We start from the raw sequence: 144,179 nt of genomic DNA on the forward strand, positions 1-144,179 counted from the left end.
GGGGGGGAGGGGGGAAGTTGGGAAGGGATGTGAAGGGTAAACAAAGGAGGAGGCTGCAATGCTTGGTAAGAAATGTACGCATTATCCTGCCCATGTAATTGTAACCCCTCTGTACAGTATGTTCACAAATAAAATTAAATTAAATTAAAAAAAAAGAAAACCAACAAGACCACAAAAAGACCAAGAAATGAGAATCCAAGAACCATAGAAATAACCCAGTTGCCACAGCCCCCAAGAAGGTGGATAAAATGGCAGAAATTCCCAAATACTTCTCAGTTCTCTCTCTCAACATTAATGGACTTAACTCTCCAATTAAGAGACATAGACTGTCTAGTTGGATTAAAAAGCAAGAACCTTCTTTCTGCTGACTTTAGGATTCACATCTTGCCCATAAAAACAAACACATTTTCAATGTTAAAGGCTGGACCAAAATCTACCAAGCAAACGGCCCCCATAAACAGGCAGGAGTTGCAATCCTAATATCAGATAAAATAGAATTCAATTTAAAATTAGTGAGAAGAGTTAAAGAAGGTTGCTACATACTAATTAATGTATCACTCCTTCAGGAGTATATTACAATTCTAAATATCTATTCACCAAACGGAGCACCCAAATTTATCCAAGAAACCCAACTTTCCCTCAAATCCCACATACATCCAAAGACATTAATTGTTTGGGACTTTAACACACCACTATCCCCTCTAGAGAGATCAACTTGGCAAAAACTCAACAGAGAAACTGCAGATCTAAACAACTGCATAGATCAACTCGATTTAACAGACATCTACCGAAGATTTCACCCAGCAGCATCAGAATACACGTTTTTTTCAGCAGCATATGGAACATTTTCCAAAATAGACCACACTTCAGGCCACAAAGCAAACTTGTCCAAAATCAGAAACATTGAACTTATACCTTGCATTCTCTGAGACCACAAGGGATTAAAAGTAGGACTCCACACCAAAAGCCAGTAAAGAAATTCCTGTAACACATGGAGGCTGAACAACACACTGCTGAATCACGAGTGCATCATGGAAGATACGAGAAATGAAATTCAAAGTTCATGATATTCAACAAAAATAAGCACACAAATTTCCAACTCCTCTGGGACACAGCAAAGGTAGTACTCAGAGGCATGTTTATAGCTCTGACTTCCTACACCAACATATTGGAGAGATCTGAAACCAACAATTTAATGAGACATCTGAGCTTCCTTGAAAAAGGTCAGCAGGATAAACCCCAACATAATGGACAGAAAGAAATAATTAAAATGAAATCTGAATTAAATGAATTAGAAGTCAAAAAAGCCATATAAAGAATCAAGAAAACAAAGAGTTAGTTATTCGAAAAAAATAACAAAATTGGCAGGCCCTTAGCCAGTCTTATGAAAAAAAGAAAAGAATATACCCAAATAAATGAACTCAGAGATGAGAATGGAAACATCACCAGAGAAACAACCAAGATTCACAACATTATAAGGAAATACTTCTCAAAATTTTTGCTAATAAGATTGAGAACTTGGCAGAAATGGACCTTTTCCTAGCAAATACTGACATGCCAAAATTAAACCAAGATGAGTTAAATCACATTAACAGGCCCAAATCAAGCACTGAAATATAAACAGTAATAAGAGACCTCTCATCTAAGAAAAGTCCAGGTCCAGATGGTTTCACAGCGGAATTCAACAAGGTCTTCAAAGCAGAGCTCACATTAATACCCCTCCAACTCTTCAATGAAATTGAAAGAGAAAGTTCACTATGGAACTCATTCTATGAAGCCATCATAACCCTCATCACAAAACCAGGCAGGGTCTTATCAAAGAAAGAGAACAATAGACCCATTTCTTGGATGAACATTCATGAGAAACTTCTCAACAAAATTTTGGCCAATCGACTTCAACAATTCATCCAAAAAATCATATACCAAGATCAAATAGAATTCATTTCAGAGATGCAAAGCTGGTTCAATATACGCAAATCAATTAGTATAATTCATCACATCAACAGGAGTAGGGATAAGAACCACATGGTTATATCAATAGATGCAGAAAAAGCATTTGACAAGATCCAACACCCCTTTATGATGAAGGTTCTGGAAAAATTAGGAATCCATGGAACATTCCTCAATACAATAAAGGCTGTATATGAAAAAGCTACAGCCAGCATTACAGTTAATGGTGAAAAACTAAAGCTATTTCCTCTTAACTCAGGAACGAGACAAGGACGTACACTCTCTCCAATTCTCTTCAATCTAGTATTAGAATGCCTAGCTACAAATAAGACTGGATGCAAACATAAAGGGGATCCAAATAGGGAAAGGAGAAGTAAAACTCTCCCTCTTTGCAGATGACATGTTCTTGTGTTTAAAGAATCCCACAGACCCCACTCCCAAATTACTCAAGCTGATTCAAAACTTTGGAAAAGTAGCAGGGTATAAAATTAACCCTCAAAAATCAATGGCTTTTCTGTATGCCAACAATGAAAAAAGTGTGGCTGAAATTAGGAAAGCAACTCCATTTGTAATAGCCCCACAAAAAATAAAATACCCAGGAATTAACTTAACCAAAGAAGTGAAGGACATCTATGAAGAAAATTTTGAAAACATGTAAAAGGAAATCAAAACAGAACTTAGAAAGTGGCAAAAACTCCCATGCTCCTGGATTTGAAAGATTAACATCGTGAAAATGGCTATACTTCCCAAGGCTATCTCCAAATTCAATGCAATACCAATCAATATTCCAACCTCATTCTTCAAGGAATTAGAAGAGGCAATCCAAAAATACATATGTTACAGTAAAAGACCCCGAATAGAAAAAACAATCCTGAACAGAAAGAACAGGGCTGGAGGAATATCAATACCAAATTTTAAACTCTACTACAAAGCCATAATAATCAAAACGACATTGTACCTGCATAAGAACAGACCTCAGGACCAATGGAACAGAATTGAAAACCCAGAAATGAACACACAGACCTATAGCCAACTAACCTTCGATAAAGGAGCTCAAAAATAGAATGGAATAAAGACAGCCTCTTCAGTAAATGGTGCTGGCAAAATTGGTTAACTACTTGTAGAAAATGAAAGCTAGATTCTTATATATCATTCTGCACCAGAATCAACTCCAAATGGATCAAAGACCTCAGAGTCAAAGCAGACAATCTGAAAACATTACAGGATGGAATAGGAGAAACACTAGGTCTCCTTGGAGCAGGCCTAAATTTTCTGAATAGAGACCCAGAAACACAACAATCAAAGAAATGTTGAATAAATGGGATTGAACAAAATTGCAGAGCTACTGCATGGCCATGCACATAGCTAGCAAGATCAATAGAAAGCCCACAGATTGGGATAAGTTCTTCACTAGCCATACAACCGACAAGGGTCTCATATCTAAAATAAACCTGGAAGTCAAAAAATTAAATCCCCCAATAACAAGTCTCCAAAGAAACAACTGCCCAATAAATAAGTGGGCTAAATACTTACAGAGAATCTTCTCTGAAGAGGAAAGAAGGACTGCCAATAGACACATGAAGAAATGCTCAACCTCTCTAGCCATAAAAGAAATGCAAATCAAACCATAGAGATACAACCTCACCACAGTTAGAACGGCAATAATCAAGAACTCTAATAACAAAAGATGCTTGTGGGGATGCAGAGAGAAGTGAACATTACTACATTGTTGGTGGGAGTGTAAACTTGTTCAGCCACTTTGGAAAGCAATATGGAGGTTCCTCAAAATACTCCACATAGAGCTCCCCTATTTCCCTGCAATCCCACTTTGGGGCATTTACCCAAATGATCACAAACAAGACCACACTAAAGCTGGCAGCACGACTATGTTTATTATTGCAGCATTATTTACCATAAGTAAGATATGGAACCAACCCTGATGCCTCTCAGTAGATGAATGGATCAAAAAATGTGGTATATATACACAATGGAATTCTATGCCTCCATCAAAAATAATGACAATGCTCCATTTGTTAGGAAATGAAAAGGCTTGGAAAAAATTATATTAAATGTACTTGTTAGATTGTTGGTTAAACAAATGATATTAATGCTAATATTAATTTTAATGCAATTTCAGGGAACTCTCCTGTCTCTGACATCCTAACACTTGTATTTTGGGATTTGTCCCTGCAAATCTGGGATTTAGCAAGACTCAAAATGAACCAAGATTTTGCCCATATATTTGTAACTCCTTTGTGTGGTATTCTCACAATTTAAAAAAATAAGCCAAGAGTATTTGAATTCTACTATTAAGGTTTAATGATAGATCTCTACTGATCTTTCTCTTAAGTGTGTTGGAGAAACCAAAGCTGAAATTAACTTGGACTTTTGTGGTGGATGTAAATGTCTTAACTACCATCTCTGGTAGTAGGTAGCATTAAATTTCAATTAGCCATCACAGGCTCAAGCCTGTAATCCTAGCTACTCAGGAGGCTGAGATCTGAGATCTGAGGAAAATCCATAGGACTCTTACTCCAATTGACTTCCAAAAAGACTAGAGGTGGAGATGTGTCTCAAGTGGTAGAGTGCTAGCCTTGAGGTTCTGAGTTCAAGCCTATATACTGACCACCAATTAACAAATTCAGAGGTTCCACTGTGAGTGCTATATTCTTTTAGAGACTGAAGAATTTGTTTTCGCATAGTCTTTCAAACATCAGCATCTCTAATGGAGAATCATTCTAGATCCTTCTTTTCCACTTAAATAATTGTTATTCTCCAGGAGTAGAGTGGCCAAGAGGCTTTCAGGTCAAGAGCTCGGACATTAAATTGGCTAAAAACAGATCAAATTAAAATTTATTCTTTGGTTGCAAATACCACATTTTTGGTTTGTGTTTGCAAGCCCTGGCACTTGAACTGAAGGCCTGGGTGCTGTTCCTGCACTTTTGTGGCAAAGACTATTGCTCTACCACTTGAACCACAACTCTACTTCGGGATTATTGGTGGTTAATTGGAGATAAAAGTCTCACAGACATTCTGGACCTGGGTGGCTTCAAACTAGAATGCTGAGTAGCCAGGATTACAGGTATATGCCACCAGCATCTGGCTCAAATACCACCTATAATGTTAAAAGTCAAGGATATCTGTTAACATCTATCTCTGACAGATGTACAATGTTTTACTCCTCACTGAATGAATGTTCCTTTGAACAGTATTGCATCAAATGGAGTGGACTCAAGTTAGGTCTTGAACACCAACAATCTGGTTTGGTGGAAGTGGCCTTGTTTTTCTACACCCTATTTGGCCATTGGTGTGGATTGTAAAAAAAAAAAAAAAAAAAGAGACAATTCAGTAAAAACAAATTCAAAGAGTCTGAGACAATTACACAAGTTCTGGACATCACTTCCTCATGGGCTGCTGTTGTGCAGGCCCAATATTTGATCTGAAGAGAAACTTGGAATTACAAATGTTAAAACCCAAAGTCTAGTAACCTCTAAAAGGCCTGTGTAACTCCTTGATCCTCATACCTGATACTGTGACATAGTGGGAAAGGCAAAGGGCAGATTTCTAGCTATTGCAGACTTCTCCCTTAGTGAACAATAAGTTACCACGTTCAGTCCTTGTTCCAGCACAGACTTGGCTCAGGTCTGTGAACCTGAGTGTAGACGTTTGAATCTCCATAGTCTGAATGGAAATTTGGCCTCCTACTAAGATAGCAGTTTGCGGGACTTGCATAGCTGTGGGAAAGTCTCTTTTTAATAGCCAATTCTTTGTGCACATGTGTTTTAGATGCAGGGATACATAACTAACTAGTCTCAGTGGTCACCCCAGGGGAGAGCAAGAGAGACAGAGTAGAGGGACAGTGATCAAGCTCACGCCACCTGCCATTTTATGCTGCTTTGACATGTTCTTCATGTATTTTAGTAATTCAAGAATAAAAATTAACATTACATATAGATTTTTAATTGCCTCTTTGTTTCTGACAAAAATTAAAAGTAAAAATGAATTTAAATAGAAAGGCAGTATGGTAAGAGCAGGGAAAAGGAATGGAAAAATGATCATGGGCAGCTCCTGAAGTCCAACCAGGAGGTTTTATTTACCAACATCAGGGAATAAAATGAAACTATGTAACAAGATAGGCCAGCCTGCTTTTTCTCAGCAACAAAGCACCCCTGTCTGCTTTCCTTAGCAACAGAACAGCCCTGCCTGTGTTCCCTCATTTATGCCAGAGTCAAAGCGGTCAATAGATCCTGACTAAGGGAGGAAATTAAAGCTGTCATTGAAAGATCAAAAAGAAAAAGCCCTGGATATGTCTGGAAACCTATAAAGCATCTGAAGCCTTAAACACTTAGTCCTTTCAGAGAGAAAGCCAAGATTTGCTCTGAGGTCTGTAGATTCCCTTAATCAGAGAACACACAGAACTCCCAAGACAGAATCATCCCTGACAACAATAGAACTTCCTAGTGAGAGTCAGAGAATAAAAGACACATTAAACTTTTCTCACTGCTAGAAACCAGCACACACTCAGAGGGCACCAGGACAATACGGGAGGGAGGGCTCAGCCCTATTGCAAACAATGGATGAAGCTCAGAGGTCCACACATAATTGCATGATGTACTCAGACCTCCTTAAGGTCCAACAGCTTCCAGATGCTGTCCGAAGCCCTTCAAAAAGATCAATCTGTGATGCCCATCTCTAATGCCCACCCTGTGTTTAGGAGCCCCCTGAGCTCAGCTTCTGCTCCTGAAACTGCCCATGTATTCTGTAAAGAGCCTAGAGAAACCCTTGGCATTTGTTGTACCCCAGAAGTCAGGCCACAGTGAGGCTTCTGCAGCCCCCACCCTTGCTCCAAGCATAGCCACCAACAAGGGAACACCGCCAGGTTACACTGCAGACCTCTGATGTGTAATAAAACGAGGCTGTGCTTGTGCTGGCACAGTCACCAGTCAGCAGTCCAGGCAAAGGGGCATCTGCTAAGGCCACCCCAAGTAGCTGTGGGGCTCTGACATCAATACAGAGGCAAGCAGGTGCACCCATGCAGGCTGCCTTTGAGAAGATTCTCTTCCAAATGCAGGCCTGCATGGTGGCCTTTGAAGCAGAATATGGCACTGCAAAATTTCACAGCACACTAGAAGAACCAGACAAGCAATGGCCCTATGCTCAGAGACCTAACCAAGGCAGGAAATGAGAGAGAGAGAGAGAGAACGGCTATCTGTGCTTAATACCTATATCAATATCCTTGATGAGTAATGCATATTTTTTTATCAAGAAATAAAGAGGAAAACTTCAAACTCTAACTCTGATGGAGTAGCTAGGATCAATCTAAACTTCCTACCATAAAAAATCACAAAAGTGGAAGCTATGTAAAACTATATATGTATATAAATGTATATATAATATAAACATGTAGGCATATATATGTATATTCACATATACAATGTGAATATATAATGTATAATATATATATATATATATATATATGTTTACAGAGGGAAAAATAGAAATACATAGTATTTGAAGGAATAAAAACCAATAACTTCCAATTTTGATTGAAAGCATGAACCCTTCCATGCAGGAATCTATTAGCTCAAAAATGTCAATTAACTTAATTACACAGGTCCACATTAAGACACATTCTAACTAAACAAAAACAGAAAACCTCCCAAAGCACAAAGACACAACTCATCACACACAAGTAATCTTCAATGATATTAAGACAAATTTCTCATCAGAAACTAGATTCACTATTAGACATCAAGGGCAATAAATTTAAAGTGTTAAAAGGACAGATCTAAAACCCACCTTTCCAACAAATATACTTGCTCCAAATGTAAGAGATGAGCTAAGTACCTACCGATGGCTCAGGTATATAATCCTAACTACTCAGGAAGGTGAATTGTGAGGGTGGTGGCTCAAAGCCACCCTGGAACTTGTCCCCTCAGGAGGAAGTTGTAGGACACAGCTGTCCTTGAAAAGGACGGAGGCCTTTGTGCAGTGCTATTGCTGGAAAAAGACATTGGATAAGGTGGCCATCAAGAATGGAAGCTATTAGCTAGTGTCTCCAGAGAAGCAATTTATAAGATTCAGTAGTCCTCTACAAAATAAGAGTATTTTGACCACTGTCCTAGTGGTTTCAGAAATGCCACGAGAATGACCAGAGCAACCTCAAGCCACATGGATTCCTTAGCAACAGTCTTTGAGGTCTAAGAGCTAGAGTGTCAATGCTGGCAGGCTGTGATTGTTCCGCTATTTCTCTGACGTCACTGGCCCCAACTCTGATTGGTCCATTTCTTCTATGACATCACTATGCCTGGTTGTGATTGTTCCATTGTGTGAGGTCATGAAGGATACATAGGAAGCCACTGTGCTCCAACCTATGTCAGTTAACAGAGCTTGGAGCTCTTGCTTGATGACTCGTTGGACTGAATCAAAGTTAAATGATTTTTTTGTAGTGGGGACGGGCTGTTATTTGGATTTTGGTATTTCTTTTTACTCTTTATGGGTTTTCCTTTATTTAATTTAATTTATTTAGGTAGACCTGCTACCTGCTATTGTAGCAGAAGGATGGAAGTACAGAAAGAATCAATCTCAAGCTCCTTGAAGGAGGAGATCATCAAACAATACCAGAAGAAAGAGCTCTTCGACATAGGTACCTATGGAAAAGTGAAGTTGGCCCATTCCCTCCTCACAGACAAGGACATGGCATTTAAAATACTCTGGAAGTGAGAGTCCTCATCATTGGATAAAGAATGAGGTGGACATTTTTAAGAAGGTATGGCACAAACACATCATCAGGTTGTACCAGGTAATGGAGAAGGAAGAGTATGTGTATCTCATCATGGAACTGGCCACTAGGGGGTACCTCCTGCGGTGGATCTGAAAATTCTGCCGCCTATATGAGGATGAAGCCAGGAGGCTTGTCACACATGTTGTAAGTGCTGTTCACTACTTACACCAAACAAAATCATACACGAAGACCTTAAGTCCAACAATATCCTTTTGGACACCAAAGACAGTATCAAGGTCAGTGGATTTGGTCTGAGTATCTGGCTCACCCTGGGGCAGTTGCTAATGAATATATGTGGTACAGTGCTATTCCATCCCCCTGAAATGTTCTAGGAAGAAATGATGGCCTGGTGCAGGTGTCTCACACATGTAATCCTAGCTACTTAGGAGACCGAGATCTGAGGATCATGGTTCAAAGCCAGCCCTTATGGCTCTACCCTCTGAGCAGGACTCCTACTGATACCAAAGACTAATTTGAGTAGGAAACGGCAGAGGATAGAGGTGGCTAGCAAAATAGCTACCATTCTTCTCAGAACAAGCTGCTGAATGTGGGCCCAGATGAATAGGTTTATAAAATGTGAGGTGTGCATAAATTATGACTCACCCACAAATGGCTGCAATTAATATATGTCTGTCATGGATGGACACAAAATTATTTATGTGAAATATATTGACTAAGCAATTTCATAATGGAAAAAGGGAAGATTAAAAGTTTCTGTGGCTTGGGGACGGTGGCTCACACCTGTAATCCTAACTACCCAGGAGGCTGAGATCTGAGGATAACAGTTGAAAGCCAGGCAGGGCAGAAAAGTATGTGAAACTATTATCTCCAATAAAACACTAGAAAACCGGAAGTGGCGCTGTAGCTCAAGTGGTAGAGAACACGCCTTGAGCTGAAGAGCACAGAGACAGTGCCCAACCCAGAGGTCAAGCCCCATGACCGATCAAAAACAAAACAAAATTTCTGGTGCAGGTCATTGTGTGGATTCCATCAGTATTGAAAAGAAAGTTCACAAGCAGAGGTAATGGTTAAAAAGTAGTGTGGATATAATGTCACTGAATATTATACCTAACAAGCATGAGGCCCTGTGTTCAGACCCCTGCACTTCCAAAAAAATGCTAAATCTTCCTTCTGTTACCTACCTTAAGTGGTAGGTAATATTCTACTGTTATGAGTGTATTGCTCAGAGCTTCTCTGGTGGATGTTTATTCATGCTTTTACACATAATCCATTATTTGAATATTGATGTTGAGTTTTAAAGTGTAATTTGTGTATTAAAATAAGGGCAAAGCCTGTATTTCTAACTCAAGAGGCTAAAGGAGGAAGATCCCTATTCTCTATGCAGTCAAGGCTGCATAGAGAGGTCCTTCCTAAATCCCCATGCTAGTGCTGAAACTGGAGGGACAATTGTTTGTAAGAAATTACAAGTGAGAGATAAGGTTCTGATCATATTAGGTTTTGTTCATGTCAGTTTGGATTTAATATTTACATAAATTTAAAATTTTTTCCTTTTCCCCTTACTCTCAGTATGTTATTTTGAAACTTTGTAGTACGTTTTTGTTTGCTGCACTTAAAAAAAAAACAGTTTTCCTTTGTATCATATTAAACATGATTTTTTCTGTATTACAATTTATTATTTATTTTTGAAATTTTTTATGTTTTTTTTTCTCCATCTGGGGACTGGCCAATGTGTCAGAGATTTTGCTCAGTTCTGCCAATTGAGCCACAGCTCAACTTCCAGCTTCTTTCTTTTGGAAGTCTCATGCGAACCCCAGCACTACTAAGGAGGCTGAAATCTGAGGATCTTGGTTTGAAGCCAGTCTGAGCAGCAAAGTCTGAGGGTTTTTATTATTATTATTTTGCCATTCGTTATGGGCCTGAAAACTAGGCTTTTGCGCTGTCCATCAACATTCTAGCTTAAGGTTAGTGCTCTATCAACTGAGCTGCAGCAACATTTTCAACTTTTCCTGCTTATGTGGTTCTGAGGACTCAAACCCAGGTCCTCATACATGCAAGGCTAGCACATACCACTGAGCCAACTATCCAGATGAAGTCTCAGTTTCTTATCTCCAATTAATCTCCAAAATGCTGGGGGTTGTAGTACTCTAGACTTGAGTAAAACAGGGCAAGTTCAACCCCTAGTACTGGTAATTACATACACAAATCTCATGGACTTTCTTGCTAGTTCTGGCTTTTAACTGTGCCATGGGTAGCTAAAATCTACAGGCATAAACAACCAGCCTCTGACATTTTAATATATTTACTCAGCTCTTTCTTGACTTCAACCTCAATGCTTTTTATTTGCGGTCAGTAGACCTGATCCCTGGGCCTCCTTGCTGTTTCTTGCCTATTTTTAAGGAGGGTGGAGTTGAACCCTTGGCCTGAGTGCTGTCTTTGAGCCCTTCAGCTTAAGGCGAATGCTCTACCATTTCAGCCACAGAGCCACTTCAGGTTTTCTGGTGGTTATTTGGAGATAAGTTCTCATTAACTTTCCTTCGCAGGTTGGTTTTGAACCATGATTTTCATTTCTCAAACCCCTGAATATCTAGGATTACAGGCTAGAGTCTCAGAGCCCTTATGTTTATTAGTTTTTTGACTCAAGGATTATGTTTTACAACTCAACCATAACTCCACTCCTAGCTTTTTGCTGGCTAATTGAAAATAAGATTTTATTGTACTTTTCTGGATAGTCTGATTTCAAACGATGATCCTCAGATTTCAGCTTCCTGAAGTGCTCTGATTATACACATGAACCACACACCAATTGTACATTTAAAATCGTTAATGTTATCTTTTTCCAATTTTTCTTTTTAAAATTTCCTTGTTTGTTATTTTTGTTTATGGGCTAGTCCTGGGGCTACAAATCAGGGCCGGATACAATACCAGAGCTTTTTCTTCAAGACTAGTGGCTTACCACATGAGCCAAAATATAACTTGTGGCTATACTTGTTTTGTCTTGGTGCTTGAAATAAGGCCCTGAGTGCTGTCCTAGAAAGTGATTGCCCAGTTTGCCACTTGACTCACAGCTCAACTCCAGTTTTTTTAATTCTTGGTACTAATAGGAGATAAGAGTCTTATGCAAAGCCCAGCATGGATCAGTTTTCTGAAATCTGAGGATCATGGTTCAAAGCCAACCAAGGCAGGAAAGTCCAGGAGAATCTTAGCTCCCATTAACCAATGAAAAGCTGGGAGGGGTGGAGCTCTATCCTTGAACAAAACAGCACAAGTTCAAGCCGTAGAACAGCACACTGCTGCACACAAAGAGAAAGCCTCATGGACTTTCTTGCATGGGCTGGCTTAGAACCATGATCCTCAGATTTTAGCCTCTCTTCATCTTCTCTTCTTTGAAAATTTTATTGGTCTTGTGGCTTGACTTCTAACTCTGGGGCCTATATCTTACCTTTTACACTCAAGGCTGATGCTTTTACAACCTCAGCCACAGCTCAAGGTTTTGGGCTGTGTAGATGAAGATGAGTCTCAAGTACATTCCTGCCCAGGCTGATTTGACATTGCAATCCTCAGAAGTTGGCCTCTTGTATAGTAAGGATTACACACATGACCAGCAACATTTGGGTCATTTTAAAACTTTAATATGTGCTTGCTTCCAAGCTCTTATTTTCTTCATTTTTGCTTGTCCTAGGAGTAGAAATTGAAGCTCAGATGCTGTCTCAGTGCATATATGGGACTAACCATAGCATTTGGCTTTTGGCGGGAAATTAATTGGAGACAAGAGACTCATGTAGAGGTAGGCCAGATTCGGGAAGCTGAAAATTGAGGAAAGTCCTTAACACTCTTTTTTCCAATTAACCACTAAAAATCAGAAAGTAAGTAGGTCATTGAAGAAAAGAGTGCAAGTTCAAACACAAGGATTGGCACACAGAGAGAGAGAGACAGAGAGAGAGATACAGAGAGAGAGAGATCTTATGAACTCATATAACTGAGCTGAGCTTTAAACAGTATCCTCAAATTTCAGCCTGAGTAGCTAGAATCACAGATATGAGCCACCAATGATTAGTTCATTGAAACCTCTGGTATTGCCTCTTTCTTCTCTTCTTCTACCCTTCATTTATTTCGTTATTTTTGTGTTTGTTGGTCCTGGAGCTTGAACTCATGCAAAGCCTGGCCTGATACATGAGCCTGAAATCTGCCAATCATAGTTTGAAAGCAGCCTGAGCAAGAAAGTCCAAGAAACCCTTATTTCCATTCAATCAAAAAAAAAATCCTATCTCCAGTGTGGCTACCACACACAAAACATTCTCCTGGAATTTCTTTTTTTTCCCTTTTTTTTATTGTGAAAATACTGTACATAGGGGTTACAATTACATGGGCAAGATAATGAGTATATTTCTTATCAAGAATTGTAGCCTCCTCCTTTGTTTCCTCTTCCCATCCCTTCCCATCATCCCCCTGCCCCCCACCCAATCGTCCCCGCTCCCTCTCCTCCCCCCCCCCCGCCCAGCACCAAAGTTGTAAAGTTCGTTTTCGACATAATGACTTGTACATCTCATGGTTGTAATGGGTCCACGTGTATCCCTGTTTAAACGATTTGTTTTTCCCCTTCCCCTCCACAAATTATACCAACATCAAATACAGTGTAAGCAGGGGTTAAACTGTAGGGGAGGGACATATACAGCAACAAAGAAATAATCTTATAAATGTGATAGAAACAATCGCATGAAAGGAAAAAAAAAATTGAATACATATCTTAGGGTTCATTTCCCTAACATCACCTTATCTGACCTTTTCTGCTTGACTCAGTACACAATGGAATTCTATGCCTCCATCACAAAGAATGACATTGCCCCATTTGTTAGGAAATGGAAAGACTTGGAAAAAATTATATTCAGTGAAGTAAGCCAGGCCCAAAGAAACATGGGTCCCATGGTTTCCTGGAATTTCTTGACTGGGTTTGCCTTTACACTGGATCTTATATTTCAGCCTCCTGCTTTTCTAGAATTACAGACAGGAGCCAACAGTCCAAGGTTCTCTACTTAAATCATTTAATTCTCTTATCGTAATCCTGAAGCTGGATCTCTGAGCCAGGGCTCTGTTTCAGGATTTTCTTCAGGGCTGGTGCTTTCCAACTACAAGCACATCCTCATTTCTGGATTTTGTTGCTGATTAGTTGGAGACTTAGGCACTTCCCTGCCCAGGTTGGCTATGAATAACAACCTTTAGATTTTATCCTTCTGAATCACTAGGATTAAACACACCAATCAAAAATTCGTGGATAATTTTGAAACTTTAATTGGATTTTCTCACACCTTTTTCCCCCTAGTCTTGAGGCTTGAAATCAGGGCTTGGGCACTGTTCCTGAGCTTCTTTTACTGAAAGTGAGGACTCTATTACTTGAGCCACAGTGCCATTTCCAGCCTTTGCTATTCATGAGGTACTGAGGAAACAGACCCAGGAATTCAAACATGCTAGACAAGCACTCTATCACTAAGCCATATTTCCTGCCATTCTTATACCTTTTTTTTGTATTTTTATTTCCTTGTGTATGCGGTCCTGGGTCTACAAATCAACCCAGGTGCTATCCCCGAGGGGTTTACTCAAGACTAGCAAATTAAGACATGAGCCACCACACAACTTGTGGGTATGTTTTGATGTTGTTTGGTTTTAAGTAGCTACTTAGAGTTGAGTATATGAATTCTATCTGGGCTGGCTTTCAACTGTGAGCCTCAGATTTCAGCCTCCTGAGTAGCTACCATCTCAGGTGTTTGCCTCCTATGCTTGGCTCATTTTGAACTGTGAAATTGGCTCTTTCTTCTCCCACCCTTCACATTTATTCTTTGTATGTGTGTTGGCCCTGAAGTTACTATCAAGGTCTGGGTGCTGTTTCAGAAATTATTTTCCCATTTCTGCCATTGGAGCCACAGCTCAATTGCCAGGGTTTATTTTTCTTCCTTTTGGAGATGAGTCTCATGTAAAGTCCAGCAAGACTCAGGAGGCTGAAATCTGAGTATCACAGTTTGGAGCCAGCCTGAACAGGAAAGTTCATGAGATTCTTTTCATCAACTACCAAGATGCTGGGAGTGGTAGAGTTCCTACACAAATTCAAGCCCTAGGTTGGCACAAAGAATAAAAGCCCCATGGCCTTTCCTGTTTGGACTGGCCTTTCAATACTATCTTCAAACTTCAGCCTTCTGAAATCTAAAATTATAAGCATGAACCACCAGCGCCAAGCTTATTTTTAAATCTCAAATGGTCATTTCTTCTCTTCTTTCAGTTTTGTTTTTGGTAGACTTTGGGCTGAATTATGGACCAGGAATCCGTTTCCCAGATTTTCACCATATTTCAGTACTTTACAACTACTATCACACCTTCATTTCCAGCTTTTGCTGGGTAGTTGAAGATAAGAATTTCAATCCCTTTCCTACCCAGGCTGGCTTTGAGTTGTGATCCTCATATTCAACTTCCTCAGTAGCTAGGAATACACAAATAAACCAACAACCCATGGCTCATTTTGAAATGATAATTTTCTCTTTCTCTCATCTTTAATAATTTGTGCTCTTTTTTCTTTGTTTTTGTATACCACATGAACCAGAGCACACCTAGTGTCATATTTTTGGTGACAAATGAGACATAAGGGTCTCATGGATTCTCCTACCTGGGCTGGCCTTCAATGGTGATCCTCAGATTTCATCTTTCTGAGTAGCTGATAGAACATCGGTGAGCTACCAATGCTTGATTCATTTAAACCTCTGTCATTGGATCTTCCTTCTGCACATCTAGCCTCTCTTTCTTTAATCCTTCTGTCATTGTCCTGGGGCTTGAATCTCTTCCATGACTCACTCGTGATTCAGCAGAGTGTTGTTCAACCTCCATGTGTTACCAGACTTTCTTTGGTGGCTTTTGGTGTTGAGTTCAAGTTTTATTCCCTTGTTGTCAGAGACAATGCAAGGTATAAAATCAAAGTTTCAGAATTTGGACAAGTTGGCTTTGTGGCCTAAAATATGGTCTATTTTAGAAAATGTTCCTTGTGCTGCTGGGATAAACGTGTATTCTGATGCTGCTGGGTGAAATATTCGATAGATGGCTGTTAAATCTAGTTGATCTATGCAGCTGTTTAGATCTGCAGTTTCTCTGTTGAGTTTTTGCCGAGTTGATCTATCTAGTGGGGAGAGTGGTGTGTTAAAATCTCCTACAATTAATGTCTTTGGATCTATGTGGGATTTGGGGGAAAGTAGTATTTCTTCGATAAATTTGGGTGCTCCATTGTTTGGCGAATAGATATTTAGAATTGTAATATCCTCCCGAAGGAGAGATCCCTTAATATGTATGTAGTGACCTTCTTTATCTCTTCTAACTAATTTTAATTTGAAGTCTATTTTATCTGGTATTAGGATTTTAACTCCAGCTTGTTTATGGAGGCCATTTGCTTGGTAGATTTTGTTCTAACCTTTCACATTGAAAATGTGTTTGTTTTTATGTGCAAAATTTCTGAAGGCAACAGAAAGAATGATCGTGCTTTTTCATCCAGCTAGACAGTCTATGTTGCTTAATTGGAGAGTTAAGCCTGTTAATGTTAAGAACCATTTTGTCCACATTCTTGGGCCTGAGGCAACTGGGTTCTTCCTATGGTTCTTGGATTATCAGATTGGGTGCATTTTCTTGGCCTCTATTGTGGTCTTGTTGGTTTTGTATGTGAAGGACATCTTTAAGAATCTTTTATAGGGCAGGTTTGGTGGAGATTTATTGTTTCAATTTTTCTTTGCTATGGAAGGTTTTTATTTGAACTTCAGTTATGAAGGAGAGTTTAGCTGGGTACAGTATTCTTGGTTGATAGTTGTTTGTTTTTAGGGCATGGCATTCATCATTCGAGGCTCTTTTGCTTTGATTGTCTCTGTTGAGAAATCTGAGCTGATTCTAATTGGTTTCCATTTATAGGTGTTTAATCTTTTCTCCTTGACAGCTTCAGAATCATTTCCTTGTTATGAATTGATCCTGTGTGGATTATAATGTGAGTGTGGGATGTCCTATTCTGGTCTTGTATCTGAATAGGCCTAACCTTTTGCATGTTTGGGAAGTTCTCTGCTAGGATCCTGTTAAACAAATTTCCTAGGCCATTAACTTCTTTTTCTAAATGCTCCTCTACACCCATTATCCTTAGATTAGGCCTTCTGATGGTGTCTTCCACGTGTTGGATAGATCTCTCATATTTCTTGGATTTCTCTTGGATGGTTGTATGTTCTTTCTCTATAATGTCTAGGCTGTCTTCAGTCCCCGAGATTTGATCTTCTGCATGGTTTAACCTGCTGTCGAGACTTTCTACTTTGTTTTTTATTTCTTTTCCTTCTTGTTGGTCAGCTTTGATGGTTTCAAATTCTTTGTTGAAGCTCTGTTTTAGATCTTGTATGAACTTCTTTACTTCCTTAATTTGGTGTTCGGTGTTTATTCTCAGATTGGTTATGGTTTCCTTGGACTCCCATTCCTTCTGTTGGGTTCCATTCAGCATTCCCTTTGTGGTCTCCCTGACTTCCTTCAGCTCTTTGTTAACGGATTCCATGAATGCCTTTAGTGATCTTTGTGTATTCTCATCCTGCTCTCCCAATTCCTGTATTACTCTTTGATTAGCTTGCTCCCATTCATGCCATTCTTGTAGTTCTCTTTGAGTGTTCTTAAGCTGCTGTGGATTAAGTGTGTACACAATGGGGGATAGGGTCTAATAATTAACTACGGGTTTATCTGAGGATGTGCAGAACAATAATTAAGTCACATAAAGAAGAACGAAAGAGAAGAAAAGGTGAAAAGGATAAGAGCATAAGAAAAAAGATCAGAAGTTCAGTAGAGCTAAACAAAAAACAATTTTTTTAAAAAAAGAAAAAGAAAGAAAGAGAAATGCACACACACATGTACTCCTAAAATAAAAATTATAAGAGGAAAGAAAAGTTACTAGAGGACAATTTTTTTTACAAAAAGGTAAAAATTTAAAAAAAGTTTTAGAAAAGAAAAAAAAAAAAAAGGAATAAGAGAAAAAAAGTTCTTTGATTTTTTTGGGAGGGTTGGGAAAAATTCTGTATCTCCCTTGTGTCTGTAACTAGTCTCTTGTTGGAGTTTCTTGTCTGCTTGTGGTCCTGTGGCTTGGTTGGTTTCTTAAGTCAGTTTGTTTGAACACGCAGAAAAATGCTCTGCTTTACCAAGGATTTTGTGAACTTCCTCCCAGGTTAGATCAATGGGAGGGAGATCTGCTTTGAGTATCACAAAAGAGGGAGATGGCTTTTTCCTCAAATTTGGAGAAGCTGTGAGAAGGCTAGGTTCTGGGTAGAGTTGAGGCCTTTCAGCAAACAGTAGCTTATTCCGGGGGCTAGTTTTTGAGAAACTCACAGAGCCCAGCCTGGAGCCGTTCTCAGGGTTTATGTTTACTGAATTTCAATTGATTGTCAAGGCTGCTAAAGGGAGGAGCAGCCTGTGGCTCTGATTATCCAGTGAAGAAAGCCACTCCTAGGGCTGGCTTCCAAGCGTGGTGACTTTTCCCTGGGTGGAGCTGATTCTGGCAGGTCAGATAAGGTTCTTGTGACCTGTTAAATTACTCTAGTGTTCTTCCAAGGCCTGAGTTGGAACTGGTAGCTCCGCTGAGCTTTGTCGTTATCCAAGATGGAGATCTCCAGTACTGGGGGGGGGGGGGGGAATCCGCCTTCTCTCCTCTGCTCCCTGAGAAGGAGTGAGGACGTCAGGATTCTACTCATGCCAAGTCTTGGTTCCTGGGTTGTCTCTGGTCTTTGAACTGCAGAGTGAAGATGTCTGTTCCTTGAAGATCGAATTTCAGGGATTGAAGTTAGCCTAGTTATTATAGAGAAAGAATATACAACCATCCAAGACAAATCCAAGAAATATGAGAGAGCTATTCAACACTTGGAAAACAACATCAGAAAGCCTTATCTGAGCCTAATGGGTGTAGAGACAGAAGTTAATGGTCTAGGAAATTTGTTTAACAGGATCCTAGAAGAGAACTTTGCAAACATGCAAAAAAAAAAAAGGTCAATTCAGATACAAGAAGCTTTTAGAACACCAAATAGACGAGACCAGGATAGGACATGTCCTGTCAGATTATAATCTACACACAATCAATTCAGACCAAAGAAAAGTTCCTTAAAGCTGTCAAGGAGAAAAGCTCAATCACCGATAAAGGGAAACCAATTAGAATCACCTCTGATTCCTCAGCAGAAACAATTAATGCCAGAAGAGCCCAGAATGTTGTATGCCATGCCCTAAAGACAACTATAAACCAAGAATACTGTACCCAGATAAACTCTCCTTCATAACCAACTAGATCACAATAAAGGCCAACCAACTGCACCCAAACTGAGAATCCAAAAACAATAGGAAGAACCAAGTTGCCACAGCCCCCAAGAAGGTGGGTTAAATGAAAGCAACTCCCAAATACCTCAGTCCTATCTCTCAACATTAACGGACTTAACTCTCTAATTCAAGGACATAGACTGTCAACTTGGATTAAAAAGCAACATCCTTCTATCTGCTTCGTTCAGGAGTCACATCTTGCCTGTAAAAACAAACACATTTTCAATGTGAAAGGTTGAAACAAAATCTACCAAGCAAATGGCCCCCATAACCAGGCGGGAGTTGCAATCCTAATACAGGATAAAATAGATTTCAAATTAAAATTAGTGAGAAAAGATAAAGAAGGTCGCCACATACTCATTAAAGGATCTCTCCTTCAGGAGGATATTACAATTCTAAATATCTATTGGCCAAAAAATGGAACACCCAAATTTATCCAAGAAACACTACTTTCCCTCAAATCCCACATAGATCCAAAGACATACGCCGAAATTTTCTTAATAGAGATCCAGAAGCACAACAAATATAAGAAGGGTTGAACAAATGGAATTGCATGAAATTGCATAGCTTCTGCATGTCAATGGACATAGCTTGCAAGATCAATAGAAAGCCCACGGATTGAGAGAAGGTCTTCACTAGTCATAAAACAGACAAGGATCTCATATCTAAAATATACCTGCAACTCAAAAAATTAACCCCCCCAACAAGAAACCTTCAAAGGAAAAACTGCCCAATAAATAAGTGAGCTAAAGACTTAAAAAACTTCTCTGAAGAAGAAAGAAGGATGGCCAATAGACACATGAAGAAATGCTCAATCCCTCTAGCCATAAAAGAAATGCAAATCAAAACAGCATTGAGATACCACCTTACCCCAGTTAGAATGGCTAGAATCAAGCACTCTAATAACAACAGATGCTGGAGGGCATGTGGACAGAAGGGAACCTTACTTCATTGTTTGTGGGAGTGTAAACTTGTTCAACCACTTTGAAAAGTAGTATGGAGTTTCCTCAAAAGACTCCACATAGAGCTCCCCTATGACCCAGCAATCCCATTTTGGGGCATTTAACCAAAAGTTCACAAACAAAACTATAAGAAAGTTACCAGCACAACTATGTTTATTGAAGCCTTATTTACAATAGCTAAGATATGGAACCAACCCAGATGCCTCTCAGTAGATGAATGGATCAAGAAAATGTGGTACATATACACAATGAAATTCTATGCCTCCCTCAGAAAGAATGACATTGCCGCTTTTGTTAGGAAATGGAAAGACTTGGAAAAGATTATATTAAGTGAAGTAAGCCAAGCCCAAAGAAGCATAGGTCCCATGGTTTCCCTTATTTGCAATATCTAGTATATGTATGAGTCAAGCAGAAAAGGTCAGATAAGGTGACGTTAGGAAAATGAACACTAAGATATGTATTTAAATGTTGTTTTTCTTTCATGCATGTGTTTCTAAAGCATTTAAAAGATTATTTCTTTGTTGCTTTGTATGTCCCTCCTCCACAGTATAACCCCTGCTTTCACTGTATTTGATGTCGGTATAATTTGTGGAGGGGAAGGGGAAAAACAAGTTGTTTAAATAAGGACACAAGCGAACCCGTTGCAACAATGAGAAGTATAAGTTGTCATGTCGAAAATGAACTTTACAACTTTGGTGGGGGGAGGATGGGGGGGGCAGGGGGAGGCTGGGAAGGGATGGGAAATGTAAACAAAGGAGGAGGCTACAATGCTTGATAAGAAATGTACTCACTATCTTGCCCATGTAATTGTAACCCCTCTGTTCTGTATTTTCACAATAAAAAAAAGAAAATTTCAGGACATGCTTTTATGATTTGTCATTGAATAACTGAAACAGAGTATATAATTTCATGTATTTGTAAGTCTTTGTCCATCTCTCTTGAGCCTTTGCCCTATTTCTATGTGTTTGCAGCTTGGAAGGGAAATAATGTTAAATTCAGTTTAGTCAGAGACTGCAGTTCAGAAGGCTCTTTTTAGACCCTTTTGGAGGGAATGCCAAGTTTCCATCTGATGTTCTACAGATGGCCAACTTTGTACCGGTACTGAGCAGACTGTTATAAGATAAGAGGCTGATTTATACTGATTTCCTCTGCAGTAATGGAGTGTGATCCCACTGCATATCCCACTCTTTGCTACACTCGAGGGCCCAGGCCTTCTCTGAAAATCTAATGCCATAGGGATAAGAGAGACTAAAACTCAGAACCCTTCTTTCCACATCCCTAGGATTACAGGCCTGAGTCTCATAGACTCAACTCATAGGTGCTTTTTTATACATAGTGTAGTCAGTTTCATAATATTCACTCCATATACAGATATATACAAATATATGTATGTGTATATTCTTCTATTTATAATTAGTGTTAGATCTAAAAACACACAAATATTTATTTATATAATTATAATCAGATTATATCACTACTTTCCCCTATAGCATTTTAAACTAATGTTTTGTGTAATAAATACTCAAGACTAAAAATATAAATGCCTTTGTCGTTTGAAAAATCATATTCAATCTCTTATATTATATATTATACCATATATAACCTAAAGAATATAACATGTATTTACATATAACTGATTTAATTGTGTTATTTTTCTTCCTGATTTTGCATTTGTTCATTTATGTAAGCCTTCTTTCTTCTATTGATGATGGCTTTTACTTTCCAGTATACATATTTCCTGTATATTTTGTCAAATACATTCAGCCCTAAGTAGATTTTTTATATTATTGGAGCCAAATTTTTCTTCCATATTTACCCAAAGCACAATAAATATGCATACAGATTTGAACTCACTGTTGGAAGAGTGTCACACATACCAATATAAGAATTGTAGCATATGTCCCAATTGAAAGAATAGCTTTCTAGGATATCTTATCTGTTGCCCTAGACCTTTTCTAGCCACCTTATCACCCCATGCAGGCATAGCCTGGCTTCGTTTCAGTTCCCTGTACATTTAACAGTTCGCTTTATATGCAGTAGGATCTCTAGTACAGCACCTTGTCACGCTGTGTTTTCCCCCAACAGAACACATATGCATGATGCTCCAGATTGTAGGCTTAAAAAGAAACATATTTAGGATTCATGAATCTAGAATAAATAGAAAACATTGACATTTTAATAAAGTTAGAAAAATAAATAGAATGAACATTTTACAAAAATCAGAACAAAAAGAAAAATAAAGATTTTCCCAGGAAGGGGGAAACGAATCTCTAAATCTAGATTGGCCTCTTGGTTGCCTACAGGCAGAAATTCTGCCTCAGAGTCCTCAAAGGGATTTACTTCCTCATTACAGACAGGATTTTCTTCCTGAGTCCAGGGAGGAACAGATTCTAATTTCTCAATTGGAAATTAGATCTCCTACAGGAGTACAGAAGGGTTTGAGTATTCTGTGAGGAAAGATTCCCTTTCCTCAACTGACTCTGGATTTTAAACCTCACTTATTGGTTTTCCTGAACATAGACTGGGGTCATTTTCCATTAGCACACATTTACCCTGCACACCAAGATGTTTCTTTTTGACTGGTTTGGAGCCGATCTAGGTGGATTTTGAGTATGAATGGAAGATATTCTGGATCTTCTTCCTTGGTGGTATACGGAGGTGAACCTGCATCATATGTGGGGTTCAGAACCAGTGGGATGTCCACAGGACTCAAAACCTGCTTTGGCTTTTCTACAAATTCAAAAAAATCCCTCTATATTCAAATGTTTTCTTGAGATCGGTGATGGCTTCCAATCTCTATCAGTCACCTTAGGTGACATCATTGATGGGTTCTTTATCTGGAGTTCTGCAGAAACTGCTTTACTGTGAGGCAAACCTGAGTATGGAAATAGGTACAGGAGTCTTAGAACTCTAGAAGTTAAGGTGTGACTAAACTTTCTTGAGGATCTAATGGTGGAAGCTGTAGAACTTTAGTTTGGAATGAACACTGATGAGAAGATAGGATGTTTCTAATGAGTGGCTACTTCCAAGTTCTTTCAAAAGGAGAACAGATATTACCCGGCAAACACTATCCATAACAGGACATTTTGCCAAGCTGGGGCATACTAAGGGCTCTTGACCAATTAGGCCCATCCCTAGGGACCCAGGTTCCATCCTTACTCACCAGCTCTGAGGCATCTAAACAAGGAATTCTTCCCCATTTTCTTGGTCTCATGGGTCATGCATTCCTCCAGCTGGTCTAGAAGAATATGGAAGCAGAAGAGCAAGTCTGAAGACGGTATCTTGAGCTTGACATACTGTGTAAGTTCTTTCAGGGTGTCATAGCTTTTGTGCTCATACAAATCATCAGGGTAGAAGTCCATCCACATAGGGTAGATGGAACAAACCATGCTGTGGGCAGATAGGTGACAAGGAAAATGTGAGCTTGCCCTCCCTATACTGAGCCTTATACTGTAGCATTTTTCTGGCTGGACGTGCATGTTCGGAAGTGGGAAGAGACTCCTGTAAGCAGGATGCTCCTCACAACCCACTTCTAGGAATTTCTCAAATGCAATCCTCTAAAGTTCCACATATGATAGGAGGAGAATGTTGTTTCCCCACTGGATCTGACTTGTTATACACAGCCCTCCTTGTCATCCATGAGAGTCCAAAACTACAACCACATCCACAACTGTGTAATCTGCTATCCACTGAAGTGCCAAGACTCAACCCCGTGGTGAACATCAAAACTGGTGTGCAAAGAAGGAAATTGACTTTGCTTCAGAAACCTCAAAGATACCCAGTTGCAAGGACAGAAGTTCTCTTTTTTTGCCAACATCCACTTCTTCAGGAATATCTTTCTTGTTCCTGAACCACAGGCCATGTGAGCTGGCTTGAGTTGACTGTCAGTTACAGTTGCCTGGCTCTCAGAGTTCCATATTCTATTTTATTTTGAGAGAAGTAGTGTCATCTCTCAGATCTCAATGATCTAAACTGATTGCTCACATAAGACCATCCCAAAGACAAACTGGAGGCTGAAATATCCCCTCGCACATCACTCTAAACACATGTGGACATTGTCAAATCCCAACATGCTCAACTAGGTCTAAGAACCAGCATGGTCTCAGCCTCAAGGAACACTTCCTAGCTCAGATGCATGCCTTATTTGTCACTATTCCTCTCATCCTGCCCAAATCATTTTGCTCTCAGGGCCCTCTCAGCCTGCCATGTGCTTCTTGCATCCATTTTTGACATCTACTTCCTAGGACATTGTTAGGTGTTTGTTTCCTAATCTTCTGTTTGCTCTTAAAGCCCTGTGTGAAGTCATATGGAAAAAAAGCAAGTACTTGTACATCTCATTGTTGCAATGGGTCCACCTGTATCCCTAGTTAAACGATTATTTTTGCCCTTTCCCTCCACAAATTATACCCACATCAAATACAGTGAAAGCAGGGTTAAACAGTGCGGGAGGGACATACAAAGCAATATAGAAATTATGATATAAATATGTTAGAAACAATTGCATGAAAGAAAAAAAAACATCGACTTATCTGACCTTTTCTGCTTGACTCAGACATATACTAGTCATTGCACATAAGGAAAACCATGGGACCTAAGTTTCTTTTGGCCTGGCTTACTTCACTTAATATATTTTTTTCCAAGTCTTTCCATTTCCTAACAAATGGGGCAATGTCATTCTTTCTGAGGGAGGCATAGAATTCCATAGTGTATATATACCCGAACTTTACAACTTTGTTGTGTGTGGGGGGGAGAGGATCGAGTGGGGAGAGGTGGGGGGAATATGGGTACGTATGGGAAGGGGAATCAAAGAGAGGCAACAATGCTTTATAAGAACTGTACTCCTTATCTTGCCCATGTAATTGTAATTCCTCTGTATGATATTCTCACAATAAAAAGAAGAAAGAAAGAAAGAAAGAAAGAAAGAAAGAAAAAAAGAAAGAAAGAAAGAAAGAAAGAAAGAAAGAAAGAAAGAAAGAAAGAAAGAAAGAAAGAAAGGAAGAAAGGAAGGAAGGAAGGAAGGAAGGAAGGAAGGAAGAAAGAAAGAAAGAAAGAAAGAAAGAAAGAAAGAAAGAAAGAAAGAAAGAAAGAAAGAAAGAAAGAAAGAAAGAAAGAAAGGAAGAAAGAAAAGAAGGAAGGAAGGAAGGAAGGAAGGAAGGAAGGAAGGAAGGAAGGAAGGAAGGAAGGAAGGAAGGAAGGAAGGAAGGAAGGAAGGAAGGAAGGAAGGAAGGAAGAAAAAACAGCTCACTTTCTACCTACCTAAAAAAAAAAACGCAAGTACTTAGAGGTGGGAAAATCATACAAGTATTGAAAAACAAACCTTACACATATAATCAGACATTTTTACAGGTGTACATTCTTGTAAAAGACTATTTTTGATACGTTTGTCATATTTTATTACAGAGGGGAAGGGGAGAAGGGAAAACGTGCTGCACTGTCTTCTCATAATTCAATAATTATTGTTTAAAAATATTATAGTTGAAGGAATGTAAGATTTAAAGATAAAAACTGTGCTCCTGTCCTTTTAATAAGCTAGTTGTTTATAAAGTATTCCTCAATAAAGTCTTGTCATCTGTGTCCCATAAACTATCCTCCTCCTTCAAAATACAGGAAAAACCTTCACAAATAAGTGGGCTGTTGTCCAATCTCTGGATAAGAATTTAAGATACAACACTGCCTGAGATTCTGTGTGTGGGAGTGTGTGTTTGAGTGTGTGTGTATGTGTGTGAATGTGTGTCTGTGCATATGTGTGTTTTAGGACTTGAACTCAGGGGCTCTATGACAATCCTGATGTATCTTTCTCTTGACTGTAATGCTATACCAACTGTAGCACAGTTCCACTGCAAGTTTTTTGTAGTGAACTAGAGAGGCTCATAAAATTTCCTGGTCAGTCTATCTGAACTAAATCTCAGGTCTCAAATTCCTGATTGGCTAGAGTTATAATTATGAACCTCCAGAACCTTGTTACTGGAGGCAATGGGGTTGCAAGTTTCATTCCAGCTTCACAACACTCTATATCATAAAACAGCAACAGCAAAATCATATATCAAAACACAATAATAAGATGTAATTATAATACAATTGAGTGATATAGTCTGCTAGAATAACTTTCAAGAAACCTTGGAGTTAATGATTTAGAATCACAAAATCAAAAAGATAATTTTAGTAGACTCTACAAGATTTTTAATTCCATCCTATAATAATTTCAAAATATTATAACTAACAGGAAAACATTCAAACTTATAAGGAGAATGTAAAAAAAGATAACAGGTGGCAGATTATGAAATGGAAAATTCTACGCTCACGAAAATTATTGTCATGTGTATATATGGTGGTATTGTCATGGTGAATATATGATAATGTTCTTCAGAGCAGCAATAGATAAACATATATTTAGTGCACATAGTCTAACTTGTCTCTATATCAGCTTCCAATCGTCTAGTGCACATTATTAATGTATTCATGTTTATGGTATATTCCCAAATTACTAGCAGAGTCAGGAGGTTACCACAATACATTAGCTTCAATGTTTTAGGAGATAAACGTGCTAATTACATTGACTATTCTATATACTAATCATTTAGTGTGTTATGATTGTACTCTGTAAGTATGTACATACACTACTTCAAAGTGAAATGGAATACAACAAGATTTTGCCTGCAAAGCTATCTATTTGGGACATCAGTTCCAGACCAGTGTAGTTTTACCTGCAATGCTCCCTAACCCTAGCTATGCGTGATGGAATATGTCCATCATCCCAGGTCCATGGGGAGCTGAGAGCAGGAGGATTTCAATCCCATGCCATTCTAGGCAAGAACTTCCACGTGGCTCCATCTCAACCAAAAAATGTTCAACACTGGCTAGCACCTATCACCCCTACCTAGGTGAAAATAAAAATAAGAGCATAAGTAGTAGTATAAGAAACAATATTAAAACGTGCCAACACAAACCATCATGAAGAACACACACCTCATGTTTGTTTCTCATACCTGTAATACTAACTGTAGCTAGGATAATATATGTGAGCCAGAGGTACCAAGCAGTTCATCATTTTAAAAATGACTATTTGAAGCCAGGTACCAGTGTCTCTTGCTTGTAATCCTAGCTATTCACGAGGCTGAGATCTGTTCAAAGCCAGCCCAGGAAGAAAAGTCCCCATAAGACTCTTATCTCCAATTAACAACTCACAAAACTGAAGTGGCTCTGTGGCTCTATTGGTAGAATGCTAACTCACTTGAGCACAAGTCTCAGGGATAGTGCCCAGACCCTGAGTTCAAGCCCCACCCTTGACAAAAAAATGAACATTTTAATGTCTGAATTTCTTGTGAATTAAAATGACAACTGTGGAATACAATTCTACAGACTACTACAGATTTCATTATATTTGTAGTAAGAAAAAGTAGCAGCACTTGAATAAAGGACATTTTTTCATAAACTAGGGAAGATTGGTCTTTAATTAGAGGAAATTGCTGGACTCATACACAATATTCTTTTCCAATAGTACCTATGGGAGGGAGAAGATGAAGGATCATTCTGTTACTTTGGGAGCTTCTATTATTAATCAATGCAATAAACATTATGAAAATGATACTCTGAATTTATTTAGAGAGATAAGTTCAATGTTACCTTTATCCACACTCATGCTACTTCCTCAACTAAATCAGAACTTAGAATAAATAACATTTTTTTGCTGGGTGCCATTGGCTCATGCCTGTAATCCTAGCTACTAAGGAGCTGAGATCTGAGGATGATGGTTCAAAGCTAGCCCTGGCAGAAAATCCACGACAGGCTTAACACCAATTAACCACCAGAAAACCGGAAGAGGCACTGTGGCTCAAGTGGTAAAGTGCTAGCATTGATCTAAAGAGCTTAGAGACAATGACCAGGCCCGGAGTTCAAGCCCCATGACCAAGAAAAATAAAAGAGGGGGTCTGGGAAGGTGGCTTATGGTAGAGCATTTGCCTTGCATGCATGAAGCCCTGGGTTCGATTCCTCAGCACCACATATGCAAAAAGAGAAAAGCCAGAAGTGGCGCTGTGGCTCAAAGTGGTAGAGTACTACCCTTGAGCTGAAGAACTGAGGAACAGCGCCCAGGCCCAGAGTTCAGGCCCCACGACTGGACCCCCCCCCCAAAAAAAAAAATGAAAGAAAAAGAAAAGAGGAAAAAATGGTGAGAAAAGCAATATTTTAAAGCTAATGTGCACATATACACAAAACTTGTCTAGAAATAAAATTATACCAGCCCTGGACCGGCAAAAAAGATTAAAGTGAACTTGTCTTCAATCATTCATTTAGACAATCTATACTGAAGGCAGGCTATTGGAGCTCACATCACTAACTAAAGGGTAAAATTTGAGAGGATCACAGTTCAGAACGAGTGTGCAAGGAAAGCAGTAAGATTTTCATATCATCCTAAAGCCTGACATGTTGGAATGTATTTGTGATTCCAGCTACTTGGCAGACAGAGGTGAGGAACTTAGACTGTTGAGCCCTCAGCAAAATTGATAACCTATGAGCAAAGTAACTAAATTGAAAAAGGATTGTTCTAATGGTAGAATACTTGTTCAGCAAACAAAATATCTAAATTCATACTCCTTTCCTAAAAGAGGAAAGAAAAGGTAAGGAAGGAAGGAAGGAAGGAAGGATGGAAGGAAGGGAGAAAGAAAGAGAGAGAGAAGAAAGAAATAAAAGAAAGTAGATAAGGAGGGGGAGAGAAGGGAAGGAAGGAAGGAAGGAAGGAAGGAAGGAAGGAAGGAAGGAAGGAAGGAAGGAAGGAAGGAAAGAAGGAAGGAAGGAAGGAAGGAAGAAAAGAAGGAAGAAAGGAGGAAGGAAGGAAAGAAGTGAGGGAGATGGGGAGGGAGGAAGGGAGGAAGGGAGGGAGAAAGGGAGGGAGGGAGGGATGAAGGGAGGAAAGAAAGAAAGAAAGAAAGAAAGAAAGAAAGAAAGAAAGAAAGAAAGAAAGAAAGAAAGAAAGAAAGAAAGAAAGAAAGAAAGAAAGAAAGAAAGAAGAAGGAAGGAAGAAAGGAAGGAAGGAAGGAAGGAAGGAAGGAAGAAAGAAAGAAAGAAAGAAAGAAAGAAAGAAAGAAAGAAAGAAAGAAAGAAAGAAAGAAAGAAAGAAAGAAAGAAAAAGAAAGAAAGGAAGGAAGGAAGAAAGGAAGAAAGAAAGAAAGAAAGGGAAGAAGGAAGAAAGGGAGAAAGAGAGGTATAAATAAAAACCTCAGCATGTTTTAGATGTTAATAATGACCCAAAATAAGTTTAGCTATAAATGCAATCATTTAATTCTCTGAACAGAGACATTTTGTATCAAGCCCTGTTGTATGGTCTTGGGACCCACAAAAGACCACCAGAGACCACGACCAATGCGAACAGCAAAAGAGTCCTTTATTTGCAAGTTCCAGCTTGTTCCTCCGTGCACTCGGTAACCAGTGATGGTAAGAGAACCCAAGCACAAAACCAGCACAGTTTTTATGGAAGTTTAGGGAATTTCCATACAAGCAGTTACATTATTGGTTTGAGGCCACCCTAACTGCACTGTCTTTTTTCTGAACTATTGGTATGTTCTGTTCCTGGAACACTTGGGCAACTGTTCTGCTTTCTTAAGAGTGGGCAGGGTTGGTGGCAACCTGTGTTTCTTTCCTCTCTCTTGGGATTAAACTGAGGGCAGCCTACACAAGGTATTGGGGTTAATTACAAATTGGAGTTACATTGACTCTTCATTCTCTCCTCTTCTAGAGCATTGGGGACCAATCATACTCCCCTAATTGGCACACTCTTCTATATATACAGTTTGGTATTGGGATTTCAGAACTAACAGATGGACTGTGCTGATTCTCTCTTTTACAAAGGACACCAGTCTACAAGGTCCGATTGTGAGTAACAAAATTTACAGTACCAAAGGCCCTTACATTTTCTTCCAGCAATCCCAACTCCGTATGTCACAGCTAACATAATTTTATACCAACTGTACTCATAAGTTCCAATTTTAAGACATACTCATACCATTTTCTACATCCTTAAACTTTCTGAGGTTTGTCTTCTTTACAAACATTTTAAGACAATCCTTACTTTTTAAAACCTTTCTTATCCAGAGGATATCAATTTTTCCCCAATTCCTTTCCTCAGGCTTTCTTAACTACCCTCCTCGTCCTTAGAATTCCTTGAGCTTCTTTGTGGCTAGAGTTTAAAACTGCCCATTTTTCCTTTGACTTGTTTAACCAAGTTATCTCAGAAAGCCTCAAGGCACCAGTGGGATCAAAATCTTGCTAGTTTTAAGGCTAAGATTAGGTCTGGGTCTCATTCCTCTTACTACCTCCATTGATTTCAAAAAATTTCTCCTTTATTTTAAAACACACCCAAGAGGAAGCAGGTTATTACCATACCAGAGCCAAACTAGAATGTGACCCTGAAGTGCCTAAGGCAAGCCAGTGATATCCTTCCTCACAAAATCTACTATGAATTAGAGAGCATTACTGGATATCACCAAAAGAATGTCCCACAAGATCTTAGTTTTAGCAGCTTTTAACCAGGAAGCAGTCTCAAGTGATGGAATCAGGCAGGAGATCAGAAGACTTTTACCACAGGGGAGGTGGTCCGGGTGATGATGTAGATTTCCTCCAGGTGACTGTCAGGCTGTCATTGAACTTTATCCATTAGGGTGTGCAACAGCAGCAACAGCAGCAGCAACATGGTCTCTTAGTGGCTCCAATGGACTCATGATGGGCTGCAAATTCCTACGCAGACTGGTTAAGGATTTATTGCATAGGCTTGGCAGGCTGTGGCCCCACTAGTTTTAAGACTATTTAGACAATAGCCCAGGACAATTTACCAAGATGACAACTTTTTAAACTATAGTTATTTAATAAGGCTAGGATTTTCTAGGCAGATATAGAGAGCTTAGGCTTGTACTATTATTCCCCATGCTTTTTCCTTCTATTTTGCCACATTTTTAAAAAAGTGACTCTGTTCCCTTGTTCTTCAAAGGGGAAGATGGGAGAAGATACATATTCTGTCACTTCTTCAAGCTGACTCAGGGGTGTTGATCCTACCTAGCCAGGAACCTATAACTTTAGCCAATTTTACAAAGTGGTTACCAGGTTTAAATGTCATTAAGCACAATATTTTAACTTTTGACAAATACACAGACTCTTTGTTCTGACCATAGCAGAACATATTTAGCCTTCTGGTTTGCAAAAGGATCTTTCTGGATGGCTTAGGAATGTTATCTCTAGTAATCCTAACAATGCCTCAGTTACCTATGCAGGTCTGCAGACAGATATCAATAGAAACACACCCACAGGTTTACAAACTTTTTTCCTGAGCAGTTGAATTTCATGTAGCTGGTGTCAGCTCAAAATTTACTGCCAATTGGAGCTTTTGGAACATACATGGGTTGGGATCTAAACTATCCTCCACATTTTATAACCTTAGCTTTTTAGTACTATCACAGATTACTGACAAGTTCCTGTCACTTACAACGTAGATAGTCATAGATATTAGGGAAGCTTACAACTTATCTTCCCATGACCTCCTGGCTCTGACCAATATTTTTTGTTTTGTTATTTTTTTATTTTTTAATTTATTTATTTATTTATTTTTATTGTGAAAATACTGTACAGAGAGGTTACAATTACATGGGCAAGATAATGAGTACATTTCTTATCAAGCATTGTAGCCTCCTCCTTTATTTACTCTTCACATCCCTTCCCAGCCTCCCCCGGCCCCCCCACAAAATCCTCCCCTCCTACCAAAGTTGTAAAGTTAGTTTTTGACAAAACAACTTATACTGCTCATTGTTGCAAGAGCTCCACCTGTATCCTTATTTAAACAACTTGTTTTTCCCCTACCCCTCCACAAATTATACCGACATCAAATACAGTGAAACACGGATTATATTGTGGGGGAGGGACATACAAAGCAACAAAGAAATAATCTTATAAATGCATTAGAAAAAATTCATGAAAGAAAAAAACATTTAAATATATATCTTAGGGTTTTTTCCCTTCCATTTCCTCACAAATGGGGCAATGTCATTCTTTCTGATGGAGGCATAGAATTCCATTGTGTATATATACCACATTTTCTTGAGTCATTCATCTACTGAGGGGCATCTGAGTTGGTTCTATATCTTAGCTATAGTAAATAATGCTGCAATAAACATAGATGTGTTGGTAGCATTAGTGTGGTTTTGTTTGTAAACATTTGGGAAAATGTCCAAAAGTGGGATTGCTCGGTCATAGGGGAGCTCTAGGTGGAGTCTTTTGAGGAACCTCCATAATACTTTCCAAAGTAGTTGAACAAGTTTACACTCCCACCAACAATGCAGTAAGATTCCCTTCTGTCCACATGCTCTCCAGCATCTGTTGTTATTTAACTTCTTGATTTTTGCCATTCTAACTGGGGTGAGGTTGTTTTGATTTCCATTTCTTTTATGGCTAGGGAGGTTGAGCATTTCTTCATATGTCTATTGGCCATCCTTCTTTCTTCTTCAGAGAAGTATCTCTTTAAGTCATTTGCCCACTTATTTATTGGGCAGTTGTTTCTTTGAGGATTTGTTGTTGGGGGATTTAATTTTTTGAGTTCCAAGTATATTTTAGATGAGACACTTGTCCGTTGTATGGCTAGTGCAGATCTTCTCCCAATCCGTAGGCTTGCTATCGATCTTGCTAGTTATGTCCTTTGCTATGCAGAAGCTCGGCAACTTCATGCAATCCCATTTGTCCAACCTTTCTTTGATTTGCTGTGTTTCCGGCTCTCTATTCAGAAAATTTCGTCCTGCACCAAGGAGACCTAGGGTTTCTCCTATTCCATCCTGTAATATTTTCAGGGTGTCTGCTTTGCCTCCAAGGTCTTTGATCCATTTCGAGTTGATTCTGGTGCAGGGTGATATATAAGGATCTAGCTTTAGCTTTCTACAAGTAGTTAACCATTTTGACAGCACCATTTACTGAAGAGGCTGTCTTTCTTCCATTCTATTTTTTTAGCACCCTTATTGAAGCTTAGATGGCTATAGGTCTGTAGGTTCATTTCTGGGTTTTCAATTCTATTCAATTGGTCCTTAAGTCTGTTCTTGTGCCAGTACCAAGCTGTTTTGATTACTATGGATTTATGGAAGAGTTTGAAATTTGGTATTGATATTCCTCCAGCAGTGTTCTTTGCATTGAGGAACATTTTTGCTATTGGAGTCTTTTATTGTTTCATATAAATTTTTGGATTGCGTATTCTATTTCGTTGAAGAATGAGGTTGGAATTTTGATAGGTATCGCAGTGAATTTGTAGATAGCCTTGGGAAGTATTGTCATTTTCACCATGTTAATCTTTCTAATCCAGGAGCATGGGAGGTTTTGCCATTTTCTAAGTTCTGTGTTGATTTCCTTTTTCGAGTTTTTAAAGTTTTCATTATAGATATCCTTCACTTCTTTGGTTAAGTTAATTCCTAGGTATTTTATTTTTTGTGGGGCTATTCCAAATGGATTTGCTTTCCTAATTTCAGCCACACTTTTCTCATTGTTGGAATATAGAAAAACCATTGATTTGGGTGGGTTAATTTTATACCCTGTTACTTTGCCAAAGTTTTGAATCAGCATGAGTAATTTGGCAGTGTAATCTATGGCATTCTTTAAATACAGGATCATGTCATCTGCAAAAAGGGAGAGTTTTATTTCTTCTTTCCCTATTTGGATCCCCTTTATGTTTGTATCTTGTCTAATTGCTGTGCCTGGGAATTCTAATACTAGATTGAAGGGAAGTGGAGAGAGTGGACATCCTTGTCTTGTTCCTGAGTTAAGAGGAAATGGCTTTAGTTTTTCACCATTAAGTATAATTCTGGCTGTAGGTTTGTCATATACAGCCTTTATTGTATTGAGGAATGTTCCATGGATTCCTAATTTTTCCAAAACTTTCATCATAAAGGGGTGTTGGATGATCTTGTCGAATGCTTTTTCTGCATCTATTGAGATAAGCATGTGGTTCTCATCCTTGCTCCTGTTGATGTGATGAATAATATTAATTGATTTGCGTATATTGAACCAGCTTTGTATCCCTGAAATGAATCCTGTTTGATCATGGTGTATAATTTTTTGGATGAATTGTTCAAGTTGATTGGCCAAAATTTTGTTGAGAAGTTTTGCATCAATGTTCATCAAAGAAATGGGTCCATAGTTCTCTTTCTTTTATGAGTCCCTGCCTGGTTTTGGGATGAGGGTTATGATGGCTTCATAGAATGTGCTCGGTAGTGAGCTTTCTCTTTCAATTTCATTGAAGAGTTGGCGGAGTATTGGTGTGAGCTCTGCTTTGTGGGCCTTGTAGAATTCCATGGTAAATCCATCTGGTCCTGGATTTTTCTTAGATAGGAGGTCTCTTATTGCTGTTTCTATTTCAATTCTTGATATGGGTCTGTTAAGATGGTTTAACTCATCTTGGTTTAGTTTTGGCATGTCAATGTTTGCTAGGAAAAGGTCCATTTCTGCCAAGTTCTCAAACTTATTAGCATAAAGTTTTGAGAAGTATTCCCTTATGATGTTCTGAATCTTGGTTGTTTCCGTGATGATGTTTCCATTCTCCTCTCTGAGTTTATTTATTTGGGTGTGTTCTCTTCTTTTTCTGATAAGATTTGCTAAGGGTTTGTCAATTTTGTTACTTTTTTCGAAGAACCAACTCTTTGTTTTGTTAATTTTTTCTATATTTTTTTGGATTTTAATTCATTTAATTCTGATTTAATTTTAATTATTTCTTTCCATCATACTGGATTTGGGTTTAGCTTGCTGCTCTTTTGCAAGGAGGTTCCGATGTCTCATTAAATTTTTGGTTTCAGTTCTCTCCAATTTGTTTATGTAGGAACTCAGAGCTATAAACTTGCCTCTGAGTACTGCCGTTGTTGTATCCCAGAGGAGCTGGTAATTTGTGTGCTCATTTTTGTTGAATTGCATGAACATTTGAATTTTCTTTCTAATCTCTTCCATGACCCACTCGTGATTCAGCAGAGTGTTGTTCAGCCCCCATGTGTTACCAGACTTTCTTTGGTGGCTTTTGGTGTTGAGTTCTAATTTTCCTCCCATGTGTTCAGAGAGAATGCAAGGTATAACTTCAATATTTCTGAATTTGGGCAAGTTTGCTTTGTGGCCTAAAATGTGGTCTATTTTAGAAAATGTTCCACGTGCTGCTGAGAAAAACATGTATTCTGGTGCTGCTGGGTGAAATAATCGGTTGGTGTCTGTTAAATTTAGTTGATCTATGCAGCTGTTTAGATCTGCAGTTTCTCTGTTGAGTTTTTACCAAGTTGATCTATCTAGTGGGGAGAGTGGTGTGTAAAAATCCCCAACAATTAATGTCTTTGTATCAATGTGGGATTTGAGGGAAAGTAGTGTTTCTTGGATAAATTTGGGTGCTCCATTGTTTGGGGAATAGATATTAAGAATTGTAATATTCTCCTGAAGGAGAGATCCCTTAATTAATATGTAGCGACCTTCTTTATCTCTTCTCACGAATTTTAACTTAAAGTCTATTTTATCTGATATTAGGATTGAAACTCCCGCCTGTTTATGGGGGCCGTTTGCTTGGTAGATTTTGTTCCAGCCTTTAACATTGAAAATGTGTTTGTTTTTACGGGCAAGATGTGACTCCTGAAGGCAGCAGATAGAAGGATCTTGCTTTTTAATCCAACTAGACAGTCTCTGTCCCTTAATTGGAGAGTTAAGTCCGTTAATGTTGAGAGATAGGACTGAGAGGTATTTGCGAGTTCCTGCCATGTTATCCACTTTCTTGGGGGCTGTGAAACCTGGATTCTTCCTACGGTTCTTGGGTTCTCAATTTGTGTTCAGTTTCTTTGCCTTTAATGTGGTCTTGTTGGTTTTTTATGTGTAGGACATCTTTAAGAATCTTTTGTAGAGCTGGTTTGGTGAAGATGTATTGTTTCAATTTTTCTTTGCTATGGAAGATTTTTATTTGGCCTTCAGCAATTTTTAAAGGGCCAAGCACAAATGACTCTAGTTCTGACATTATTTCTGCCATCTAAGCAGTGATTTACGGTCTCTGCATGCTCCTCCATTTCTTTCGTCCCAGGAGTTTCTTCTCCACACTGGGAAAAATGCCTCATTGGCATTTCCCTTAGTTAGTTTCTGGACTTGAACTCAGGGCCTGAGTTTTGTTTCTTAGCTCTACAGCTCAAGGCTAGCACTCTGCTAGTTTGAATCCTACAGCAACTCTGCTTGCTCTTTCAGCCTTCTGCTGGCTGAGTAAAGGTGACAGTCTCACATGGACCTTTTTCTACTTGGGCTGGCTTTGCACGTTTGCAGATCAATGAGTCTCATAAAAGGCCACTTTACTACAATTAAAAGCAACAAGTTGGTCCACATAGATAGAAGTAGCTTTTAAGCATGTTCTTACCTGAAACTTATTAAGAGCCAAAGTTACATGTGACAAATTTACAAGAATCCTCACTCCTTTCTGTGGGCCTGCTTGGAACTGTTACAAAAAAAAAAAAACCTATGAGAGCAAATTGAAATCAGAATTAAGCAATTATTTTGGAAATCCTAATTTCTACTTTTTGCACTTTGAGGCAAATGTTTAGAACAATTTTACTTTTAAACTTTATATATAGAAATCCATTCCTAATTTGAAAGCCTCCTATTAATCTCTGTTTTAATATTCTATACTTCAGTTTTTTGTTGCATTATGAAAAAATCCCTTGACTTCTCGAGGCTAGGTGTCACTCATTCCCTCTTGGATACACATTAAAACTTTTAAACTCAAATAACAATCTTTTCTTAATGCAAAAATTATCATCACCATTACTGTATCAAGAAGCTAGACTTTACAGCTTTATGCCTTAAAAAAAACATATCCAATGGCAGAATATCATTAAGAGCAAATCACATTATACAAATAAATTTCTAACCCTCTTTTTAAGGCCATCTTAATTTTAATTTTAACATGTCGAAGGGGCAGTTTTAGCAATGCTAATCAGATCTTCACATCACTCATTTTTACCACCAGTTTCCAGTGTCTATCTGCAGGGAAAAGGGATAGAATAAAGATGGACCACTTGGCCCTTCCTTTGGAATGGGCATGCACCCAATCCGACTCTTCAGGTTTAGATGAACTGCGTTTGTGCCAGCTTGCCCTCTGTCACCATTCATGGACTCCTCCCAGGGCCTGTTCCACCATGCATGACTAGCTGAACTGCACTTCTGCCTGTTCACCCTTCATTCCTAAAGATAGGTCTTCTGTTGGCTTGTAAGTTTCTCCTTTTTGTTAAGCCAAATATCTTGATTACAGTGTAAACAGTCATATACATTCTAAAATACCAGATTTTCTAATTTTCAGTTTAAAGAATACTTAACAAGCCATTTAAAACAATGTGTAAATTCTTAAAAAAATTTTTGGTAATGTTCAAACCTCATAACCTTTGAATTTTAAACTTAAATCCACCCAATTGTTAGAGCATGCTGACACTTTCTATCATGAACATGTTCACAAACACATACAAAATACAATCACGCAGATCTTTGAGCATGCAAAAATAAGGATCAGTTGTATGTACATTTTCTGAAGTTTTCAAACAAAAATTTAAGACAATATTTCTTTCAAACTAAGCAACTTTGTTGAGCTTCATTTTCCCAGTTCTTGCTTGTTTAGTAAGGCATTTCACCAATTGGTCTTTTGAATCCCTCCTGTTAGAGGATGGCTGGGGGTGGTGATGCGGGGGTCACCTGAATCTGAACTGGCCTGATTTTTATCCAATTTTAGATAAGAGCACTTTACATTTTCGGGACAAGCAGCAAAGTCAAAACCAGCCACACAGCCTTCTCTGTGACTGAGCCCAGCCGGAGGTTGGAACTTTTATTTCCCCAGAGATGTTCAAATAAATTACAAAAACACAAAAACCAAAAAAACACACTTAAAAATAATACTAATTCTGAAGCAGAACTAGACAAGACAACAACAAAAGGCTGAGTTTGTCTCTACCAGAACTCTGTGCCATTCTCACTCAGCAAGCTGAATTCAGAGTTTGCTTAGTGAGCCTGCCACTCTCACCGAGAACTTCCCTATCTCAGGAAATGTAGAACAGAGAACAATCAGGTCTCAGTGAATGGGGTGACATCTCACCAGCATTTGTTGACCCAGGGGCCTTCCAAGGTGGAAGGGAAGTCCCTGTCACTTTGGAGCAAAGGAAATAAATCCCTAGAGGCCATCCCCTCAAACTGGCAGATTCTCCCCCATACTCAGACCTCCCTGGGCAAGGCTTAAGACTAAGATAAACTCCAAATGACAAACAGAATACTCAACACTAACACACACCTTACAAAGGCATGCTGAAGCATAGTAAATTGCCAACCAGAAAGTGCCAGGCTACGGATGGAGAGTTTCCCAAAAAACGGAAACTTCCCAATACAGACAGAAAACTTCGCAAAACATGTCTGCATGAAAGTGTGAGACTATGATGGAATATTTCCCCCCCCAAAAAATCCGTACTAAACAGCAATCTTCCTAGAGGGGTCTGGGGACGTCACCTCACAGACCACATTGGCAATCTTATAGCATATCTGCCAAGACTCCTTGCCAACCAGAATACAGACCCAGTGGGAAACCAGAATTACAGATACAGAACCTGCAGGCAACCAAATATACAGAACAGCAATGCCTTGACATAACAGCTGGTTTTTTGGGACTTTGTGGTAGGGCATCTGCAAGGTCTCATAAGGGGAATTGCAGGTGAGCCCCCAGAAATGTTGTATGGATTTGGAACCTCGGAAAGACCAACAGGGACCACGACCAATGTGAACAGCAAAAGAGTCCTTTATTTGCAAGCTCAAGTTTGTTCCTCCGTGCACTCGGTAACCGGTAACAGTAAGAGACACCAAGCACAAAATCAGCACAGCTTTTATAGTATTGAAAAAAGAAGTTTAGGGAATTTCTACATAAGCAGTTACATGATTGGTTTGAAGCCACCCTAACTGCACTGCCCTTTTTATTAACTATTGGAATGTTCTGTTCCTGGAACACTTGGGCAACTGCTCTGCTTTCTTAAGAGTGGGCAGGGTTGGTGGCAACCTGTGTTTTTTTCTCTCTCTTGGGGTTAATCTGAGGGCAGCCTCCACAAGATGGTGGGGTTAATCTCAAATTGGAATTACTTTGGCTCTTCAGCCTGAATAAACCATAGCATACCATATACAAAGCTTTGGTAAAACACAAGTCTGGCTTACATTGTTGGACCAATAGGAGAGTATGTCTACTGCTGTTGCAGGTGTGTCTTAAGGTGTGTGGAGTTTTTCATCCTGATGACCTACAATGATGAAATTGACTAACTACACAAGTAGGTGGGCAGATGCCTGCTGAGACCTATATTAAGTCACAGCTTAACAAAGAACAATGTTTACAATGAAATACATTGAACAACCAGACATTGTGACCAAAATTATTTTTACCTGATTCAGTGTATTTTTTACACTCTATATCACATGTACAACTTCCTCATTCCCTTCTGTCTCATTATGTTGTCTTTCTTTGTTTTGTTTTTGTTTTCAGAACCATGGTATAACAGGGCATTTCTTATATTTTTGTATTCTAGTCTTCAGAAAGTCTGCAGTTAAATAGGCTTAAGTTCCTTTGGTTAGAAATTTAAACGCAATTGGATGGGGTCTTCATCAAAATTTTGCTATGATCTCAATACATTTTTATTGCTAGCATTTTACTTGTATAATCTCACTTCAATCTTTTCCAAAGGTCATTTAAGTGGAAGGAGGAAATTCAAAGTGGATTCTGATAGAGAATTTCTGCTACTAAAAACTCTGGTACACAGTAATTTAAGCAACTCCAAAATTATTCATTAGAGAGATGAGTTGAAAGTCATCTTTTTACACACTGATACTCTTTCCTTAATGAAGCCAGAGGATTTAAAATAACTAATATTTTTGAGGTTAATGGGCACAAATGTGCACAAATTTTCTAGAAATAAAATGGTCACTAATGAAACCTTACTGATACTTCAAAGAATGCTTTCCAATAAGAGGAATCATCTTCCCAAATCTTCACACAATGTGTATCTGCCTGATTACAGATCCCCAAACCTGACTAAGACATCTAATAGCTATCTAATTTTTGTTGCCTTTTTACAATACTGCTTTCTTCTCTTATTGATTAGTATGTACTCTATGTCCAGTATAAAATCACATTTGTAATAAAAGTTACTAGATGGGATTTTCATGGATGAGATGATGGTTGGTTTCTGGTGGAGCATTGTCTGGTTCAAAGGAGGAATTGGTATTGGCACAGCCTCTATGGTGGAGCGGGACAGAGCTTTGAGGGTGAAGACCAGACTGCTCAAGGCTTTGAGATAGCAGGGAGGGGACAGGAAGGACTACACTTGTTAGGGATGTGGTCTCTTGTGGAGTAGGCAGGATTTTTGATTGAGGCTGGCAGGTGGACAGGTTTTCATTGGAAGAAGGCGGGGTCACTGGGGAGGAGGCTGTTTGGGGCAGAACAAGGCTACAAAAGAGGAGGTTTCTTGGAGGAGGGGTGCTGGTAGAGCACTGTGATTCCTTGTGGGGTATGTAGGGTGAGGATTCCATAAGGCAGAGCAGGGAATGGAGGCAAGAGGCTGACAGAAGGTGGGGATTCTGGTGCAGAAATGAGGAACTATGAGGGAGAGGCTTTTCAGGATTTGAGAGGACAGGATGGTACTAGGAAGAGATGGGCTTGTAAAGGGCAGGGTTTTGGTGGACAATGGCAGGCCTTTGGGAAGTGTGTTAGGGTTTAGGTGGGGTTTCCTGCAGAGCAGGATGTAGTTACAATGTATGTAGGAGTTTTCTAGGACCAGGGCTTTGTGAGTGCAGTGACAGGATCTAGTGCTCTACTAGTTAGGATGTGGTTTCTGCAGTAGCCAGTCACAACTTCAAAAAGAGAAGTAAGGTTGGATTGGGATCTCAGTGTTGCAAAGCAGGACATTGACTTTGGACAGGGTTTCCAGTAGGGCAAAGCAACCTTCAAGAAGGACTATGGAGGGACAGGGATTTACAGTTGAGCCTGATGAGGCTTCCAGAGGGAGGCCAACTGGTGCAGTGGTTTCCAGTGAAGCAATGTGAATGTCGAGAGATGGGATCGTGTGGTGGGGGTTTTCTAGTGGGGTTTTTCTGGACCAGAGCAGTGCTTGGAGCTATGGGGCTAGTTGAAATAGAGGCTTTGAGAACGAGTAGAAGGGCTACAATGGTGTAGGATAGTTATGGGCAGGGTATCTGGTGGAGTAGGGTGTGGATCTTAGAGAAGAACCAATAGGGGGTGGGTTTATCTGGCGAGCACAGCAGGGAATTGAGAGAGTAGATGTGGGAGGTGGAGAGGCTTGTGGTGGAGCAGGGCTGGCTTTCCAGGCAGGAGATGGGCTGTGTGAGAATCTTCTGGCCGAGGAAGGTGGGGTTTCAAGGGCAGTTATAGGGAGGTGAAGGGTTTTTGGTATAGCATGATGGGCTTTGTGGGAAGAGGTAGGTTCAGGGCTGTGTTTGAGAGATTAGGCCACTTAGCAATAGGCTAGTTATGGGCCGAGTTTCTGATAAAACCAGAAGGGGCTCGAGGGAGAAGGCTGGTTGGGGGTGGGTATGAAAGGGAAGGGAGAGCTTGGAGAAACAAGGATATGGGAGCAATGGGACTATGAGGTAATGGAGTAGTTAGGGGCAGGTATCTGGTGGATTCGAGGGAGGAGCCTGACGTAGGCACGGTTCTTGTTGCAGCAAGGCATGACAGAGAAGGAGATAATGATATGGCCTGGTTTCTGTTAGTGCAGGACAGGGATTACAGGAAGGGGTGGAGTGGAAGAGAAGTTTCCCTATTGCAAAGGAGGGCTTTCAGGAAGGAGTCTGTTTGCAGTCAAGCCTTTGAAAGTTTATAGCAGAGCTACCAGGGGGTAGGTTAGTTAAGGTTGGACTTTTTAAGGAGGAGAATTACTGGAAGTGGGTTTCCAGTGGATCCAGTCAAGCTTTATGGGAAGGGGAAATAGTAAGGGGTAAGACTTAGTGAAGAGTGGGGCTACAAAATGGGCAAGGGAACTAAAGAAAGACTTCTCAGAAGAAGAGATAAAAATGGCAAAGAAACACATGAGGAAATGTTCACCATCCCTGGTTGTGAGGGAAATGCAAGTAAAGACAACCCTAATATACCATTTTACCCTAGTGAGAATGGCCCTCATCCTCAAGTCAACCAGTGACAAATGCTGTTTGAGGGGGATGTGGAGAAAGAGGAACCCTATTGCACTGCTGGTGGGAATGTACACTTATACAACCACTTTGGAAAGCACTCTGGAGGGTCCTCAGAAAGCTAAATATTGACCTCCCTTACGACCCAGTCATACCACTTCTAGGCATCTATCCTGAAAAACAGGAACCAGTATACAAGGGCACATGCACCTCCATGTTTATTGTAGCACTGTTCACAATAACCAGGATATGGAAACAACCCAGATGTCCCACCACAGATGAATGGATCCAAAACCTGTTGTATCTATACACAATGGAATATTATGCATCCATTATAAACGACAAAATAATGGCATATGCAGGGAAATGGATGGAACCAAAAGAAATCATGATGAGCGAGGTAAGTGAAGTGCAGAGACAAACAGAACATGGTCTCCCTGATAAGTGGATGTTAAATCCAAAATGTTAGGTGATTCGACAAAATTAACAGGACTTAAGAAACAAAGGACTTCCATTCACCTGGTCGAATCACTACTAAATAACCCCCATGCTACTGATCACATGTATGGTATATATGTGCATACCAGAAGAAAACCAGGAGGACGGCACAGAACTAGATGGAATCAGGGAAATACACAACAGCAGGACCCATCAACTGCACTGGACATTGACCAAAATGAAGTAAGCAACACAATGGCAGCCATGGGAGGGAGGGACAAGTGGGAAAGAAGGAACAGCCAATGCTATGCAAAACAAAATAAATATACATATCACCCAATGTGGAAGAAATAACTGTATTGCAAAGCTCATAAATGTTATACACCATGATAGACAATTTGTCCTACGAATGTTAGAATGTGTTTGTGACTTTAAGCTTCACTATCCTACAATACTGTGAAATTTGGGATGTTATGTAACCTCTTTGAAAAAAGAAAGAAGGGGCTGTGTCATTCTTTCTGATAAAAGCATAAAATTCCATTATGTATATATACCACATTTTCTTGATCCACATCTATTGAGTGGCACCTTGATTTGTTCCATATCTTAGCTATGCTAATAATGCTGCCAAAAACATAGTGGTAGATTTAGTTTACTGTGTTTTAGCTTGAGATCATTTCCATAAATGCCCAGGAGCAGGATTGCTGGTTCCAGAGCTACGTACATTTGAACTTACAAAATGATGCTAATTGAAATGAACTCCAGGACATGGAAAAAACACGTCTTTTTTTTGGTGGGGGGGTCTGGTCGTGGGGCCTGAAATCGGGGCCTGGGCGCTGTCCCTCAGCTCTTCAGCTCAAGGGTAGCACTCTACCACTTGAGCCAAAGCACCACTTCCGTCTTTTCTCCTTTTTGCTTATATGGTGCTGAGGAATCGAACACAGGTCCTCATGCATGCAAGGCAAGCATTCTACCACTGAGCCATCTTCCCAGCCACAATAAGCATTTTTTTCAGATGTCAACATTAAGTTCTGTAAAGTAGTGTATCTAGATTTTATTTTATTTCATTTGTCTTTTGCCATTGGTTTATGCCTGGCAATCCCTGTCTTGATTCTGGTACCTTCCATTTTGTATATACATTTATCTGATTTGGACAAGGAAAGGGAAAAAAACATAGTGATGAAAGAATTAATAAGAGTGACCCATTGCAACAATGATATACACAACACACTCTATCAGAAATGAACTTGACAACTTTGGGCTGGGGGGGGGGTGTAGGGGTTGGGAAGGGATATGAGAACAACAATGGATTGGGTAACAATAATGAATGTACCTTACTCATGTAACTGAAACCACTCTGTACAGTATTTTTGAAATCAAATAAAATTTAAAAATTGAATCTATCCTAAAAAATATTTTCAAAATAATACATCTGTCACAGTACTTGTGAGGGATTCTAGAGTCAAGCTGTTAGACTTGGAAAGGGATATATTGGGAAGCCATCTCCAACAGCAATCAAAAGGTTGAGAGTTTTGCTCTGGAAAGGTCAAACAGTCAAATGAAGACAGAGGTATGAGTTATGACCACAAGAGTATTTAAGTAAGAGCTATTGGACACTAAAAGATTAAGACTTTGGAGATAAGATGGATGTCTGTGCTATGGTTGTAATGACTATTGCTTCCTTCTGCTCCCTAACAATAAGGGATTCAATTATCCCTATGTATACAAACAATACCTCATGTTAATAGTTGTAAACACAAGCTAGATTGGTGCCTTAATTTGTGGGCATATCTATAGCCACTGAACCCCCCTCCTTGTAGTAGAATGAATATAAAGCATGTTAAGCAGGATTTGGGGATCCAGAAGCTGGCAATGAGGCTTTGGGTCCTCTGGTGTTTTCTTTCCTACCACTTCCCATGATTTCTCAGTTCTTTGGCCAGGTTTCCCATCATCTTTGCTATCCCATGGTTGCGGTTACTGACAGTACTGATATGCTGAACACCTCAAAACACACCACGGAAAAACATTTCCTCAAAGAAGATTGACAAAAGGGGGCTGAGAAGGTGGCTCAGTGGTAGAGCGCTTGCCTTGCATGCCTGAGGCCCTGGGTTCGATTCCTCAGCACCACATAAACAAAAAGTAAAAAGCTGGAAGTGGCGCTGTGGCTCAAGTGGTAGAGCGCTAGGCTTGAGCTGAAGACCTGAGGGACAGCGCCCAGGCCCAGAGTTCAGGTCCTATGACTGGACACCCCCCCCCAAAAAAAGAATATTGACAAATATATAGGTGAACCTGGAAAGATACCAAACATCAGCAGTCACTCTGTGATCCTCTAGCAAGGAATTACAATTCAGAAATATTTTACTTCTGATAATATAATATGTTTGGTATTTGGTATTGCATAAACTTTCAGAAAGACATATACATTGTGAAATAATTTTATATATTTCATAGATCACAGACCACGTCACTGGAGTGATGATCCTAATGTCTTAACTCAGTTGCCTGGTTCAGACTTAGGTGAGTGAGAATTGCCTAATTATGAACATTTCTCCATGAAACTCAACAACACAGAATGAAGTGTGGCGGTCAGGCCATTCCATACTCGTGGGGATTTTTACTTATATTAGAATAATGTACACCTACATGCTCAGCACTCATGGCACATTGGTGTATATAATTGTCTTCGGATCAGAAAAACGCTCAAGTTTAAAGTAAAATGATGGGCTATACATTTTCAATGCAAGAGTGATGATCACCCCCTGCAATTATTCTCAGTGGAGAACCCTTCCTATACAATTTACTGACTTAGCTTCTCTTCTGTGTTTTATCATTATCAGGCAGGGTCGCACTGTATCAAGCTGCAATACTGAAGCAACCTGAGCTGCATTTGAATTTTACCTCCAATCTTGATACCAAGGTCAACACTGCAACTCTAATCACATAGTTAGTGGACACCCAAACTTTTCAATCCTGGTTAATAATTCAGCTTTCATTGCTCATTGCCAGAGTTAAAGATCTCACTCCTTTAGATTTATTGTGTATCTTCTTGTATTTCCAACACTGCTTTAGATGTTGGTCTTTGAAGTAGAGCTTTTAGTTTGCATTTGATTTATGGAGGTGCTAATGATGCCAGCTGAACTGCATATAAGTATAAGTAATTTGATGTTTTGATATATGAATTTAATTTTGTCAATTGAGGAAGTATATACACATCACCTACAAAAGTTTCTTTATGTATATTTGTTTTGCTATATTGTGAACTTCCTAAAATCCAGTCATGGGAGCACATGTCGTAATTCATCACTTCTGTCACTGAGACAAGGCTTGAAAGTTCCAGACTATTTGGCACTTCATAGTGAGAACCTTTCTACAAAGAAGGGGGAGAGAACAGCAAAAAGAGCAAATGAATCTTCCAACAGTTTTGTTATATATTCTTTATGCTTAGCCATTAAGACCACCATAAAAGTATTGTTTATGACTACTTACCTACTCTTTTCCTGTTGTGAGTCGTTTTATTTCTAGATCTCTAAGAAATCATATAAGAATAACATAAGAAATCTATATGAATCATATAAGAAATCATAAAAAATACTCGATTAGGCATATATAATCCAGAAGTCATAATTTCAGGAAAGTATTAAGCACATAAGATGTAATGCATTGACTATTTATTGAAAACTTCAGCAGTTTTAGTTTATTTATTCTGATAACAAAGTTTATAAAGTAAGTTACAATAGTATTCCAAATGGCACACAGAATAAGAAACATGAAGGGTAGCACTAAGGAATGCTACTGCTAACACTAATAGAGTAAGAATAAAATGTAGGCAAAACTCCTTCACAGTAAAAACCACAGGACAGCCCCAACATTAATTTCTTTGTTCATATGAAGAAAAGACATTTTTTGTATTAAAGACAAATTTTCACAGATATTACTATCAATAGGGTATATATTTCTTAAGGCCTTCAGGAAGGATGCTGTGACCATGTTAATGGAAGCTGACTTCTCCGGGACCTACTACACAATGCACAGACACCATTCCAAGCACTGCACCTGCATTAGGGCTTAATTTTAGTGCTCATGATTGTTTTTCAAGTTAGGAAATGAATTCAGTATTTTATTAAAAACAGAAGTAGGCAATAAGGCCAAATTTCCTAAGTACCTAAGACTGATCAGTTGTGAACCCATAATTCAAATCCAGGTTTCCACCAGGCATATCTGAGGATAATGTGTCACATTATTACCTTTCAATACCTATGGAGCAGATGAACCCACTTTATCTTCCTAATTATGGTTATAATGGCAATAACAATGCTATTTTTTAAATGAAAAGGGTGTGGAAAATGACAGTGTAAGTGATCTTTATACCAAATAAAGATCGGTTTAATTACTTTAGAAATATCTGAATGAACATCATTAAGCTTCCACTGTTTATTACTCCTGGAATAATTGCTTAAGGAGACCAAGTCCATGTCAAAGACACTCGTACTGATGAATACAAGCTTTTATCATGAAGTACCTTGAATACACAGGGAATAGTTTGTTATGGATATATAATCCAAAATAAATAATTTTGTGACTATTTCCTTATTGTACCAAAGAAAATCTATTCCCTATTCTAAAACGTATATCAGTTTAGTGGATATTACTGTTATCAGTATAAATTAGGTGTGCATAACATATGTAATGTATTCTATTACATAACATATAAATGATATATTTATAATATATTTATAATTACTGATATTCTATAACTACTATAAATAATATATGTATAAAACTGGTTTTAGTATTATACTGTGAAGGATACAAGGAATGACAACTTTATTTAAATAAATATATTTTTATGTTTTAGTCACATAATTTATTTTTGTGCCAGTACTGAGACTTGAACTATGGTAAGGGTGTTGTCCCTGAGCCATTACTCTCAGAATGGCTTGATATAGCTATGTTCAGATCTCAGCCCCTAAGTAGCTGGGATTACAGACATGAGTCATGTTATATTTTTTGAATTCCATCCTTGGCATGTTCTTACATAATTATTTTTGAATGTTCAATTATATTATGATATTCCACTTCTAAACCAATTCAGAATAAATAACTACTTATTGGGTAAAACTATAGGTTGCAATCGAAATTGTGAGGACTCTCCTATCAATTTTCAAAGATATTGTAGTTTAATTCCTAGACAGACAAGAAGAAAAACTAAATTATGTGTGCATAATATATGTAATATACTATATTACATAACATGTAAATGATATATTTATAATATATACATAATTAGGGATATTCTATAATTACTACATATAATGTATGTATAGAACTGATTGTAATATTATACTGTGAAGGATACAAGGAATGACAACATCCCTATCTTAACTGTCTCATTTTCAACAGTGTATAAACTATGCTATAAACATATATCTTCAAGAAAGCACACTTCTGTAATTTCCTATTCACCTTCAAATATTCTCATCGCTATGAACATCCTCTCAGATTGGCCACACTTATCCACATATTACTTTCTGGGTAATGTTGCTTGTCCTCATACTTATCAACCTTTCAGCAACTTCAGTGAAGGGCATTTTCTCTGCTTTGCCTGTAGATGATATCATCCTTTGTTATTTCCCAGCAAAGAAATTGTGGCTAGCAGACTTGAGCACTGGTACATTCAGAGATTCTTTGGTTGTGAATTTTTCCTTTCTTTTCTTGGTAAGTGAACTGGAATAACGAAAAACATTTAAAGCAATGTGTTTTGGTGTAAATGAAAGCATACTGATTTGAAAATATCACAAATATTCGTTTTTAAAATTTATATTTAATTAAAATATGATAGGGGTGGTTTTAGTGGTGCATGCCTTTAAATCTAGCTATTTAGAAGTCTGAAAACAGAGTATCATAGTTTTAAGCTAGACCAGGTAAATGGACCATTAGACATTTATCTTCAACTAAGAACCAAAAATCTAAAAGTGGGGCTGTGGCTCAAATGGAACACAGACAGCCTGAGCAAATAAGAAAAGTAAAAGAACCTAGGCCGTGAATTTAAGTCATAGTATTAGCACTCATATACTATATACACACACATATATTTATATCTATATATACACATATATATACACATATACATATAATGTGTGTGTGTGTATATAGTATATGTATCCTAAAATATTATGTGAGTTAATTTGTAAAAACCTGGTCATAGATTACATATGAGGTGTGAAAAAGTATGAAAGTCTGAAATGACCCCAAAGTATTTTGACAAGACAACTGGAAGAGTTATCACTTAATCAAATAGTAATGAGGGATAGGTTTAAAAATAAAGATCAAAGCTCACTTTGGGATCTTTTGAGTTTGTTAAAATCAATAGCTACCATTTGTCAGTAGACAGGATGCTATTAAGGACTTCAATTAAAGAAAGAACAGAGCTGGAGAAAACAAACTGAAATAATTACATGCACTCAGTAGCAACAATCATGAGAAGGAAGATTACAGAATTAAGCCCTGGGATACAGAAATATGTAAAAGATGACAAATGAAGAAAAACAGTAATAAGTATGTAATGCAGACATATATGGTTAGGTATTGTTAATGTTTAAGGGCTATGAAGTGATTGTTTGATGACCTAAAATTTACGAAATTGGTAAGGTCAACAATCCCTTGAGGGACTGGGAAGGTGGCTCAGTGGTAGAGCGCTTGCCTTGCATGCTCAAGGCCCTGGGTTTGATTCCTCAGCACCACATAAGCAAAAAGAAAAAAGGTGGAAGTGGCGCTGTGGCTCAAGTGGTAGAGCACTAGTCTTGAGCTGAAGAGCTGAGGGTCAGTGCCCTGGCCCAGAGTTCAGGCCCCACGACCGGACCCCAAAAAAATTTAAAAAAAAAAAACAACAATCACTTGGGCAAACCATAGCTGATCATTTAAGTAAAAAGGGACTACAATAGTGTGTCTTGCTATGACAAAGTGAAAACAGATGAATATTTGGAAAGCCATTTTTTGGACATGTGGTTGGAGTAACAATTACTGCAGTTTGTTCAAGTGTCAGTAGAAGGGAAAAGTTTTAGCACAATGATAGAAATCTTTCAGGAATCTGGTAGATTTTCCCACTGTCTTCAATTTCCTTTTTTCCTGAGAACTAAGATATCATTACTGGAAGCCAGTCCCATGTTGTGCCTTTGGCACGTTATCAGATAATCACATGCCCAAATAATAGAGAATGGGAACCTGTCTACATTGAGCAGTCAGTAGACAGGTCTCTGGACTTTTTCAGGAAGAACGTTCTGCCATTGTGGGATGGATAGGGCTGGATAATATACAAAATAGCCGTCATTCTGCTAAGTTGACACCTGAGATATTGGATGTTTTAACTGCGTTATATTGAATTTTATGAATCAGTTAATCAGATTCTTTATACCATATGATGTTACTAGACTGTGAAATGGATGTTTATTGCATTACCTTTGTAGCCAAGATTACAAGCATGAGCTACCAACACCTGGCTGTATGTAATTTAATCTGTAGTTTTCTTCAAGTGTTTCATCCTACGTTGAAGTTTTCTTTTCTTACAAACTTTCTAATAAATATGTAATCTATTGAATTTTGAAAATTACTGCAGTACCTCCCACTTATTTGTGGCATTTCTGAAATCCAAGTTCTTCTGTGTGTCAGGGTGGATACTTTTGCCTGTAACAAGTATTATTGTTGAACACATAACATCTGACTACTTAGAGAACAAAAGATGTGAAGCTACAGTAGCCAGATAAAGAACTTCCAGGACAATTCAAGGGCAACTCATGTACTCCCTATCACTTGAAAGTGATTAAGTGTGTGTGTACATAGGTGTTCACTTATTTTCTGTTGCTATAGTTTTACACGTTCACTAGTATAAAACAATATTTCATATATATAAATACATATATATTTATATATATATGCAGATCACAGTTTCCAAAATCCAGAGAACCACCTCCATGGGCAACGCTTTCCTATATTGCTCTTTGGGTAATAAGAATGTAACCTGGAATTGTCCAGTGGTAGAGAAATTACTCAGAGATTCAAGCATTTGTCTTTCAATATGTTGCTTGCTCCTAATTCTAAAAATAGGGTCTGTTAATGTATAATTTATGTTATCTTATAATATATTTAATATATTGTACATAATGTATAATATATATTGTATATTACAATACGTATTGTATATAATACCTGACAGTGTTATACCTTGATAAGGAAAAATACAATAAACGTATCAATGTCCACACTTTCCCAGCCATGATTAGGTTCAGTAGAGATAGGGACATTACATCTCAACAGGAAAATTCTATTGAAGTTCTGATGACCTTGAGCTAGATAAGGAGAATTCCTGTAAAAGGAGCCTCTCCTCTATTATGAGAAAAGATAAGTTTGGAAGATTTTTTTTTGTTTTTTGAGGGTTTTTTATGGCCGGTCAATGGGCCTGAACTCTGTGTCTGGGTGCTGTCCCTCACCTCTTCACCTCAAGGTTAGTGCTCTACCACTTGAGACATAGTGCCACTTCTGGCTGAGGAATCAAACCCAGGGTCTCATGCACGCAAGGCAAGCACTCTAACCACTGAACCAACTTCCCAGCCCACGTTTAGAAGTTTTCAAGAAGAGAAATTTGGCATTTGCGTTGTATCCTTGATTAGTAATGAATAGGTATCATTATGCTCCAAATTTTGTCTCCTTTTATGTTCCCTAAACAGTTACACAGGATCATCATTCCATCACATACCTTTAAGTCCTTCTTTTATTTCTTTTTTATCATTATTGCTTTATTGTTGTTGTTTTGCTGATCCTGAAGCTTGAACTCAGGGCCTAGGTAGTGTCCCTGATCTCCAGGCTAGTGCTCTACCACTTGAGCCACAGAACTACTTCTGGCTTTTTTTGCCTGGGCTTGCTTTGAATCATAATACTCAGATCTCATCCTCCTGGATAGCTAGGATCACAGGTGTGAGCTACCAGTGCCAGAAAGTCCCTCTCTTTTAGATATTATTCTAAAAGCCTCCTATCTAAGGTCACTTCTAAGATAGTAAATAGAACTATGCCAATAGCTCCTTCACACACTCATCTCCTGTTATCACTACTATGTGTCTTTTCCATCTTATTTTGACCCTACTTTAATGTTCCCTTCCTAATCCATGGTTCTAGTTGTGTTACTAATAATTACTTAAATTTAGTGGCTATAAACCCTGAATCACTCAACTATTAATTTCATTTAATTTTTTCAAGATGAGTGTTTTTCAGTACAAATCTGAGCTTATACTCACCTTGAATCTACCTCTTTGCATGAGCAGAGCCTGGGCCTATTCTACCTCAAATGGAAGAGCTTAGCCAAAGAATAGCCAACAGTATTCCTGCCTAGGAGTCATGATAAGTAGTTGAATGCCTGAAAGAAGCAACGCATTCTTGGCATGGGAAGGAGTTGGAGAGACAACATTCTACAGAGCAAACTGGCAGCCGCAACAATTTTTGGGGGGTCAGGTCATGGGTCCTGAACTCTGTGCCTGGGCGCTGTCCCTCAGCTCTTCAGCTCAAGGCTAGCACTCTACCACTTGAGCCACTTGTGGGTTATTTTTTTGCTTATGTGGTGCTGAGGAATCGAACCCAGGGCCTCATGCATGCAAGGCAAGCACTCTACCACTGAGCCACCTTCCCAGCCCCCAGTCAGAACACTTAAAAACTTCTCCTTTGGACAAACTGACCTCCCATAAAGTGGCAGTGAGATAACTCACCTAGTGAATTTTCATATGAAGGAAGATTTCATGTGTCACTACACGACTCACTTGTAGTCAAAGAGAGGGCCATTCTTTTGTGTACTCCTTAGGCCCAGTCTCACTTTATCTCCATCTTAGACTTTGCCCAGACTCTATTCCTACCATAAGGTCCCTGATGTGGAGGAAAGAGTGATCTCTTGGCTTTTGACTGGCCCTTTGGGAACCGAGGCCACTTTTAATTTTGAACCTGTTCCTCCTTACAAGGCTGTGGTGGCTGGTGGGAAAGCTCATTCTCTGAATTGTGCCTTAGTACCAAATCTCTTCAGAGAAGTCAAGGAATGACAGATTCTGTCTGAGGGAGTGAGTTTCTCCATTTCCAAAGAGGTCAATTAATATCTGATACTGAGGCCCAGGTATAGGTCCTTCACCAAATCCTCCAAACTGGAGTGGATGTTAGCTCAGACTCCAGGCCATCCTCCAGCTATTTGTCATGAATAAAAGGGTCACAGGAGTGGAGTTCAGAAACAAAGAGAAATGAGAGTAGCAGAAGAATCATTGGCACGGAGAGGAATTAGAAACTTTGGGTGCAAAAACTGCTCAGAAAATATAGGATCACTCATATCATTTGGGAATCACATCATAACATTAGGGAATAACAATAATAAATTGCTACCTAAATTAGTAACTCCACTGCTCTACATTACAAGTGTTCTGTCAAAAGGTAGCTGTCCTAGCTCTATTTTGATGAGGAAAACGGACCACATTCTTTTCTCACAAAGTTCTACTGAGTATCTTCATCTATACCCCACGTTGTTCTTACTCACTACTTCTCTGTTACTTTCCTTTGCTGGATTCAATCAATGAGACTTGAATGTGTTATCATCTTCAGACATGTAATCACATATTCTTTTAATCCATTTGTTATAGAACAAATTATGTGGAAATATATGTCTATAGTACATTTTCTTCTATGACAGGTTTCTGTGATGTTATTATTTTAATAGTTTCATTTTTAAAACGAGGAAAATGTTTTGTTACTATTAGCACTAATTAGTTTCACATATTTTTGTCTTTTTCTATGTCTGTGTATTTGTTATTAAGCTTCTAACATTGTCTTTTCCCCCAACTGTTGCCTTCTTAAATTGCTCCAATAATAATAAATTGCTTCATATAAACTATATATGATGGCCTTGTACGTGTTCATTGGTATATTGAAATTTTGATCTAATATCCACATATTACAGGATATCTTCAACTTCTTGTAACTGCTCTGAAAGTCTATATAGAGATCCCTCATTAAAGCAAAAACAGTGCCACAGTAAGCCAGGCCCAAAAAAACGTAGGTCCCATGGTTTCCCTTATTTGTAATATCTAGTATATGTATGAGTCAAGCGGAAAAGGTCAGATAATGTGATGTCAGGAAAATGAACCCTTAGATGTGTATTTTAATGTTTTTTTCTTTCATGCATGTGTTTCTAACACATTTATAAGATTATCTCTTTGTTGCTTTGTATGTCCCTCCCCCACAGTATAACCCCTGCTTTCACTATATTTGATGTCAGTATAACTTGTGGAGGAGATGGGGAAAAACCAGTTGTTTAAGGATACAGGTGGACCTGTTGCAACAATGAGAAGTACAAGTTGTCATATCCAAAACGAGCTTTACAACGTTGGTGCGGGGGGGAGGGGGGAAAGGGGGGGAAGGGGGGAAGGAGAAGGATTGGGATTAGGGGGGGAGGGGGGAGGCTGGGAAGGGATGTGAAGGGTAAACAAAGGAGGAGGCTGCAATGCTTGGTAAGAAATGTACGCATTATCCTGCCCATGTAACTGTAACTCCTCTGTACAGTATGTTCACAAATAAAATTAAATTAAATTAAAAAAAATATATATGTGAACTTTCCTGACCCAAGCACTCTAATAAAAATGTGGCTTCCCTAAAAAACAAAAAAAAAAAAAACAAAAAAATATATATATAAAAATTTTTTTTCCTTTTCTAAAACTTTTATTAATCTTTAATTTTTGCCTTTTTTGAAAAAATAATTGTTTTCCAGTAACTTTTTTTTCCCTCTTATAATTTTTATTTTAGGAACACGTGAATGTACGTTTTCCTTTCTTTTCTTGTCTTCTCTCTCTTTTTCTTTCTTTCTTAATTATCTTTTTGTTTTTTGTCTAGCTCTACTGAACTTCTGATCTTTTTTTTCTTCCTTTCTTATCCTTTTCACCTTTTCCTTTCTTTTGTTCTTCTGTATGTGACTTAACTCTTGTCCTGCACATCCTCAGATAAACCCATAGTTAACTAGTACACCCTATCTCTATGAAATTAGGATTAGGTATATATCCAAAAATATTTAGCAATGATACAGTAGAAACATTCACTTCTCTTATATACCAGAATAGCACATTTTCTTTATTCCATCTTTTTTGTGCATCTAGGTAGATTACACAGATTGGTTGCTATGAATATTGCTGCCATTATCATGGATGTTCATGTTGATTTATATTCCTTCAGTATGTATCCAAGGGGCTGGGAAGGTGGATCAGTGGTAGAGCGCTTGTCTTGCATGCCTGAGGCCCTGGGTTTGATTCCTCAGCAACACGTAAGCAAAAACAAAAAAGCCGGAAGTGGCGCTGTGGCTCAAGTGGTAGAGCGCTAGCCTTGAGCTGAAGAGCTGAGGCACAGCTCCCCGGCACAGACTTCAGGCCCCATGACCGGACCCAAAAACAAAACAAAACAAAAATATGTATCCAGGTTGCCATTAAGTTCATCAATATATGTGTCTTTTTGGTATTGTGTAAATTTCCATTATGATCTCCATATGGGTTGCCCTAGTTTACAATGCCACAAAACCAAATACAGTTCCTGATTTATTTCAACCTCTCCAGCAGTTTATGTATCTGAGTGGTGATAGCTATTCTGGTGTGTAAGATGGGATCTCTGTAACTTTCTTATTTATTTTCCTATGTGTTTCCTATGTGGATAAGAATATAAAACATTTCATTTATTTATTAAACACTTAACAGTTGTACTTCATTCGTGCTCAGTGTCTTTCTTTTTCTTTTGGTATTTGATCAATTTCTAAGTTCTATAATATTTAATTTTTTCACATTCTAAATACTCACTTGTAAAAAAATTTTTTTCATTACAGTAGTGCACAATTAACTAAAAACAAATGATTGTACATATATACCACTGGATGTTTTTGTTTGTTTTTAAAGCCAGAAAATTGTTACAATAAAGATGCTGAACTTCTTTTGCTAAATAGACTGAAAGGATAGTATCTCATATTAGCTTAAAATAATCTCAGAATAAACAGTCACAGCCTGGGCCACAACAGTCTCAGCTAAATAAAACCACTAAAACAGCACAAACTGCATTTAAAGACAGCAAAGGGCTTCATAAAAGTTAGAAGAAAGACACGACTTTCAGGAAGCAAATGCTGAAGTTCACAAATAGACTTTAGGAATCTGAATATCAAGAAGAACAAAGGAAAGTGGCTCAGTGGTAGAGCGCTCGCCTTGCATGCATGAGGCCCTGGGTTTGATTCCTCAGCACCACATAAGCAAAAAGAAAAAAGCTGGAAGTGGTGCTGTGGCTCAAGTGGTAGAGCACTACCCTTGAGCTGAAGAGCTGAGGGACAGCGCCCAGGCCCAGAGTTCAGGCCCCACGACCGGACCCAAAAAAAAAAAAAAAAAATATATATATATATATATATATATATATATATATATATATATGAGGACAATTTTAGAACTCAGAATTCAGAAGGGGAAACAACCACTAGATAACAAAACTCTATGCTAAAGGGAAGAAGTGTTTTACCCCAAACCTCATCTGTGTCTGACTTTCTCACACCAAACACACACACACACACACACACACACACACACACACGCACACAAACCTAGTGAGAAGCTTTAGCCAAAATACAGTCATTCTGGACTTAGACTTCATTTTAAAGTCCTTTACCGAAAGTATCCATTGTGAAGGCCTTTACTGAAAGTACCATTGTAAAGATTTTACTGAAAGTTAGAACTTAGGTATCTGGAAAAACTGAAATGTCCCAATAACGTTCTGCCCATAACTTCCCTAGTAATAGCCATCAGCGGATGACAGGTAGGTACCTACATTTACAGATGTTCTTCAGATAGCATATTTAACATAGTTTGCTGCGTACTGCTTAGCTTGTGCATGCTAGCCAATAAGATTGTGACAATATTGACTTACTAAATGCCAACCAATAATGTAACTGCCAAGATAGGGGACCCCTTACCTCAACCTTATACCCTATAAAAAAACCTCTTAACTGAAGGGTCAAGGCTCTCAACTCTGACCCGCTGCAACTGTAATGGTTGTGAGACCAGGCTCGAGCCTGCAATAAATGACTCTCACGTACTTGCATGGAATTGGCTCCTTGGTGGTCTTTGGGGATCCTTATCTCAGCACAAGACTATTGTACACAGAGAACCCCAAGGGCAGCTTCATCTGGGACAATGAAGCTTTTTCCTCTTACTTTAAAATAATCAAAAGTGAATGTGCAGTTGGATCCACAGCCACCCCAAACCAGAACAGGAGGAGTCAAAGGATGCCTTAGGTTGCAGGACAATCTTGGTTACCCCTGGCTTTCTGTGTAAGAATGCAGTTTGTGGTTCCCTAAGCAAGGGTGGCCAAGCTGAAATGGGGGTATGCTTTGCCTGGAGGATAGCACCGTGTGAGCCCTGCCTGCATGGTGAACCAAAGTGGGAAACACTGTGAGCATCTCCAGGATGGCCTCTCAGAGGCCTGGAGAAGTTGACTCCTTTAGTTGGACATGGCATGAGGTAGGAGGACAGGGGGAATCCAGAAGATGGGAGAGGCACTGGTCCAAATGAGCCTCTCCATGGAGACTCCTCAGCCATGCTAAGGAAGTTCCCAGCCCACACATGGTGGCCACCACACAGGTACCAAAAGGCCATTTGTCAAGGGGGCAGTCCCAGGTCCTGATCCAGAGCAAGAACTTCCCCATTGGCCCTGGGTCTGTCTGGGGTGGAGCAGTGCCCACCAGACATTCTTCCTCTGCAATGCTTCACATAGCCTCCCAGCAGCTGCCTGGTCCACAGCACCCATGCTAGGCCAGCTCCATGGGGCAGGACAAGGCTATGCCAGCGATTCCTAGTACCTGCTTCAAGGGGAGACTGAGGTCTAGCCCACAGCAGAGCTGGCCCTCACTCACTTACAAGGACCTCCAGAGAGGCATGGCCATCACCAGACCAGCACTGCTGCCCTCCCAGTCCCCAGAGTTTACCTACAAGTCCCTGCCTTTGTTCTTGAAATTCTTGAGCCCCTGGTTGGCTCATTTCTCATTATCTGTTTAGGTGGGATTTGAGAATCCTGACAAGTACTAAAGAATGAAATACTTTTTTTAAATAACATTTCTTAAGAGATTTTGGCTCTACATTAATTATCATAGAAATTGACCTACAAAAACTCTATCGGTGGGCCTGAGTCTTAAGAGCACCTCCAAAAACTATAGCAGAGAATCATCAACCCGGATTTTTAAAATTGTTATTGTTAAGGTAGTTACATACGAATCACCATTTTCTAAGTCAGGTAATGAGTTCATTTCTTTTTTGACAATCCCATCCCTTCCTTTGCTCTCTGTCTCTTATTTTCCCTTCTCTCCCTGTCCACAGTGGTATAGCTCATTGTGAACATAATACCTACAGAGTACACATGCTCCATCTGTTCCCCTGTTTCCTTGAATGTCTCATAAATGTCCTCAATGCTCATAAATGGATAAACAAGAACAGAAAAATCCCTCTTATTTCCAATTCTTAGAATTCATTTCAATATAAACATCAGTAGTTTTATGAGAGTGTCAGGCTCTGTACACACATACTGAACACTGATACTTCCTGTACCGTCATAACTCCCACTGGATTCTAAGGTCCACAAAGGAATTCTTTTCACTTTCCACACAGGAAGAAGCTGAGATTCAGAAAGATTAAGTAACTTACTGGAAATAATGGGCTGAGCATAATGGCTCATTCTTATGACTTACCTACTACAGAGAGTAATATTTGCAGATCACAGTTGGAAACTAACCCAGGTTGACATATCCATTACATGTTTATCTCCAGTTAACCAGAAGAAAGTGAGAATTGTGTGTTTCAAGTGGTAGAGCTAGAACACCACCAGACTTGAATGAGAAACCTGAAGGATACTGTCAATATCATTATTTTTAAGAACCAATGCTGTCCCATACATAATCAGACCCCCCCAAACACAAATTAAAATAGATAGTACTGAAATCCAAATAGATTTTTATTTTTAAAGTTTTATTTTTAGTTTTAGTGAGGTTTGACTGGATAGTTTCTACTGATGAGCCACAACTTAGAATTATGTTACAATGCTACCCATGTCTGTATTCAGAGAAAAATTCTCCTAAATCAGTATTCCTCCTTTTCCAGCAATGATAAGTTTTCTCTTCCTAGTCCAGTTTCTTCTTTTGGGACTCAATCTCTTAGACTTTTCTGTCTTGCATTGTCTGTAAGTTCATTGATCCAGTAGATCTCAGCCATCCTAATAACCTGGACAGAACCTGCCTTCGGAAAAGTGTTCTAAGTTCACCATTCAGTGGTATTTGTTAGTACTCACCCATAATCACTTTGTCTTCAGAATGGGGAATTTGTTAGGTCCAGGAATTGAGGGGATGCACTCAATGTGTGCTATTTCATACTTTTTTGATTTAATGGCAGCTTCCACCTATTGTCTACTTTAAGCATTATGTGAAGAGAAAGATTGCCCCTAAGAGACGGAAGCACTGTACTAACTGTTGCTCTCAAAACACAGGAGGAAGGAAAGAAGTTCTGAAGAAGCCATATAGCCTAGACACTGAGTTCTTAGAAACTCAAGCTGCCTTTTATCTTATCTTCAACAAAGAAAATCAGAGACTGCAGTGGCTTGTAAGCTCCATTTATATTCCTGAGCATGGGGCTCCCTTTCCCTTTGTACTTCTGACTCTTTACATCAGGGGCAGGTTGGAAGATGTAACAAGAACACTTAGAGTTTGGGCCTGGGATTAAAAACTCCATTTTGTGATCCACTGCTTGAATTGGATCTGAGGGGCTGAAGGAAGTTAGGTTAGGAATTCAGAAACTTATAATTACTTGTAAGTTTGCTACCTAAACTCATCTCTTCCCACCCCTCAGAATCTTATTTCCCAACTGTGTAGACACCCTTACACTCTGTTCTCCTGGAACATTTGAGTGTGGGCATCATCTGCTTCTTATTATACTGCTTTACAAATGGAGATTTTCTCCTAGGCTCAAAATGATTTCATTGATGAGGGCACTGTGTAATAGGCTAAACATGGTTTGTTCATGTGTTCATACCCTAGGTAGGACTAGTAAGTGCTAAGTAGTAGTCAGGGCTCACTTGCTACCAGTGGTATTGCTCTGAAGAATTACTGTCCATATTTCCCACAGTATGTAGTAAAAGGCCTCTCAGAAAGCCTCCAGACCCAAACTTCTTGAGTCTCTGTGTGAGCTAATCATCACTGAGCAACGATATTCCATGGTTTGTGAGATATTCATTTCTGTGAGCATATGCATATGAGGGCCCAAAAAGAGAGTTACCTGGAAGGAAGCTCCTAGAAGGCAAAACGCCTACTAGGACAATGGAAACCCATGGTTTTGCATGTTTAATGTTTAAACCTGTGCATTGAACTAACAAGAACAAAATGAACCACTAAGAAACCTGCCAATTATGCCAAATAAAGAGATATGGTGAAGGTCAGAGAAAGGACATTGATTTAATGGTAGGAATGACAAGATAACACCTTAGGTCACCTTCAGAATATTAATCCATACTGACCTACTTTTCTATTCACCCATGTCATTAGGTCTGAGTTGTATGTAGAGTCCTCAGGGCCTTCAGAACAGGAAGATCTAGGAGAGAGCCTAAGATTAGTCTGCCATTTTGGACATAAAATAACCAGTTTGATGAAAGACCTTAGTAGTGTCCTACAAATAATGTGCATTCATCCTACTACATTTGATAAGTATCCCCTCACTAAATTATATTTGGTTGGGTCACTTGCTGACATAGAAGCTGTCTGGTAGCTCCATTGTGACTTCACTGTATTCTTCTGAACCAGAAATGGAAAAGGAGATTCTGACCACAACACATTTGCATCTTTCTCAATGAGCAGTGAATGGCAGGGGAGTATTTAAGGTGCTCCCCATGTTCTCAGTTAGCTAGTACCACCTTGGATTCCAGCTGAAATCTTGATAAACAGATACAGAAGTTACATGTAGCTTGTTCTGGCAGATTCACAGCTAGAGAGGCAGATGAGAAAGTGAAAGGGCTTGGTGTGAAAGTCACAGGTTGATATGAAGCAGAATTCAAAGGATGTGGAGATGAAGCGAGCTACCTGGAGGGAAAAGGAGAGGCAGCTAAAGCTGATGAACACCTAGAGAGAGAATATAGAGCAAGTTGAGACCATCTGGATATCAAAGTAGCCCAGCTGAGGTCCAAAAGTCTGGCTCTCCCGAGCCACAGAAAGAAGTTGGAAGAGTATCAGCAAATGCTCTGCCCATGTTTAAGGATCTCCCAGAATGTCAGAGTAAGATTTGGTAGCTTCCCAGAGCACTGCTGGTGAGCACATTTCAGATCCCTTGGTATCATGATAATTGATATTGGAAAGGAGTAGCAAAAGTTGTATGAGGTGATTGCAGCTCGCTATGCGGAGCCTATTCTGCTGCAATGTGGAGTGTTCTCTCTCAGGATACTTAGGGCAAAGATCCTATAGCTGGTGTCAAAGAATGCAACCTACTTGGAGTAGACATTTATAGATGGCACGTACCTGAACACAACAAGCTGATAATGAGCTGTTAGAGGTAGTTTCCCTAAAGATCTAACAGCCAAAACTGGACAGGCAAACCCAGAGCTCTGCACCACATCAGTCCACCACACCAATTGCTTCCATCCTAGTACTGGCTACCCAGTTTGGACACCCATGACCTTATTACCCTGATTGTGCCCCCAATCCATTACAACTTTTACTCTTTCACTTTGTCTATGCTTCCTTGTCCCTGCAAAACAGTTCTGAAAACTGTTGCTGCTACCCAATTTCCTGACATTACACCTCACCAATTACAGTAACAGTTACCCTTTCCCTGGTATCCTAGTCTCAACTTCTCTTTTCTGCTACCCATAATTCATAACACCATGATCACTGACACCCCTGTCTCTGATACCCCATTCCCAAACAAAGCAAGGGAAGAGTGGGCACAGACAGTCGATTTGGGTATTCCTCTTGCAGGCACATTGAGACAAGTTATTTCTCAGGTATTTAACACGAGGGACTAACTGGCAGTGGAAAGAAAAGAGGTTACTCAGAGGTGACTAAAATCCAAGGACATCACTTATATCTTGTTGCTAGAAAAAGAAGGCCCTAAGGTGAAAGTTAATGAGAACTGAAAATTTTACAAAGAATATTGGGCATGATGCAAAAGGTTTACCTTAGTATCTCCTACTAGTGGTCTGAATTATTTTATGACATAAATATGTAACTACTTTGCATTTTAAAAGTTATATGAAGATGCACATTTATGTGGTACTTATATTAATTGATGGAATAGTTGCATAGGATCACGTTAATGATATTCAATATTTTATGTTCTATAATATGCTAATGAGTCTGCCTTTGACAATATGAATTTATCTCTCTAACAACAAATGGAATTTCATTGTCAATGTGATTACAGATGCTACTACAAAAATGAAAGCTAGAACAAGAAAACTGAATAAGCTACAAGTTTGAAGGGAAAGGGTCAGTGGTAAGGGCTATGATAAAAGAGAAATTCTTCACCATGGAATCTTAGAATAATAGAATGTGTTTTGTTGAATTACTAACTTTTAAAACCTTCTTAGGAAGCAAAACTTTTTTTTTATTCTTGCTATTTGGAAACTCTTTAATGAATGGTTTAACAAAAAATTATCAAAACGACTTTGAAAATTCAATGATATGTATTATCAGATTAACATTATACTCAAAATTGCCTTGATATGCAGGCAGGCTCCATTCCTTTTCTACTAAATAAATGGAAAAAGCTTCCTTTTGAATGGTTGTCCAGTCCATGCCACTTGTTCCAAAACAAGAAAAGATACTACAGAAAGAAAAGAGGAAGGAGACTCAAGGCTGCTGAAATTAGGATATCTGCCATTTGGATTTTAATGAGATTTTTCTACAAATAATAAGATTTTCATCTTAACATAATTTCAAAATGGATGTGTTACAGGATAGCTTCCAAATGTAATATTTAATGCTGTTGGATTACTTGAAGACAAAAAACTTTAAATTTCAGAAAAACTGTAATGTTCCAATAAACACATAGAAGAAATATAATTTAAAATTTCACGGTTCAACGTAAACCCTGGCAGGAAAATGTGAGAAACGCTTATATAGAAACCTAAAGTGGCACTGTGGCTCAAGTGGTAGAGGGCTCCCCTTGAGTTGAAGAACTCAGGGACATGTTAACATCCAGGTCCTGAGTTCAAATCCCATGACTGATAAAAAGAAATTTGAAAGAATTAAAGCATTAGGGCTGGGAAGGAGACTTAGTGGTAGAGTGTTGTCTTGCATACATGAGGTCCTGGGTTCAATTCCTCAGCACCACATAAGCAGAAAAAAGTGGAAATGGCACTGTGGCTCAAGTGTTAGAGCATTTCATTACTACCATTTTTTCTAAAGTGTGTGTGTGTGTGTGTGTGTGTGTGTGTGTGTGTGTGTGTTTGTGTGGTGTCAGATTTTGTATGGGATAGCATTGGTTGTTATAAAAAACCAACACATTGGCAGTGTCCTTTATGTTTCCCATTCGAGACTAGTGGCATTCTAACTCTACCACTTGAAACACACAAGTCTGCTGGTTATCTGGAGATCAACATGTAATGGATATGCCAATCTAGGTTGGTTTCAAACTGTGGTTTTCAGATCTCACTTTCTGGATTAGGTAAGCTACAAGAGTGAGCTTCAATGCTCAACCCAGTATTTCCAGTCAGTTACTTAACCTTTCTGAATCTCACCTTCTTCCTGTGTGGAAAGTGAAAAGAATTACTTTCTGGGCCTTAGTATCTGGTGGGAGTTATGACTTGTTGCTTGAAGTATAAGTGTTCGGGATGTGTGGACAGACCCTGACACTCTCATAAAACTGCTGATGTTTATATTGAAATGAATTCCAGGAATTGGAAACAAGAGGGATTTTTTGTTCTTTTTTATCCATTTATGGGCAGTGAGGAAGCCACAGCAGTTCATGGAGAACAGGGAAACAAATGCAATGATGGTTCTCTGTATATATTATTTTGACAATGAACTATACCACTTGTGAACAGGGACAGGAGGGAAAAGCAGAGAGAGAGAGCAAAGGAAGTGATGAGACTGTCCAATAAGAAATGAACTCATTACGTGACTTACAAAATAGTGACCCATGTGTACACTATCTTAACAATAACAATTTTAAAAATCGGGGTTGATGATTCTCTCCTCTGGTTTTTGTTAGAGGCCCTTAAGACTCAGACCCATCTGTGGAGTTTTTAAAGGTTAATTTATATGATAATTAATATAGAGCCAGAATTTCTTAAGAAATATTATAAAAAGTACTCCATTCTTAGTAACTATTTATGTTTGAGTGCAGATTCTCTATGTTGTTAGCAGAGCTCTTTATTTTTTTACTTTTTTTTCAGTAATTGTCAGGTGTTGAAATCTTTCTTAAAGCTTTGGGACAGAGGTCTACTATGTCTTGACACCCTGCCCCTAAGTAACATGATAATCAACATTTGAAATTAATGTTTTTGATTTGAGTTTTATTTATTTATTTATTGTTGCTGGTGGTGAACTCTGGGCCTAGTTGCTGTCCCTCAGCTTTACACCAGAAGGCTAGTGCTCTACTACTTGAGCCACAGCACCCCTTCTGGCCTTTTCTGCTTTACATGGTGTTGAGGAATCCAACCCAGGGCCTCATGCATGCAAGGTAAGCAGTCTATTACTGAGGCACCTTCCCAGTCCTTACAAGTGGTATTTTTGTGCATGGATTTATCAAGCAAATCTATTGAGCAAATATATTCATTTGCCACTAGACATATTCAAAATTATGAATTATCTGATATTTTAACAAATAAAACTGCTGTCATTGTTACCAGGAATTGTTTGTCTCCTCCTGCCAAAATCACAAAGGAGGGTATTTTAAACTAAAACTACAAAAATTCAATATCTTGATGCTAACAAGAGAATTAAAAAGAAATTTCAAAATGGTTTTTCATCATGAATACAGAGCTCAAAAGTCTTATAATACATATTTCTAAATGCAAATTAAAGGGGAAAATCAACCAGGAAATAAAATTTATATTAATTGTTAATTTTTAAAGAGGAAAATATGATCACTGATGGCAGACTAAAAACAAAGTAATACCAGAGCCCTATATGCTCAATAAGAAGCTTTTATTGAAAAATTGAGCTGGAAAGTGCACATCAGGCAAAGGCAAGCAGTCGGAGACTACCACCAACAAAGAAACATCACAATATATATCTCAGAAAAAGGACACAAATTCAGAACAGCGCTCATCATCTGTATCTGTGATTTCAATAATACATGTACACTCCTCCCCACACACACATACATACACACACAGGAATGTATACAACAGCTCAACCTACTCACAAACATCCACTCAACATGAATCAAAGATCTTTCTGTAATATTTGAAATTTAAAAGTTTTAAGTATTGTAAATAATTAATAACAGATGCACAAGCAATTATTTCTGAATAGCACTCTGCTATGGAAATGAGAGATCATTATTATTATGACTACCTAAAACATCTCTGAATCTGGAAAGAATTAAACAGACAATCTGCATTTTGGGACTGTATTTCTACCAGCTATTCTGCAAAGGATTAATGAAATGATACTTATAAGATCCAAAAATTAAATACTAAATTAATAATGAATACATGAGTAAGTAAAGTGAAAGACGCTGGTCAGAGAGACCTATGCTGCCTCCAGCTCTCAGCCAGCCACACACTGTGGCACCCTTGATGCTACCTGGGGCACACAGTTGGCTTTCCCAGAGCAGTGGCCATGCTGAGGTTGGAGCTGGGGGTGGGGGTGAGGAGAGGAGGGTAGGATATGGGGGAGACTGCACTGGGGTTGTTGCTGGGGGTGGTGGGGAGAGGAAGGTAGACCCCGACAGAGCCTGGTGAGGGGAGGAAGGAGGGGCAGGTCAGTGGCTCAGGCAGCAGCCACCCCTATGATAGCTAGGTCTGGGGAGTGTCTTTGAGGTGGGATGTTTGGGGCAGATCCCCTGCGGTCTGACAGTCTAGTGAGGAGAGGAAGGTGTCTCAAGTGCTGCCAAAGCAGACAATGAGAAATGAGACAACCAGGGGATGAAGAATTTCAACAACAAAGGCGGGGACTTGGAGGCAAACTCTGGGGGTGTGGAGGGTGGACGCCACAGGATTCAAGCTGCAGTGTACCTCTTTTGACGCCTCCTGGAATTTTGTGCGGGGCAGCTCCAATGCTGTGGGCTCAGTCTATGACTGGTCTCGGACCTGGCACCAGGAATGGCCAGCACAGCCTCGGCCTGCCCACAGAGCAGTGTCTGGGAGGCCATGCACAGCGGGGTAGAGGAAATATGCCTGGCTGGTGCTGTTCCAGCCCAGCCAGGACAAGGGCCACTGGGGAAGTTCCAGCTGTAGATCTGGACTTCTGCCATTGAAAAGACTAGGTGTGTCCTCTAGGGACCAGCATGGTGGCTGTCATGTGTGAGCTGGGAACTTCCTTAGCTTGCCTTAGGCTTCTCCACAGAAAGGCCCATTCACTCCTGTGCCTCTTCCACCTTCTGGATTCCAGCTGTCCTCCTGCCTCCTGCCACATCCAAGTACAGTGTCAACTCCATGCCATTGAGAGGTCATTATGGAGATGCTCACAGGGCTTCCCACAACTGGTTCGCCATGCATGCAAGGCTCATGGTGTGCCATCCTCCAAGCAAAGTGTACCCCTATTTCAGCTTGGCCACCCATGCCTATGGGACCACGAACTTCATTCTTCCACAGAAAGCCAGGGATACACAAGGCTGTGCTGCAGTCTAAGGCATCCTTTCCCTCCTCCTGCTCAAGTGTAGGGTGGCTGTGGAGCCAACTGCACTATCATGTTTGATTATCTGAAAGCAAGGGGAAAAAAGCTTCATTGTCCCAGATACAGCTGCCCCTGGATTTCTATGTGTACACGAGGTGTGTGTATGTGTGTGTGTGTGTGTGTGTATGTGTGTGTGTGTGTGTGTGTGTGTGTGTGTGTGTGTGTGGTGTGAGAGAATCAGACACACCTGAGTTTTAGGGTAAAACACTTCTTCCCTTCAGCATTGACATTTTGTATCTAGTGGTTTTCCCCCCTCCACAAATTCTTAGTCAACGTTCTAAAGTTATCTTTCTGTATACTTTTATCCCTTCATCTTCTTGATGATCAGATTCCTATGGTCTGCTTGTAAACTTCACCATTTGCTTCATGAAGTTGGTGCCTTTTAAAAACATCTTTTATGAAGCCTTTTGATCTCTTTAAATGCAATTTGTGGTGTGTTAATGTGTTTTACTTTGCACAATTGTTGGGGCCTACGCAATGACTGTTAATTTGAGATTATCTTAGCACTAATATGAGATACTATCCTTTCAATTTACTTCTCTAGTGAAAGAAGTTCAACATCTTTATTGAAATAATTGCCTGGGTGTAAGCAAACAAACAAACAAAAAACCAGTGTTATAAATGTACAATCACTTGATTTTAGTAAATTGTGCCCCACTGTAATAATTTTTTAACTAATGTTAATAGTTGGAATGGGAAAAAAATCACAAATTATAAAACTTAAAAATTGATCAAATACCAAAAAAGACACTGATCATGAATGAAGTACAAATGTAAATGTTTAATAAATGAAATATTTGAAATTCTTATCCACATATCAAAAAGTTACTGAGCTCCAATCTTACACATCAGAATATTTATAACCACTCAAACAAATAAACACAAATGCTGGAGAGGTTGAAATAAATCAGGACTGTGTTTAGTTGTGTGGCAATTGTAAACTAGTGCAAGCCATATGAAGCTCAGAATGTAGATTTACAAAATACCAAAAAAAAAAAACCCACATATTTTATTGACCTTTACAATAACTTGGATACATATTGAAGGAATATGATTCAACATGAACATCCGTGTTCATGGCAGCAGGATTCATAACAACCAAGATCTGCAATCAACCTAGGTGTACCAGTAAAGGGAATAAAGAAAATGTGCGTTCATAGCTATAAACATATTCTCGGATATAAGAGAAGTGAATGCTTCTACTCTTTCATTGCAACGTATTTTTGGATATACACCTAATACTAATTTCATGGGCTTTTATGGCATTATGTTTTTGCTTTTGTGAGGAACATCCATATTGATTTTCAGAGCAGTTACAACAGGTTAAGTATATCCTATAATAGATGACTATTAGACCAAAATTTAAATATATTAGTGAACACATACAGGACGATCATATATAGTTTATAATTTGAAGCAATGTTAAGAAGGCAACAATTGGGAGAAAGATAATGCTAGAAGCTTAATAACAAATTATCTTGAAAAGCTTAATGAAGAAAGCATAAAATAAGACACATCAGAAACTGTTGAATGGTAGAAGATGGATGAAAGTTAGAAAAACATTCATCTGCATGGTCAAGTTGAATGAAGTATATGCATATTTGGTGTACACTGATGAAACTCATTCCAAAACATAAAATACACTTAAAATGTTTACGAAAAGACAAAACAGGATCTGTGTTTTGTATACATAATAGCAGGAATTCACAGAAGGATCAGAACTGTGAAGGAGAGAGAATATGGCCAAAAATGTTGATGTGATTGTTTGAAGATATCTGTGTTTGTGTGGGAAGGGAGGAAAGAAGATGAAGAAAACATATGGGGTGCTGATCAAGATATATTTTCACATATACAGACACGGGAAAATACGAAAAATGTGCAACTAATTTGTGTTAATTTAAGAAAACATTTTGCTCAAATTTTAAAAAATGAAACTATAAAAATAATACGTAATAATATCAAATAAGTAGGTCATGGAAGAAAATTTACCATAGAAAGATTTTCCCCATAATTTGTTTAATTTCATAACAAATGGATTAAAATAAAATATAGTTATATCTGAAGATGTTAACACTGTCAAATATCATTGATAGAATCCAACAAAGAAAAGTAACAAAAAAGTAGAAAGTAAGAACAACTTGTGCTATGGATGAAGATACTCAGTAGAACTTTGTGAGGAAAGAATGTGCTTTCTTTTCCTCATCAACTTAGATCTAGGACACCTAGCTTTTAAAAGAACACTTGTAGTCAGAACAGTAGAGTGACTAATTTAGACAGTAATTTATTACGTTTATTCTCTAATCTTATGATGTGATTCCCGAATTACGTGAGTGATCCTAGGAGATTTTCTGACCTCATTTTTACCCAGAGTTTCTAATTCCTCCCACTGGGCATGATTTTTCTACTACTCTCATTTTTCCTTGTTTCTGAACGCAACTCCTATAATCTTTTTGTTCATGAGAAAGAGATGGAGAAATGTGAGGGTGGCCTGGAGTCTGTGCTAACTTACACTCCAGCTTAGAGGATCTAGTGAAGGACTTCCACCTGGGTCTCAGAATCAGATATTAATTGATCTCTTTTGAAATGGAGAAACTCACTCCCTCAGGCAGAATCTGTTATTCCTTGACTTTCTCTGAAGATATTTGGTACTAGGGCACAATTCAGAGAATGAGCTTTCCCACCACCCACCACAGCCTTGACAGAAGGAACAGATCCAAAACTGATAGTGGTTTCAGTTCCCACAGGGCCTCATCAGGGACCTTCTGGTGGGAATAGAAACTGGACAAAGTCTAAGATGGAGATTAACTGAGACTGGGCCTAAGGGGGACACTAAAGAATTTCCCTTTCTTTGATTACAAGTGAGCTGTTTAGTGAGACATGACATCTTCCTTCATATTCGAAAATGCAGTAGGTCAATTGTGTTCCTGCCACTTTGTAGGAGGTCATTTTCCTCGAAGGAGAAGGGGTTAAATGTTGTGTCCACCAGTTTTCTCTCTAGTCTCTTGTCTCTCCCACGCCTTCCTATGCCAGGAACATATTGCTTCATTCCTGCGTTCAACTACTTGTCCTGACTCCTAAGCAGAAATACCATAGGCTATCCTTTTGCTAGTCTTTTACATTTGTGATAGAATAGATCCAGGCTCTGCTGCTAAGAGGTGACAACAAGATCAGATTTGTACTGAAGATCAATCATATTGAAAGAACCATTCTATGAGGTCTTTCCTGACCACACTTTTTGAGGTTTCCACTGAAAATTGATTGAACTCACTAGAAGCTCAAAAGTTTCAGTTTGTGTGGTGGTGGATACTGGTGATTCACGTCTATAATCCTAGTTAGTCATGAGGCTGAGATCTGAGAATTATGGTTCTAAACTTGCCTGGGAAGAAAGCCTATGAGATTTGTCTGTAGCTAATCAACGAAAAACCCAAAGTGGTACTCGGTCCCAAAGAGGTAAAGGGCTACCCTTGAACCAAAGAGCTGAGAGACAGTACTCAGGCCCTGAGTTCGTGCCCTGTGACCAAAAAAATGTAAGTTTCATTTTCCTACCATGGTTTCCTCTTCTAACACTCTATGTCCTTTATCTGTAAGTCTTTCTTAAGATTCCTGTGTCTCACTCAAGCAATTTTTGTCTGTCAACAATAAGAAAGTCTACCTAGAATACAACCAGTAAGTTTACAATAAATAAATATTTGTTAAGTGTGAGTGTGCAGACATTAGGCTAATTCTTACTTTAAAGAAACCATGTTGGTGTTTATTCCGTTGGAACAATTATATGGAAAATAGATGTATCTCTGGATTCATTTGGTTCTTTGTAGAATCTATATTCTCTAGATTGTTTTTCCATTGATACAGAAAAGTTCTAATTTGTGGCAACTATTATTTATTGTGCTGCTAGTTTTAAGCATGGGAAAATGGATCAAAGGGATTTCAAACTTCATTTATGTGAAAAATGTTCATTCATTATCTAAATTCAAAAAACATAAATTACTAAAAGAACTTTTTCTTTGGTAAAAAGAAGAGCATAGGGGTCAGAGATAGTCTCTTCCATATAGTAGACTTTGAGGTTCTGACCGTACTGTGGTCTGACTTGAGAATTAAGTTGCTTTGAGAATTAAGGGTCTTTTCAACACTCTTGTTTGGCACTAGAGGCCTAGCGAAACAAACATATTTGTCTCTGATTGAGTTTCTTTCAGGAAGTCCATGGCTGACATTGATTGTGAAAGATAAGAATTGTCCTCCTAACAATTCCTTCTAAGTAATTTTATTTATATTTGTGGTTTGGGTCTTGTAGCAGCTTATATGTAACAGTCTCCCGTGGAGCAATTTAAAGAGAGAAACTTCAGTATCTATGTTATAATGTATTGGTATTATGAGTTCCTTATATTTTACAATATAAGATAAATAACAATGATTTTCTTAGCAACTCTAGCTAAATTATGTATCATAAGACATTATGATAATAGTGTCCCGAAGTTCACAGATCACTTTATTTATGTTTAATGCAGCATTATTTACCATAGTTGAGATATGTACCAACCCAGATACCCCTCAGTAGATGAATGGATCAAGAAAATATTGTTTATATACAAAACGGAATTCTAGGCCTCCATCAGAAAGAATGACATTGCCCCATTTGTTAGGAAATGGAAAGACTTGGAAAAAATTATATTAAGTGAAGTAAGCCAGGCCAAAAAAAACATAGGTCCCATGGTTTCCCTTATTTGCAATAACTAGTATATGTCTGAGGCAAGCAGAAAAGGTCAGATAAGTTGATTTTAGGTGAAATGAACCCCAAGATAAGTATTCAAATATTTTTTTCTTTCATGCAATTGTTTCTAACATATTTATAAGATGATTTCTTTGTTGCTTAGTATGTCCCTCCCATACTCTGTAACTCCTGTTTTCACTGTATTTGATGTTGGTGTAATTTTTGGAGGAGAAGGGAAAAAACAAATCATTTAAATAGGGATACAGGTGGATCCATTGCAACAATAGATGTACAAATCATTATGTTGAAAACCGAACTTTACAATTTTGGCAGGGGGAGGGGGAGATGGGAAGGGATGGGAAGTGGAAACAAAGGAGGAGGCAACAATTCTTGATAAGAAATGTACTCATTACCTTGCACATGTAATTGTAACCCCTCCATATGCTATTTTCACAATTAAAAAAATATAAAAAAGTAATCAGAATATTGATATTTTTGAAAAGTATATTATGAGGCAATGTTACCCCAAAGACATTTCCAGTTTCTTATTTTGTCATGTAGCTAATTTAATTTTACTTTTTGCCCAAATTAAAGCTTACTATATATTACTTTGCTACAAGAAATAGAGCACAAATTTAATTCATGTCTTTATTTTTACTCATTTGTATTTATCATAAAGTTGTTGTGTGAAGAGTTTTCAATTCAATGAGTTTTTTATTAGTACAATGCATCTTGATTAATGTTCCATTGATCTACCCCATCTTTCCCAACACTACCCATCCTATGTTTCCTGGTTCCAATTTTACATATATATCAGCAATATGATTGTATTTCCCATCCCTTCCTCTTTTCATTAATCTGCCCCCTCTTTTCTGAAACCTCTTCTGCAGCCAAACATGACTTCTCTTTCTGCTACTTATTTTCTTGAACTTTTCATTGTTTGTTAGTTATTCAGAGAACCGCCATCACTGAAATACTCGAATGAGCATACCGAGTATTGTTTTTCTAAATTTTATTTTGATTTCTATTTGTACACATGAGTTGACATTCAATACATGAGTACATGAGTATAATGGATATTGATCAATGTCACCTCTTTCATAATTTTTCCAACACAGGCACTACCATCTTTTCCTCAAGTTTCTTCATTTTGTAGGATATTCATTAAGTTAGATCATTGCATTTTTCTCCACTTTATTGCTTCATTTATCTATTTCTCCCTACCCTGATCCCAGCCTGACCTGGGAATACTTGATTCTTAGTGTTTATTTTGTTGGAATTTGAGTTAGCTATTCTAAGGAATTACATTCTTTGAATTCTTTTCTGAACCAATCATATTTCAGTTCGTACCTAGGTGTATACTTGGATTCCACCCCAAAGTGTGCATATTGCGGTGATCTAGATTATATCTAACTTCCTATATAACAGAAAATATATCTCATTTGTTACTTTTGGTTTAACTTTCTTTCCTTACTTCACTTACCATGATATCTCCCAATTTCTTTCCTTTCTTTGCAAATGATGCATTATCATTCTTTCAAATGGGTAAATAAAATTCCACTGTGCAGGTACATGTGTACATATATAAGCATATATATGAATATGAACATATATATGCATGCTTATATGCATATAGCTATCATATTTTCATGATCTACCTGTCCACTGAGTGTCATAGTCCATGTCTAAATGTGATTTCTTGTACTATTATGCTTTTGTTTTCAATGTTTTAGTAAATAACTTAGTATCATTTACCTAATCTTGTGCATACAGTCTATTCTACAACAAAAATCATTCTATTATGGTTTACATTTCTATGTATGTTAGATCCTATAAATCACAAGGGTTCATAATTGCATATGAATCTGTTTTTAAGAGCAAGACTAAATGTTCACTTGCATATAGTTGACACTTGCTAATAACATATAATTATATATACATATACATATGCATATACAATTTATATACATATTGACACACAAATATGCATATATATGCATACATATAGTATATATATGTGTGTATATATATATATATATACATACACATATATATATATATATACATACATATATATATATATATACACACACATATACAATTCCTGTGTCCTAGTACTAGGAATTAAATTCAGGGCCTAGTTTCTTTTGCTTTTCCTTTTTGCTCAAGGTTAGCATTCTTCCATTTTAGCCAAAGCTCCACCTTGAGCTTTTTGGTTCTTAGTTGAAGATAGCAGTCTCATGATAGATTTTACCTTGTCTGTCTTGAAACAATTATCCTCAGCTTTCAGCTTCCTAATATTTAGGTTTAAAGGCATGCAACACTAAAACTAGCCCTATTATATGCGAATTAATAATAAATTTAAAGAATTATAACTTGTAGTATTTTCAAATAAATATCTTTAAGTTAAAACTAAAACACACTGCTTAATTTTTTTTCTTATTCCAACTCACCTACTAAGAAAGGAAAGGAAAAAGGCAAAACTGAAGAACGTCTGAATGTAACAATTCTCAAGCCTGCTAGCCACAGTTTCTTTGCTGGGAAATAGAACAGGATGCTATTGTCTACAGGCAAAACGGGAGAACATGCTCTTCACTGAAACTGCTGAAAGGCTAATAACAATGAGGACAAGCAACTTTATCCAGGAAATGTCACAAACAGTATGCTGTGGTCAGCTGACTCTAGTGGATATGTGTAGCCAATCTTAGAGGATGTTCATAGATATGAGGAGAATAATCTAAGATGAATATGTCATTAGAGAGGTGTACTTTCTTGAAGATGAATGCCCTTGATTTTGCTAAGCGTGTTATCCATATTGAAGGTTCTTGTCTTTCTGCTGCTACTTTTCAACTGTTCATACATTTGCTTCAACTGGACCTTCTTTTAACTTAACAGGATTATTACCTCCATGTGGTCCTGGTAATTTATGAAAACAGGAAATTCCAGTATTTCTCCATCTCTCTTTTTTTACTTTTGATTTGTTCCACTATGAGAACTTGAACTCAAGGCCTGGGCACTGTCCTTTAGCTTTTCTGTTAAGACAAGTGCTCTATAACTTGAGTTAAAGCTACATTTACATGGTTTTTGAGGACTAAAGGGAGATTTTTGTCTGTACTGGATTTGAACTTCAATCATCAGTTCCCACACTTCTGAGTAGCTAAGATTTCAGGATTGAGCAATTAGTGTCCAGCCTCCAAAACTATTTATTTCTTTAGCCACAAACATGGAGTGACTCTTAAAGAGTTTTGTAATTGAGAAATTCTCATCATACATGATAGTTAATGAAATTTCAAAGGGAAAAGTTGGAAAGTCAAGAAAGGTTCAATAAACAAATTCAAAATGTGGTTTGTTCTTACTTTATTGACGCAGAAGCCCCACTGACTTCTCTCATGGATATCTTCTATTCTAATTTACTTGGGAATTCACAAGTGGATATGATTCAGTTTCATTTAACTACATGAACACCACTCTTGTTACAGGTATTATGGAGCTATATTACATCTGAGGCCTAGTGACTACCTGAAATCATCAACTTCACCATAGATGACCTCTGTTCTTGTGTAATAACTAGACTGCTTCACTAGTCTGAGACACCAAGATACTTCAGGACACAGAGCTCCTCTTGCTGTAAGACTTGCCAATGCAAAGAAAGCAACTGTTTTCTTCAACCCTTATATGAATCATGCCTGTCATATAAGATTCTCAGCAGTAAGAAGGGTGTTCAAACTACACCTGCCTGGACACTGCTGGCTCGCTTTCTGAAACTTCTCAGGTCTTTCTTCAATGATGATGTCTGATGTCTATAGAACTGTTGTTCATCTACACCAGCCATCACCACAGCTCCTTATTCTCTTGATTAAATAAGATCCACGAATCGAGTCTGTCTACAATCACCCACTGCTTTGCTGATAGTCACCTGCAGAGAAAAATGAATTTGGCTTTTGAAGATAGCAAAGAAAATGGTGTCCTTCCCTCCTATTAATGGAGTGTGAATTTCATTCATTTTGGTCAGCATCTTTGAGGACTTACATCTGTGTTTCTTGCTTTTAGAAACCTAGTGTTCAACATCCTCAGACATTATCATACCTTTGCTGAAGTAACAACTCTAGGGGACCAAGAGGACTGTTATCCATTGCAAATCTTTTTTTACCTCATAAACAAGAAAGGCTGAATATATTTAGCACCACCTAAATTCTTCTGCTTTATGTACTTTCAATATTTATTTTCCATTGATGATAAACTTATAATTTAATTCTGACAATATTTTTGTCTATTAAAATTAATCAAATTCTTCCATCATTAAAGCCAAATGTTCTGTTTATTTCATTTAAAAACTTATTCACATCATATTAAAACCAAACGTTTATAATACAACATATCAGAAAGATTAAAGGCATATATATGATGGAGGATTCATACATAGTAAAATAAAAGAAACCTTAAACCAAGGCCCATCATTCATTTGATCCCACACTTCTAATAGAACAGGGTGATTTTGCCTATAAATCATGGAAATGTCACCTCAATCCATTCTACTCTTCACAGGCTAACTCTGAAAGACCCAATGCTCCATTGCTTACAAATAACTCCAGCAAGTAGATTTACTAAGCATAGGAATATCCCCCCAACAATGATAAATGATTATGCTAATAAATTTCAAATTAAATAGTTCAAAACAGCCTGGCTAGAGTACAGAAGGATTCTGAGGTCTTAAAAATCTTGAAATACTTCTAGTTAAAAAGGGGTCACACAAGGTCCTTTGCTAAAGTTTTAACATGCAGTTCATAAATAAGAAAGCAAATAGGATTTTCTTCTTACACAAGACTTTCAGAGTGGAGCAAAATTACCAAATGTAGCACCATCTACCCAGCCAAATGTGTTGAAAAGGCTTGAAAGTCTATTGCTTGAAAGCCAAGTTTTGTTTCCATCTCTCTGACATTTATTGACTTCAGCTTTTAAAACTATAGTCGTTCACAGCTCTGAATTCCTAATTAATCTCACAATGGCTCTACATTCTGCTTTACATTAACTTTTGGAGAAATTTCCTAGAACACCAAATACTTTCTTTTTGTATAAACTTTAAAGAAAAAACTTAAATTGACATTTAAAAATGAGACAAGCAAATACTTCGTTCAATTTGTGTGTGTGTGTGACGATCGTAGGGCTTGAACTCAGAGCCTGGGTACTGTCCCTGAGAGTATTTTGCTCAAGGCCAGTAATCTACCACTTTGAGCCACAGTGCCACTTTCCACTGGATTTTAAGTTCTTAAAGATCTTTAAGATTACTTGAAGCCTTCAATTTGTTTTGATCTTATAACTTGCATAAACTGTCCAATACATTACCCAGGACTCTAACCTGAGTAACCGAACCTTCTGGAGTTCAATCAGTTCATCTGATAGCTTCTAAAAGTTTAAAAATCCCACCAGCTTCTAAAAAGAAGCTGATTACATGTGTATGTAGGGGAGCCCAGTAAGACCCTTGCTGTTAGGCCCAAATGAGGTGTTGCTCGGGAAAGGCCAGAGGCCTCTCAACAGACAGGCAACACTTGTCACAATCTAACCAATAATAGCTTAGCCCCATTATCACCCCATCCCTCTCATTGTTCTCTTACCTGATGAAGGTTATTTTCAAACTTTCCTTAAATGTATACATACTTGCAGCATCCAGTGCTGTGGAAAGAAGGGATTGTTTCTGTTAAGCATGCTGCTGCCTTCTAAAAGTACAGAATCTAAAGGAACAGTTGAGGAGCAGGGATCCCACTGAAAAGGAATTCTAACAAAATTAAAGCCCCTTTCTAACATTTTGGGACATTGCCGTTTCCTATGGGAAGATTGCTGACTTACACACAGGAGTAAGAATGTGCAAGTTCTGCGCAAAAGTTCTATCCTTTCTTTGTCACCACCACATCCTCCTCCATACAAACCACACAGGTTGGTCTTCATATTTTGAATTTCTTTCCAGGTCAGAGACCAGTCAGCCAGTGACTTCTCTTTTCCTTCATTTAAACAAAAGAAAGAGGCTTTAAAGAAAGCCTTCAACTCAAGCTGCTGCTGTTCCCATACCTATAAGCTAATCCTTTGATTAGACTCAAGGGGAGGAGGACCAGTCAGGGAAATGGACCTTAGGAATGAGAAACAGCCCTGGCCTCTTGAAAACCTACCTTGGTAGCCAGTCTCAAACCAAGTTGCTCCCCTTTTCATTGCCTCAGTTATTTCCCTAATGTTTATACAATTCACTCTGATATAAAATTTAGTTCAACACTTAAATTTAGAGGACAGTGAAGTTAATATTTAGTTGAAATTAATTTAATAATGTTTTATATATATATATGAAAAATGATAAATATATGATAAATAGGTGACACTTTTAAAAAGTAAAAAAATGCATTGTTGCTGAAGTAGTAATCACATACAATTTCTCTTCAACTGGCATTAATTCTTGGCTAACTTTCTAAATGAAAGAGTGTAATAATTGTTTAAATATAATTAGTGCAGATTTATAAGCAGAAGTTTCATCTGACTGTGGGAACATAATTTGTTGGAAAAATATGCAAACTGTCACTAGCCATACCTGGGATTATTTGGTGTTCTATTTATTTTAACGTTTTGTGCTGGTCCTGGGACTTGCACTCATTACCTGAGCACTGTCTCTGAGATTTTTCTGATCAAGGCTATGACTCTAAAATTTGGGCCACAGTTCTACATACAACCTTTTGGTTGTTATTTGGAGATATGACTCAAACATTCTGTAATTGGTCCCAACTGCAAACCAAGGATCTTATGTCTCACCCTCCATAATATCAAGGATTATAAACATGAGTCACTGTTAGCCATGTGTTTTTTAAAGCATCTGTCAATAATAATATTAGAAAACTATTACTATTACTAAAGGCTCATACCTGTAATCCCAGCTACTTCAGAGGCTAAGAGCTATAAGATGATGGTTTAAAGCTAGACTGGTCAGACAATTCAGAGTTTGTTATTTTTTTAACCCGCTGGCCCCAGGGTTGAAATTTAGGCCTAGGCACTGTATATGAGTTGCTTTTCATTAAATCTAGTGCTCTATCTCTTGAGCCACAGTGACACTTGCAGCTTTTCCTGAGTAGTTTATTAGAGGGAAGAGGGATGGAGACTGCACAATCTGGCTCCAAACTCTCATCGCACAACTAATCCTTCAAAGTAGCCAGTCAGTGACTTTTACCTTCAATTAAGCAGCAAAAAATCCCTGAAGGTGTGGTTCAAGTGGTGTAGTGCCAACCTTGCTTGGAAAAAGTTAAGGAAATTCAAGCCTTAGTATTGGCACATATGTACACAGAAGCATGCACATACATACATATAAATGGTCCTATACTCAATTCCATGTGATGAAAAAAGAGATAAAAATATTAAATTAAATTAGGACAAAAATAAATAATTTCAATTGTTAAAAAAACTACCATATCCGGGTGTCAGTGGCTCACACATGCAATCCTAGCTACTCAGAGGCTGAGATCTGAGGATTGTGGTTCAACTCCAGCCTGGGAAGGAAAAGCCCATGAGACTCTTATCTCCAATAACCACGCAGAAAACTGGAAGTGGCACTGTGGCTAAAGTGCTAGGGGTCTAGCCTTGAGATGAAGAGCTGAGGAATAGCACCCAGGCCCAGAGTTCAAGCCCCATGACCAAGAAAAACAAGCAACAAACAACAAACTTCCATAGCTGATTGTGACTTAGGTGGTAGAGTGCTTTCTTCCCATAAACGAGGTATGAGTTCAATCCCCAGTGTTGTTCATACCAAAACAACCCAATAAAAGCACACTAAGAACTATCTAACAAAAACACATCATACGTTGTAAAGAAAATTAAGACTTGCAAAAATAATTGAAATAGAGCTAAAAGGAGAACCATGGCTCAATTGTGAACAGTAATACACAGCATCAAGTAGGTATTAATTTCCATCAAAACCATCTATACATTGAATGCAATACTATGATAAGTCTTCACAGCAATTTGTATAGATTGGAGGCACCATCAGTTAGGAAAAATAAGCCTTAAGGAATGGCAGACAGGAACTCAAAAAGAAACAAGACATTTAGAAACATGCAAGCACATCTTCTTTGGTTCTAAATACAGCCTGAGAATCAAGAGGATGCATTCCTCATCTTAAGGACAAATATCTGTTGTATGGCAAAATGTATTTTTTTCTAGAAGAATTATACTAAAGAGTGAGTCACCAAATAAATAATCAAGAACTCAAAAGGTGTAACACCAGGAATGACACAAAGCAAAGATAAACAAGTATCTGCATGACTTTATGACAGACCTTGCTTTTTCAGAAAAACTCCCCTGATGTCAAACAGCTCTATGCTTCTCTCTGTGACAGCACCCACATACTGAGTGTGCCTCTGTCTGTCTGCTGCTGATTTTTTGCTTGCTTACTCAATAAAGCTATGCCAACTTTTCTTGCCATGGTGATTTCTCTGGAAATTCTTATTCTGTGACCAAAGTCAGGGATCATAAGTAAAGAGACCCTAATTCTAGAGGGAAACTTAACAAATCCCCACATGGACCCAGTGACTGCTGTTTCAAATAATTAAGAGCTGGGTGGGCATGTAGCTCACTTGTAGAGAACTTGCCATCCATGCAGAAGACCTGGGTTTGGTCTCCAACAATAGAGGAGGGGAGGGATTGTGAAAGATCAAAGATGCAAAGAATGAGGAAGAGCAAGTGGGGACACATCCCACCTGAAATGAAGATTTGTCACACTGAAGCATAGTAATCAAGACAGTCTGATATTAAAGCTGAAGAATCGCAATAAGAAAATAGTAGAGAAATAAGAACCAAACCTAAGTTGGAACTGGATATCAGACACTAGATTATGCAATAAACAGCCACTATGATAGCTAGCTATCTATATGAATAAATACCAAGTATACCATGACTTAAAGCCTTTGCAAACAATTCCTAAAAACAAATAAGGACACAAAGGTAGAAAGCATCCCAAGGACGTTTAAGGAATGCTAAGTGAGTGTTTTAAGAATGAAAATTTATTTCACAAAGGAAATATATATATATAGGAAAATATGAACAAATTTGTGTACATTACAACATAAAATCTTTTGTTCAGTAAGTGACAGCAAGAGAAAGAAAACGATGCTCTCTTAAGGCCAAAGACACACCCCACAACCCCTGTACTAAAATTGTGTTCCTACAGTTGAGGAAGGAAGAGGCACCACTTACCTTGAAAAAAAAAAAAAAAACGACAGATGATATATGCACCTGGGCCAACTAGGACAAGGAATCAGTGAGTTCCCAAGGTGAAGAAAGATTAGTACAACACCCTACATCTTATATATACAATTTTATAAATTTGGGAAGGGGAAGAAAAGTACCAAAATATTGAAATAAGGTTACAAATTGAACCATTATACCAATGAGATGTACAAGAAAATGAACTTTATATCTTTGAGTGTGGGGGAAGGGAGGAGTTGGTGAGGTAAGGGGGGAAGGGATAATAGGGTAAAAACAAAGGAGGGGGTAACAATGTTTGATAGGATATGTACTCATTACCTTACTCATGTAATTGTAACCCCTCTGTAGAGTACCTTTACAATAAAAAAAAAAGCCATTATGACCCTCATCCTAAAACCAAGCAGGAACTCATCAAAGAAAGAGAACTATAGATCTACTATTTGATGAACATCGATGCAAAACTCCTCAAAAAATCTTGGCCAATCAACTTCAAAAATTCATCAAAAATATCATACACCATGATCAAATAGGACTATTCATTTCAAAGATGTAAAGGTGGTTCAACATACGCAAATCAATAAATGTAATTCATCACATCAATAAGGGCAAGGATAAGAAACACATGGTTATCTCAATAGATGCAGAAAAAGCATTTGACAAGATTCAACACCTCTTTATGATGAAGGCTTTGGAAAAATTAGGAATCCATGGAACATTCCTCAATACAATAAAGGCTGTATATGACAAACTGAGAGCCAGCATTATACATAATGGTGCAAAACTAAAGCCATTTCCTCTTAACTCAGAAACGAGACAAGGATGTCCACTCTCTCCACTTCTCTTCAATTTAGTATTAGAATGCCTAGGTACAGCAATAAGACAAGATGCAAACATAAAAGGAATCCAAATAGTGAAAGACAAAGTAAAACTCTCCTTCTTTGCAGATGACATGATCTTGTATTTAAATAATCCCATGGACTCTACTCCCAAATTACTCGAGCTGCTTCAAAAATTTGGCAAAGAAGCAGGTATAAAATTAACCCTCAAAAATCAATGGTTTTTCCGTATGCCAACAATGAGAAGAGCACAGCAGAAATTAAGAAAGCAACTCCTTTGTAATAAAACCCACAAAAAATAAAATACCTAGGAGTTAACTTAAAAAGTAAAGGACCACTAAGATGAAAATTATATAAATCAGAAAAAGGAAATCAAACAGAACTTACAAAGTGGAAATCCTCCCTTGCTCCTGGATCAGAAGGATTAATATCATGAAAATGGCAATACTTCCCAAGGGTATCTACAAATTCAATGTGATTCCTGTCAATATTCCAACCTTATTCTTCAAGGGAATAGAAAAGGTAATCCAAAAATTCATATGGAACAATAAAATACTGTGCATAGGAAAAACAATCCTTAACAGAATAAAATAGTGCTGGAAGAATATCAATAGCAAATTACCAATTCTACTACAAAGCCATAGTAATCATAACAGTGTGGTAGTGGCACAAGAAGAGACCTCAAGACCAATGGAATAGAATTGAAAATTCAGAAATGAACACACAGATCTTTAGCCACCTAATCTTCGATAAGGGAGCTAAAAAATAGAATGGAAGAAAGACAGCATCCTCACGAAATGGCAAAATTGGTTAATCACCTGTACAAAACAAAAGTTATATCTGAATATATCACTGTGCAAGCGAATCACCTCCAAATGTATCAAAGACCTAGGAGTCAGAGCAGACAAACTAAAAACATTAAATTACAGAATAGGAGAAACCCTAGGTCTTCTTGGCATAGGTCAAATTTTTCTTAATAGAGATCCTGAAACACAACAAATCAAAGAAAGGTTGAACAAATTGGATTGCATGAAGCTGTACAGATTCTAAATGGCAAAGCACATAGCTAACAAGATCAATAGGAAGCACATGTATTGGGAGAAGATCTTCACTATCCACACAACCGATAAAGATCTCATATCTAAAATATACTTGGCGCTCAAAAAATGAAATCGCCCAACAACAAATACTAAAAGAAACAATTGCCCGATAAATAAGTGGCCTAAAGACTTAAAGAGAAGCTTCTCTAAAGAGGAAATAACAATGCCCAATTGACACAGGAATGGAAAGACTTGGAAAAAATTATATTAAGTGAAGTAAGCCAAGTCCAAAGAAACATAGGTCCCATGATTTCCCTTATTTGCAACAAGTAATATATGTCTGAGACAAGCAGAAGCCGTCCGACAAGTTGACGTTAGGCTAAATGAACCCCAAGATAAGGACTCAAATGGTTTTTCTTGCTATTGTTTCTAACATATTTATAAGATGATTTCTTTGCTTTTGTATTTCCCTCCCCCATGGTATAAACCCTGTTTTCCCTGTAGTTGATGTTGGTAAAATTTGTGGATAGGAAGGTTAAAAAAAAACTGTTTAAATAGGGATATAGGTGTATCCATTCCTACAATGAGATGTACAAGATGGTATCTCTAAAAACGAACTTTACAACTTTGGAGGACCCAGAGGAGAGATGGTAGGAAAGGAATGGTAAGGGGAAACAAAGGAAGAGACAACAATGCTTGATAAGAAATGTACTTATTACCTTGCTCATGTCATTGTTACCCCTCTGTACTGTATTTTCACAATCTAAAAAACTTATTAATATAAAAAAGAACTCTAATAACAGGTTCTGGAGTGGATGTTCCCAGGTGGGAACCCTACTGCATTGTTGGTGGGACTGTAAACTTGTTCAACCACTTTAGAAAGTAACACGGAGGTTCCTCAAAAGACTCCACATAGTGCTCCCCTAAGACCCAGCAATCCCACTTTTGGGCATTTACCCAAACGATCACATACAAGGCCATACTAAGGTTAGCAGCAAAACGATATTTATCAGAGCATTTTTTGGGGGGTGCCAGTCGTGGGGCCTGAACTCTGGGCCAGAGCACTGTCCCTCAGCTATTCAGCTCAAGGCTAGCACTCTTCCACTTGAGCCACAGCGCCATTTCCGGCTTTTTTCTTTTTGCTTATGTGGTGCTGAGGAATCAAACCCAGGGCCTCATGCATGTAAGGCAAGTGCTCTACCACTGAGCCCCTTCCCAGCCCTATCACAGCATTTTTTACCATAGGTAAGATATGGAAGCAGCTCAGGTGCCCTTCAGTAGAAGAATGGATCAAGAAAATGAGGTATATGTATACAAAGGAATCCTATGCCTCCATCAGGAAGAATGACATAGCCCAATTTGTTCTTTTTGTTGTTGTTGTTGTTGCTTTTGTTTTTGTTTTTGGGTCCAGTCATGGGCATGAACTGGGACTGGGGGCTGTCCCTCAGTTCTTTAGCTCAAGGCTAGCGCTCTACCACTTGAGCCATAACACCACTTCCTGCTCTTTTTCTGCTTATGTGTTGCTGAGGAATCGAACCCATGGCCTCATGCATGCGAGGCAAGCACTCTACCACTGAGCCACCTTCCCAGCCCCTCATTGCCCAATTTGTTAGGAAAGGGAATCATTTGGGAAAAAAAAATTATATTAAGTGAAGTAAGCCAGGCCCAAAGAAATATAGTTCCCATGGTTTCCCTTATTTACAATAACTAGTATATGTCTAGGACAAGTAGAAAATATCAAAAGCTATATTCATATGACCTGATAAGAAGAAGTTAAGTGAAATGAACCCCAAGATAGGGAGACAAGTTGTTTTTCTTCTCTTAATGCTATTGTTTCTAATGTATCTATAAGGTACAATGTGATTTTTTGGTTGCTTTGTATGTCCCTCCTCCACGGTATATCCCCTTTCACCCTATTTGATGTGGGTATAATTTGGGGAGGGGAAAGGAAAAAACACAATGTTTAAATAGGGATACAGATTGACCCATTGTAACAATAAGTTATACAAAATACTATGTTGAAAAATAATCTTTACAATTTAGGTAGGGGCTGGGGATGTGTAGTTGTGGAAATGAGAGGAAAGGGATGGAAGGGGGAAAAAAGGAGGGGGCAACAATGCTTTATAAGAAATGTATTCATTACCTTTCTCATGTAATTGTAACCCCTCTATACAGTATTTTAAAAAGTAAGGAAAAGCTGTTCATCATGCTCTGTAGCAGGTTAAGCACTGGTTTGGAAGGACAGAATCATTGCAGGCTCTAAGCACATAATCCAGGGCAATGAAGTCTATAGCCCGGAAGGGACTCCTGAAATACTCTGTGTATGGTCTTCCTTCCCTTGGAACCACAATTTAACAGGAAGAGGCAAATGTGTGTACCTCAAACTTGGGTGTGCACAGTTACAATCACATACCCACAAAACCTCACCCCGGAATTGTTTCCCAGAAATGAGGAAGAAGGCCCACTTGCCGCAAAATTGGGGTAATTGGGATAACAGTACCTGGGACTACTGGGAGGAACCAACAAGATGGCAGTCCACGAAGTGGAGAACAGGTAACTTGGCTCCACCTTGGGACAGTCTGCAAGACCTGGCCTTCCTACTCCTGGGTCCAATGTAGCACTTGTCTGGCCACTCTGGCACAACCTGCATGCATTCCAGTAAACATATGTATACATGCGCACAATCCCTCACCAGCAATTTCTTCCCTCAATGGTAGAGTGGAAGGGCACCCACTTATGTCATACAGCTGCAATGCCTCTGGAAGTTGCTTCATAAGAACCGGTGACTACTGAGGGCATGACCAAGAGGGGATGGGGGTGAACTCTAAGCCCCTATCTTCCTTCTATAGAGGAGGTTCTTCCCCTCACCAGCAAATCTTCCAACAGTGAGAGAGGAGGGGGCCGAGTTGAGAGTTAGGTTCAGACCATCAGGGGTGGAGAGGAGGATATTGGGGTGAGTGGGGCCCCGTATCCTTGAAACTGGGTCTTCTATGATTGTCTTTGGCAGCTGAGTCTCAACATCCCTAACCCAACAAAGGTTTGTGGGGCACTGGAGGATCAGGGAACAGGGCAGGGTTGGCCCATGTGTTGAGGGGTAGGGGGTGGGGGAGCTGGGTGGTGGTGGAAGGAGGAGCCTGGGAAGGGATTTTTGGGGCCCAGGAAGAGGGGATGGCACACTTCAGTTGAAACCGTGCTGAGATGGGAGGCTCCCATAGGGGAGCAGAGAAGAAAATGGAAAATAGAGGGGTTTAGGGAGGGGGGCTCTCACCTAAAATCGGGTTCATCATGGTATAGTGCTGGCAGCTGGGCCCACACTGCGTAGAAAGTTGGAGGTCCACACAGTGAAGCCAAAGATCCCTCAGGAAGTCACAGCACTGGTTGAGGAGATGAAGGCGAGGACTGCATCTCCAGCCCCACAACCACAAGTGAAGTCAGGTAAACCAGAGAGCCCTGGGGCTGTCCAGGCTTAGCCACGCAGGGAGGAGAGGAAGACTCTGACCTGAGCGTTCCTTCTCTGCAGCAGCCATAGCTCATGTTTGGAACATTCTGGCACCTGGCATTATGTAGTAAGTGCTGGGCATATGCACATTACCCTTCCCACTCCTGTGTTCCCACCGGAGGTTTGGGCAGGCAGTACGGGGACAGCACAGGGGCCATAAAGGTTAGGGCTAGAAGGGGTGGGGCCATAAAGTTGGGGGTGGAGCTAAACGTTGTGGCTGGGAGAGGGGAGGGTCAGGAGAATGAGTGGGTTCTTGAGGGGTGTCTGACCTCAAGAAGGGGACTGATTCAAAACGGGGTAGTAGGGCACATAGCCTATAGTAGGCACAGCTTACCAGGGTGGTAGCCTGGGGAAACACGGGGTGGAGATGGGGGCAGTGATGGTATGATGGGAAAGTGAGGTAATGGACAAGGAACCTAGCAGAGTGGAGGAGTGGATAGGGGAGCAAGAAGAGGGGTTGGGTCCACTTAACTGGAAACCGTGCTGTCCAGTATTGCTCTCTCCAAGTGCTGTGTGCTATGCTCATCTGTGCTCTGTCGGGGGTAAGCCCAGCTTGTTAGAGTCCCCATGCCCCACAATCTAGACTAAAGGAAAGAAACTCCATCTAACTATTCGCCTGGCAGGGGCAAAACTCTCTGGTGCCCTGGGAAGAGGTTTATAGCGAAGACCAGTTGATAGAATGGGACACATCTGGGCTAACAGATTCATATCACCCATACCCATGAGGCATAGTTAATGTATAAAATGCACTCAAGAAATAGATCCTTCTTTTTCCTTTTCCTTTCTGTTTTTTTTTCCCTTTCTTTTCTTTACGTCTTTGTTGTTCCAATACTGGGACTTGAACACAGCTTCTAGGGCCTACAAAAATTCCCTGCCCAAGGGCGTATTATTCTTCACCTCCTAGTTCTCCATTTTCCTGGTCCCTGTCAGCCCAGGTGCAGGTACCATGGCCAGATACAACCTTGCAAGGTAAGTAGGTCCCCACCAGCCTTCTCCCTGTAGGAAACAAAAGGAGGATTAAGGGTTTTGTTCTTTTGTACGTGCATTCACATTAATATTTCCTTCCATCATTGGACAATTCTAAGGACTTAATGTCTTACTGAACTTCAGTTATAAATCATTTGAAAATAGAGGCATGGAGCAGGAAGGGTGAAAAAAACTCAAACAACAAAACAAACGACAAATCAAACAACCATTGGATATATACAAAGATGACTGAATGAAGGCAACTAAGACTCAACCTAACAATGTATTACCAAATCTCTTATGCTTGAATGGTGAGAGCTCCATGGAGGAAGATGTCAGTCAAAGCAGCCAGGCTTTATGTTTAAGGATTCTATCATTAACATTTAATCATTTGCTCATTCATCCAGGAAGGGGAGATCAATAATGGCAAGCTGCCATAATAAAAAATAAGGCTCCTCTGCCCAGCAGCAGTTATCTTTAGTACACTTCCAAGCCATATACATCATAACCATATCCAAAGAATGCAAGGAAGGGAGGTAAAGAATCCGCGTTCTGACGTATTAGCTGGCACCAACACACTGTTCAGTTTGAACTGTTTATCCTCTGTGGTATTACTTTCTTCCTGTTTTTGGATGTGATCTGTGTGCACATATGAACTATGTGCATATATCTGTATACACATTCTGACTGAATATATATGTCCATAAACTGAGGTGTTAGCTTGCAAAGGTTCATTTTAACTTATAGAGCAGCAGGGTGTCAATGTAATTTCTCCTGTGTCCCATGCGCATCTCTCCAAGTTCTACTCAAGATAATGTCATTCACTGTTTTACTTATATGGCTGCTGCCATTACCAGGGTTCCTTCTCCCCATTTTCCCTCCCTCATCCTTCAATACCCTGCAGTAAACCATAGTCTTTATGGTTTTGTTTCTTCAGTTTTGATTACCTGAGATTTGATTGGTCCAGGTATAACACACTTGGTAGCTAAGCAGGTGCTTAGCAGGCCTTTCTTCTTCTTTTCCTAACACATACCAAGAGAGTTGGTCCGTGTTTCAGGAATTTTACTTCAATTACTTTCCACTTTCTGGACTTTAACCTGATTTTGTATCTCCTTTTGTATTAATGAGGATTGAACCCAGGATGTTTCATTAGCTAGTCAAAAACTCTCAATGGACTATAAACCAGCCCCTGAACATGTTTTTAAATTCTCCCTACATCTGAGTGTAGGATAGAAAAAATGGTTTATTCCACTGTATTGGAATATTTCAAATTTTTAGGTTTTGAGGAATCTAGTTAGATACAGTCATAGTCTAGAAACAGATATGTTGGTAGAAACTGATAAGACAGGCTTTCCCTCACTATATAGTTGTTGAGGGGAAGGGGTTGCCCTACAGTATAACCTTGGAAACTTAGTGGTGATGCCTTCAACATCAACTCATCGGGGAAATGAGTTCAACCCAAGTGAGTTGCTGTGGTCTGAAGCTACCCCCAGTTTTCTCCTTTTCCACCTTGCATACTACATTCCATACTAGCAGTATCTACCATGCTCAGTCTTACTGCTTAGATTTGTTGAAAGGTTGTGAGTGAATATATGTATCATCCTAGACAACTTAACATTGAGTGATGTGAAGAACTTCACCACAAAAGAGATCAATTCAGTTGCATTGATGATTTAAGATAAATTTTCATATATGGACCACAAAGCCTCCTCTTTTATGCCAAACACTTTAACTTGAGCCAAAATGATGCTATGGCAATAATGATCTTATAGTAAATTCAAAGACAAAGTTCTTTTGCTTAAGGCAGAATGAAGTATGCCAGCCAATATATTCCCATTATTTTTACCTGTGTTTTGACCATATAAAAAAATTCAATTTTGGTCATGAGGATTGAACTCTGGCCCTAGGCGCTGTCTCTCAGTGATTCAGCCCAAGGTTGGTGCTCTACCGCTTGAGCCACAGCTCCACTTCCAACTTTCAGATGATAAGAGTCTCACGGACTTTTCACCATGGGCTGTATTTGCACCACAATCTCATATCTCAGCCTCATGTGTAGCTAGGAGTACAGGTGTGAGCCACCGAAACTTGGCAACCATGTAAAATTTTAACCATAATTGAAAATGCTAATGTATATCTTTTTAAAAAATGTATTTCTTAAAAATGGAAATATTTTTAAATTCTCATGCACACTTCCCATTAGGCAGTTCAGATGATGTTAATTTGAATTGTTGTCAGAGTTATGTGTGTATATGTGTGACGGTCTTTGAGGTTGAGGTTTGGCCCTGGGTGCTCTCCTCTCTCCCCACACCCCTTTTTGTTTTTGCTTGCTCAAGGTTAGCACCTTCCCACTTGAGCCACATCTTCCAGCTTTTTCTTTTTCAGTTGGAGATAAGAGTCTCTCTTTTTCCTGTCTGAGCTGGTTTTCAACGATGGTCCTCAGATCTCAGCCTCCAGAGTAACCCACTTATATTTGAATCAGGAGATCTACTGAGTGTTTCCTTGTCCTTTTTTGTCAAAATGCACCCCCCAGCCTCAAATATAAAAGAACAAGTTAAAAGTTGTTATGATACTCCCAACATAAAGAAGATACTTGATATACTTAATTTCAGTACTAAGATACAAAATTTGGAGTTTTGTAAGACTGAATGTCTTTAGTGTCATTTTGGGAAAAGTGAATCAAACATTCAGAGCATTCCTAGATAAAGAGAATAAGTAGAACTGTTTTATGAGGAGTATTAATGAGAAGAACAATGTTTTTGTGTCATTAACTTAGCCTAATTGAAACTTTTTCAAAGCACAGATATTCAGGTATATTTTCTGTGTAGTAATCATTGAATTCTAAAATTCTTTGTTTTCCTCAGCATTCTCAGTTTGTCTTCATCAGCTATCTACTTTGAAACATACACCTTGGTACCAGGGGTCTTCTGTACTTATTTTACATTTTAGGAAAGTAATTTTAAGTTTTTAAAAATCAGAAAAGTTAATAATGATAATCATTTTCTGATGTCCTTCACATTTCTCCACATTTCATTATATTGGTTTAATGTACTATTAGTATATTTATTGGCTATCAAGTTTGATTGTGGTTTTGGATTTTGTGCTGGTGTTGGGGCTTGAAATCAGTGCGTTGGTCTGTCACTAATGCCAGCATTGAAGGCTCATTCCTGTAATTTTGGCCATTCAGGAGGTTGAGATCTGTGGATCAAGGTTCAAAGCCAGGGAAGATCATGATGCTCTTGTGTTCAATTCATGACTAAAAAGCCCAAAGTGGAGTGTGGTTCAAGTGGTAGAGCACCAGGCTTGAGCAAAGAAGCTAAAGTGCAGTTATGTGTAGTTCCTGCCAAGGGTTTTTCTCTCTTATTATGATGAGTTCCTTTTCTTTCCAGGTAAACCTGAACATTACATGGCTTTCTGTGTGTACCCACATGTGAATAAGGCTTTCGTAAAATGTCAGCCATTGCAAACTTTATTTTTCTCTTCTCACCATTAGTGAGTTTGTTGGCAGCCAGCATTGTTCTAAGAAAAATGGAATTTTCTAGAAATTGTTATGGGATGTTTATATATGTAGGTCAGAATTTATAGTTCTTTTGCTCTAGTGGATTGAGCAACATCTATGTGAATTAGAGATAACCTTTTGTGAACTTTTTTCTATGGTATAGATGAATTTTGGATATGATATCTCTATGGAAGTCCAAAGATATCTTTAAGTAATTTGTCCAAATGAAACAGGAATAGAAAACACTCTAATTTTTTTTAGTTTTAATCAGAGTCTTGTATTGATTTGGGATATAGGAATTTTAAGTGATGCAATGAACTAATTTCATTTGTAGGAAACGTGACAGATAAGAATGTAACTGAAGATATATCATAACTTTTCCTTTTTGATGAGTTAAAAAGTTTAAGTTTAATTTCAACTAAGATACAAATCCAGTTTCTGCAATTAAGATTAAATTAGTAGAAAAGGTACTTTGTTTGCAGTAACAATTACAGTATGATATATAGAAAAGTGTGTGGCCAACACATTTGTGTAGTTGTGTAGTTAGATATCTTGATGTTGGTGTTATAAAATAGAATAAATTACTTCACACAAGGAAAAAATTGAGAGATGTTAGAGTTTTACACAGAGCACAGAAAATACCAGGTGGTCTTCAACAAATGTTTTCATTTTTCTATTCTTTTTTGTGTTTTGTGTGTGTGTGTGTGTGTGTGTGTGTGTATGTGTAAGTGCTGGTATTGGAGTTTCAATTTAGGGTCTTGTGCTTTACTTATCTTTTCCCTTAAGGCTGTTTCCCTACTTCTTAAGCCATACTACCATTTCCAGGTTTTTGTTATTTATTGGCAATATGAATATCACAGATATTGCTGCTTGAGATGCCTTTGAATCTGGATCCTCAGATCTCAGTCTCCTATGTAGCTGGGATTACAGGTATGAGGCACCAGCACTCTGAGAGATGCATTTATTTTGTCATGTTCTGTGTCAAATTACCACAAATTTATTTGTTCGTCCATCAAATACCAACTATTTTAGGTTAGAAGTTTGGGCTGGTAGTTTGGGTGTGGTTTGTCTATAGCAGCTGCTCAGTTTCTAGCAGGGGGCCAAAAAGCTATAGTCTCTCATGGAATGTAGGGATCTCTTCCAAGATTAAAGGATGCCTGGCTGGGTTTAAGTCCTGTGGTTGTGAGACTGTGGTTTCTGCTTTCTGGTCACCTATCATACAGCCACTGTTGTCAGCTCCTAGGCATCCCTATACTTTCTTGACAAACATATTCTCCTTACTGTTTGATTCATTCTGTTGGCGTCACTGACCTCTAGAAAATCCTTAATTTGCACTCACACCTTGGAAATAACTCATATCCAACTCTTGTGGGAACTAATTACATTTGTAGAATCTCTTTAATTTTGTTATCTACCAGAGTATATTGTAGGTTTAGATCCTGCCCAGACTGGAAGATAAAAGACTTCCCAAGGGTCTGAGTTGTTGTGTATCACCTGATACACATGAAAAGCTATTTATTAGATGGGAACTGGTGGCTTATTCCTGTAATCCTTGCTACTCAGTAGGATGAGATCTGAGGCTGTCAGTTCAAAGCCAACCCTGCCAGGAAAGGCTGAGAGACTATTATCCCCAATAAACTCAGAAAACTGGAAGTGGCACTGTGGCTCAAGTGTTAGAGGACTCGCCTTGAGCTGAAGAGCTGAAGGACAGTGCCCAAGGTCCAGAATTCAAGCCTACAGCTGAAAAAAATGGAAAAAGCTGTTTATTATTCTAAGTTTCCTCAATTTCAGACACTGATAATGTTGAGTTATTGTTTGATTTTAGCCAATGAGGTCTGAAATTTAAGAAAATGAAAGATAATTCCTTGGGTTGAGTGGAAAATAATTCGGCAGTTATAGGATATGAAAAGTAGTTAGGAGTAAAACTGAGGATACATTCAAGAGCAGTGGCAGTGGCTTCAGAGATGAGACAGAGGTAAACATGTTAGAAACAACGAGGGGGCAACAGTGCTTGATGAGAAATGTACCAGTTACCTTGTCCATGTAATTGTAACTCCTCTGTACAGTATTCTCAAAATAAAAAATAAATACACAAATAAAAAGACATATTTTAGAAACAGAACATGTGGCTGGGAATGTGGTTCAGTGGTACAGTGCTTGCCTAGCATGCATGCAGCCATGGGTTCAATTACTCAGTACCACATAAACAGAAACAGCCAGAAGTGACGCTGTGCATAGGATGCTTGTGCAAATAAGCAGCTCAGTGACAGTGGCCAGGACTTGAGTTCATTCCCCAAGACTGCCAAAAAATAAAAAAAGAGAACATGTTAACAATGGATAAGGGAGGGATACAGAGACCATATTCCGCACTGAATTTTTCCTCTATTTCAAAATCAAGACATCATTCCAGAGAGAAAAATGGGGCATAAAGCTGGTCCAGAAAGAACATATCTTATGAAGAAATACAAGATTTTTTACTGCAACTGTCCTGTAGAGATAATCCATTAGACATAATGGTGACTTGTAATAGCACAAGAGCTCGTTGTAATATCACAAGTGCTATCTGGAGATTTTGTACGGGTGCTGGTCCTGAGCCTTAAAAAGTGTCTAGGTGCTATTTCTATATTTTTCCTCAATAATATTACTCTATTACTTAAGCCACAGCTAGACTTTTGACTTTTTTGGTGATTAAATGGAGATAAGAGTGTCATGGACTTTTCCTGGCTCACCTGGATTAACAATGTTATCCCAAAATCTCAGCATTCTGAAGAGCTAGGTTTACAGTTGAGAGCTACGAGCACGCAGAGAAGCATTTCTTTTTTAGTGAAAGGAATTAATAATACAGATTCTTCATGAAGATTCACCCTCAGTACTAAGTAAATCACCAAGAACAGTTCTCGTGAATACACACACACACACACACACACACACACACACACACACACAAATACATAAGCATCTCAGGGGTCTGTATCTCTTTCCCCAAAAGAACAGCATATTCTAACGGGCAAACTGTGTGTCACAGGCCTGTAATCCCAGATATTGGGAGGTAGAGATATAGGAGGATGGGATACTGAGGGTGGCTTGAGTGAAGTTAGCACAAGACCCTATATAAAAAGTAAACTGAAAAAGAAAAAAAGCGTTGGGGGTATGCAGGCTCAACTGGTACCATATCTGCCTAGTAATTGTAAGGCCCTCAGTTTAATCCTCAATACCATGAAAACGATAAAAAGAATAGCATCTCATCCATTTGGTCATGGTTTAACAAAATCCTTGAAGCTGGCTATAAATACAATTTTATATTTGGCTCAAGTGGCTACTCAATTTCAAATGGTGCCAAGTTCCTCCAAAGCACCTCTTGATACCCTCAACCTGGGGAGGAGTTTCACCACTGTCTCAGACGAAATCCCAGTCATTCCTTCAACTCTTGGGGCCAATGGAGTCATTGGTAACCAAAAACAACTGGAGGCCAGGGATTTCCAATAGCCAAAAGTTATTGCACAGAGAAGTCCATTCTAAGCCAGATTCATGGCTAAGAAGGTGTGAAATTAGCCCTTTAAACAGTGGTATAACATTAACATGGTCTATGTTGAGAAATAACTCCTTAGTGAGAATGTACCAATTACTAGTTATCATACCAACAGAAAAAGGTAACGTGGGAGCTTCACATTTCACATGAAAGACTAGCATTAACTGGGTCTGACTTCACTCACATGGAGTGATTGTTTTATTTTAAACCCAAGAGAAAATGAGATCAGACCAGTCATTTCTTCACGTAAGATTTGTGTAGCATTAAAATTGTTTTATGCTAATGATGAGGCCATGCAGGCAAAAATGTGTAATTCTCCTCTGCCAAAACACAAACACGCCATTTCAACTCCTGTCCAGTTTCCAAAAAAAAAAAAAAACCAATATGTACATACACCTTTGTTATTGCACATCTTTCACACAAATCTGTCTGTGTATGTATTTTATATATATATATACTTAAATACACTACACATAAAAAGACTATGGTACTTTACAGAATGAATACATGTTTAACAAAGATCATTCATTACACCACAGATGTTTGACATGATACAAAACCCTTAAGTCATTTAATGTAAGATTGTGAATTAAAACACAGGTTTAAAGCATCCACAGACTCCAAGACAAATATTTCTGCTTTAGAGTTCATTGAGAAGCCCAGCTTATCACAAAACTTTAAGCAACAGATGCAGGCAAAATAAATAAGGCTTTTCTGGTATCAGCAATTGTTTTATTAGAAAATAGGTGTGGGTCAAGTGGTTTATAAAGAGCTGTGTAAAAGATTTTTAGTCTAGACTTCATTCCAGATTTTAATGTCTTCATGTGTCCACTGCTATGTACATGTTTGTCATACACATACTTTGTATTATATTGAGGAAAGTTGCATGCATTTCTTACTAAGATAGTAAGAAAGCTTGTGATATCAACTGTATAGACTTCTCTTTTGAAATGAGAAATATTAGGTGGAGTTTATTGTAAAGCTAATATTTGACAATTTTTAAAAGAAGAGAATATATCCAGCAAAAAAGCCATAACTTAAATAATTCAGCAAAAGTAGGTACACTGAATCATTTTGGAATTATTTTTTCTGCTTGGAAAGATTATTGAACTTGTCGTTCCTTTTGTGGAAACTTAAAGTCACATTTCACTTTATTTGTTGGTCGTGGGGATTGAACTCTGATCCTGGGCACTGTTCCTCAGCTCTTCAACTCAAGTTGAGCACTGTACCACTTTAGCTCCAGCACCACTTCTGGGATTCTGGTGGTTAATTGAAGAAAAGGGTCTCATGGACTTTCCTGACCAGGCTGGTTTTGAACCACAATCCTCTAGTCTCAACCTCGTGAGTAGCGAGCATTACAGGCGTGAACCATCAACACCTGGCTCATATTTGCATTTATGAGCACTGAATGCCACTATGTAGACAAAGCATGGAATTTTGAACCAAATGATGACATTGCAGCTTTTCAGAAAAATTGAGGTAGCAATAAATATGTCCTCCTTTTCCATGTTGTTACATTAATGACTCATGGGACCCTTACATTAGCATCCTCTGCCATCTGTATAGGTGTATTTAGTATCAGGAAATGTTCATAGAGAAATACAGAAATATTGAGATTTTAGAAAGCAAAGGAGATTGAGTAGGAAAGAACAGCATAGAAGGAGATACATTTATCACACAGAGATTAAGAACTAGCCTAAGAAATTTAGAATTCTAAAGGCAATGAGGAATAAGCTTAGTTGATCACTAGTTCTTCAATAACAAAAAATGATTCTCTAGAACAGTTTCTGGTACACCTTAATTACTATCATTTATTCCTTCCACCAAGTTATTCCTTCTCTTCTGTCACAACTGTTAATTAGCCTCTTTGTTTTTGGTACCATGATTGACCAAAAAGATTTCCAAATGTCACTTAGACTATGCTTCTCTATGTGATTAGCAGTGACCACACAAAATCCTGGAATCTTTGAATTTCCAGAATTAATCTTCACCTGACATCTAAGCATATTCCTGGCATTAGTTGCTTTGACCTAATTACTAAAACTTTTTTTTTTCAACAGAGTATGCTAATATAAGTAAAGTACATGAATAAGGGACTATTGTCAGGTGTCAGTATGGAAGGAGCAATTATATATTCAAAGTATGGTTTCTTTATTTTGCATTTACTAACTAAATGGTTTTTTATTGTGAAAATACTGTACAAAGGAGTTACAATTACATGGGCAAGATAAGGAGTACATGTCTTATCAAGCATTGTTGCCTGCTCCTTTGTTTCCCCTTCCTATCCCTTACCAACCCCCCATCCTTACCGCCCCCCCCACCAAAATGGTAAAGTTCGTTTTTCAACATAACGACTTGTACTTCTTGTTATTGCAATGGGTCCAATTGTATCCCTATTTAAATGATTTGTTTTTGCCATTCCTCTCCACAAATTATACCAACATTAAATACAGTGAAAGCAGGGGTTATATTGTGGGGGAACATACAAAGCAACCAAGAAATCATCTTATAAATATATTAGAAACTGTCACATGAATGAAAAAAAATTGAATACTTTATTTATTGCCAGTCCAAGGGCTTAAACTAAGGGCTAGGGGGTTATTCCTCAGCTTATTTTTCTCAAGGCTAGCACTCAACCACTTGAGGCACAGCACAACTTCCAGAGTTTTTCTATTTATGTGGTACTGGGGAATTGGACCCAGGGTTTCATGCATGCTAGGCAAACACCATCCCATGAAGCCACATTCCCAGAACCCTAAATGAATTTCTTAAGATGGCATTATATTTTGATTCTGTAACTATGTATCATAATTTTGTCCAGGTGCTAGAAAATGATGTAGAAAATAATACAAGAAGTCCAGTCAGGCTGGATGGAAAATGAATAACCGTCATGGTCTAGCCAGGGTACAGAGGGGCTTACGTCATGGAGCTGTTTCAACAGGTTGAACGAGACAGGTCCTGACCCACAGCACACCTCCAGAATAAGAGGGCCACCATGGGTTCTAGCCACATGGGGACAATGGGCCACCTCCTCCAGCACACATTCAACCAGTTCATGTGAAAGAGAGGGAGAAAGAAAGTGAGAAGTACACTTAAGCCATGTGCCAGTGGCTCAGAACTCTAATCCCAACTACACAGGAGTCTGAGATATAAGGATCATGGTTCATAGCCAGCCCGGGAAGGGAAGTCTGTGAGACTCTTATCTCCAAAGATCCACCAGAAAACTGAAAGTGGTGCTGTGGGCTCTAGTGGTAGAGCACTAGTCTTGAGCTGAGGAGCTCGTGAACAGCGCCCAGTCCTAGAGTTCAAGCCCCATGACTGACAAGAAATGGACTTCCCAATACAAGAAGTGGACTGAATAGCACCCATTTTCCTAGGGAGCATGGTAGAGAAGTCAGGCTGAGCTTCCTGTGAACTTGAGGTCATAAGTAGGTCACTCAACTTCTCCATGCCTGTTTTCCTCAGTTGCAAAACTCAACACAGTGAAGGATACCCTTCCTCATGGGGATAGGGTAATGATGAAAGAGAGCCATGTTTTGTTTCATAACCCCACACCTGTTGTCCAATTAATAACAGGGACCACCTGAGACCTTTCCAGGTATCTTCCTGTCATACGCTCACAGAATTGTGGAGAACCTTACCTGAAGGCCACTCCCTCTGTTCCTAGCCATGTTCCAGAGATCCCTCTGTATAAATCCCTTGTTTCCTCACAACTATCCTGTGAGGAGACTAAGTTCCAATGGTTGCGGCCCTACCCAGAGCTTTATCTGTGGTCAAGAACCGGCTGCCATGGACGAAGAGTTGGTGATAATCCATCTAAACTGATGACTGAGCATGGCTCTACATGTCTAACATCCCAACTACCAAGGACCAGGTCTGTTGGAGCATACCTGTCACAGATAGGAGGACAGCCTGAGCTCAGCCCAGCCTGAGAATATATTGTTTGTTTCTCAGAAATGCACAAGACAGAAAGGTGGCTCCTCAGAACCAGGGAGAGGAAACAAGAAGGGGGTCATGGTGCTCCCAGAGGGGTTTCTGACCCGGGTTGGGAATGGTGTTGGGGCAGCCACTCACCTGTGCTGTTGGGAGAAGCTGTTGGCAGATGATCCAGGTAGAGCGAGCAGGGATGGCAGTGGCATTTCAGACACATGGGCCCAGAGCAGAGGACCAAGGGCAGGGACCAGGTCAGGGCCTTAGGCCGGCTGAGATTTGAAATCCAGCACCACAGGAAGCGGGGGAGGAGGCTGGGGCATCTCAATTTCCTACTATACTCTAAAATTGCCTTGAGTCTCTTGCTCAGCACTCAGCCACCTCTACCTTCCTTAACTGCTGGTAGTAGTGTACACTAAATGAGGGAATCCTGGTGCTACCAGGCATCCTGGAATGTGGGCGTTGCCGCCATTCTTGTATCCCATTGGTCAGAAAGGAACATGAAAGAATGGGGGTGTGGCTAGAATCCTGTGATGCAATCAGCATGGGCAGAGTCAAGTTGACAGCGGCTCTCTCAGCCCTTTTCCCAGGGAACTCTGTCCCATTCAGTTGGGGACAAGAGGGAGACCGCTTTAGCTGGATGGTAGCACATATTGTTGTTTATGTCTGTTTGTTGCCAGTCCTGAACCTTGAACTCAGGATCTGGGCACAGTCTATGAGCTGCTTTTGCTCAAGGCTGGCCCTCTACCACTGGAACCACAGGGCTTCTGGCTTTGTTGGCACTGAAGTTGGACAGGGATCTCAAGGACGTTCCTTCTGAGGGTGACTTTGACCATGATCCTCCCATCACAGCCTTGTAAGTATCAAGGAGGACTGCTGAGAGCCACTGGTGCCTGCCTAATCATTGGTCTTGCTGATGTTCTTGGACAGACCAGTGAGTTCCCTATCCTGGGGTTTAAGTGGTGGGAGCTGGAGCCCACAGTTCGAATACTGGTCCTACCACCTCCAAATGGCAGGAGATCCTCAGAAACTTGTCATATCCATATGGTTACCAATGTAATGTGATGTATGTCATGATTGAATGGGAAGTTCTCGAATGATTCTAGGATAAAATTATACACAATTATATTATAGGACACTAATCAATTTTATTTAATACTTTATTAAGCATTTAAACAATCACATTCATAAAATGGAGGAATAATGAAATACCTAAGAATTGGGCCTCATATACTATAAAGGTGCCATTTTTCTGCCAAGACTGGGATTTGAACTCATGGTCTGAGTAACACTGTTGTACTGTGTAGGAAGGGGAAGCTGGCCTCCTTGAAGTCAAGAAATTCAAGTCTGTTTCTTAGGCCTGAAATCGATCCTCACCTATTCATGTACAATTTACATATATGATTTATATTTATATTTATATACATATTTTGACTCCATATTGCATTGGTGTAGTTATTTTTTTTGTTTTATTTATGTATTGACCATTTATTTTATTGACTATTATGGCACATAGAACATTGGTTACATTGATTACATAGGAAATATGCCTGCATATGTATTCCACTTCATACCTGACCTCCAGGACATTCACAGAAAAAGAAATCGTGTCACCATAAGCGTCTTACTCAACGATTCATTGTTTGGGAGTGCTGGTATCTGAACTCATGGCCTACAGGGCCAAATTCATGAATGGGTGAGTCTGAACACGCCCTCCTGGGGCAAATTGAGCAGAGAGGCTGTTCCCAGAACTTGAGATCGAGCCCAGGAATCAACAAAATATGAACAGATTGACATGCAGATGACAGTACACTAATAAATATATATCTTTATAGAGTGCCAGAGATGTCTATACATTATTCAGTTCTATATACTACATTCCTACTAATTCTTGGGTATATATTATGCGTCCATGTAGTTAATGTTATTGTTTTCATCCTTAAACTATTAATGAAATCAATCATTTTCCTGAAATTATTGCATTCCTGTAAATAATAATATTCTTTTAATGGTTAATAAATATTAAATGAAATCAATCAGACTCGTGAAATCATGCTGTCTAATTTTATAGGAGCATCTTTCACGATCAACTCATTCAACTGTAAAATTGACAAGATTCCATTGTTATTCCTATGGAAGGGAACCAGTTTGTTAATATCTCCTGCCATTGGTTGGTCAGGTCCTATGTTGCCATGTGGGCCTATGGCTTCCCTAATGGTCCACCAACCTTCAACAATGCAAGGTGATGTACCCTTTGCAACCGTGTCATTCAGACCCAGGAGGGTCACCCTGCAAAGGAAGAAAACGTAAAAAAGCCACATTTTTTTTGTGCATTCTTTTCCCTGAAAGGCCAGAGTGTCTAGGATCCCATCAGCAACTGTGGGTCCAGTGGCTGAACCAAGGCATAGAGTGATCAAAGCTGAGGTACAATTGCCACGACCGGACTTCAAGCCCTGTGCTTTACAAAATAAAAAAGACATACATACATACATACATACATACATTAAAAATATTTAAAATATTATGAGAATCCTTGGCTTGTAATTCTTGCCATTTTTTCTGCCAGGCCTGGGATTTGAACTCAGGGTCTGGGGAAATCTGCAGCACTGTGGGTGATGGGAAGATCACCGTGCTGGAAGACAAGAAAGAAAGGCCTGTTCCTAGGGCCTGAATTCAAAAATAAAATTCGCATACATTTTAAATACCTGATTTATATTTACATGCACATGTTTACTGCATGTTGCAGTTAGTGTATTCATTTTTATATTTTATTTATTTCTTATGCATTTGAGTGAGTATGATAACACGTATAACATTTTTTGCATCCTATTACATCAAACATAGATTTGCTTATGTAATCTACATCATTCCTGAGGCCCAGGACTTTCACTGATAAGGAAAACAAGTGGGACAATTGGCTTTTCCACCAGGATTAAGTTTTTGCCAGTTCTGTGACTTGAACTCAGGGTCTAACAGGCCCACTTCATGAAAGGGTAAATGTTAGCACACCAGTCTGATGCAAGTGAAGTTACTGGGCAAATTTGAGGACCTGAGATCAAGCCTAGGAATGGCCAATATATAAATAGATAGATGTTTAGATTGCAGTGTGTGTGTGTGTGTGTGTGTGTGTGTGTGTGTGTGTGTGTGTGTGCATGTGTGTGTATTAACATATGTATATGCATCTACAAAGGTTTACAGAGAGAGACATTTATGTAGATTCTAGTGTATAACCCTATATAAAGAGTGATGTCTATATCTTATTTTTACATAAGCTATTACTACCAATTATTTGGTCTAAAATTATGCTTCCATTAATTAATCACAGTAGAATATTTAATAAAGAATTAATCAATGACCTATATTTATTGCATGCAATCTTATACTGTAATGACTATCTAATTAGTACTTCAGTTAGTACATTTCAAACATTCTATTAGTGTTCCTATAGATAGGAACAAGTTTCCTAAGATCTTCAGCCATGTGTAGGTGGCAGGTGTAGGATCGATCTCAGGGCCTAGGTATCTGGGTTGGACTCATGCTTCACTGACAGCCCCCCAGCCTTCATCCATGCAAGGTCACATACAATTTTCAAGCCAAGTCATTGAGACCCAGGAGGGTCACAGTGCCAAGGAAACAAAAGTAAACCTGTTGTGTAAAATTACCTGGTTTTTCCTCATCCATTTTTGTCGGTTTGCTTTATTTTTGCCAGTGCTGGGAATTGAACTCGGGTCCTAGGATCCCTGGATCATCTGTGGGTGTAAAAGCTGCATCCCAACCTAGGGTAATCATGGTTTAAGACACAATAAAATGCTTCCTTGAGCAAAAGGAGATCAGGGAAAATGTCTAGACTAACAGTTCCAGCCTCAGGACCTGCCAAAAAAAAAAAGCCAGTAACTCCATGTGTCTATGTATGTATGCTTGTATTTGAATTGGTGAAGATCCAGAGTTGCTATGAAGAAAGCCACCTAGCTAGGAAATTTGCTTTGAGTAGAATGATTTCTTAGCAACAGAATGTGCATTCAAGACAGTGCATGTTCCAGAGCTCCCCTCACTGTTCCCAGTTAACCTTAGGGGGTCTCCCAGGTTGCTCAAAGAAATCTGCCTCATTGTTGGAACAGGCAGACAAAAAGCCTCACTCTTGTGCATCTGGGTAACAAACAATTCATCTAAGCCAATTAGTGAGGATGAGTGTGCCCAGGCTGTTAAGGTTAGGAGAAAAAGCCCTCTTTGTACCTCAAGCTATCTCTCTCCCCAGTGCTCTGTTTTGACTGGAAGCCTTCATTTGTGCCACCTGCCATGGCAGACCAAGTTCCCTACACTCATCCTGTCTTTGTAAAACTATGTTTCAGTGTTGAAACAAAGTGCTACCATTAATTCAACAGTCCTCTGGTAGACAATTAGGGAGCTAAACACAATGAAATGATTCATTATTGGCATCGGTGCCTCCGTTTGTGTGTGTGCGCGCGTGTGTGTGTGTGTGTGCTCGCACGTGCACTCACGCATACACCAGTCCTGGTGATTGAACTATGGACCTAACCACTGTACCTCAGTTTCTCCTGAATAAGGACCGTACTCTACCACTTGAGCCACACAGCTACTTCAGGCATTTTTTTGTAGGGAATGTGGTACTGAAGATTCAAACCCAGGGTTTCACACACACAAAGCAGTCTACCCCTAAGAAACATTCCCAGCACTCCACTTCAGGTTTCTTTCTTTCTTTTCTTGTAAGTTGGAGGAGTTGAAGTCTGGGCCTGGGTGCTGGCTATGAGATCTTCATCTCAGTCTAGCACACTAGCACAAGAGCTACAATGCCCCTTCAGGCTTTCTGGTGGTTTATTGGAGATAAATCTCAAGGAATTTCCTGCCAAGGCTGACTTTGGACCGTGATCTGTGATAGTTTTGAAATGAGATCCTCAGTTTCTGGAGCAGGCAGAATGATAGACATAAGCTAAAAACATCTAAGCCATGTCACTTTGCTGCAAGTGGGTCCTTGGCTCAGCATGGTAGAATATTAGCCTTGAGCCCAAGAAGAAAGTCAGCATCTAGGCTCTGAGTTCAAAGTTCATGATGGAGAAACCTAAACCAAAACAACTGTCTGCAGAAGACAAGTCACTAGAGTTTAGTACATATATAAATTTGATCCTGCCTTGGGGACATATCTGAGCCTCAACTTTCTCACCTGCATAATCATCTTACTTGTGTAGCTCTTATAAGGACCAGATGAAAGAATACAACTCATGAAGGACTTAGCACATAGCATCCTGTGAAGGACTCAACACTCAGTACCCCATGATCAACCCAGAAGTGCTCAACACCCAGCACCCCAGGAAGGACTCATCACATAACTATGTCCCACAAACTGTCATTAGATTTAGGGTGCTTTCATCAGTATCACCATTGCTTCAGATACACTTCACAAACCACACAAGTTCACATCTAACAGTTTAGAGGGGTGTTTTGTGTGGGGAGAGTCATCAGCAGCCTCAGAGATTTCACTCATAGGTTGGAAGTACTGTCCTAAGATCTTTTCCTCAAGGCTAGATCTCTACTACTTTGAGGCACAGCTCAGAATCTAGCAGACTTCCTGCTAGGGCTGAGTTTTCAACCCCCAGTGTCTGATCTCACCCCCTGAGCAGGTAGAGGTGAGCCAGCAGTGTCTGGTTCCATGATGCTGGGCTGCAGCTGTTGACCTCTGGCTAAGTCAGGTTAGATGACAGCCGTCAGTTTCAGACTCCCAGGATGCTCTGTGATGAGGTATTTGAATTCCTGGCTTTCTATAACTGCAGACAGAACATTCTAATTTGTTTTTGGTGCCAGTCCTGGGGCTTGAGTAAGGGCCTAGACACAGTCCATAAGCTTTCATTCTCAAAGCCAGTGCTCAACTGCTTGACAGCACATATATATATATATATATATATATATATATATACACATATGTGTGTGTGTGTGTGTGTGTGTATAAAACAAGACAGAGATGTCTGTATATTATTCAAGTATATATATAATATTACTACCAATTATCAATAAATTATTCCTTCCTGTATTGAAATATTATGGTTGAATACATAACAAAGTATTAATTGAAAATTATTCAATGTAGTATAATTATTGTGTATAATTTTATAATATAATCATACACTAATGTAATTGTTACTTTACAACATTCCATTCATAAGGATGTATATCGGAATGCGTTTCTTAGGATATCCCACCATTCATAGGTGGGAGTCCTGGGATTCACACCCCAGGCCTAAGTTGCTGGTTTGGGCTATGGCTTCCCAGATAGCCCACCAAACTTCAGCAGTGCCAGGTCATGTACACTTTCTGAACCCTGTCATTTAGACCCAGGATGGTTGCAATGCAAAGGAAAAAACAATGTAAAACCGCCTTCTGGTACTTCCCAGTTTTAAACTTCTCCTTTTTTCCCCCTCTCTTTTTTTGTTTTTTCTCTTTGGTTTTGGGGCCAGAACTCTGGGTCTGGGTCCTGTCCCTCAACTCTTCAGCTCAAGGCTATCGCTCTACCACTTTAGCCATAGCACTACTTCTGGCTTGTTTCTGCTTATGTGGTACTGAGGAATCAAATCCATGGTCTTACGCATGCAAGGCAAGACTCTATTACTGAGCTACCTTCCCAGCACTTCTCCTTTTTTTTTTTGCCAGTCCCAAGATTTGAATTCGAGTCCTAGGGTCTCAGGATTGGCTGTGGGTCCAGAGGCTACACCCCAGCCTAAGATAATTGAAGGTGAGTAAGAGTTACCAAGAGCTGAGTTCAAGCCCCAGGCCTGGCCAAAAAAAATTAAGGCCCTGGCTTGGAATTTGCACCAGTTTTCTGGCAGGCCTGGGATTTGGACTCAGGGTCTGGGTAACTCTGTGGCACTTTGGGGGAGCAGAAGCTCACCATCATTAAAGACAAGAATTTCAGCCCAGTTTCCAGGGCCCAAATTTAAGCCCCAGCACTGAAAAAAATAATATTCATATATGAGATCTATTTACATACATGGGTTTACTCCATAGGACATTTATTACCCATATTTTTTATTTTATTTATTATTATTACATATATAACATTTATTACATTTATTACATCTTATCACATGGATTTATTTGCATATGGATTATACATCATACTGAGACCCAGGACTTTCACAGAGAAGGAAAAAATGTGTAAAAATTGGCTTCTGACTCCACATATAAAATTTTGGCCATGCTGGGATTTGAACTCATAGCCCACAATGTCCAATTCAAGAAAGGATCAGTTGTAGTACAAAAGCCTTTGGCAAACTGAGCTGCCAACCATTTCTGAGGACCTGGGAACAAGCCATAGTAGTGGCTGATAGATATAGATATAGGTATAGATATAGATATAGATAGATAGATAAATAGATGTGTAGTTTGAAATATATATGAGAGAGAGACAGTGTGAGGATATTAAATTATATATACATATTATGAATTATTAAATTATGCCTACATTTAATGAAGTATCATTGTTGAATACTTTTTTTTTTGGTCCAGTCGTGGGGCCTGAACTCTGGGCCTGGACTCTGTCCCTCAGCTCTTCAGCTGAAGGCTAGCACTCTACCACTTGACCCACAGTGCCACTTCCGGCTTTTTTTTTTCTTTTTGCTTATGTGGTGCTGAGGAATCAAACCCAGGGCCTCAGGCATGCAAGGCAAGCGCTCTACCACTGAGCCACCTTCCCAGCCCCTTATTGTTGAATACTTATTAAAGCATTAATGTAAAAAAAAGTAGTCAGTATTGTTTAATTGGGAGAATCATACAAAATAGCTAGAATGGAAGACATAATCCACTACTTTTTGTGTGGCCTTCTATAAAACAATCATGAACTAACTGCAAATTCAATTGTTACTTTTATAATATTCCATTAAACATTCACATGAATAGGAAAGACTTTCTCAAGATCTCCCTCCATTTGTAGGTGGCAGTCCTGGCATTGGAACTCCAGGCCTGGGTAGTTTACTTCAAAATGCAAACCATTAGGATGACATTATGAAGATTTCAGTTTGTCACAATGAAGAAAAGAACAAGAGGTAAAGAAAGCCAGGTGTCATTTGTTCCTGCCTGTAATCCTAGCTCATCAGGAGTCTGGGAGGTAGAGAATGCTGGTTTGAATTCAGCCAAGATAGGAAAGTCCACAGCACTCTTATTTCTGAGGGATCAAAGTAATAAAAACTCATTATGAGTGGGGCTGTGGCTCAAGGGAAGAGCCCTACCCTTTAGCAAAAGGAGCTCAGGGACAGTGCCTAGGCTCATAATACAACCCCTGGACCTGCCAAAAAAAAAAAAAAAAGCAAAATAAAAAACAAGTAACTCCATGTTTCCCCATGTGTGTATGCATGCATTTCTATAGGTAAAGGTCCAGAGTCCCTATGATGAAAGGCATCCAGCTAGAAAATTTGCTTTGAATAGAATGATTTCATAGCACAGATGATGCTTTCAAGACAGTGCATGTTCTGGGACTCCCCTTACTGTTCCCAGCGTAGCCAGAGGTTTTCTGTACACCCCAGGGTGCTGGAAGAAGTCTGCTTCACTGTTGGAACAGGCCAACAAAAGGCCTCACTCAAGTACAGCTTTGTACCAAAAAACTCCATCCTGGCAAATTAGTGAGCAGGAGTGAGGGCAGGCTCTAAAGGTCAGGAGAAAAAGGCCTCTTTGTACCCCAAGCTATCTCTCTCCCCAGTGCTGTTTTGACAGGAAGCCTTCATTTGTGCCACCTCCTGTGGCAGGCCAAGTTCCCTGCATTTATCCTGTCTTTGTTAGACTATGTTCCAGTGTTGAAATAACCTGCTACAATTATTTCAAGGGTCCTTTTGGTAGAAAACAAGGGAGCTAAACCTAATGAAATGATTCATTATTGGCAATGGTGTCTTTCTTGGTTTCTGGAAGCTTGCTATATCTAAGCACAGGTGTAATATCACAATGCTCCTTGTCATTTAGGACTGGTGGTGCTCATCAGGTTTTGAAACATTTGACCTCTCCTAGTTGGGCCCCGGATGGCTAGCTTTTGGGGTTGAACACAGGGCCTGAGTGCTGACCATGAGCTCAGAATAGAAGCTCAGTGCTTTACCATTTGGTGTCACACCTTCACTTCTGGTATCTGTATTTGTGTGTGTATATGTGTGTGTTTGTGTGTATCTGTGTGTGTATGTCTCTGTGTGTCTGTGTGTGCATGTATGTGTGTGCATACACTTCTCCTGGAGCTTGAACTCAGGAACTGAACACTGGACCTGAGTTTCTCCGGTACAAGGATAGCTTTCTATCACTTAAGCCACACGGCCACTTCAGTCTTTTTCTAGTATGTGATACTAAGGAATCAAACCCAGGGATTCATACAGACAAAGCACTCTACAACTAAGACACATTCCCAGCACTCCACTTCAGGTTTCATTCTTTTTTTGGAAGTTGGAGGAATTTATATCTAGGCCTGGGTGCTGTCCTTGAGTTCTTCAGCTAAAGCCAATCGCTCTACCACTTGAGCTACAGCACCCCTGGAGGTTTTCGGTAGTTCACTGGAAAAAAGCCTCTCAAGCAATTTCCTGCCCAGCCTGGCTTTGGACTGGCTCCCAGCTTCCAGTTCATGTTTCTAAGTGGTGAAAAGGAGATAATAGTCTCATGGGATCTTTTGGGTCTGGGATAGTTTGGAACTGATATCATCATAACTCAGCTACCTGAGTAAGCAGGATGACAGACCTCAGCTACAGATACCTATAGTGTAACACTCTATTGCAAGGGGGTCCTTGGCTCCACGTGGTAGGGGGCTAGCCATGAGCCCAACAGGGAAGGATCAGGGGCTAGGCCCTGACTTCAAGGTTCATGACTGAGAAAAAGAAACCCAAACAATTGTCTGCAGGAGACAACTCACTAGAGTTAGGTACAAACATAATTTTGGCCCTGACATGGGGACATATCTGAGCCTCAAGTTTCTCTACAGCACAATCATCTGACTTGTGGAGCTCTTACAAGGACCAGATGAAAGTAGGACTCAGCACACAAAACCTCATGAAGGACTCATCACATAGCTGTATCCCACACACTGTCATTAGAATTAGGGTGCTTTTATCAATATCACCATTCTTTCAGAGACATGTCACAAACCACACAAAGTTCACATCTAATGATTTAGAGGGGGTTTTATTTTGGTGGGAAGGTGGAGTCAGCCACGGGGATTGCATTGAAAGCCTAGTTACTGTCCTAAGATCTTTTGCTCAAGGCTAGAGCTCTACCACTTTGAGCCACAGCTCAGAGTTTCGCAGACTTCCTGCCAGGGCTGGGTTTTATACTCACCAGTGTCAGATCTCAGCCCCCAAGTATCTTGGATGACAGGAGTGAGCGAACCAGTAACATCTGGTTCCATCCAGCTGGGTTGCAATGGTTTACCTCTGGCTAATTCAGGTGAGACAGCAGCTGTCTGCACGAGACTCCAGACTTGCTCTGTGATGAGATATTTACAGTGATGTCCTTATATAGTTGCAGTCAGAAGATTCTATCTTTTTTTGGTGCCATTCCTGGGTCTTGAGTAAGAGTCTTGACACACAGTCTCTAAGCTTCTATGCTCAGCTAGTGCTCAGCTGGTTGAGCAACAGCACGACTTCCAGATTTATCTATGCACACAGTAGAGAGGAATCGACCCTAGGACTTTGCATGTACTAGGTGCGCACTCAACCACTGAGCCTCAGTAGTGACAAGTGTATAAACAGATAAATGTATAGATTGGTAGATAGAGAGATAGATAGATCGATAGATCGATCGATAGATTGATGTAGATGCATCAAACAAGAGACAGATGTCTGTATACTATGAAATTGCATATACAATATTACTACCGATTATTGGCAATTAAATTATTCCTTGTTTTTTTAACTATCATGGTTGAATACATAATAAAGGATTAATTGAAAATTAGTCAATGTAGCATAATTGTTGTGTATCATTTTATAATATAATCATACTTTACCAATTTAATTGTTACTTTTATAACATTCCATTTGTATGGATGTATATGGGAATGGGTTTCTTAGAATCTCTGCTGTTCAGTAGTGGCAATCCTGGGATTTGACCTCCAGAACTAAGTTGCCAGTTTCGGTATGGCTTCCTTAATAGCCTGCCAAATATCAGCAATGCAAGGTAATGTACACTTTCTAGGACTGGTCATTTAGACCCAGGATGGTCATAATACAAAGGAAAAAAAAGTAAAACCACCTTCTTGAAATTCTCAGTTTTATGCTTCTCCTTTTTATTTTTTTTTGCCAGCCCCAAGATTTGAACTCGGGTCCTCGTTTACAAGGGTCAGCTGTGACAGAAATGCCAAGACCTGAGTGCAAGCCCTGTGCTCTGCTAATAATAATAATAATAACAATAATAAATCTCTGGTTTGGAATTTGCACCATTTTCCTGGCAGGCCTTGTATTTGAACTCAGGGTATGGATAATTCTGTGACACTGTGGGTGAAGGGCAAAGGCTCACCGTGCTTGAAGATAAGAAATTCAGTGCAGTTCTCAGGGCCTGAATTGAAGCCCCAGCACTGGAAAAAGTAATATTAACATATGAGATCTATTTACATACATAGGTTTAGTGTGTATGATGCTTATTACTCTTATTTATTTAGTATTATTACACATATAATATTTCTTTTATTACATCATATCACATAGGATATATCAGCATATGGATTATGCATCATCCTGAGACCCAAGACTTTCTCAGAGAAGGAAAAAATAAATATGTCAAAATTGGCTTCTTAATCCACAAATAAATTTTTGGCCATGCTGGGATTTCAACTCACAGCCTTCAATGGCCAATCCATAAATGGGGTCACAGTCTTAGCAACCATCCTCCGGCAAACTGAGCTGCCAGGAGTTCTGAGGACCTGTGATAAAGCCATAGGAGTGCCAGATAGATAGATGGAGAGATAGATGGATAGACAGACAGATAGATAGATAGATAGATAGATAGATATGTAGATATAGATATGCATACAGAGAGATGGAATGTGAGCATATTAAATTATATATGTATATCTATATAATTACCAATTATTCATTACTAAATAGTGCCTCCATTTAATGAAGTATCAAGGTTGAATACTTATAAAAGTATTAATTAAAAATTAGTCAATAGCCTTCTATTAAGGGAATTATACCATAGTTCTGGAATGGAAGATATAAATCCAATAATTTTTGTGTGGAATTCTAAAATAGAATCATGGATTAACTGCAAGTTTATTACTTTGATAATATTCCATTAACATTCCAATGAATAGGAAGGATCTCCTTCCATTTGTGGGTGGCAGTCCTATCAATTGGACTCCAGGCCTGGGTAGTTTACTTTGAATGCAAACCATTGGAATGACACCATGAACATTTCAGATTGTTACAATTATAAAAAATAACAACAAGAAGAATAGAAACCCAGGAGCCATGGGCTCCTGCATGTAATACTAGTTCCTCAAGAGGCTGAGATGTATAGAATGCCAATTTGAATTCAGTGGGGGCAGGAAAGTCTATGAGACTCTTATTTCTAAGATATCACAAGAAAAAATGAATGGAGCTGTGGCTCAAGGGCAGAGCACTACCCTTGAACAAAAGGGGCTCAGGGACAGGGCCTAGGCTCATAGTACAAACCCGGAATTGCCCCCCCCCCAAAAGGAGGCAATAACTCCATGTCTCTGTATATGGATGTATGATGTATGGATGATGGACATTCAGCAGGTTGCCCATGGCCAGCCTCCCAACCTTGTCAAGCTGGGACAAGCCCTGAAGAGTACTCAGTCTGAGCCTACAGCTTGACCAAAGCATCCTTCTCTGCCATTTAATAGCTGAAGACTTATGTTCTGAAGTCTCTGGCTGAAGTCTCCCATCGGGACACCTAGCAGCCAGCCACGCCTAAAGGGAGACCACAGTTCCTAGACTGTAGGAGTTGTCGAAGTTTCTGGCTCCATAGTCTAGACCTCTGGGGCCTGGTGGCTCTCACTCATTTATCATTCCTCATTGCCGAGTCTCAGGCTGGTCCCAAATCTTGGCAAAGATATTAAATAGTCAGCAATTTCTATGCCAAAAGGGGTATGCCAATAAATCCCACCCTCATAACTCCTGTTAGAAGTGAACCTTGTGCTGTGAATGTGGCTTAGTGGTATAGTGCTTACCTAGCACACACTAAGTCCTGGGTTCAATTGCTCAGTACCAAAGAAACAGAAAAAGCCAAAAGTTGCACTGTGGCTTAAGTGATAGAGTGCTAGCCTTGAGCAAAAGAAGCTCAGGAACATACCCAGACCCTGAGTTCAAGACCCAAGACTGGCAAAAAGAAAAAAAATGAGCCTGGTATGACACATTCTTGTGGGACTCAGAGGAGGGCCATGGTTATAGGTAAGAGGTAGGGTAGAGGGCAGTTGCTGGTGGCTCACCTCTGTAAGCAACTCAGGAGGCTGAGATCCGAGGATCCCAATTGGAAGCAGGGAAGTGTATATGAGAAACTTTTCTCTAATTAAACACCCATAAAGCCAGAAGTAGAACTGTGGTTCAAGTAGTACAGTGCTAGCCTTGAGCACAAAAGCTCAGGGATCGGATAGAATCCAGGCCATGAATTCAAACCCTAGGACTGACACACACAACACACACACACACACACACACACACACACACACACACACACACACACACGTGCATCAAGATAGAGCATTTGCCAGTCACCCTGCACAAGTTCCATCTCTAGCAACACAATATTAAAAAAAAAAGAGGGATAAGGGAAGATAAGACTTGCTCCAGGAGGTGATATAACCAATGCCAAAATTCCACAGGAGTTCTAAGATGTGGATACAGGACAGAGAGCCTCAGGCAGAAGGTACAGCATGGGCAAAGGTCTTGAGGTGTGCTGTAGAACAGGTGGTGTGGGTGGAATGAATGTTCTGTGGCTTCAGAAGAGTCTGACAGGACATTCAAGGCTGGGCCAAGGTTTGTACTTGAGTCACAGGGCAGAGGGTGGGGACCCAGAATGGGGCCCTGGAGAAGAATAGCTGGCTTTTCACCATGGACTCCTGCCATTTCTGGTGGCTGGAATCCTATTTTTCACAGCTCCTGACCCTCAGAATTCCTTTGCCTGGAGGAGTCAGTACAAACGCATAGAAGAACTCTTGCCTAAGAAATTCTTCTAGCCCAATGCCACCAGTGGCTCAACCCCTGTAAATCTTAGCTACTCAGGAGACTGAGATAGAGATAGTGGGTCAATCCAGCTCAGGTGAGGAAAATTAGTGAGACTCTTCTTGCCGATGAACTACCAAAAGCCAGGAATGGAGTAGTGGCTCAATTGGTAAAGAGCTGTCCTTGAGAGAAATAAGTTAAGAAACCAAAGCCCAGACTCCTGAGTTCAATCCCCAGTACAGGCACCTAAAAAATAAAGAAAAGCTTTCAAGAGTTCCTAGTCCACTGTGGTAAAAGGCCATATCAGCCAGGCCCCAGTAGCTCACATCTGTACTCCTAGCTCCTCAGAAGGTTGAGATGTGAAGATTGCGGTTCAAAGCCAGCCCAGGCAGGAAAGTCTGGGAGACTCTGATCTCCAAGGAACCTCCAGAAAACCAGAAGTGGCTCTGTAGCTCAAGTGGTAAGCTGAAGAGCTGGGGCACAGTGCCCAGGCCCAGAGTTCAAGTCCTGTGACCAACACCTAGCCTGCTTGGTCTTACTCTGTGGTTCTAGGAAAAGTATTTTCCAGTGGGCCCCTGAGGGTCTCCCAATGTCTAGATCTCCTACAAGTCTTGAAAGGAGCCTGTTTGGAGGCCATTGCCTACGGAGCGGCCACAGTACCAGAGAAGGGTCAAGCCTTGGGGTATGGAGCTCATTAGAAAGGCATCTGTCATAGGTGCAATTTCGATCTGAGCAGTAATTCGATATCTCAGACCACGGTTCTAGGCCAGGAGGGGTAGGAGCTGCAAGATGTCACACCAGGTAATGTCCGCTCACGCGGGCATCACAAGAGTGTGAGATTGTCAGGCACACCTTGGGCAGGTGTGGAGTTGAGCTCATGAAATGTTGTAGGCTCCGGAATCCACAGCTGGCTGGCTGCTGCTTGTATCAGCCCTTATCCCAGGAGTCCCATTGCTCAGACCACTGCTTTCCTCACCTGTGCAAGGAGGTGGAAGGGGACAGAGGAAGGTCGGCAATCGTGGGCTGACTACAAAGGAGCATTCCTAGTGTCCTTCCCTTGGTCCTGTGGCCCTGTGTATGGATGGAGGGGCAGGTTCCATGGAACTTAGTGCCATGGCCCAACCCCTCAGCCCAAGAAGGACTTAGGGAGAAACCACTTGATCTGGCTTGAGAATTTACTATGAATATGACTCAAGACTGCCCCCAGTTCTAGCTTAGCTCATCATTACCACCTTCCTATGTGCGTGTGTGTGTGTGTGTGTGCACGCGTGCGCACGCATGCACACCTTCTTGTACACATCTTAGTACTAGGGCTTGAAATCAGGGCCTGGGCTCTCTTCCTCACTTTCCTTATTCAGGGCTAGCCCTCTACCACTTGAGCCACAGTTTCTCTTCCTGCCTTCGGGTGGTTATTTGCAGAAAAGAGTCTCACAGACTTTTCTAGCTGGGCTGCCTCTGAATGGCAATCCTCAGATCTGAGATTCCTGAGGAGCTAGGAATATGAGAGCATGAGCTATTAGCATCTGGCCAAACTTTCCTTCTTGGCTAAAACAGACTACCTCTCTCCCAACTGAGCACCCATCTACAGTACCCCGCCTACCCCAGGCTTCAGACACAACATAACCTCCTCCCATGAGAACAAAGAAATGGGATCAGGTTTGAGGTTTATATTCTCCACATAATCAGGGGCTGATGGGAGCTGACATGGAGGTTAGAGATCTAGGCCATGGCAAGTAGACAGCTATTAGAACAGAAGAGAGTATGAAAAGACATCTTTGCAGCTGGATGCCAGTTGCTCATACCAGCAATCCTAGCTATTCAAGAGGCTGAGCTCTTAGGGTGGCAACTTAAAGCCAGCCCAGGCAGGAAAATATGTGAGACACTTCTGTCTACTAAACTACTAAAAAAAGATGAAAGGTGAGCTGTGGTTCAGGTGTTAGAGTGTTAGCTTTGAGCAAAGGAAGCACAGGGACAGTGCCAAGCTCTGAGTTCCAGCTCTAAGATTTTTTAAGACACCCCCCACCCCAATCAGGCCATAAGTCCAGATTTTGGTCCTCCTAGATCTCATTTCTGCTCCTGCCACTTCCACAGCACAAGTGGCCGGTGTGTGGCCAGCACTGGGTTAAGAAGTGAACTTACACAAGGGGGGCATAGCCAGGTCAAGGCTAATGCCCCAGAACATTGAGGTAATGGCCATGCCAGTCTCTCATCCCCCAGTTCCCTGGCCCTGGAATCTAAAGTCTGTGCCTCTGTATTCTGGCCATCCAGAATTGTCTAGAAGGACCTAAGAGGCCCAGCTGTGGCTGGAAGAAATACTTGCCTTCAGAAACGTACATTGACATTTCTTAGACACCGACCATTACTTCCAACCCACCTTGGCCTCACCTCCCATGTAGCCCCAAATCCACCTTGCTTTGGCAGCCTTTAGTCAGCTATCAAGTTTCAGTTGGCCAGAGCCACTGGCAAGCACCCTTCCCCCATTCCACTGCCAGACTTCTAGAAGTAGGACATGCAGCCAGAGGCCCAGCTGAGGAAAAGACAGGACAGCGCATGACTGACCCTTTCCCCCACCTCAAGAGGTAGGTGAGAAATTATGCCAGCCAGCCCTGCAGACCCAGAATCCCCTGGAGGCAGACAAAGATATGGACAGCTGGACTTGGGCCCCAAAGAAAAGCTGGAATGTGCAGGTCTCTGGCAATTTAGGACTCATGGTAGACCCTGATGGGGGCTCAAGGCAAGGTTGCCATGGAACAGTGGCACCATCTAAGGTCAGAAAGAGACAGACAAGCACCCAGGAAGTGGACAGAGAAAGATGAGGGAAAAGTACACACCACACACACACACACACACACACACACACACACACACACACACACACACACACGTGGGTAGCTCAAGGCCTCAGCAGTCCATGAGTACCTGAACATCCCAGACTCTGAGAAGATGGCACTACTGTCCCCAGAACAAATGTAGACTAAACACAGCCTCTCACACATCTGGAATGGCTCATCACACAGCATGGCATTTCCTTCTGTACACACCTCTATGAAGAAAACTCACCCACCTTATTTTTGGTTGTAGGTCATGAGGTTTGAACTTTGGCCTTCACGCAGAATTCAGCTCTTCAGCTGAAGGTGTGCACTCTACCACTGGAGCCACAGCACCACTTCCAGTTTTCTGGTGGTTCACTGGAGATAGTCTCAAAGACTTTCCTGCCCAAGCAGGCTTTGAACCATAATATTCAGATCTTAGCCACCTGAGTAGCTAGGATGACAGTTGTGAATCAATGGCAGCTCCCAGCCTCAGCCACCTTCTTACACCCAGGGGAAACCCAACTTGTCAGACCACAAGGCACATGCGACCCTTCACTTCAGACTTTGACACCAGCATCCAAAACCAGTCTTCCTTGGGTGGTGAGAATATAGTTGACACTACCCTCCCACACTTGCTCCCATTCGCCCACTCCCTGTCTAAGACAGGCCACAACCTCTGGAGTTCTTGGTAAGGTAACGCCCACCATGCTATGACTTCACACTAGGGCAAACCTGAGGAGTTCTTAGAAATGTCTGTACACTGAGGCCAGCACCTGGTCTCCCAACCACAGAAACCCCACTCCTTCACCATCTCTTGCAAGCAAGGGGTATCTTTCTTGTTTTCATGGTTGAGGGGCTTGGACTCAGGGCTTGGGTACTGTCCCAGATGATGATTTTTTGCTCAAGGCCAGTAGTCTACCTCTTGAGCCATGGTGCCACTTCTGGTTGGAGATTGGAGATGAGACTCTCATGGGAGCTTCCTGCCTGGGCTGGGAAACAAGATCCTCTGGATCTCAGCCTCCCAAGTAGCCTGGATGACAGGTGTGAGTCACCAGCACAGGGCTTATGGTGTCTCATTCTTTAGAATTGCCACCTAGTCCTCCTCTAGAAACTACCACTTAGACACTCTGCTATCTCATTCAGAGACAAGGAGGCTCCGAATCTGGGTACGGACATGGGCATTAAAGGGCCCCCTTCACATCACTACCCATCTCTAAATTCCCATCCACCTCCTCTGGATGGCCTGATCTTCCAGGGCAGATAAGACCCTCTAGGATGTCTGGGGCCTGTATAACCCCGCCCCATGCAAATGGTACTTGAGGATTCCTGGGGCCAGCTCCTCCAAGTTTCAGTGGAAGATGTTTGGAGGGTTGCTGATAACCAGTTCCAGGGGTGCACAGGGCAGAAGGATTGTCCCTCTCACCTCTGTCAAAGAGGGAGACATGACACATGGATGGATCTACTAAGAGCTACAGGGCATAACAATCCACCTATCACTCATGTCCCTTGGAGTGCTGTTTTATGTTGACAGTCCTTGCGCTTGGCCTGGGGGCCTAGGCACTGTCCCTGAGCTTCCTTTGCTTGAGGCAAGCACTCTTCCACCTGAGCCACGGTGCCACATCTGGCTTTTTCTGTGTATGCGGTACCTAGGAATTGAACCCACGGTTTCCTGTGCGCTAGACAAGCCCACTACTGCTAAGACACAATCCCTATCCTGGATAGTGTTCTTATGTGACCTCTTGGGCCTGTCTCAGGACAATCTTGTACATCTGTACTGAGTTTCTCACCAGCAGCCCTGGATGGAAATGAACATGCTCCAATATGTTGTCCTTTATCTACAGCATCTTTACACTCTGTGCTTCCTGTCAGATTTTCCTTGTTAAGAAAGACCCCCTTTCAAGTGCTGCCTTTAAGAAACCCGCTCCAATTGCCCTGGCTGGGAGGGGGGACTGGAGGGGGGGATCATCTCAACTCTACACAGTGCCGGCTTTGTCATGCTCTTCCTTCCGGGTGGTGTAGATTGAGAGCACTCAAAGGGGAAAGCCTAGCTTTCACCACCCAATTTCTGAAGGCCCCGAAACACTACCCAGGGACCGGTGCTGTATCACACTCCATGAGAGGGCACTCACGGCCCATGCAGTCTGTGGGAAGAAATGAGGCCATTTCTTTGTGTGGGCTTGAACTGAGGATCTGGGAGCTGTCTCTCTGAGTTTTTCTGCTCAAGGCTGATGCTCCAGCATTTGAGCCACAGCTCCACTTCTAACATTTTGGTGGTTCCATGGAGAGTAGAGTCTCACTGGCTTTCCAGCTTATGGCTGGCTTTGATCTTTGAACCTCAGATCTCTGCCTACTGAGGAGCCAGTATGTCAGGTATGTGCCTGAGCCAGATATGACAGGCACCAGAGCCTTTCTTTTGAGCTTCTGTTTATCTCGTGTCAACTAGCAAGCCCTAATTAAAATAGTCATTTACTGGGGATCAAGTTCCTCTCCTAGGTCAGTTAATCCAAGGAGATAAAATGTCTTTGGAAAAGGCTAGTCTGAGTTGGCTTAGGTGAGTGTGTTTTTGAGAGTATGAGTTTCAGGGATACCACCCCCATCTCTCTGGTGCTTCATTCTCCCAGTGGTAAGTACATCCATGATCTCCACTCCAAGGAAGTCTGGTAGGGGAGGGTTCATAAGGTCACATCAAGTGGGATGATCTGAATTCTATCCTGCAACTGAAGCTGGGAGAGATAATAGAGAGGAGAGGTTTAGAAGAACATCAAGGCAAGCCCCTTACCTTTGGCTACAAGTACTTTGGTAGTGAGATAACAGGTGCCCACTATTCATTTATTTTATTTTTTTGTGAGTCCCAGGGATTGAATTCAAGGCCTCAGTGTCATCCCTGTGCTTTTTTACTCAAGATTGAGGCTCTACAAATTGAGCTACTGCACCATATATATCTTTTTTTTTGGGGGGGGAAGGTGGTTTATGGGAGATAAGAATCTCACAGACTCTCCTGCCTGGGCTGGCTCTGAGTCATGACCATCAGAACTCAGCCTCCTGAATAGCCAGGACGACAGGCTAGAGCCACCAGCCCCTGACCGCCACCATCCATTTATAATCCCCTGGGGCCATTTCCGGGACACTCTCACTGCATCACCGTTGTTGTGAGTGTGAAGCAGACTCGAGTGTGTTAGATACTTAAACAGCCTACCTACCTTTGAGCATTGTTCCTGGTCAGTTTGATGGCAGCTTCCTCCTTTTGCACAGCAATGACTTGGCTCTGTCACCAGAACAAATATCCCCCAGGAGGTATCAGGTCTGGGGTCTTTTCTCTGCACACCACATCCCCTCCCTGAAACGACACACCCCAATAAAGCAAAGTAGACATAGAGTGAATTCATTTTCTTATAATCAGGGTCTGGCCAGATAGGTGGCAGTGCGGATCAGAGGCCCGGGATTCGGCTGTGCAGTTGGACAACGTGATGCCTCCTCATCCACTTTCCTTTAACTGTCTTAGAAGAGGGTAGTGAGGAAGGACTCACCAGATGAACTGACAATGAATAACCATCACGGTCTAGCCCAGGCACAGAGGGGCTTGCCTGAGGGAGTGAGTTCAACAGCCTGAGCAAGAAAGCTCAGCCTACGTCCAGAATGAGAGGTTCACCTTGGGTCCCAGCCACATGGCAACGCTGGGCCACCTCCTCCAGCACACATTCAACAAGTTCCTGTGTGAGAGAGAGACAGAGAGTTCCTATGAGAGAGAGAGAGAGTGAGAGAGAAAGAGAGAGAGAGTGTGTGTGTGTGAGAGAGAGAATATGTCGGAATTACACTTAAGCCCTATAATGGTAACTACAAAGGAGGCTGAGATATGAGGATCATGGTTCTTAGCCAGCCTAGGCAGGAAGGTCTGTGAGACACTTATCTCCAAAGAATCACCAGAAAACCGGAAGTGGTGCTGTGGCTCAAGTGGTTGAGTGCTAGCCTTGATCTGAGGAGCACGGGAACAGCGCCCAGGCCCAGAGTTCAAGCCTCATGGTTAACAAGAAGTGGACTTCCCACCACAAGAAGTGAACTGAATAGCACCCATTGTCCTAGGGAGCATGGCAGTGAAGTCAGGTCGAGCTCTCTTTCAGTTGGGGGTCATGAGTAGGTCATCCAGCTTCTCCATGCCTCATTTTCCCCTGCTGCAAAACTGAACAGTGAAGGATCCCCTTCTTCACGTGGATAAGGTAAGGATGAAAGAAAGCCATGTTTTGTTTCATAATCCCATACCTGTGGCACGATAAATAACAGGGCCCATTTGAGCCCTTTCCAGGTATCTTCCTGTCATATGCTCACACAATTGCCAAGAACCTTATCTGATGACCACTCCCTCTATGCCTGGCCCTGCCCCAGAGATCCCCCTGTATTGACACCTTGTTTCCTCACAACTGTCATGTGAGGATACTGAGGTCAGATGGTTCCATGCCCAACCCAGAACTTCAACTGTTGTCAAGAATAAGCTGCTGTCTCTGTCCCCCTGGGCAGCCATCCCCTGCAGCCTCACCCCCAGGCTCTCCCAAGCTCCCTCTGCCACCAACCAGGTCCAAGGGAGTAGAAAGTTCCAGAGCACAAAGATCCCTTGGTCTTATAATTTAACGGTGCTGAGTCCCCTTCAAGCATCTCACACTTCCAGGCCCCCCAGACCTCAGTCACAAAGCCCATGCACACCCCAAAGATTGCGATTAGAAGTTACCAAAGGTCCAGTGCTCCTTGTTACAACCAACTTCTACACACACACACACACACACACACACACACACACACACAGCCAGCACATGTGGTTCCTGTCTATCATCCTCAATACGCAGGAGGCTGAAGTCTGAGGATCACTGTTCAAAGCCAGCCTGCACAGGAAAGTCTCTGAGGCTCTTATCTACAGTGAACCACCAAGTAACCAGAGGTGGAGCTGTGGCTCAAGTGTCAGAGCACATGCTTTGAGCACAAAAGCTCAGGAACAGCCCCTAGGCCTAGAGTTCTAGGCCCAGTTCTTCTACCTTCAAACATGCACAGACACAGACACAGACACTGACACACACACACACACAGACACACACACACACACACACACACACACACACACACACACACACACACGAAAAACCCAAGGCTTCAGCAGTCCCTGAGAACAAAACCATAAACTCCCTCCATTAGGTTGAGCCTCTCACATATCTGGAATGTCTCATAGACCAGCATGGCATATCCTACCGTATGCACTGGTATGCAGAAAACCTAGTCACCCCTTTTTTTGTGGTTGGTCATGGGGTTTGAAATCTGGGCCACGGTGTTGTCCCTCAGCTCTTCAGATGAAGGTGAACACTGTCCCACTTGAGCCACAGCACCACGTCCTGTTCTCTGGTTGGTCCATTGGACATCAAGTCTCACAGACTTTTCTACCCAAGTTGGCTTGGAACCATGGTCTTCACATCTCAGCCTTCTGAGTATCTAGGATGACAGTTGTGAGGCACCAGTGTCTTCAGGCTTCAGCCACCTTCATATACCCAGAGGAAAGCCATATCCTCAGGCCACAAACTTCTTGCAATCCTTCATTTCAGACTTTGACACCTAGCACTCAAATTCATCCTTCAATGGAGAGAATACAAACACACTCTCACCCCTGCACCAATTTTCCCACTTCCTGCTTGCCACAGGCCATGTCCTCTTGAAGCTGTGGCTTCAAACTGGAGCAAACTTGGGGAATTCTTAGAAATGTCTGTACAGTGAGGCCAGAACCTGGTCTCCCAACCACAGCACACAGCCCGCTCTCCCCCACACCTCCACCATCCTTTGCAGGCAAATATGTCTTACTTTCTTTTTTTCTGTTGTGGGGCTTGAACTCTGGGCCTGGGTGGTATCCATGACCTCTTCAGCTTAAGGTGAGCACTCAACTAATTGAGCCACAGCACTCCTTGTTGGAAAAAAATGTTTCAGGGTCTTTCCTGACCAGGCTGGTCTTGATCTGTGATCCTCAGATCTCACCTCCTGAATACCTAGGATGACGGCCATGAGCTACTGGCAACAGGCCAAACATATTTTTCCATGCCTGTCATCCTATCCCCTCAGGAGACTGAGATCTGTGGACTGCAGTTGGATGCCACCTTTAAAGTCCATGAGAACTCTTTATCTCCAATTAAACCTCCAAAAGAGTTGGAAGTGGAGCTGTGGCTCAAATGATAGTGATAGCTTTGAGCATAAGAGACAAGGGATAGGACCCAGTCCCTAGTTTCAAGCTTTTTCTAGCAAAGACCCACCCAAGAAAGAGAAGCAGGTGGGCACACAGGAGCTCAAAGCTCACACATAATACTCAAGACTTCCAGAACAGACCCCATCCGGCTCTGATTCTCTAGATTCTATGTCCTACCTCATGGCAGCCTTAGATGGGACTGACGATGAGCCAAGTTAGGACATTCAAGTACAATCTTATACTGAGATCCCCTGACCTTATGAAAGACTCAGTATCTCTCACTGTCCTGCCTCAACACTGGGCAGTGAGGTGAGTTCTAGTTATCCAACCACAGGATGTGGGAACAAAAGCATTTCTTGGACAAGAGATGCAGACTGGAAGGCTCTAGGTCTGTCTTTCTCAGGAAGGGGAAAAGGGCTGATCCATCGCAGGAATGTTCCTAGGTTGTGAGTATCCTCAAAGAAACAACCCTGCTCAGAGCCCAGTGCCTCTTGTTTTCCAACCAGCCTCTACAGAACCCTGCCCCACCATCAGCCTGCCCTCTCTGAATCCCAAATCTGCCTTCTAGACTGAAGGTTGATCCAGCAAAGAGACCCACATCTGCCTATGAGAATGGCAGTCACGGGGTCCTAGCGCCCCCTACAGGAAGTCTCCGGGAAACACAGGTCCTGACTCCCAGCCTCATTCCCTGGCTGTCCTCTGCCAGAGGCACACTTACCTCTGTCTCTGGTCTTGGAATGAACACTGGAGTTGTGATCTTCAGATTGAGCCCTGGAAATCCCAGTCCCCAAAGTTGTACTGCACAGGCATCCTGCAGTGGACGACAGCCAGGTGCTCAACGGTGAGCCCAAGACACCAGGACTTTTAATAACCCTATGGTTGGTCAAAGGCTCTATCACTGATAGTCTAGATTGTCAGGCGAGATCATGGCTCCAACGTCCTGACACATCTTACCTGGGATCATCCTCTGATTTCATCTTCCTTCTTATCCCTTGCCCCCCCCTTGACACTCTGTCACCCCAACAACTACCTATCTGTTGGACCCTTTCTTCTTATCTGACCAGAAAATAAACTTGGTGGGACCAGGAGAGATTAAAACCTGGTGACCCACCCTGAGCCCTAGGGTCTACATCCTTCTGCAGTTGGCGACTACACAACACCTGGATTTCATGAAGTTGCTGATAGGTCAGTGGCTTGATCCTACATACTGGGTTTAATCTCTGAAACTGTCCCCACAGAGATTGTGAATGGTTGGCTCCCTTGATCCAGGGACTCCAAACCAAAGCTTGCCTGTTTCCCCTTCTTCTTCCATTCCTCTTTTTCTCACTCAATCCTTCCCTCCTCTCACTCTCTTTTTCTTTCTTCTCTGACTCATGGGCCTTGAACTCAGACCCTGGATGCTGACCCTGAGCCTTTTTACTCAAGGCCAATAGACTTCAACTTGAGCCACACATCCAATTCTGGTGTTTCCTTTTTGGTATTTAGTTGGAGATAAGTGTCTTACAGGATTTCCTGCCCCGGCCTTAAGCCTCAGTCCTCCCATCTCAGCCTCCTAAGTAGCTAGGTGACAGGTGTGAAGCACTGGCATCCAGATCAATCCAAGGTTTCTTCATGTGCTATGGAACCAGCACTGGATCGTTTCATCTATGATCCCTCCCCTGAGAAGGCTGGTGCACACTGTAGCTGTTGTATAAGTATATGAGCATCTGCCTATGACAATACTACAGAAAAGTCCCATTCGATGCAGGTAAGCATCCTGGGGTGGAGGGCAAAACCTGATGAAGCTCTCCCACAATTCTCCCTCCTCCCTCTTCCTACCCTCCTGGTGCCACCACACTTAACTCTTTTGGCTCCGAGGATGTGAGCCATAATGTACTAGCTGGATTCTGGGGCCTGTGGAATGCCTATCTTCTCAAAGATTTCTGTCCAGCAGCTGACCAGTTCTGTGGCACTCAATTCCCCACTCAGGTGTGAATGAGGTTGCCAGTGAGATGAGGTCCTGCTCAAGGGTCCTCCTCTCCTCCCCTCTGGGGCCAAGAAGGATGGTCTACCACATCCTGTCCCCAAGTTTCATGTTGCAGAGAAAGGATTCTCTCGGCATCCCGGGTTTCTGAATCTCCCAGAGTCCCGTGAAGGTGCTGGTAATCATCTTTGCTCACATCTGGGGCTTGAACTCAGGGTCCCTGAGATTTGTTGCATTTTTTAAACAATTTACCATTTGAGTCATGCCTCACTTCTGGCATTTTGCTGATTAATCAGTGATAAAATTCTCAGAGACTTTATTTTGTGGGCTGCCTTCAAACAACAATACTCAAATCACAGCCTCCCAAGGAGCTAGGAAAAGATACATGAGCCAACTCTTCCCATCTTCTATTTACTACTTGTATATGAGCTTTCACAGACTAAATTGTTTTACACTTTTGTTGAGCTCAACTATATCGTTTTCCTTTCCAATAATTTTAATGTCAAATTTAAGAATGCTTCATCTCCGAAATTGTAAAGATGTCTTGACAGTTGGACTCATTGGACTAGAAGGCTGCTGGTATCTAAGATAGTACTAAAATGTTAGACTTGAGCCTATCTTTATGACTGCTTAATACAATTGATTTTCAGTCAGTATTCTTTTTGTTGTTGGTGTTGGTGGTTGTGACGGTTGTGGGCCTTGAACTCTGGGCCTGGATGCTGTCCCTCAGCTCTTTAGCTCAAGGCTATAGCTCTACCACTTGAGCCATAGCACCACTTCCGGTAAGCAAATTTCTTTGCTTTATTCACATCACTTTTTTTGTTTTATATGCCACGGTTTAAAACTGCTTTAAGTTAACATTTGAATAAATTGTTATGTTCACGTCAATGTTCACTTTTTAATTATCCGAAATACTGTCTAACCTATCACCAATTATTAAAGAGAATATCATTCCTCAAATGATTGATTTTACCCTTTACTAAATATTCCTTGATAATATGTGCCCTACACACCCATTGAGCTGTATAATCTTTCCTCTACAAATATAACAATTTTACACTAACAGTTTTACTATTGGACAGAGAAATATATTCCAGCTTATTTTGCTTTGACAATGACTAAAAGAGTGCTTTTAGAAATTGTCATAAACATAAATAAAACTGTGAATCTGAGCTCTGTTGTCTCATGATTGTAATCCTAGCTGCATAGGAGGCTGAGATCTGAGGATTGTGGTTCAAATCCAGCTGGAATGGGAATGTCCATAAGATTCATATGCCCAATTAACCACCAGAAAACCAGAAGTGGCACAGTTGCTCAATGAGTAGAGCATTCACTTTGAACTGAAGAGCAGAGCGACAGCGCCCAGGACCAGATTTCAAGCCCCATAAATGACCAAAAAAAAAAAAAAAGGAGGAGACAATTTACACCTTTGCTCAATTGTATCCTCCAATCCACAAAATTTTATGTCTCCATTTATTTAGGTTTTTGCTTTTATATTCAGCATTGTATAATTTTCAGTGAAGATGGGTGAACAGCACTTTAATACATTTTGTCAATGTTTGAAGATAGCACAAAGAAATTCACACAAAACAGTTGAAAAAAAAAGGCAATGGGAATGGAGAAAGACAGAAACCAGAAACAGATTAATCAGGCCCTTCATTAATATGTGAAAATGTAAAATATTTCAATAAAATTTCTCCATACAATTAATATACACCAATTAATAAATATCTTCCAAAGGCTTTTGTATTCAAGTATGGCATAAAGGGTAAATACAGATTCTGTGGTGAAATGAAAGAAAGAGATGAGAAAATATATACTTATAGTGATTATGTAAATAAACTAAGATATTCGGTCAACATTCTGAGGGCTCTTATCTCATTGGACTAGAAGGCTGCTTGAATCTAAGATTATACTAAAATATTAGACTTGAGCCTACCTTTAAGACTGCTTAATACTATTGATTTTTCAGTCAGTATTCTTTTTGTTGTTGGTCGTGGTGGTTGTGGGGGTTGTGGGCCTTGAACTCTGGGCCTGGGTGCTGTCCCTCAGCTCTTCAACTCAAGGCTAGAGTTCTACCACTTGAGCCATAGTGCCACTTCCGGTTTTCTGGTGGTTTTTGGAGATAAGAGTCTCATGGACTTTTCATGCTCAGGCTGACTTTGAAACACGATACTCAGATCTCAGCCTCCTGAGTAGCTAGGATTACAGGGGTGAGCCACCGGCAACTGGCTCCTCTGTACAACATCAACCATAAAATAAAATGAAGTAAAATCAATAAAGGACGTGTTTGGCAAATAAAGTAAAATGATAACTTACAGACAAATGAAAATAATAATATACATATATGTGTATATACATGTATATACACATCTGTATATACTTATATATGTATACAGGTATTAGTATATATACACATATAAGTATGAATATATGCATATGTACATATAGTGTGTATACATATAAATATATTTAAAGAGACTTGAATCAGAAATATATTAATAGCATATTAATGCCAATGAAAAACTTTAACCATCCTGAATAAGTTATAAAAAAATCCAAATACATATCTCTATAGTAATATAATAACAACCAAGGAACATATGGAAAGATCATAACATACCTAGACATTGCATACATATAGAGATTAGTGGAAATAGAAACAATAAGATACCCCTGCACAACCATTATATAGAAATTGGAATCCTTATATATTGTGTTTGATATTTAAAGTGATATAGTCAGTTTGTTGAACATACTGGCAATCTTTAAGGTATTATATATAGAGTTGCCTCTATTTCAACATATGTCCAATGAGACACATGTACAAGAATATACATAGCAAAACCTTTTACAATAACATATCATAAAGTATTTAAATGCCCATTCAGGATGTTATTCCATTATACACATGCTCTATCCATGAGAAAAATTTACATGGACTTACTTTAGAAACAGTAATATTACATGGGAAAATGGATAAATTAGTCTACATTTTCTAATTATATGAGCTTTTTAAAATTGGCACATTTGTAGAGGAAGAATATGAAATAATAGCTGCTCAAAGGAGGTAGGTTGGAATGTTGACAGGAAGTGACTAGTAATAAATATGGGAGTATATTCAGAGGGTAGTAAGGATAAAATGTTCTAGAACTGAAGGTAATAGTCTTACTCCAACTCTTTAACATTCTAAGAATCATTTAACTTTATCGAAGAATTACAAATTGCATCTGCGTTAACCTTAGGAAAATTTTTAGAATAGTAGTGGGTGAATCTAAGTGATAATTTAGAATTTAAAATCACAGATTTCTATAATGCATAACGTTAGTATGTTGATGAATAAGACTATCAAAAAATATGATCCGTGGTATAACTTCTGAGTGACTATACATGCTATTGCGAGTCAGTGAATATTCTACAAAATTCTTTGAATTGAGGGATGAGATAGGATTGAGAAGGATGAGGGATAATGATTATCAAGAGGCATTGTATAGGGCTGGGAATGTGGCTTAGTTGAAGATTGCTTGTCTTGAATGTGTGAAGCCCTGGGTTTGACTCCTCAATACTTCATGAACAAAAAATCTGAGATTGGCACTACGACACAATTTGTAGAGTACTAGCATGAGGAAAAGAAGCTCAAGGACATTGCCAAGGCCTTGAGTTCAAGCCCCAGGACAAGTAGAAAAATATGGTGCATTACACCTGTAATCCTATATAATCAGGACTCTGAGGATTGAGGTTTGAAGCCAGCCCAGGCAAGAAAGTCTGTGAGATTCTTATTGTCAATTGAATCTCAGAAAAATCTGAAAGTGCTGCTGTGCCTCAAGTGTTAGAGTTCTAGCATTCATCCAAAGGCACTCAGGAACAGCATTCAGACCTAGGGTTCAAACCTCAGGAGAGAAAAAGAAAAACAAAACCCTCAATAAACACTATTCATTAAATGCTTTGTCAAACAGCAACTCCCATACAACTACTTAAAGTTAATTAAAAATATGATAAAATGCAAGTCATTTTGGGAACCAGACATAGATAGAATACACGGGACGAAGTAAATTTTATATCATGCAGTTTAGGTTGTAATTTGTTCTACCGTCTTCTTACGTCATTTATGAAATTGACAATGCTGTAAATTATAGGTAGGTCAATTTCCTTGAGGAACAGATTGTATTCTGCTGTCTTCGCATAGGAAACAATAGAGGTGATTTTTTTGCCTCTTATTGAAGTATATCTGATATTTTAAACTAGATTTGTCCTAATATAATATTAATTTAATCAATCATTTCATTAGGGCGATGTTGGTCAGATTGTTTCCAGTAAATCTTATCCCTTATAATAAATGAGAGCATGCTGTGTCAGTCTCCTATTAATATGACAAAATACTTTATAAAATTAACTTAAAAGGGGGAAAGATTAATCTTGGCTTCTGATTTTACACATTTCAGTTATTTCTTATCCTCATTGCTTTGGGTTGGTCGTGGCACAGTACCCCATGTCAGGAACATGTGATGGAGTATGTGTATTCATGGAAGCCAGGAAGTAAAGAAAAGTAGGAATCAGAGTGGGGAAAGAGAGACACACGAGGAGGGGAAGAGGGAGAGGGAGAAGGAAAAGCAAAAGGAGAAGGAGACAGAGAAGTAAAAGTAGGAAGAGGAGGAAAGTACTTATCTTAACATTCTCTTTGATCACAAGTTCTCAATGACCAAATCTCTACAACTATGGCCACGTGAGAGGGTTCACCTTTTTATGGCAACATAGTGAAAACTAATTATTAATCCCAATCCTTTATGATTTCAGTTTTAATTTCTAGAGTTATGGGTAGATATTTGTATAAATTGTGATAACTTCTGTTCCTAAACATTTAGTTGAATTAATCAGAGAAGCTATTTGAAATCGAGGAGGTTGGATTATACCATTACTGGAGAGATGAATGAAATATTTTGAGTGCAAATACATTTTATTTAACAGATAAAGCTTCAAGAGATTTCATTTTGTGACCTTCAAAAATGACTACTTCATCTAACTCATAATGACTTCAATTTTTCATAATTTTATGACATTTCCATTCAAGTATTTGTCATCTATTGTGAGGTTCTTTCTTTCTAGTTGAAGAAAAAATAAATACTATCACAATCATTTATTTCTTAATTATTCTATAGAGTAGGTATAATATGAATTTTCTACCACTTAAAACCAAATTATATTCAATTTTAAGAATAATCGCATGAGTCATGGAATATCTTGCTTTATTTCATATTGAGATTGATTCAATTTCTAAAAATCACTGTTGACAAAATACATGAAATTCAGTTTTTCTCTGAAATGTCTTAGTTACCAAACTTCAGAAATACATGACCATTAACTAAAATTTTTATATAACCAAAAAACATATGAATCTATATTTTATGTCAAAAAAGCTTAGGTTTTATAGAAGAAAAATCATGTGACTGCAGTAGATAATATTTAATTTCATGAAAAATTGCTTCATTCACCCTGACAGAGCCTATTGCTTTTAGCTTACATGAGAAATTTGATTAAGGATCCCTTTGTCACTTTTGAATAATAGAGTATTTCAATTTGTGCAAAGATTCTGACATTTAAACATTTGAGTGTTTTGTTTTATAAAAATGAAAAATATTTTTCACAGTGCATGTTCAGGTTTAATAACTAAATAAATATCTAAATGTTAATTTGTTAATTTGAGACTGTAGAATTAAAATAATAAGAAATATATTTTATTCTTAGATATATCTGTGCTTAATATGGGTTTTTCAAGCTTGTAATCCTCGCTACTCAGGAACCTGGGGTTCAAAGCCAGCCTTAGCAACAAAGTAATCATCTTATAAATATTTTAGGAACAATTACAAGAAAGAAAAAAAAAACATTTAGATACTTATCCTGGGGTTCATTTCGCCTAACATCCACTTATCCGACCTATTCTGCTTGTTACAGACATGCACCTCCCCCACGGTATAACCCCTGCTTGCATTGTATTTGATGTTGGTATGATTTATGGAGGGCAAGGGAAAAATCCTATGGATTAAATAAGGATACAGGTGGACCCATTGCAACAATGAAATGTAAAAGTCATTATGTAGAAAAACGAACTTTACAACTTTGAAGGGGTGTGGATGGGGCAGGAAGGGGGGAGATGAGAAGGGTTGAGAAGTAGAAAAAAAGGAGGAGGCAACAATGCTTGATAAGAAATGTACTCATTGCCTTGCCCATGTAATTGTAACCCCTCTGTACTGTATTTTCACAATAAAAAATTAAAAAAATTTTAAAAAGGCAGCCTTGGAAAGAAAGTGCATGAGTCGCATCTCAATTAATCACACACATATCACTACACACACACACACACACACACACACACACACACACACACACAAAGCCAGAAGTGCAGTTGTGGCTCAAATATTAAACCAATATCCTTAGGAGTTCAAATCACAAAAACAACACACACACAATATTATGTCTAAATTCTTATTTTAGTTTGAGGAAATAAACAATAACATGGAAAGTGTTATTTGTATATCCTGCACCTTTTGTGAAGTAGTTTTTAGTACAATTTGTCTTAAGTTAAAACATAGGTTATTAAAATTAATATTATTCTAGTATATTCATAATTACTCATAACACCGTGAAGTACAAAAGTTGGTATTTTTTCTATAGCCATAAGAAATATTCTGAGTAAAAGAAAGAAAGGAAGAATGGAACAAAAACGAAAAAGAAAGAAAGAAAGAAAGAAAGAAAGAAAGAAAGAAAGAAAGAAAGAAAGAAAGAAAGAAAGAAAGAAAGAAAGAAAGAAAGAAAGAAAGAAAGAAAGAAAGAAAGAAAGAAAGGAAGGAAGGAAGGAAGGAAGGAAGGAAGGAAGGAACGAAGGAAGGAAGGAAAGAAGGAAGGACGAAAGAGAGAAAGAGAGAGAGAGAGAAAGAAAGAAAGAAAGGAAAAAAGAAAGAAAGAAAGAAAGAGAGAGAGTTAAAGATGGAGGGAATGAGGGAAGAGGGAAAGAAGGAAGGAAAAAAGGAAGGAATGAAGGAACGAAGGAACAAAGGAAGGGACGGAGGAAGGAAGGGACAAAAACGATTTTATTTATAAAATCAGGTATTTAGCCCAACATAAACTTCATGTAATTAACCCTTTAGTAAATGCAATTTTGCAATTTTCATTTGCATGTTCCCCATGCATGAATGAAACCAACAAATGAAGGATCAGAAATAACCAGGTGTATCTGCTTGCATCTGTAGTAAATATGTATGCAAATCTTTTTCTCAGTTTCTATACATCAACAAGTAATTATTTGTAAACAATTCACACTTAGTTATAAATATTTTTAAAATTAAGGTAATCAAAGGATGCCAACGTATTATATAATGTGAATAGTAGTATTTATAGTGCTATTAATATTAGTCTTCATATTTTATTAATTGAAACAATTTTATTTTGTATTTTATAGAGATATTAGCATACTCTGATTTTGGTGTCTGTGAGAGTTCTAATAGCAGACCTTAGTTAAAATCAAAGGAGATCTGTATTTGTTAGCTAAACGAATATTTTTGAAAGCAATTAACACATCAGAGATTGTTCAAATACATCAGAAGGGCTTTAGGCTGTACCACGTTTACATGATTACCTATGATGTGATTCAAGAGCCACTAAACAATCATATTTCACTTTGCCATCACTATAATTATCCTCATTGTAAGAAGAATCTTTCACATAATTCACATGATATAAGCTTGTCTTTAAGTTATTATTTTCTATGAAAAAATATCCAAATGATACACCACACTGAGTTAAAGAAAAAGTTGCAAAGTGTATTGGACGATGTAACTCCTTCCAGGTAAACATGTTGAAATTCTATTCCTCTTTCTGGTGAAATTAGAATGAACGTTTCAGAGATTACCCTGCAATAATGATCTTGATAAAAGAAGCCCAATATAATTACTCTGTGATGTGAATGTCTAGAAAGTAGATTATAATGAACCAGAATGTAGACCCCCATTAGACAAAGAATTGCTTTGAATTACCATTTTTATAATCAATGTTTAAGCTTCTAGAGTATGGATAATATACTATGATGTTTTTAAGCCACTTTCTTTGAAATATTCTAACAGCCCAGTGTCTAACAAAAAGCAATGTAGTTTTGAATTAAATTTCACAAATTCAGATAAAAAAGATTAATAAAGTTTTATTATTTGAATTTTATTCTCCATGTCTCCAGGTTTAAAATATTTTTAAGGGCTGGGAAGGTGACTCAGTAGTAGAGCGCCTGCCTTGCATGCATGAGGACCTGGGTTTGATTCCTCAGCACCATATAAGCAAAAACAAATTCGAAGAGGCGCTGTGGCTCAAATGGTAGTGCATTAGCCTTGAGCGGAAGAGATGAGGGATAGCGCCCAGGCCCCGAGTTCAGGCCCCACGACTGGCAACCCCCCTCCCCCAAATTTTTAAATGGGAATCCAATTGAGGTTCAACTCTATATTCAACTATCATAATTAATTTTTTGAATATTGTTTATTATCTTTAGTTGTACAAAGCAGTTGGTATTCACTGAAACAGTGTATGGATACATTGCATCTTGATCAATGTCACCCCATTCAACATTTTCATCCACCCATCCCAATCAATCCCGATTCTTATGTACCTCAATATTATGTTCTGGAATTACTTGCCATTTAACAAAGCAGTTTATGTGTATGAAGCACCTGAAATTGTGTTACCACATCAATATCTTCACCCCCCATTTCACACTACGCCTGGCTTTGCATATTTCAATTCTGGGAAGTATACATTGGATTCTTGCCTGTATTCAATCCTTTTCCCCTTCAATTTCTTACCCCTCTCATATTGCCCCCAATTGTCCTCTCTTGCAGTACACATTTACTGGTATTTATTTTGTTGGGCTTTGACTTAGTTTTTTAAGAGAATTATAGTATTTGCACACTCCATGGACTCTGCCACTTCAGATAATTCATTTGTACCTCCTTGCATACCATCCAGTGTGTTTACTTTTACATTTATAGGCACCTTCTATCTAACACAAATGAGGAAAATCATGCAAGCTAACTTTCTCTGAGTCTGCTTTATTTCACTTAATATTATTCCTAAGTGTTTCATTTTCCTTAAGAATGGTGCAATATTATTCTTTCTGATGGATGAGCAGAATTCCATTATGTATGTATGTATATATATGTTTGTTGTATATATGTATATATATGCATATATGCATACATATACTTATAAATTGGGATCAATAAAATTAGATATATATATATATATAATTTATATATACATATATAATTCTCGACCTTTTTTTACAATGAGTGGCATCTGGGCTGATTCTATATGTTGGCTACAGAAAATAATGCAATAATGAACATGATTGTGCTGGTAGCTTCAGTGTGGCCTTGTTTCTGCTCTATTGGATAAATGGCCATAAGGGGAGTTGCTGGATCATAGGTAGGTAGCTCTCTAATCATTTCAATGAGCAATTTTCATAGTGTTTTCCAAAGTGGTTGAACAAGATTACATTCCCATCAACAGAGTAATACAGTTTCCTTTGGGCCACATCCATATCAGTATCTGTGATTGTTCAGTTTTTCATAATGGCATTGTAACAGAGATGAGATGAATCTCAATGTTGTTGAATTTGCATTTCTTTTATGGAGAGAGATGTGTCTATTTGTCATTCTTACTTCTTCTTCTAAGAAGTTATCTTTAAGTCTTTATCCCATATATTAATTGGGTTCTTGTTTATTTGAGTGTCTATTTTTGTTGGGATTAACTTTTTGATATCTAAATATGGGTTAGCTATGATAAGCCTTGTCTGATGCTTAGTTAGTGAAAATCTTATTCCATTCCATTTTCTTTCTATATATCCTGCTAACTTTTCCTTTGCCTGAAAAAACTCTTCAGTATGATGCAATTCTATTGATCCAGAAAGAATGATATTACACCATTCATAAGGAAAAGGAAAGACTTGGAACAAACTTATATTAAGTGAAGAAAGACAGACTCAAATAAATATATGCTGCCTGATTTCCCTCATTTGTTGCATTAGAATGTGCCTCTAATTCTACAAGTAAAGACATGTGGATGGTAAAAGAGAAAACATTACACTCAGACATGATAAATTATATGGAATTCTAAACATTTATACAGTGAGATCAAAGGAGGATGCCCTGTGGAGAGGATCACAAAGGCTCAATAGCTATATGAATATTATCATATAAAATAATGTTCATTAAAATGGTCTCCAAGAAATGATTATGAGAGTTTGTTTATTATTTTCCTTTTCCTTCTGTGTTCTGATGCCATTTTTTTTTAATTTGTGCACCTTTGTTCATATGTGTAAGTTTTGAAAGGGCAAGAGAGAACACAGAAATAGTGGGACAAAGGGTTAACAAATGCAGCAGTGCTACTCAATAGACACTACATTGTAAATGAACTATACAACTTATGGGAGAGGGAGCTTGAATGGGGAAAAAAGGGGAGAACTTGAGGGAAGAGGTGACACTGTTCAAAAACAAATGTGCTCATTATCTGACTTAAGTAATTGTAACCCTTCTGTACATCATCTTTACAAATTAAAAATGAACCTCATAAACAGGCCAGAGTAGCTATACTAATATTAGATAAAATAGGCTTTACATTAAAAGTGGTATGAAAGTAAAAAGAGACAAAAAAGGACATTAAATATTGATAAAGAAAACTCTCCATCAGAGGGATATAACAATTCTAAATATCAATGTCCTGAATCCTAGCGCTCCCAAATTCATTAGACAAATACTACTTATCCTAAAAATACGCATACATCCAAATATATTGTTGGTTGCTTGAACACATCATTCTTACCTCTGGACAGGCCATCCAGGTAAAAAATTAGCAAAGAAACTTCAGAGCTAAATAATTGCATTGACAAGCTATACCTAAGAGATATCCACAGAATATTTCATCTAGCAGTGTCACAATATATATTCCTCTCAGAAACCCAGGGAATGTTCTCCAAAATAGATCATATCTTATATCACAAAAAAATCTGCCAAAGGGCTGGGAAGGGGGCTCACTGGTAGAGCGCTTGCTTTGCATGCCTGAGGCCCTGGGTTCAATTCCTCTCAACCATATAAGAAAAAAGAAAAAAGCCAGAAGTGGCGCTGTGGCGCAAGTGGTAGAGTGCTAGCCTGGAGCTGAAGAGCTGAGGGACAGTGCACAGGCCCAGAGTTCAAGTTACACGACTGGACCCAAAAAGGAAAAGAAAAGAAAAGAAAAGAAAAGAAAAGAAAAATCTGTCAGAATTCAAAAATAAAAATGAAATTATTCTTTGTATCCTGTCAGATCACAATGGGACCAATAGATCTCGACATCAAAAGGCATCACGAAAAATTCTGAAACTCACAGACTGAATAACACATTGCTAAGTAATCAGTGAGTCACTGGAGACATATGGAGTGAAGTTCCAACTTTTATGGAATTCAGTATAAGTGAACACACAAAATACTACCACCGCCGGGACACAACAGCACAGGTGATACTCAGGAAAATGTATAGCTTTGAGTATGTACATCAGAAAATTAGAACAATCCTGAATCAGCACTAATGATGCACCACTAGGTCCTTAAAAAACAGAACAAGCCAACCAAAAAACGGTAGACAGAAATAATACATATTAGATTGAAGAAATAAATGAATCAGAGTCTTAAATAACCATACAATCATAATTGACTTTTATCTACTATTAGCTCACAAATTCGCTCAATGAATGTCAACATAGATATTTTCAGAGATAAACTCAACCAGCTCAAACCAGTGAACAAAACAAACTCCTAGGATTCTAAGAAACAACATTTTGTTTGCCTTTTTAAAATAAATTTACTCTGTTGTTTTTATTAAGACGATTTATAGATGGATTACAATTACACGAGTCAGGTAATTAGTACATTTCCTTTTGTGAAATGTCTTTCAGTTCCCTCACTTGTTCCCAGTCCAACTCTCCTGTCCGCACCCATGTGTTAAATAGTTCACTTTCATCAATGTTCAATGAACTCCACTGCTGCAATTTTTCACAATTTTCCCTAAAGCTCTGAGCACACCCATCACATTCCTGAAGATGTACAATGAATACACAAGGCATAAGGTAAAGAAAACAAAATCATCACAAACTATAAACAACAACAAACACAAAACAAAAAAAGGACTTTTCTGTTTCCATATGCCATAGTTTGTTTGAGTATGTATATCTTGTTATATAAATATAAATGTTTCCTATTATAAAGTCAATTCAAGGATTAAGGTATGTTAACAATCTTGCTTTCTATCTAATAATGCTTTTTATTTTAATATTAAATTTGTAAGTAACACAATTAAAGTCCTAGTGAAATTTGAAAGTTCAGATTTAAAGTTAAATTTTCAAAAAGTCTAATAGTTCCATTTTGTCAAACAAAATGAAAAACAGGCATGTTTTCTCCTCAAGAATGTCATTATTTCATGTGTAAAAAAGTAAAATAAATATAATATTAATTCAGTGGAAATAAGGAATCAAATACTTATGCAATGCATCAATTCCATAGATTATGAGATCTGTTGATAAAATTAATAAAACTTGTTTAAGTAGATTACTTAAGATATGAAGCAAATGATAATTTTCTTTTTAAGTGAAATTGATAGAAAAATCAATGTCCAAAGTTTCCAGAGTTCTGTGTGCTTGATACATGTCAATTTACACATATGCTTGGTTCATCTCAAAGTTATTTGAAGATAACTGAAAACAGGACTAGAATAAAAAAATCATGCAAAGGTTTAGCTGCATTTTGTGATTAAGTATGTCTCCTTTTTATCTCTTTATTGCATTTGAAAAATCTGGAAAATTTGTTTAAGTCACATCAATAACAATGAGAAATAATGATCCCCTAGCTCCTTAAAAGACCATCAATAAGAAAAACAGGAAACAATAAAAAATTGAAGTTCATTGTGCTGCTTTGCAATTGTGGATTATGTGCCTATCCCATGAATCTGGGCTCAAATCATAAGGGCTACTTGAAGAAAATTTCAAAATCTAGAGTAGCTAATACACCTATGCAGTTGTTTGTAGGTTTCACTACAGTCGCAGCTGGACATCAACTGTACAAAGAAAATAATTCTACTGCTTTGCAGGCAAGAATGTGATGAAAAGCATACTCATATCTTCTTATATGAAATAAGAAGAGCACACTTTAAAAGCTGACTAAATGATGAGCCCTTTGCATAACAGTGCCATTTTTAATGCACTCTAGATAATTCAAGTCCTTCATCCCTCCCCAAACATTAATGCCATTCACAAAGCATTGCTGAGGGCAATTTCCAGTTCTATTTGATATTTCAAATGGCTTAGGAGTAACATAAACAATAATGCAAATTGTGGAGAAAATTTAATTTTGAATAAGCACACAAATCAGATTCAACTCCACAGCATAACTTTTAGGAAATATGAATTAAGGCATACGGAGTGTTCTTTGTAATTTAATATTAGAAATTAGGGCAAAATGCCAGAAACAGACTCTGAAAGAAGGAAAAAGTAGTCTTTGATAAGATATATTAAAGATTACCTAGGGACAAGTAATTTTACCTACATTTGGTATTATATGATAGCATGTGCTATTCTGCTAATCAGAAAGACTCAAAAAAGATTTTTAAATATGATATGAAAAGTGCGTCATCACGAATGAATGAAATCAGGGAGTAGATGGCTCAAGAGCTGGTTGGTTCTGTTAAATATTCTCATTATTTTGAATGATCTGGTGTTCTTTATGTGTGGAATTATGAATATATTTTATGTCTAGGCAAGAAAGTTTGAATTTTATATCATTGTCTGATACCCAATGTCAGAAACCTAACCTGAGTCAGAGTGCTTAGTGCGTGTGTATGTGTGTGTGTGTGTGTGTGTGTGTGTGTGTGTGTGTGTGTGTGTGCCTGCAAATCTGTATTTAGAAGGAAGTATCTTATTTCCCTCAGGGTATTTACCTAATTGCATTAATTACACTAAATTAATGACAGCAGATAAAGGTAATTAACATTTTCAGACATATAATTATGTACCTATGATTGCATGAACAAACTAAAAAATAATGTTTGGGGTATGAGTTTTGTGGAAGGTCAGCTGAAAGTATAAACATTTGGAATCTTGAGAAAGATATCAACGGCAATCATTTCAGTGAAGATAAATTTTAGACAACACTTGCAAGGATATGTACTCCTATATTAAAATGCAACATGTATTGATTTTCCAAAGCTACACTCTTCTAGAATTTTGTAGGAAAACATGTTAAAATACGGAAACATAAACGTAATGTGATTATTTATTCTATACAGTTTTACATTTTAGTTTCGTCAAGTAAAAATACCATTTATTATTACTGTATAGGAAGGAAAACCCTAAATATTAGTTTGTGCCATATTTTACATTGGGAAGCTTTGTCTATATCACTACGTTTATTTCTGTTGTTTCTGCTTTCCTATTCATAATTCTGCTTCTCATGATATTCTCCTAAGGACCTTTTTTTTTCTCCCTGTTTAGGGCTTGAACATACCTCATGCTCTCAGTTTGTTTGCTAACAGTAGTCAGTCTACCATTTGAACCATGCCTCCAGCCCAGAAATTTTTGTAGTTAATTGGAGATAGAACCTCATGAACTTCCTACCAGTCTGAAAACCATTATCCCCCAAGTCTCATCATTCTTAATCACTAGGATTATAAAGATGAATCATGGTCCCCAAGATTCAATGACTTTTTAGGTTTTGTACATCCCCCATATTTGCTAGTAATTTTAATAATAAACTACCACAGATTGTTTGGCATTAACACTGTAAATACATTGCCTCTGAGTTGGTGGATCTATAACTCCAAGATCAGATTTGGCTTCTGAGTCTTCTTTCCATGGCATATTCAAGGCCTTCTGTGTGGGGCACATGGGCAGCAAGGATGGCTCTGAGAAGAAGTTGAGTGGGCAGAGTCTGAGTTGTTTATGTTAAAATCTGACTGGATACCACTATCAGGCGTAGTGACATCAGTGTATAAACAGCTCGTGGACAGCAGGGAAAGTAAAGAAAGCTTAGGTGCATGATAGGATGACCTCTACAATGATTGGTTGATTCCTTTTCCTCCCCTTCCATGCCACATGTTTTTTTTGTTTTGTTTTAAAAAGTGCTTGCTGTGTGGTAATAAATGAGTTCCTGTTTGACTTGACTCCCTGCTGTATCTGACTGTGTCTGAAGCTAAGGGAAGCTGGGGAACAGGCAAGCGGCACATGTAGCTTTCCTAGCAGCCCGCCCATTTTCCATGGGATGTATGAAGACCCAACATCTGGTGGTCAACATTGGGCATGAAAGGAAAATATACCACTTGAGGCTAAGTGGTCTCTCAGGGTAAGTGAAACAATTAAGTATGGGTAATTCTCTCTCACAGAAGGAGGACTTGGGAAGTGAGGAAGAAAAGAATGGTCAAATTCGACTGAGAATGCACTGATCAGACAGAAGCACATTCAGTGGAAGTTAACACGAGGGTGAAGGTTACCCCCCTCCCCTGACACGGGTGCCCCTGAGAGTCCTAGGTCCTGACCTAATGTCTCTGAAATTGGAGAAGGGACAAGCCCTACGGAGGGACCTGTGAGACCGGGATCCCTATGACCGAACTTCCACAGAGGGGCCGAGGGCAAGGAAAGTAACCTATGTGGAGGCCTACCCTGTAAAGGAAGAGCCACTGGGGAGGCTGGATCCTGGGCCAGAGGATTTGCTTCCCAAAGAGTATCTGGTCAATCTGGTACCAGGAGCTAACATACCCTTGGAATTGTATCCATGGGAAGCTAAGTATCTTAAAGAGCTCCACAAGGCAATGGTGGAGGATGACCTGAACTCTCCTTGGGCCCAGACCCTATTACAGGACATTGCTTATCACACATGTGTCCCTAAGGACTGGCTGGATGTGGCCAAAGCCGGCCTCACCAGTTCTCAGTTTATCAAGTGGTGTGCCTTCTTTAAGATAGAAAATAATCGGAAAGCTCAACTTGAAATACCTATTACTTACACCATGTTAACAGGAACAGGGGAAGGTACCCCACTGGCGTCCAAAAGGTTGCAATACCTGGCATGTACTGTGACCAGGTGAGGCAGGCAGGACTTGCCACATGGTACAAACTAGATGAAGGGCCCACTGAATCCCCTTAGCAGGAGTGGGACAAATGCAGGGTGAGCCTCTAAGTCATTTTATAGACCATGTCCAACAGAGTGTTCATCATAAGCTGCCAGCAAGGGACCTCCGGAATCAATTTGTAAAGCTAATGGTTTGGGAAGGGATGAATGCAGACCACAGCATGGCCTGCCCTGGATTGAGAGAGAGTTCCCTGAGCAGATTGGAGGTGGCCTCACAAGATGTGGGAATGCAATAGTACCAGTCCCAATCACTAGCTTTAGTTTTACAGGCTCAGATATCTGTAATGACTGAGGCTATCACCCAGGTGCTGGCAGCCCAGGGCCAAGGAACCCCAAGACCATTGGGGAGAGGGACTTGTTTTAAATGTGGGCAAGAGGGGCACTTTAAGAGGGACTGTTCACAACCATCCCCCGCCAACCAGCCCAGGGGTTCCAAACTGCCCCCTACATCCTGCCCCAGGTGCAGGAAGGGGTACCATGGGAAAAAGAATTGTCAATCCAAATTTGATTTAGATGGGAAGCCTTTAAACTAGAAGAGGGGCATCCTCCAGCCCCCTTAATTCAAGGAGGAACCCCTTCTGCTGTAAGGCCCAGGCAGCCTCATGGCAACACAAACTAGGCCCATTTGACTGTCCCCCTGGTAAAAAGACTCAGCCCTAAAATGAGTATTTTTATAGGCAAGAAGCGGTTTCACCTCCTAATTGACATGGGGGTCAGACAGAACCATACTCAGGGAGGAGGAAGTGCCCTTAGACTGGAAGCTTGCCCCCGGATCCCAATATTGGGCGTAGGGGGCAACTTCCAGTCCAAAGAGATGGTCGCCCTTATGAAATGGACTAGCCCAGATAGAAAGCAGAGAAAGATATACCCTTTAGTGGCAAAAAAACTCACCGCCAATTTACTAGGGCAAGTCATGCTAGGACAAATGGATGCTATGGTCACTACAGACCATCCATCATTCTATGATGATATCCTGAATGGAGATGAAGCACAAAGTCTTAAATGGGATCTAGAGGGACTTAAGGAAAAAGATTTTTTAAATTTCATAATTATAGAGAGGAACATATGGTCCCCACTCGAGTGCACCCCCAATCCTAAAGGCCACTGCCCCCCCAAGTACCTCCCATCAGGTGGAAGCCAGGAATCCCTATTTGGGTGGAGCAGTGGCCATTGACAAAACCTAAACTTGTGGCCCTCCACCTTTTGGTGGAGGAACAGATAAACCTTGGGCACATAAACCCTTCTATGGGTCTTTGGAATACCCGTATTTATTATCCAAAAAAGCATCCAGGGCCTGGCACATGCTCCAAGATCTATGTAAGGTAAATGAAAAGATCGAACTTGTAGGAACACCCCTATGAGCAATGCCCTGGACTCCTGCTATACCTTCAGAATATGTCTTGGTTGTGATTGACATTAAAGATTGTTCTTTTTTCTATCCCACTGCAACTGGATGACTGCAAGAAGTTTGCCTTCTTCATCCCTTCTCTTAATTTTTCCCAACCTGATTGGAGGTTCAAATGGATGGTGTTGCAACAGGGAATGGCCAATAGCCCGGCCTTTTGCCAACAATACTTGGCCACACTTTTAGAGCCTGTGCTGGGTTCAGATACCTCCCTTGCCTATGCCTACATGGATGATATAATTCTGGGGCACCAAGTCCCAGGCCACCTGGAGGGCCTTCTGGCCCAGGCTCTTGTCATATTAAAAAAAGGGAGGTTTTACTATAGCCCTCAATAAAATTCAAAAGTACCTCCTTTTAAAGTGCTCAGATCCCACCTTACCTTGTCTCAGGTCAGCCCTCATAAATCTTTGCTGGATATTCCAGCCTCTCTGACCCTAGCCCAACTTCAAAGTCTTTTAGGGGAAATCAATTAGCTGTTGCCATGGGTTCCCATCCCTAAAGATTGTCTTGTGTGCTTATTGGCCTTACTACAAGACATGACACCCCAAGAAGTTGTTACAATTACAAGCAGCTACCGGGCAATGTTTTTACAGTTCCAAAAAGCCCTGGATGAAGTTTCCCTGAAGAGATATTCTGTTCTTGAGCCCATTTCCCTCTGGTTGTTTGTGGGTGAAACATTGATTTCTGCAGTTTTAACTAAAAGGGGGGAGCCATTAGAGTGGTTCCACACTCCCCTGGGGGGCACACTTCGGGTGTACTCTCAGGCAGAACAAATTGCCTATGCTATCATCAAGGGAAGGACCCTGCACAAAAGAAATATAGCCTCGACCCTCACTCCATTGTTTTTCTTTTTCGGATGGCAGACGTTGAGTGTCTCTCTCGAGCCAATGCTAATCTTGCTCTTTCCCTAGAGGGCTTTCTAAGCCATATTGACTGCCATTAAGGGCCATGCAAATGGACCGTCATGTTATGGTGACTTCCCCTCAAAATGCCTTCTCTATTTTCTCCTACATCTATTCCTGGCACCCTCCATGTTTTTACTGACAGAAGTAAAGCAGGCTCTGCCTATGCAGCCTTTGATGAGCAGCAAAAGACCCCGAGCCAACAAAGATTTCAACCTTGTCAAGGGTCGGCACAATATAAAGAAATGTTCACTGTAATAATGGCCCTTCAGGACATTCAAAAACCCTTTAATTTGTATTCTGATGGCCTATATGTAATTAACTTTCTCCCTCATATTCCCTAGGCACATATTAAGCTGGATGGAAACCCTATTTTCCCCCTTATGGTTACCTTTAAGGGCCTATTAGAAGGACGGGGAGACCCTATTCATATTCAACATTGAGAGGGCATGCAAAACTTCCTGGATTTTTATACATGGGCAATAATTAGGTGGACCAGTTACCTACTGGCCCACCAGCATTAACTTTACAAGAGGCCATCCATTTACATGATAATCCACATCAATTGGAGAGGTCTTCAACATAAATTCCCTCAGTTTCCTGTAAAGGACTTCAAAGGATAGGACATATCTGCAAAACATGCCAGCCCTTCTTAAAAGTACTCCCTTTACAACCACCAGGGTTAAATCCCAGAGGTCTCAAACCCAACATCCTCTGGCAAAATGATGTTACTCATTTCCCAGCTTTTGGTAAGCTTAAATATATTTTTGTTTCAATAAATACCTATTCATGAACATGTTGGGCCACCGCACATAGAGGAGAAAAAAACTAGACATTCACAAACACATTTTCTTCAATGCTTTGCCACCTTGGGTCTACTACCACAAGTTTAAACCGATAATGAACCCTGTTTTGTTCATATAGCAATGTCAGTTTTTTGACAGATGGCATATTAACCATACTACAGGAATTCCCTATAATTCCCCAGACCAAGCAATTATAGAAAGAAATCACCAATGTCTTAAGGAACAATTATTAAAACAAAAAGGGAGAGTTAACCCCCATATACAGTTACACATAGCTTTATTTACCATTAACATTTTTAAATTTTTCAAAGATGCAACTGAATCCAGATTTCAGAAGCACTGGGGACAATTAAACCCTAAGCCCCAAGTGAAAGTCAGGTGGAAGGACCCTCTGACACAACAATGAAGAGGACCTGACCCCCTAGTGACCATGGGCAAGGGATTTGGATGCATTTTTCCCATAGAGGAGACAGCCCCCATTTGGATCTGGCCAGGAACCTTAAGTTTTTACGCATTATCTCTATACACGAGGATGCCCAAGGATAAACTAAACAGCAAGGAAAGAAAACAGCTCTGGTGGCCAAGGCTTGTGTTTAAAACAGGGAAAACTAAAAAGATAACTACTAACCATCCCTAAGGGCAGCCCTGGAGAAACTCTTATGCTCCCTAACAATTGCAGATGGTGATACTCCAGCTGTTGGCTGTCCTGACACTCCCAGTCTCAGCAATGGCCCTACGGAATCCACATCAACCTAAACAGGTAACCTGGACAGTGATGAGCAATGGCAATGGAGAAATCATCAATAGCACCACGCATGTTAGGGTGACCTCTACAATGATTGGTTGGTTCCTTTTCCTCCCCTTCCATGCCGCATGTTTTTTTTTTTTTGCTTGCTGTGTGGTAATAAACAAGTTCCTACTTGATTTGACTCCCTGCTGTATCTGTCTCCTAGGCTAAGGGAGGCTGGGGAACGGGCAAGCGGTGCACTTACCTTTCCTCGCAACCCATCCGTCTTCTGCAGGATAGATGAAGACCTAACAATTTTGCTTCTCTTGGAGGAGTCTTCAACTTACATGCTACCTTTGAGATTCTGTTTCCATATGCAGTCACTTTCTAAGACAATGGGTTTTTGTTCTTTAGCATGATTTCAGTGGGACAGTAACCAACACATAATGTATTACTTAATGGATAGAAGAAAATCTCATAGGAAATGGTTTTGGACATGGAAGTTATGGTTATACTTTTAAAAAATAGCAAAAGAGGTAAAGGTTTCATTAGAGCTTGTAAAATGATTACGAAGTCTTGACCTTAGATATGCCAAATTCTTACCCTGGCACACACTTAAATTCCTAGTGGTACTGGAGGATTGAACCCAAAACCCTGTACTTGTGAAAAAGCATCCCTACTACTACCAAATTTGCAGATTATAATCGGATTGATTATTTTGAGGTAGTATCACTATGCCTTGGCCTTCTTGAACTGTGGTCCTCCTAACACAAGCATAAAACATTGCACTCAGCAAACGGTTAGATTTTCTGAAACTTCTTTTTGTGTCTGGGCTTGCCTGGAACTGGAATTCTCTAATCTCTGTTTTCCAAGTAGATAATATTATAGGTTTGAGCCACTTTATTCAGTAAAAGTATGCAATTTCAAAATATCTTGATATTACATATATCTGTGCTTAACATATAGAGCTAACCTTAATTTTCTCCCTCATATGTTTAGTACTCTGAGTTGAATACGTTGGCTTTCTAGATATACAGGGTTTTGTTTTGGATGGAAACCCATCACAATCAAAAAAATCTCCCAAACATTTATGTCAAAAATCATGGAAGGGGGCTGGGAAGATGGCTCAGTGGTAGAGTGCCTGCCTTGCATGCCTGAGGCCCTGGGTTCGATTCCTCAGCACCACATAAGCAAAAAGAAAAAAGCCGGAAGTGGCGCTGTGGCTCACGGGGTAGAGTGCTAGCCTTGAGCTGAAGAGCTGAGGGACAGCGCCCA

Source organism: Dipodomys spectabilis, unplaced genomic scaffold (genome assembly GCF_019054845.1).
Source record: "Dipodomys spectabilis isolate Male_0828 unplaced genomic scaffold, ASM1905484v1 ptg000153l, whole genome shotgun sequence".
Classification (NCBI taxonomy): Eukaryota; Metazoa; Chordata; class Mammalia; order Rodentia; family Heteromyidae; genus Dipodomys; species Dipodomys spectabilis.